Raw genomic sequence first — 104,413 nt, 5'->3', positions numbered from 1 at the left:
TATAATTTAGCTTTAAGGCATTTTTATTGAAGGCTTTAATGCAATGCAATGTTATATTGTAGATTTTCCATTTTCCATTATTCTCGTCGACGGGCTACAGGCTAGTAGCTTGTTGGTGCTCACCTGGTTGTCACGCTACTGAACCCGAAGAGGGATCTTGCGCGTGTCGTTCTACATGAAAATTTCCTTTTACATTTCCATCCTCATATCAACTGACACATATATAATTTGTTGTATATCATACGTAATTAGACCCCAAATATCTTTCGCTTGAATCAAATCATATAATACATTTGATAATTTTGCCACATATAAATATAATAAATAATATCATAATAATAGACATAATATCCAAAGACATTTTACGACGGACAATAGGTTAAATCAACTTTTTTTTTATCGAAAATACTTGTAATTTCGGTCTGTATTACCCATAGGGTATATTATACAGGATGACTATATGTGTAAAAGCTTAAAAGCGGTGAATATATATATATATATATATATATATATATATATATATATATATATATGTATTTCTAATCAACCTTTATACTATGATCACTCTGAAATATGTAACATTTTTTTTTCCTATTGGAATTCCACATGCCAATGACTTTGGCAGTAAAATCTGTAGACACAGATAGTAAATAATAATTCACTTCAATATATAGCAACGCTAATTTTGAAAACGGCTTTTATTACTATATTATTAATTGTATATTATTACAGAAATTATTAATTTTTTGACTGGATGTACCATACGACAGCAAATCATATGTACATTCATCTCATAAGGTTTTACACGTATTTACAATCAACCTGTATACTTATCAACATAAACTTATAGTTTTAGCAATATAGCTTTTAATGAAATATGGAATATAGTACATATAATAATAGTAGGTATCCTTCGATGTTAATATGTAATTTATTACAGTAGAAATATTATAATAAATGTCATATATAAAACAAAAAAAAAAGATTTGAATCGTGCATAATGTATTTGCGAAGGATACGATTTGAAATAATAACTTTAAATGGCAACACTTTTGATTTGATCTAGTCTTTTAACCTCTGATTCACTTATTTTTGTAACATCATATCAAATACAACTTTAATAACACTGCCTAAGATTTTAACACAACCCAAGGCAGAATAATTGTCACATATGGCAAAATGGTGTACAACACAATTGTTTCAACTTTCTAAAATTTATTTTGCTAGTGTTACTTTTCATTTTTAAAACCGTTGTTTTGAAAATTTTAATTGGATATACTGTGATCAAAACGTCAAGTGAGATTATCATTTAAAACTCCCGCGCATTAGGTTGGCAGGATAATTTTTTTTCCTAGGTTGGTAGAGTCATATCAACCTATAACATTTACCGAGTGTCTGTCAAAAGAAGGAATATCATTTGGCTCAGCACAAACCATTTTTAAAAATGTTTTGCAGCTGTCTCGCTTGGTCAATGTCATACTGCATTGATTCTTCGCGAATTTTATGCCAAAACCACGACTGCAGTTCTGCAACCACCGTATTCGACTGATTTGGCCACGTGAGACTTCTGGCTTGTTTAGCAAACTCAAAAGACCAATGTGAAGACGCCGTTTTGACAAGATTGAGGTAAAAACTGAATCAAAAGTCGGTAAAAACTATTTCGACTTGAAAGAGTTGTCATAAGTGTGTTTCATCCAACGGGGATTACTTTAAAGGTTATGAATTAAAAAAAAATCAAATTCACCTTACTTTTTGATGACAGTATTAATCGTTTCTTAACAGTTTAAACGATTTATCCAATAAGAATCTATGAAAATCTGTCGAGTAATAAAATATAGAAAAAAAAAATTTCTCACCAATAGTAAAACGGGGGACTATTTAATAAAGAAATATAAAACAAAAAAATAAAACAAAAAATATTACATAAATATTTATTAACAATTAAAAATACCATCGCCGGCGCATTCGCGCGACGGCATAATAATTTCCATAATAATAATAATAACTGTTGCGATATTTTGAATACAATGGAGATTCTTATGCGTACACAATGGCCATTCGGATTCAGATAAAATTGCAATCATTTCAATTAAAAATAAATTATATTTCAATAATAATTATAATGTATTAAAAATTCCGAAGCAGCACCCCGCGCGTTTAAAATAAAATCAATGCATATAAAAATACTATATTAATAATTATCACCTAAGCTCCCGTGTGAAGCTAACACAAACATACTCTACCACTGGAATGAATCTTAATATTATCGATAATGTGAAGAAATAGCGTTAAAAACTCAGTAAAAAGATAAAAATACAGCGTAACATCCACGGTAAGACATTCCATGCACCTCACGCTGAACATTACACAATTAAAACTTCTTTTTATTATCATTAAGCGAAATAAAATCGTTGTTGTCGGACATGCACAAAACTATCGTAAAAGATACACGAAATTATTGAAATAAATGCAAATTATTTTCATGTTCCTTTTTCAAAATAAATTATGATTTTAACAAAACAGATAATATAATTGTAAATGCACCACGTTTCCGAACATCACATAATTCTACGGAATATTATTCCGATAGATTAATTATAATGTGAAATGGATTTAAAATGATATTTCGTTATCGATTTGTCATTAAATTAAAAATAGAACGCGATGAATAAAATGTAATAATACACACCCGCAGGATGCGCGCGCATGCGATATTTTTAAAATCCAGACATAATTTCGTACATTCAATAACACATTTTTTTTTCATGTTTTATAGTTAGTCTTACAGCATGCTAATAAATACTAAGCTACAAAAGCCCGCCATTTTGCATTTTATACAAACATGCCACAGATAAAAAATGTATCTCTTAATGGATGTGACATAATGACCGGTAATATAAAATACAACATGGCGGACAATGATTTGAGTGTGGAACGCATGAGGGCCCTCTATGAGCGACGCTTCTCCACGTGTTTGAGACACTCGCTTCGAAGCGTCTGAGGGACGTCACCGTTGTAAGCGAGTGATTACTTATGTAAAACCTAAGTAAGGTCTTAATCTAGACTACTGGTGCGGTGTGTTACTCCCCGTGTTGATACCTAGCGCATTGAACAGTTTCGACTTAAGGTTCATGCGTGGCTCGCTCGCCTGGTTGGTGCCCTGAACGAAAACAAAAGAGAAAAAAAACAAAATCAAAATGTGCAAACAAAATTATAAACAGCGTGTGAAAAACATTTTTACTCTGTGCCATCAAAGATTAAATCAAGCAAATAATTTTTGACAATAAACAATAACTAGTGTTCTAATACTGTGAAAAACTACAACTGAATTAAACAAGTTAAATAAATTACAATGTGATAAAAAGAGTATTTTATATTAAAAAAAATGTTTTGTTAGGCATTAAAACAAAAAAAAAATCAAATCTTATTAAAACAACTTAGTACCTAATGTTTTACATTTAGAAATAAAATTCTAGGAAAACTGATTTGAAATTAGAATTATCAATTCGCGATATTCAATTAAATTATTTTTATTTAATTCATTATATAATTATGGATGAATTTAATGCTGGCTGAATCGTTTTGATGCTTGAATTGCTAAATCAAATAATGTTATTTATTTTTAAATTAGCAGTTTACTGCTAAAATGTATACAACATTTTTTTTGTTATTTGGTAGTTCAGATAGTTTTGTAATTCAAAACCGTCAGCAACACATCTACAGTCATCGCCTGGAGACATTGAGATGACATATGGCGGTTACAACACAGTTTGACAAGTACACAGGTGTTCCCATAAATCAACGTCATGCTGAAATCAGGTGACATGATATCTGAATTAAAAAAAAACAAGGGCAATTAAATTTAATTGTACTATACTGTAGTATATTATTTGAATAAGCGTATTTTATAATAAGACCATTGTAACAATTTCCGTTTGTCTTTACAAGTGTTAGACTAATTTAAAAAAAAAAAAACAATAAAAAAAGTAAGGAATTGTAGTTTTATTAATAGAGAGCTTATCACAAGGGTGCATAAAAATTAAACGCTTTTGTTATATTGGACATAGAGGGAGTTAGCCGCCATCTGCCACTCTAATTTCGTCTTGGCGTTGATTTATGGGACTCGTGTACAAAAAGTACATATAAACACAATCTTTAGCAAAATACCTACCAGCGTAACCTTTAATTTATTTTGTACAGACGTGTTGCATACGAGACCGTAAAAAAACCATAAGACAGCGTGACAAAGCATACAAAACACCCAAAATAATTGTGAAACCAATTGAATCCTTTTACACCATTCGTACGTTTGCTTGCAACATTAATGCGTTTGTGGTCGCTTGTGAATTCAAAGTGTATGTGACAGAGTACTTATGTAACCCTTGCATATGGAGCGGATAGAATAATTATGTCATAAATGATACTAACATTAGTAATCAATATATCAAAGAAAGACTCAAAGAAATTTAGACAGAGATAAAGAGAGAAAGAAAGAGAAAAGCATATATCAGATATTTTAACCGCTCTTCTGATTATTAAGATTGAAGTGTAATAGTTTTGCGTCGTTCCCACTGATGGGACACAATCTTATTCGCAAAGTACCCTCTGCAGGCCGTTATCCACCACGAGGGCTCTCGCGGTGGAACCCTAAGGATGCCACTATGAGGGGGCCCAAATTAAACTCTTCTCGCTTTTTTATCATGACGTACACAAGTGGGACATCAACATAGCCGTAGGGCAACCACTGTTGGGACTTCCATTCGGACCGGTGGGACGCGGTTGCATCTAGCGTCTACCTTACGACCTTAACAAGGAATAATGTGATAACCAAAAGCTGTGAGAGCAAGGAACGAGGCGAATAAAATGAGGCGATGAATGAACGGTAGAATGTAAGTAAAAGAAAGATAGATCATGTGAAGCATGACAGAAGAGCATGGAAATAAGAAATAAAACAAAGTGAATAATTAAAAGCTAAAAACGTCCCATTCCCGTAAATAAGATAGGGGAACGAGAGGCGTCCAATAGTGGGGGCTTAATAAAGACAAAAAGACCATAAAAAGGTCATCTGTTCATCTTTTGGGTAGACGTCCTGCGCTCCGCTGGTTGATACATGAAATGATTGATAATAGATGTGAAATCTTTAGAGGTGAATGTATAGCTCGTTTGCCAGCATAAAGCTTTTGTTAGTGCACCATTTAAAATCAATCATTCATTTTATAAAATCATTTATTCTATTGGAATGCGACAGACTAATAACTTCTGGCAGTACAAAGCCTGAAGGAACAGATAATAAACAATAATTAATTTTAATATGTAGCAATGTGAATTTTGAAAAAGCTATTTCCGACTATATTATCATTACATTATTTATTATTTGTGAAACCTTTAATGATGTGATAGGGTGCACCATAAATTAATTGTCAGCAAATAAGCTACATTTTCACCTCCACAAAGCTTTTACTGCTATAACTAAACATCCTGTATAACCTGAAATAATAAATAGGTAAGAAAAGGACCAATAATTAGCCATTTCTGCACGTGCAGGGGTAATCGTGCAATAAAGTGCACCGCCCGCAAGCCCGCTGATAAATGCGTATGCGGCAAACAATGCGAATCACACAACCACCACCGCCAAATTACTCAACGTGTTTCACCCTTCCACGAGGCATCTTCAGGAGTTATGTTACACCGATTAGTGGCAAATACAGAGCCCTCTGTGTACGCATTTATCAGCGGGCTGGCGGGCGGTGCACTTTATTGCACGACTACCACTGCATGTGCGGAAGTGGCTAAATATTAGTCCTTTTCCTACTTAGGATGAACTTCCGCAAGGTAACGCCTGATTCCATTAAATATGAAATAATGAATAATTACAACTACCCGCTCCATCTCTGTACAAACAAACGATCGTGTAGAGTACAGTTGGGACAGACAAGCACTAGACAACACAAAAGCCCTAAGCCGCAGTCCTAACCTCGTCGTGCTCCTGGTGGGGCTCCATCGCCTCGCGGCTACCCTGGCGGCCGCTTCTCACTCGAGACTGTTTCACGCTGTCCATTGCCTAATGTTAAATACAATCAAAATAATCCCCTCAACCTGACTTGACTCCGATCATAATGAAACGGTGATAATAGGACAATTTAAATCAGTGCTTCCCAAACTCTTTTAATTATTCTACCGCTTAATAACACATTTATTTTTTTTGAACACCTGTACATTGATTGCACTTCTAGAAGTGGGTATAGTATTTCAATTCTATAAGGTCTACTTCTGTTATCTTTGCTGATAGTACTAATAAAGTACCTTTGGTGGTTACTCATTTATTTCAGGTTTAGGACTCCGACAGAATAAGACCAGCCTGAAGGCCATTAACTATCTTCTAACAACCTTAACAAGTGAATTTTAACAATGAGTACGGGGGCTTATTATTTTATTTATACATAAGTTATTTGTAACTATTTTTTTTTGTTTTATGGTAACAAATTAATATTATAAATCAATTAAAAATTAAATAAATCACTCTACTGTAAATCAAAATGAAGACTTTTCATCTATGCTATTACTGTTGACGACCTTTTATGTACTTTTATAAATTGACTATTTTTTTTTTACTATCACCTATTATATACGGATTTCAAAGTGGTTATTGCAAGGAATTTCGATAAAAAGGATGTGATTTTTGATTAGAAATCAGCTTATTTACTTGTGTATTATTATTGTTGTATAACTTGTCAGTATTTTCGACATAATTCTTATGTAACCCGTATCGTTAAATTTTATTAAAAGATGTGTTATTGTGGAGTTCATTCTTGCTTCTTCTCCACAACTTTAACATCTTGCGAAGCAGAGTAGAGTAAAAAATATAATGTTCTAATTTTAAATAAACATTGATCATACCACAGGTTCGGAATCGCTGAATTTTTTTAAAAGTTATTTTTAGAGCATACATTAAAATACTACATGTTGAAAATATTAACATACATTAAATACTTAATGTATATACGGTGAATTTTTGCCACAAAGCTACAAATTTCATAATTTATCAGTTTTTAAAATACATTTTTAAATTAAAATGAAATTATTAACTATTATGAGTTTTAAAAGTAATGTATACACAATTTGTCTTTACCATTACAATTATTACACAAATAAATTAAATCAATTACACATAGAAGTAATCTGTAATGAAAAACATAGACCTTGTAATTGTTTTTTATGTGCGGAATATTCTAGAAACATTGTCTATGCTTTATGACAGATGACGTCAAGCGAAACGGCAGTTAAAGCTAATTCTACGTCTAGTGATATTCCAAACGCGTGATTATTTCTATACGAGTAAGGTTCAATATTGCTTAACTCGTCCACTACCTGGAGACAACATCGCAGCGAGATTTTTTCGCGGCTACATGACCTCAATTGTGAGTGTATATTACGTAGGTGTGTTAATTTAGTGAAACCTAAAATAGTAAAATATTCGTTATATTTTGGTTGGATTACAAGTGAATACTAAACATTGTTTGGTATACACTTGTAATCCAACAAAAATGTAATGCTATCGTATTTTTTAGGATATGAGACGCATGTCAAATTTTGAGATTAAACTTAAAAATAAATTATTAAAGTGCGTCTTAAGTTCCGAAAAATACGACATATTTAACCTTACGGGCTCTTAAAACTCGTTGCGGAAACGGTCCGCTGTTGGATGCTGGAATACTTGTGGAAAAGTCGTGTAATTAGTGAGCCTGTACTAAATAAAAAAAGTAACTGATGAAAAAAATCAACAGACATACAATGCGATTAAAATAAAAATAGGACGGGCTCTCGGCCAACTTCACTCACATAAGTACGGTCAGCATTAAATATATAAAATAAAAAAAATAATAATAATTGTTTTTGTTGATTGTTTAATTTGTTCTACAATGAGCAAAAGAGGTAGTGTTTTACATCGGCGAGCTCGAGAGATTATCAGCAATGTTGATAAGTACTTCGAGGAAGAGAAAAAACGTGCCATTATGTTGTTGGACAAGTTAAAACAAGCAAGAATTGTACCAGGGCCAGATGGCAATATTCATATATCGCGTGATGTATTTGGAAGTTTCATTAAGCATTTGGAAACTGCTTCGAAGATAACCGAGCGAGTGACTTTAGCTACTGGTATTATTTTTTAACATTGCTTTTTTTGCACACTATACCAAGTTCCCGTTGTGACGTCACAACATGGCGCTAGGCCGGTCCTATTCTTATTTTAATCGCATTGTACGTCTATAGAGCCCATAAGTTTAAATGAAATAAATATAATACAAGTCTTATATATTTGGCAATTTTTAGCGAACGCGTTATAAGCTGAATGGGTCTGCGACATCCGTCTTGCAGTGAATTGTTCGTCCTTCCGGGTTTAGGTACAACCGTGGGTGTACAAAGACAGAGTACCGTAGGAAGACATTGGATAAGGCGTGACGTCGAAGCTGGATGGCGTTCACACCTCCGTCATTTTCCTTGGCGCGCCATTGTTGGCGGCGTTCTTTTGCATCACAAAGTGTTTGCTCCAATTGACATTTTTATCGTGTTGCCGACTTACTTGTTGCACGTGCTATGCAGCGTGAAAACGAAGATCCATAAATCAGTGCCGTTATCTATGTCTATAGCTTATCTATGTTAGCTATGTGTAAAAGCTTTAAATTTTAAAAGCGTGAATGTATAGCTCATTTGTTAGCAATAAGCTTTCAAACCTATTTCCAAACATACTGTATAAAGTGATCAATCTAAAACTCTATTAGAATCAGATCAATAACTTACAATGTCTGCCGGGACAGATAATAAACTATAATTAATATTATAACAAAGGCGCCGTGTACTCGCGCCAGTCGCGAAAGTCGAAGCGAACGCAGGACCAACCGTTTAAATTTGGAATAAAATGGCGCCGCCGCGTGCCGCGGAGCTGGCCAGCGGACCGCAGTAGGCGCGCGAACGCGGCACGCGAAACAGTTCGAATATGTCTATACGCACACCACAGTCCGCGTCTCTCGTTATAAATTACACCTAGTATATACGTTATTTATAACAAGTTTTAAAATGCCTTTTCTTATTATATTATTTCGAAAACCATTAATTTTTTATATAGGATGTACTATATATTAATTGACGAAAAGCTATACATTCACACTAAAGTTTTTACATTTATAACTAATCACACTGTATATTTGCATAAAACTATGTGTCGAATTCGATTAAACTTTTTTGATTAAATTTTCATAAGCAAATCAATATTAGCCTTTTAAAACACCATTTATCGTCGTTATCAAACCTAATCAGAGATGTCCTCATTTTGACAATATATTTTTTTCTCTATTTCACAAAATATCTTTTTGTATAAAAAGTTGAATCTGACTTTAATTGCAGTAATTTAACAAATATTTTACAAATCAAATAAATCTTATATTCATGTACAATGAACTCTATTCTGGAGCGGCCTTCACAGGTATGGCAGGATCCTATAAAGTTTATTTAGGTAAAGACATATATGCAAAGGTGCCTCCCTAAATCTGCTATGTGGGTTAACCCGGAAGGGTTGATTTCCCTAGAACGCAATGGGCTTCGCACCCAATGAAGCCATGAAATGCTAAAAGCTGAGATTTGTTTGACAACGACGATACATAAGTGCGAATTAGTGAATTATGATTTTTAACTAGATTGGTACTTTACTAAACCATTCCTTGATTTGTATTCAGTATAGGGGTGTTGGAAATTTAACAGGTTCTATGCCGAGTAAAAAAAAAAGCAGTCTCGTATCCAGGCCGTGTCGGTCAATGATGGTTGACATATAGACTTTCAGTTCAAGCCGCGTCAGCGATGACGGCGTTTTGAAAGGGTTTTCGTTTAGTTCTTACAGGCCGTTGGAAAGTGATGTCAAACTAAATCTCATATTAATTGACCCGCGTGGCCCTCTAGCTTTTCCATATCAATTTGGTTTTTGAAAAATTTAAAAACTCAGAAAGAAAAATAACAACTATCATACAAAGAAATTTATCGAAAAAATCATTCATATATAATGGCTCCAATTCACTTTCGTTATAAACCAGTAAAACGTTTGAGTAAATTTTAAACAATTTTACTGGCGGCCAGCACTGACCGCGTTGACAGAGAACGTGTTAAACTTTACACTACAAGCTTATATATATACTTTTCTTATACATTTTAAAATGGCTGAATACTTTCTGTACAATTCTAAACTAAAGATTATTTTATTATTTTAAAATTGTCATAAAAATTAATTTCAATTAAATTAAAATTATGTTTATATGCAACATTTCTATTTATGACAAGTTAAAAAAATGCTTTTTGAGAAGGTTACAATTTCGCCAAAACAAAGCGCTAAAAGCATGTAACCCTAAATCTGTTTATTACTAAGTTCAAGTTACCCCAAGGGCTTCACAGTTACATTACATTCATTATATGACACAGCTAATAAAATAGTTTTTATCGCTTTCTCAAAACATATGTGGAATGAATATTCAGATTGTAAAATATTTTATAATGACGGTATAATTTAAACTAAGCTTGGAAATACAGAGCTATGGATCCGGGATTAAAATAACAGGAAATGCCTTAATACGGGCGAACCCGAAAACGTAAAACCAACCCTTAAATACAAATAAATTTTAACTGAAACTTTGACTAGACATCGGGGAACCAGAGATTCATTTACCTATTTATTTTTTTGCTATAGAATTACATAGGCGGCTTTAACGAGTTAATATAGTACTACCGCCACCAATGTACCACGCCTTAGGAAAGCGCAGCGAGGTGGGGGCAGAGGAAAAGAAAAAATACTACAGCGAACGCTGATGGTAGACTTACGGAACAGATACACCCTCTTCTTCCATCTCACCGCACGCTTACCTACGACGCGGTAGCACTATACCTTTACTACTAAGCCACCCATGTTATATTTATATCAAAAAATACTTAATATACATCAATAATAAATAAATAAATAAATAAATAAAAGAATTAACAAAGTATATCACAAGTAGGTGGAGTTTTTCTATCGCCAATACGTTTACCAGGATTTTTTCAACACAAAAGTGTTGTCCGTATTTAGCGAACACTTTAGTTTTAGTATTAAATAATCCTTTTGTTTATCTTCTACTTAATTCGTATAATAAACAAGTTTAAACTGCTGAAAAAACTATTGGCTCTATGTAATAGAAGACTCAACGATGTATATTAAAAAAAACTGTACTTAAGGGTTGATTACATCAATAGGGAGTTATAAATTACGCTTAGTTAAACTAGATGTCGTGTCGGTGCTCACCTCCTTCCTGCTGCGAAGGGCGCAGTCCTCGAGTGTCTCGGCCGCCTCGTACTTGCCCTGGCGGCGGTACAGCGCGCCCAAGTTCTTCAGTGTGGTGGTCACCGTCGGCGAGTCCACCTGCAAACCAACATTTATGGGCTGTTCATAAAACACGTCACACGAAATATTACTTCCCTAAACCCATCCCTGTGTCGTAACACCACAATACCACCCCCACCACCTCTGAAAATAATCATACATTTTTTTTCCAGAAGAACCGCTACTGATACAGCTCTAATAAATGACAATGGGCGAGTGACATCGTTCGTGTAAACAGCCAAAGGCATCGAAAGGTTCACCAGTATCTACCACAAGATGGTGGATGCGGCGTGGTAGACCCCCCCCCCCATTAGTCAAGTAAGTCACTGGATGCAGGCAGCGCATGACAGGTCATCAAAGTAATCCTTAGAAGAGCGCTATGCCTTGCAAGGGGGAGGGGGGATGGTCTGTCACCTGACATGATATGTATAATCAGTAATAAACCATATTATGGGTGATCTTCATCTTTTTTACACCCACCGCAAGAGTTACATTGTCGCACTACATATAGTGGTCAGAGGCCCACATCCCTTCTATATTTTTAACCAAATTTTTAAATCCTCCGCTACCTATCGCATTCAGAGGTGATTATGTGTAGCTAGGTGGACTCTAAATCTAAATCCATTCTCTTCTTTCTGGACATGTCATTCCTATCCGTTGTCGTATCTTGGCACCAGATTGTCCCAACACATGGCGAAAATAAATTACCTTGGCAGCCTTATGCCAACCGCCATATTCTCCATACGGCGCGTTCTCCTTCTGTAGATGCTTGTTCTCCTCCCTCTCTTCTGCCACTTGCCAGATCGGTTTGTTATCGCCTAAAAATGGCAAACTCATTAATTACCGACATAAAAAAATAAGTTATACATAAAATAATAATATTAAATAATACTCATAATACTTTACAATGGCATGAATAAGAATAAGTTGATTACATATGTATATATCTATTTTGTGTTATAGGTAACTAAATCAAAAATAAAAAAATAAAATAATAAAAATCAACCATTCAAATTTAAGTTAGTTTAATTTTTTTTTTTTATGTTTCATTGTCTATATAGTGTAAAACCGTAAGTATGTATAAATAAACGATTTAATTAAAACTGTCACACGTGTTTATATTAAATTAATAAAAACGAGAAATCATAAAATGTAAATAAATAGGTAATAAAAAAAAGTTCAAGAAGGTTTAATATTCAAAAATAAATAAAGAATTTTTGTTACAACAATTTCTCGTTTCTTGAAATATTAAAAATGTGACACAAGTCGGGAAGGTGTGACACAAATGGCAGAATAAGAACAAAAAAAAAATTAAAAAAAAAAGTACAAACGCTCAATGCCTTTCCTACCTGTGCCACACGTGAAACAAATCCAAACTTGTGTCACTCACCTATTTTTTTGTCACACCCGCGAAACTGATAAAGGACAAGATTAAATAATAAAATATAATTTACAATGTCAGCATTTAATTATTAATTGTACACAAATTGACGTTGATAATTCAAAAGGCTTTAACAATTTTTTCACGATTATCAGGAACACAACAGCCTCCTTCTGTAATGGTACCTTTATGTATCTCTGCTTTGGTATCATCTAAACCTATGTTTAATCTCCAAAACAATCATACAAACTCACTTTCTATTTAAAAGTGAGTTGAGATTGTCATCACCTGCACGGTGACTCTATGGTACATAGACAACATATAACTTTCAATATATCTTGTATGTATCATATAGTAAATGGTATATTTTTAGATTTTTTTATTCTTTTTTTCTACTCTAATATAGATTAAAAATATAACGCTGCCATAAATAACACTATAGAGCTATTAGTCCTCCCATACCATACTGACAGGTAACAGATAACATAAGATATTAATATATATAAGTGCAGTCACTACGAAACAATAACTCCACATGTAACATGCATTACAATAATTCATATTTATAAACAACTCATTTCAAATAAAATTACCTTTAAAGAAATCGCGATTTTAAAAAATTCTCATAAAACTTAAGACCCATTAAATTCGAACATAGCATTTTTTTAGTTTATCATATATCTTAATATTAAAAATTATCTATCTCTATAGAATCATTGCAATTAAAATTCCTAGATTTATCTATTACAAGAATACACCTATACTCCATTATCCTTTCACTGTGTCGGGTAATAACACCTCTTGACTAACATACATATAAAATTCTCACGTTATATTCTAAAAAATATATTTTTCCATTTCATTGTTTTTATAATAAACTACATACAAATCGTGTAATGTCGTCTAGACAAGTGACTTCAAATATATTTAGTACAAGGCACAAATACACAAAAAAATTCATGATATTTAATAGCACTTGAAATGGTTAAATTTATAGAATCTAAAACTACAATTGCACCATTATATAAACAGTTTTAAAAACTTTCGAGACAACCTTATATATCTAATATAAAATTATGGGCATATAAGGCACCTATCCGGCAAATAATGTTAAAAAAATCTTTTTACAATTAATTTTCTAAAAGTGAAGTACTTTAAAACCTTATTGTAATGTTTACTCATGTAATATAATTGTAGAAAAAAATCATGGCAAGAATAACAAAACAACCAAAAACGATGAAAGAAAATTCGAGTATTAAAATGCAAAAAGAGATCTATAACTAAAGATAACAAAAATAAAGACATTCACATGACTAAGTATGTACAAAAATGGAAAGTTAAATATATTTACCCAAAATCCTAGAAGCAATATTATCAAATATATACTATTTTTATTCTTACATAAAACATATTTAAACGATTATAACTAACATGCTAGTAGGATTTTGTGCTTTGGTCCTATATTCACTGTTAAAATTATCCTTCACCAATTTGGGAGACATAAATGATATGATTCAAACTAATTTTTTTTATAATAATAAATATTTAATCATCACATGATCATAACAATTATCACTGGTTCCTATTCACCTTGTAAATAATAAACACAATTTAAATTATTATGTGATAAATTTTATTTAAAAAAAATATTTCATTATATATGACCAATCATGATAATTAAATAACAAAGAATCAAAATGACATTAAATATATTAAAACATATAATCTTCATAACTAGAAATTGTATATTCGCATACATATTTATCTAAAGTTGAAATGCTGCCTTTATATGGAGGGCATGCATGTGCATGTGTTTTATATTAAAAAACCTAAGAGTTGTAATTGGATAAGTGACGGATTTCTACAGGGTGATTGGTTATGGGTGTAAAAGATTTAAAGGGTTAAATGGATAGCTTATTTGTCAACAAAAAGCTTTTGATCATTTACACATATTTTTAGACATCTGTATAAAATGATCACTGCAAAGGAATTTATAACAATTTATTTTTCTATAGGAATGCTACATGCCAATAACACCCGGCAAGTTAGCAAGTAAAGATAATAAACAATAATTATAATATGGAATATTCAGAATTTTAAGAAGGCTTTTCTTAGTATATTTATTTATTGTTATATCAGAAAGATTAGATTTTTTGGTTGGTTGTACCATACATTAACTGTCAGCAAATGAACTATATACATTCATCAATTAATATATTTTATACTGATACGTAATCATCCAATTACTTGTACGCAAGAAGAGACTAAAATATTAAAATTTATGTGTGTAGCCAAAATTTGTCTAATGTACTTGGGATTAGTATAGTATACTATTTACATTTTATTAAATTCAAAATGTCACTTAAAACAGAATAAAGTCGCTTCAAAAAGTAAAGTCGAGAAAAAGAAGATCATTTATGTCTCCCCATATTTCATACATTGCTATCTAAAATAATACAACCTATTGGCAGGAATGTATACAAGTAAGTTACATATATTGTACACTGTCTTGCGTGTTAGTCAGAAGTTAAATGTATATCGAACAGCTCATTGTTATTTTTTAGGTTTTTTTAATGACGCTATGTACTCTGAAATGATAAACAGAAAATAAACTTAAAATACAAATAAACATACACAAATTAAACAACAAAACATAAAATAATGTCAAAATAGAGATAATAGACTTGATGGTAACTATTACTACACAATACATAATGACACAACATTACATCCAACCAAATATATATGGTAGTCAATAAAAAATAAAAAATATTTTTTTTTGAATCGATAAATTAAAAATTTAAAACTTTCATGAAAAATCGATTTTTTTAGCAAGCTATAAATATTTTTCTTTTATATTACCAAGTGTCATAGCGGTAATTATTTTGAATATTATCAAAAGAATGAGTTATTTATAAGAAAACTGTTTATATAGTCTGAAGGTACCTTTTACTAAATAGCCGTGTGTTATATTTTAAAATAAATAAACTTTTTGCACAGTTCTTCAATGTATAATTTTGATTTATTGGTTTCACTATTTTTTATATTTAATTTGCTGTAAATTTGTATATTCTGAATTTGATACTTTTGAAAGGACGTCAAATTGTTTACTTGGGTGGTGCAATACTTAGAATCATCTGTACTAGTGGCTTTAAGAAAAAACATGTATACCTTGTTCCACTTTTTTAACATGATTAAATTTAAGTTCTTCTTTAAAAATTCATATCAGAATGTCTTGTTTGTCTACATTGTTTTCAAAAATAAAAACCTATGCTTCATTATATCAAATAGTCCATTTTTATTATGTGACACTTGTAATAATGTTCAAGGTAGGTGTAAAGAATTTGTGAACAAAATTTTCTTAGACAGTTTTTGGTGAGTTTGTCTCAACAAACATCAACAGATTTAGATTGATACCTTGCTAATGTTAACTCAGGTTTACCTTGATAACACTAACCAAGAAATATTGTGCATTTTCGAGTACTAATTCTGTCTGATATATACAGAATTAATATTTATGTTCGGAAAAAAAGTGAAATCAATACAAAATTCTGCATAACGTCATATTTCTATTAACACTTTCCACTCCAATGTCGAGTGTCACTCGACACTGATTTTGTTCTACAAGCTCCACTGTAGAGTGATACTCGTTATGGTGTAATACTTCTTTTTGTGGAAAATTTTAAAACAGGAAAGATTTTTGTTACTGTGATGTGAATGAAACATATTCTAGAATCGCAAGATACTATAATTCAATTAAATTTTATCGATGCTACATAACAGCCTTGGAGTGGAAAGGGTTAATTATTTTTTCAACATGGTTTTGACTAAAATCGTTCAAAAAATCGACTCTATTTACATCAAAAATTTTTGGTAATTTTCTTCTAAGAAAAATAACGGAAAATAATATTATCCGTGAAAGTATTATGAAGGCGTATAAGTAAACCATAGAGTTTAGTTAGGTATATAAAATTTGTTGCTTCAAATTTTTACAGAAATTACAACAAAATTTTAACTGGCAATATTAAGTGTGTTAATCGATATATAGTAATTAGAGTTATACTAATAACTAAGTAAAGGTTAAATTCCTCTGTATATTAAACCCATCATTTATAGAGTACACAATAACATTAATTCGACTTACCATCGATAGTTCCGAATTCTCTCTCGTGGGCCCTGGTGAGCACTTGTTTGTATAGAGTCTCAGCCTCCTTGTACTTGCCCTGAAATTTTATAATTAAGTGAAGAAGGCTTTGACGCGTTTGTAAATGTCAAAGATTGACTATGAAAAACTTATGCTTGTAAAACTTGTCAAAACAGCTTTAGTACATGAGATCACACCAAAACTTATATTCGTCAGCTTAAAATTAAGTATACGTTTATTAGCGCTTTACCTACTGAAATGTTAACAATTCTTAGTCATAAAGTACAGCAAGTTCATTTTTATCCTCTATCTATATACTATATCTATAGACTCTGTGTTTGGCACTAATCGGTGTAACATTACTCCTGAGGATGCCCCGTGGAGGGGTGAAACACGTGTTGAGTGAATTAACGGTGGCAGTTGTGTAATTCGCATTGTTTGCCGCATGCGCATTTATCAGCGGGCTGGCAGGCGGTGCACTTTATTGCACGACTACCACTGCAAGTGCAGAAGTGGCTAAATATTGGTCCTTTTCTTCCTTCTTCATTTTTATTCCTTAGTGTATTTATGTTGATCACTTCTTTTCTTAATTGTACTAAGATTTTTATATACATTTATTAGGTACACAGATATACATTAAAATATAAAAATAGAATAATAACAGAGGCAATAAAAGTGGCCAACACTACTTGGTAATGACGTGTACTTCTCCAGTTTATATCTGAAATCTGAGGCGTACGGATACGTAGCATATATTGTGAGGTAGACTCAACGCCATTAAAAGATCAATACTAAGTTAAATCAAAAAATTTTTTCAACCGATTTTGATTTTTTAAATCTATATTGACACTTAGAATATATGATCTAGATTATAAGAAATGAAGGTAAAAGGATAAAGTGACAATGAGTTAACCAACTTGTTTGAGATAGCAAGAGGCGAGGTTGTTCTTGGTCTTGGCCACGTTGGGGTCGTCGGGGCCCAGCTTGCTCTCGTAGATCTCCAGGGCGCGCTGGTAGTATTGCTCCACTTCTTCGTACTTGTTCTGTTTAATACACAATTATTTAATAAGATTTATTTACTAGGTCATTATTACAGCAACCCTGCAAAATATATTTTTTTGCATTGGTAACCTTAAATATTGACAAAATTATTATTATTTTGGTATAATGACAGAAAATACTATTCTAGAAAGAGAAAGAGAAGAAAACACTAGTATTCCACCACTTCTGAATGAATGCTTCATTTCCCATAGATTTCCAATAGGACCAGTTGGAAGCAGCCTGCATGATACGTGTAAAGAGACCGCTTAACATATATGCATATTTATAACTTTAAAATTAAGATCCACATAAAACAATCATAAGGGCTAGACTTAATTTGATATAGTACATAGGAAATTAAGAAAAAAAATGTGAAAGAGGTAGTACAACATCTCTGCTGTTTTAGGGAACAGGTGTATGGTAAATGAAATGTAAATCAAAAAAATCTAGGTAACGCCAGTATGTTATATGTTATCGCTTACTCCAAAACTATACACCTGGAATATATTTAAACAAATTACCTGCCAATACAATGTTCTTTTTTTTAACTGGCCCCCATTACTGACGAACTCTCCTACTTCCTATCTTGTTACAGGGTTTTTTCACCTTTTCTTTTTATTTCTGTACTCTTTTATCATTATTCATACGATCTATCTTTCCTTTTCATTAATTCTACAACTTTATATCATTCTTTTTCATACTTATTTCCGTTTATTCATCATCTCACTTCCTTCACTTCATTACTCAAATATCATAAATCCGGGTTATATCACATTTATTTACCTCAATATATATATTTTGTGATATTTTACATTTTTATCTAATATGCTAATTTATTACGAATTATCACAATTAGTATAGAATGTTATATAAAGGTGCAAGTTATACGAGGGTGGGAGCAATGAAGGTGATGGGCAGTTCTCACCTGGTTCTGGCAGAGCAGGGCGAGGTTGTTGAGCTGTTTGGCAACGTCGGGGTGGTCGCGTCCGAGCACGGCTTCGCGGATGCACAGCGCCCGCTTGCACAGTGGCTCCGCCTCGCGGTACTTGCCTGCAACGAGCGTAAATAAAAATTTATAAAACTCGACAGTTTACCGTACTAAACTAGTTTCATCATAGTCATTGATATCTTTTGCGGCTATTTTAGTCTTTAAAACCCACTTTAATAATTCACTTTATACATAACAGATTTTTAATTTTAATCTAATATATAAAATTCTCGTGTCACGGTGTTCGAACTTGAACTCCTCTGAAACGGCTTGACCGATTTTTACCAAATTTTATATGCGTATTTAGTAGGTCTGAGAATCGGCTACTATCTATTTTTCAAACCCCTAAGTGATAAGTTCACCCTTAAATTTTTTTTTTTTGTATGAAATTTTTTGTTTTTGTTTTTTTATGATACAGCATACAAGAATACATACAACCATAAATTTTCACCGCTCTACGATCAACCCTTATTTTTTATTTGTAAATTAAAATATCAATTTTTTTTTGCAAAACAACGTTTGCGGGATCAGCTAGTTTTAACCCTTCTTTGCATGATTTTTACTATTTTTTTAAAATAAATCAGGGTGATGTAATTAATGCTCTAGATTAAAGGAAAAATATTTAAAAAAATCCTAGTGTGAATAAAAATATGTATTATGTAAAAAACAATATGATGGAAATTTACATCATCATGCAGTTTCACATATTTAGCCCGGTACTAAATAAATAAAAAAAGTTGTTTACTTAGTCTTCTTTATTCTTAGTGATAATTCAAAAAACAATAATTATTTTATTTAAGCACCAATTGACGCCACATTTATTACACGAAATTGTAAGAATAGCCTTTACATTTGGGAAATTTGCACTGGGGTGACCCACCTACTTTTGGTCAATGTTCAGCACCATCTTTTCTTATGTCTTTTGGAGATGGTGGAGCTGGAGAATCTTTTCTTTTTTTGATTGTAATTCTTCTTCTAGTGCACTGGTACCAGGACGCCCTCTTTTAGCTGCTTTGGTGGTTCCTTTGTTGCATAGCACAAAGGACAATTCATTTCTGAATTGGCCCATTGTAAGCAGACTCTTTTTAGGTTCATCACTTTCTTGAGCATTTTTTTCATAAACAATCCAAGAGTTTATAATAACAAGATCAAATAGATGAAAAAAATACGCAAATACCACTTTTTAGACCCCATTTTTATATGATTTCTGCCCAAAAAGCTATCCATGAGATCTACTCCTCCCATATGTTTATTGTATTCTTGGACAATAAACGGACAAGTAATATCAGTATGTATACCAGTATGATCTTGTGCTAGGAAATTTGATTACTGGCATGTATAATAATATACCGAAGAACTTATACAAATCATATTCTGTAAATGATATAGATGAACTGGTATTACTCTGTTTTTTATATAAATTTGTCTCCTTTAGTAATGTTTTGATAAAATCTTCAGTGATAAAATGGTTAAAACATTGATATGGAGTTTCTAAGTGTGATAGACCACCTGAAGCAGCAGAACTCCCCAAGAAAGTAATTTTATCTGTGTCACACACCAGATTCCTTTTTTCCAAATCAAGTTTCTTTTGTCAAATGGAAAACTGGATGAAGACTGCAAATTAGATGAATTTGATGTGTGAGAGGGTTCTGTGTTCTGATCGTCTGGTTTTACAAGAGGAGGTTCAACGTCAGCAGTTTCATCCACATCGTCATCATCATTCTCCTCCTGCAACACTTATAATTTCATCAGCATCGTGGTTTTCATCATCGGAATCTTGGTCATTAAGGCCATCTTCTGAGAGCCAACCGCCTTATAACTTACAAAGATAATTTGCAATATCTCTTTCATTCAAGTTTCCCCAAAAAACAACATAAAATAAACATTTACAAAAAAAATACACAATACATTACAAGTGAAGTTACTGCATAGTGATGTAAATTTCTATCACAACGTTTTGAGAAATTCATTTATAGTGTTTTGATATAAATTGTACATAAAATAACAAAAACATGAAAACAAACCTTTTTTCCACTCATTTTCATTTTTTATTGTATTTTATATCTCCGTTTATTTCCATAAAACAATTTAAAATCTCGCTCCTTTCTTCCAGTCTCAACAAACAGCAGAATAACAAGTTCTAGGTCTGATAATTCACAGTGACCTTTGCTATTTTTCGACAACCGCGTTTTGTTGTACGCAATAGTCGCTTAAAAAGTTGCGAGCAACAACAAATTTACGTTACAAGGGTTTTGAGTATCTTTTTTTGTTGTATAAATGTTATGATGGAAATTTCCATCACCATGCAAAGAAGGGTTAATATAATATTTTTAAGCACACAGCCTTGAAGATTGCGCGTCAGTGGAAATATTTTTAAATTAAGAGCTCTTTTGGTGTCTAAAGTCGAGAGCCAGATGTTTTCACTTACGTGCAATCACTTTTTTCTTCAATCTTTTTTCAATCAGTTTATTTTGATTTGATATATTCCGATTTGTCTGCAATATTTAATCTTGTGTCCTCTATTAAGGAACAGATAATAGAACCATCACTAATGCCGCTAGTGTACTTAAATAAATAAATCATAATATCAGCCGATAACGAACTGCAATGCATAAGCTCTCCCAAAAATCGTCACGATACCAGCCTTGGCTATGTCGTCTGTCTAACTAGTATAGGGCCTATCTACTTATATTTATAATGTGCACTTCGGACATTTCAACTAATTTAATTTAATTTGATAAAAGAATAGATATATCACCAAGTGTCATAAAATGAACTAACTGTGAGTCAGTTAAACAACATTTTCTTTAATATCTCAAAAATATATAAATGTATATATAGAAAATGAATCAAACCTATTTATAGAAACTCATTTTTATAAAAACAATTTGGGGTTCCTGTAATGACATCCATCAATCTCAAAACGTTCCAAACACACCATAATCACCTGAGAAGACCAAAAATTTATATTTTTATAACGTCTGTAATTTTATTTCAAGTTCAAAATTAAATTATAAACCAAAATATTCAATATACATTAAATAAAGTTCCACATATTATATATATATAATTATATTATATTATATATATATATATATATATATATATATATATATATATATATAATTACATATTCTTTTATAGTTTTTAACAATTCCTCTATATAACATACAAAAAAATTTATATGGGTTTTTTTTATTGGGCCTATGATTTACCTCTTTAATTTTTAAATTTTTGCATGTAAGATTAAATATCCATTGCGGGCAATATTTAATATCATTACAAATTTGAACCTGTCATATGTCAAGTATGAGTTAAATCAATATTAATATATAGTAGTTCTGAACTATTAGAGTAATATATTTCAGTTTATACTTTATTATACAAATAGTACATACCCCGTTTCCCGTACAGCACGGCAAGGTTGTTCAGCGTGGCCGCCACGGCTGGGTGGTTTTCACCTAATGTCTTCTCGCGGATTGAGAGCGCGTCGTTCAGCAGGTTCGCAGCCTCCTTGTACTTGTTCTGATCTCTATAACAAGCAACGATCGAAAACTTAATTACACCAATACCTCGCTTTGCGTAGTTTCGTTTTGGGTTTTTTTCGATGTTGCGTCGCTGCTTAATTAGTACTAATTTTCACTGTGCGTTGTTAGATTTTCGAGGTTGCGTTGTTTTGGTTTCGAGTTTTTAATTTTTTTGCAATTTTCTTTTTTTCCAAAATATGGCAAGACTTGTTTCTAATAGCGCCATGCCATCAAAACTCGGGGATGCCTTTTCTAACTAAAAATCAACGCAATTTGAATACAGTTTTATTTTCATTTTGTTTTGCTAATTTTAGAGTTCGGTTTTAATTAAGCAGTGTGTTGTAATGTAGTGTGTTGTGCTTTTTTAAAAGAGAATAATAAATTTATATAAATTTTTGCGTATTGTTTCTGGTTACAAAAAAGGTAAATATTTTTCCAATTTATTTAATGGCAGAGTTATATAATTTTTGTTTTTAAATGTTTACTTTGTTCAATTTTCTTCTTAAAAGTTTTTCCGTGACCCTGGAACCTGTATTCGATCTTTATATGGTTTGCTATAAAAATCTTAATTCACTTTGCGGCGTTCAATTTGCGTCGTGTTTTTTTGGAACGTAACCACGACACTATTGGTGTACTTAAAATATTATAAAAAGAATGTTTCAATTATTTTTCGATAGATGGCGGTGTCGTATCTTTTATGTATTTGTCAACTGAAAATTGTATTTTTAAATATTGCACCGTGTAAACTAATCGTTTTGTGTTGTGCTTCCATTTTGTGATCAATTCTGGATGTTACGTTGTCAATCCATTCTACATTGCGACAAAAGTTTTTTCACAATTTTAGTCATAGCATTACAAATTAACAGATATAAGTTATAGATTCTTCATCACTTTTATCTTTGTGAGATTCTTCAGTTCTTTTATTTATATAGCGCGGAGTATATAGCAGTTTAATTTTTGAAGTATGTGTATATAAACTTTGAGCATCTTGTTTTTCATTGAATCATTCATGGCAACCGAGAGACGCCTTCTGTAAGGCATAGGATGGGCTTCCCCCAAAAGGTCTCCACATTGACCGGCTTCGATAGTTTCTTTCCGCGACATGGCCTATGTCATCGGTCCACCTAGTGTTCAGCCTGCCCACGCAACATCTACCTGCTTGAGGTTGTAACTGGAGAACCTTTCAGCTAACTACCATCGGCTTCACGAGTGATGTGCCACATATACTGCCACTTCAGAAGAGCAATTCTTCGAGCTACGTCGGGAATTTTCGTTCTTCTATGAATTTCCTCGTTGAGATTAATATCTTAATGACACATATAGTTTTCAAATTGTTGATCAATGCCTACCTGTAGACAAGGGCAAGGATATTCAACATAGTGGCAACGTCCGGATGATCGTGACCAGACGTCTTCTCCAGGTCTTCGAGCGCCTGCTTGCAAAGCGGTACGGCCACCTCGTAGCGTCCCTGCGACGCGTACTGGATCACCAAGTTGTGCAGAGTACGCAGCCGTGCTGGGATCTCGTAGCCTGCGTTCACCTGCTGAGCGAACTGAGACGGCGGCGTGGGCGACATGGCTGCGGACAAATATATTTAAAATAAAAATGATTCACCATTAGTATATCACTGCTCCGATAAAACATTGTTCCATATTCAATTTGGTCATTAGGCATATTATATTGTCTCGGTCATTTTCACTACAGCTTTAATGCATTACCTTCGCGACGGAAAGTGCCGGTGTTACGCCGGTGCGTGATATTTTTGATTTTTTTTAAATGGTTCTTGATTAATAATATTTGAGTCCTTTTTAAACTAATAAACAACAAGAAAGTTGGTTTCTGACTGGCTCCCATGTTCAAGACACTCAGTGAAGCTGACACTAGCACACAATAGATATTTGTGAAAAGGTGGATTGATATCAACCTCTACTGTCCCGCGGCCCACACAAAGGAACATTATAGTAACCTTATTAATTACATACACAGCGAAAAAAATATTAACAAATTATGTTTATTATATGATGAAATAACACTGCAAATATTTCAGCAAGTACAATACCTGTACCTGTCTGACCAGGGTAACATAAGCAGGGTAGGCATGGACACTTACACTTGTTGTTCCTGTTGTCCTCGTGTTCGTCGTCGGGGAAAAGGTCGACCATGGGATCGTCGCGCTTATTGTCCGCCGCCCCGCTGCGGTTTGTCTCCGACTCCTCGGTCATGTCGCTGTCGTACTTCCTGCAAAATCAATAAACAAGTTTCATGCCTCCTTTCAACTATTATCAACATATACTATTTAATAAAATTAATAACTCTTCTTGGCAACTGATATTACAATACACTCCCACGTTATCTTCAACTCTTTTCTACTTCCTACTACTAGAGTGTCAGCGGGCTGACGGGCGGTGCACTTTATTTCACGACTACCACTGCATGTGCGGAAGTGGCTAAATATTGGTCCTTTTCTTACTTAGGGTGGACTTTCCGTAACGCCTGATTCCATTAAATATTTAAAATGAACTTGATACAAGTTTAACCCCTTTCGCTTTAATACAAAAATTATGTATGTTATATACTTATATAACATACATAAGATAGAATAATATACAATACATACGGGTACGTAAGAATTTTAGAAAGGCTTTCGTAGCACAATACACAAAAAATCTTTGAAAACACTGTTAGAAATGAATATTTCTCGATAACAATTTTTTATTTCACGTATGTGACGTACCGATGTAAAAACAAAACACATATCGAAGAAGTCACAAAGAATCTAAGTTTTTTATTTTTCCTTTACTCGTAGTATATATACTCGTAGTTAAAACTTTTTCTTATTTATAATAATCATTTAAATATTATCCAAAGCGTTATTAAATTTCATGTATTTTAATAACATATTGGGTCTTTGTGAACAGATGTTTAATGTAAAGTTTTTAAATATTTATTTATTCACATAGGATTATTTGCAATGACCATTTGTGAATTTTTAAGAATGACAAAAAAACCTCAATTTAATGGTAACTAGAATAAATACCCTTAGAGACCTTCAACTTAAAGTTACGAGAGCTCCAAATGTACCCTGATGAGAAGAAACCCACAACAAACTCCGATGAGTTTATCGCGATCTCTTAAGTTTCTTAATAGAGTTTATAAATAATGCAATGTAATGCATTGTCAAGCTTTATTATTATCACATAAATAAATTCTTCACACTGTGATAGGATTTTTTCCAAGTTTTTATTAAAGAACTTACTGTAACGGTTTTTTATTGGTGTTTATTACAAAAAATACAGTTTTTATATTTGTTTAATTACGTTTAATTTTTCAAATTTTGTAAGGGACGACTTAATGGCATTTTCTACCAGTCAACCCGTCGTGACCCAAGGTGGTGTGGCAGAGACAATTAGTAGCCAGGTGACCAAATGTGATAAAAAGTCAGTATATCCAAATTAAAAAGCAAAATTACCGTATAGAGGCCATGAAGTCCAGGTGTTTATTCTCCTCTTCCAGCTGTGCGACGCGCTGTTCGGAGGCCTGCAGGCGCTGCTGGGCTGCTGCCAGCTCGTCGCGGAGCCAGGCGTTCTCCTGGCACAGGCGGCGCACCTGCGTGCGGAGCTTCTGTTTCTCCGCTTCCACCGATTGCAGGTGGGATGCAAGGGCCATCATCACCTGGAAGATTTCATAGCTCGTTACAGAATGAAGAATTGCTCGTATAAAGTGGCAAGGGGCACATCGCTGATATAACCAACGATCGTTACGGCCGTAAGGCCGTATTCGGGAGGGGGGGGGAGCGAGCGGCGGGAGGTGTGATTAGCCCCACTGTAAGGTTGTTTTTTCATTTATAGTCGCCACACACCTTTACCCTAAATCGGCAGACCTTTCACTACCTCCTTCACGGTTTTTTTTTTAATTTTCTATTTGCTGTATCAAATTACGTAGCCCTAACTCTTATGATTGTTTTATGTGCATGTGCAAAATTATTAATCCCATTAAATAATAAGTGCAAACACAGAGAAGGTAATAGATTACCTTCTCTGTGTTTGCACTTATGCACTAAGATAACTGCTACATGTATATAACATATGCAATTAGTAATAAGCCTTTAGCCAAATTCTACGTAACAAAGAGTTAAAAAATAAACAATTCATAGAATACCACTCGGCAAACGCACGCGCCAAACGTCACGTACAGAAACAAACCCCATAGCGACGCCCTCCCTGCCACCCCAAAGCAGTCCCCCGGCGCATAAACCTCCGGGCCTCTTTGTCCCACGCCTCAATGGAGCGCAAACCAGTCTTGATTAAGGGCTGCAATCCTATTTCCTACCTAGCGTAGATAAGCAACTAGTGATGCGCCCTGTTGTCTTAACATTAGCGCGAGCTATAAGCTGAAAGCTAAGTTATGAAGCTTATTGTTTTACAGTTATAAAAGACCGTGCACTACCTCTTTCAGTTTTCTTTCTTTTTTAATTCCCTTTCTACTATATCAAATTATTTAACTTTAGCTCTTATGGTTGTATTATGTTGACCATAATTTTAATAAATAAACATAAGTGCAAACATAGGTGATCTATTAATCATATAATAAATCGCAATTAGCATGATGGTATAGCTTGTTTTTTTTTTTGGTTTAACTTGTCTTTATATAAGTCTTGAGATGTATATCGATTCATCACTTGTTGAGTAGTAATTCTCTATATATCTACATCATAAGTGTCAAAACAGTGATTTTTGAAGCTATTTGTAAAAATTATGACACGTTCACATTATGACATTACTTTTGCGCCACCTGTTAATAGTCGTTTGTTTTGTGCGCAATGTGGTTTGCCATTGCCATTTCATCTAGACATTCTCTTTCATTTATGTACGGATTTCACTCTTGGTTCGATGTCCTAGACAAATCCTAAGTATAACCCTCCCTTATTAGTATGTAAAGGAATGCTAGAGAAGTATAGAATGAAAGAGGAATGTTAGTTCATATGACGAATAAATAGTAGTAATATAAAAATCATTATAAAAAAAAGTAAATGTCCTGTCCCAAAATCAAATAGAGTACGAGAGGTCCCCAATAAACGGAGTCGAAAAAAAAAACCCTTCCATATTTAACGTATTATGAAACGTAAACCAAGATGTATCCGAATATACCAAAAATTTATTCCTTATTCACGATAGGTATCTTTAAAAGTGTATATATCCCATCACTAGACCTACCCAGAGGGCTGTTAACAAACAAGGAGGTAGAACGCACCCGTGTTTACCTTTATTTCCTAACGACTGCACGCGTACACAACGAGACCCGCGAAAGCCTTCAACTATATAATCATACATAATTTTTTAATTAATACCGTAGCCACGACAATACAAGTCTTGAATGCTATAGATTCACGTCGCAAACTTTCATAAAAACATAAAAATAGTCAAAGTACAAAACATTTGTGAACAAAATAATTTAAAGCTTTTTATATAACCAAACATCCTGTATATACTAATCACTTTCAAACTATTGGAATGCAACAGGCCTATAGCTTCTGGCAGTACAAAGTGTACAGAGACAGACAGTAACCTATATACCACATACGTTAATTTTAAAACTATTTTTAATCACCCCTTTAGTTAAGTTTACTACCTTTGTATGTACACTAATACCTCACTTTGCGTCGTCTCGTTTTGCGTTTTTTTCGAAGTTGCGTCGCTGCTTAATTAGTACTAATTTTCACTGTGCGTCGTTAGATTTTCGAGGTTGCGTTGTTTTGGGTTCGAGTCTTTAATTTTTTTTTATTTTCTTTTTTTCCAAAATATGGCAAGACTTGTTTTTAATTGCGCCTTGCCATCAAAACTCGGGGATTTCCTTTCTAACTAAAAACAACGCAATTTGAATACAGTTTTATATTCACTTTGTTTTTTCAATTTTAGAGTTCAGTTTCAATTACGTAGTGTATTGTAACTTATTGTGTTGAGCTTTTTTTTAAAGAAAATAATAAATTTATTTAAATTCTTACGTGTTGTTTCGGGTTACAAAAAAGGTAAATATTTTTGTTTTTTAAGTGTTTACTTTTTTCAAATTTCTTTTTAAAAAGTAGTATTTTCGTAACCCTGGAACCGATCATCGATATTTACATGGTTTGCTATAGAAAATCTTAATTCACTTTGCGGCGTTTCAATTTGCGTTGTGTTTTTTTGGAACGTAACCACGACGCAAAGTGAGGTATAGGTGTATCTAGATGTGCATAAATATATAAATAAGCCTTCATAAAATTTGTAACGCTTTTGTTCGCAATACACATAATATACTCTTAAGTGATGTCTCCAAATTATGTAATTAATTTGCTAAATAAATAAAGCAGTTTTATCACATTTTCTCCAAATCCTACTAGATGGCGCTAGTCAATGAGCCTCATAGACATGGTACTGTTTTACCGACGTTTTGGTCTCTTTGAAACCAAACGTGTCCTAAAAATAAATAATCATACATCACAATAATTATGTTTCTGCCTTCCTGAACCTTGAACAGCAGCCTACCATCGTCTGGAAAATTTAAACAAAAACTTAGTGTGAAATATTTTAGATTCATAATGAGGCTCGGGAATAAATTCCCTATTACTGCAGTATATAATTAATGTAACCACAAAAAAGTCAGTAAGTCCAATTATGACGCGACGAAGGAAAATAAATATTTATTTTTAAATATGTAGATTATGTATGAAATTCATGAAATCATTTATTCCTTTCAAAGTAATGATTTTTTTTTTGAAAATGTTTTCCAAAATAAACTTTAAAGGCCATTTCACTGACTGTGAAGTTACAATCTGGCATTTGCGTGATAAGGAAAATGACATTAATGTAGCAGGAACAAGAGAACAAGATTATTATTTCCGCAGAGCGTTAATGAAAGTAATTAATGCAATCTTGAAAAGGTAATACATTTTAAGATCAAGATAATGAAAAAAGTTATTTAAATTCTCCGGCTATATACGGCATTGATAAAAAATGCATTAAAGTAAAAAAGCAAATACATACTGTGTGCGTGTGTGTCTGTGTACGTGCGTATGTGTGTGCGTTTGTGCGTGTATGTTTGTGCGTGTGTGTATGTGCGTGTTTGTGTGTGTGTATATGTGCGTGATTGTGTGCGTGATTGTGTGCGTATATTTTCGGGTGTTGAGTATGGGCTCGAGCGTATGTTTATGTGCGCGCGTCTGAGTGCCTATCTGCATGTATCTATGAGTTTTAATGTGTGAGTGCATGTGTGTAAGTCGCTTAAGCATAAATATTTTTTAAACAATACGATTATGAAATGCGGTCACGCTGATATACATTCAGCATTTTAGAATCCGCAGAGAATAGAATCCAACACCAAAATGGTACAACCGCACGAAATTCCAAATTGACAGAAGTGGCGTGTATCAGAGGGATTATATTTCTGAGGTTTTCTACACCACTGCGCAGCGGTCAGATACGTTACGTTTCTCCTTTAGCCACCGGACCCCTCAACAATTTATTGTCGAATTTACACAATACCAATGCAACAAAAAATATGAAATACTCTCTTGAATTTCGTATACGCCATTCGTATCGTTTTAGTTAAAAAGAAAGAAAAGAAAAGTAATCTGGTAGACACACAACACTTACAAAACAGGAAACGCTTAGAATTGGAAACATCCATAGACCATATGACACAGTTTTCTGTAAGAAACGCGGCCAGTTTAAGCACCTCCCGGGTCCTTAAGGCATTAAAAAGATCTAGGGCGCTCCTCGAGGCGGAGACTTGAAGATAGAGCAACCATGAATGTTGGTTTCAAATTCGGGACATCCCTATTTACCTATATATAGCATACAGTACTATATAATGAAATGTTTTTTCCATCCAACATACATATACTTCCTACTATCTTTGCACGCTCTTATTTTTACTAGTAGAGAGTGAAGTGTGTAGTTTGTAAAGCCGTCTACCATTACATATGTTATTAAAAGACATAATAATAACATACAAGAAATAAATTAATCGATACCTGCTCGAAGATATCAAACGTTTACGACAATCAACTAAAAGATAGGATGTAATCAAACAAAAAATATGATATACCATAAATCATAATAATGAAAGTATAATCAAATATAGTGGTCTACAAAATGGCAAATTTGTTTTTGTAAATATTTCTATTAAGACAAAAACATAAAATTTATCATTTTGCAATACGTCTTATTCATTAGTATTTCTATTTCAGTGCGACTTGTTATTAATGGAATAATAATATTAGGTAAGTAGTCCGTAAAAAAATATATGCCGGACCAGGTAGGAAATTAAAAAATGGAACCGTAGTAATAGATAACATTAATATCTTTTTTGATCACCATCGTCATTGTTTTTATAAATAATTCTCATTGTGGTACAATAAACGATTTATTACATGCGTTCGCCTAGTGTACTTTTGTAAGTTTTTTTTTCAGTTGAATTCACATTATCTCTCCCACAAATTATGTTTATAAACTAATTAAAAACATGTTATATTAATTTTATACCGACATTAAATCTACTGTTCATGAATTTTAGTGAAAAATAAATTGGGACAGTACCAAAAAATCATTGAAGTGTGGTTAACCAACGTAAAGAAAATTAAAGTGCTTTCGATATACATTGCGCTCGCAATGAAGACTGCCTTGATTGCGTCCTCCACTTGACTCTGATTTGGTAATCATTGTACAACGTCTAACCATATTTATACATATATCTTTAATAATAATATAATAGATATATGAAATATCTTTTAATGTTTTTATTTATTTATTAACACTTTATTGTACACCAAAACTATATATACAAAATTATACAGGAAATGAAATAATATAAATAAAAACTATAAAAAGAAACTTAATATGATAGACATAGATAATATCTTTATAAAGTACAATGGGCGGTCTTATCGCTTGAGGCGATCCCAAACAACCTTTATACTTATAGCTTAAACCGTTTAATGAATCTACCGTCACAATGACAAAGACACTAGATTGAATTAAACGCTTTAAAGGGGTGAATGTATACCACATTTGTCGGCAAGTTGTAAAACATTTATAACCACCCTGTATAAAGTAACAATTAGTCAGTAATACGAATATTAAAAACACTGTATTTTGGTGGTTGAAATATTGGAATCAAACGAACTTGAAAAATGCAAGTTTTTATATTGCGTTTCGACTCAAAAAGTAAATGTAAGAGATATAATAAATATGACAAAAGTAAAAGTGTTGCCAATGTGACAGTGTTGCAACTGTTATATTTTTATCAATACATATAATACTTAAATATGGATGCGTTCTCAATTATCTAACACTTGTTATTTTATAAATTCGTAATTATTTCTGATTTCTCCATTCATTTTTTTCTTTAAATATAATAGATATAAATCTAAATTAATTATTGTATGAACCAGTATTTTTCTATCTTTTATGTGCCATGCAACACCTTGGCTTTTCTAAAACTCTTCGTCTACCTATCCATATATATAATAAATATTTTTTTTTATATTAAAGCAACTATAAAACAATTAAATTATTAACAATTAAATTGCTCTCATGGGATCTGGACCCCACGTTGGGAAATCATGCAATAAACAATTTATATATGCACAAATAAACAAAAAAATGTGCGAAGTAATATCTCTGCGGCTATATTAAGGTGAAAGGCAAACAATATCTTTGTTCTTATATGAAAGCGCCGCCGAGGCGGGGTGAGAAATAAGTTGTCTGCATAGCAATTAGTGAATAGTATGAATATCGACGTTTTAGTAAACCTTGCGAAATTTCTGTGGGATTTTGGTGTTTGGGAAGAACAAACCAATCTACTTATACCACTGGGTTATCATTACATTGTCATGCGAATATTCTCTGAATCCAGAAATATCATCATCTTCATTTCAGCTGTAACACATCAATGTCTATGCCTGCATCCAGCGGACTATTGACTATGATCACCAACTATTGATCACATATCGAATATACGGAGTATATTTACAGTTGGCTTATAATAGAAAGCGCTTTCATGTAAAAAAAGATAATTTATATTAATAAATTTATCGACATACTGTCGGATTACAAAGTTGTCTTAGCAGACCACAGAACAGGTGACTGCTGGGGAGTTAAATATCTGGAATTGAGACCACGGACCAGTAAAGGTTGGATCTAATTAACTTGGCAGATTCTTTTTAATATTACATTAATATTCATACCACTGGACTTTTAAGACCCAATGATGCCAACAGAAAAAACTGAACAAGCGTTCGAAAATTAAGAAATTACCTAAACATCACATACAAATGATTACTTTGCGGTCAAAATTGATGCCACTATTTTTTTTAATTCTGATGTATCTCTACAGATACATTATCAAGAAAAGGGTTAAGATCGTTGGAAATGCTAAATGCAGAGCAGCCCTGGCAGCGCAAAGCCGGTGATCATGGCGATGATGTTAGAGAGAGAGAGAGAGAGAGAGAGTGTTAGTCTTATAGTGGGCGTCTATTGGCTGACAAGATGATCATCAGTAATAAGGGATACAACTGACCTGTGCCTCGCCGAGGCCTAGCTCGATGGCGTCGATGCTCTTCCTCACGAGCGCGGCTTTCTCGTGCTCATGGTCGGTGTTGGCTGCAAGGCCCGCTAGCAGCTGAGAGTGCTCCGCCCTCAGCGCTTCCAGCCCCGCTGCGACCGTTCTGGCGCCGGCCACCATCTCCTCCTGCGTCATCGCCGTCATCCTGCCCAGTGATTCGATCTTCTTTCTGTCGACAACACACAGAATAGGTAAATTCCACATCAAAATCACTATTATTATAAGCCTAATTCATTTCATCGATATACAATAATTGTGGGCAACGTTAAATTATAACGAATTAGAACAGTCTGCGATACTGTACTGTGATAATAATAAGTTATTAAAAAAAATAACATACTGTGTACAAAAATACATCAGAAAAGCAACGAGATAAAAGGCAATGATGGAAGAAAAATCAACCTAGGTCAAGAAAGACAAATAACGTAAAGAAAGGAAGATGATTAAACATAATGTTTTGAGTAAAAGAGGAGAACTAAAATGAAAAAAACGTGAAAAATTTAATAATGTAAAATAAACAGTGTCCACCCAGAATAGAAGTACGAGGGCTCAAAAACTGGGCCATAAAGAAATTATCACGTAATATATTTAAGTCATTAAATAAAAGCCTCTTAAATAAATCTATAACAACGTAAAGAATTTTATTTATGTCGTAGATAAATACGTTTGTCAAGCAAAAAAGAAATTAGAATTTCTTTTTCGCTTGTAAAAAATCAGATTGCAAAAGTTTAGGAACCTACGGTTACAAAATACTAGTTTTTGGAAGCCGTTTGTGCATACAGAATGATTGTAAATGAGGGCAATTAAAATTTACATTTACAATCATCCTGTATAAATTGATCACTCTGAAATATGGTACATAAATACATTTATTCTATTGAAATGTTATAGACTAATAAATAACTTCTGACAGTCCAAATATACAGGACAGTAAAAAATAATATATTATAATTCATAGTGATCCTAATTACGTAATTTATTTTTTCACTATATTATCATTACGTCATTATTTTGTAGTAAGTGTACCATAAATAAATTGATAAGAAATGAGTTTAATAATCACCTCCTTTAAAGCTTTTACCAACCAATTTTATTTATTCAACCTCCCTGTATAATGTGTTTTCATTTAAAGGATAGGTACACTAGCTTGTAAATCATTAGCTGATATAACACACATCATGTTTTCAAGTTATTGGATAACAGTAATGCTATATTTATAACTTCTTAAATAAAGAAATAATTTTAACTCCTCTTGTCTATTCTCTTTCGCAATTAATTCAAAGTAAACTCCGTAATTCTGACAGAGTAATTAAAACATGGAAGCAGCCAGCTCCAGTTTGTCGAACAGTTAATTAAAGCCGCAACTGCTTACGTATATGGTAACTAGGTGGAAGTCGGCGACCCGAGCAGTACGGGATCAAGGGAATCTAGTTAGAGCATGCAACTCGATAGCTCCGCCGTAAGCTGTCGATTATTGGCCATTGCGATAGATCGACCGGGCCGCCTTATTGTGTTAAGTTACGTCTATTTACCACCGCTATATAACATAAACGCAACAATGAATTATTTCGTTTTTAAATAAAACAATTCACTAAATAGTTCACATTCTTATATGAACGTATCGCTGGCCACTACAGCTAGAATACTTTTCGTAAAATTTTCCAAATTCAAATTCGAATATCGATTTAAATCTATCGCTGTCAATGATATGACCGCTGTCGTATATACTAGTGGTCTATCCTAAGTAGGTATAAATACGTTGTCAGGTAGTAATTCACCTCCCACAGAAAAAACAGGTAGATTTTTCTTTTTTTTTATTATGTACAATAGAACTGGATGTCTATTGACCCAGTTTATTAAGTAAATGGTTAACCATAATAAAATTTTTTCGTAATCTATAACTTATTATGTATTTGTCAATTTTGATTCAATTATATTTTATTGTAATACTAGCTGATCCCGCAAACGTTTTGCAAAAAAATTAAAGTTTTTAATTAACAAATGTAAGATAAGGGTTGATCGTAGAGGGGTGAAAATTTAGGTTTGTATGTATTTTTGTATGCTGTATCATAATAAAATAAAAACAATTGTCTAAAAAATTAAAAATAAAATTTAGGGATGGACCACCCTTATCAGACATACTGAATACGCATGTAAAATTTGGCAAAAATCGGTCAAGCCGTTTCGGAGGAGTTCAAGTTCGAACACCGTGACACGAGAATTTTATATATTAGATAAAATAGAAATAGTCTTTTAAAGTATTTTTATTGGTTATTTGCTATGCATTTGACCTCTATCTCGCCTGATGTTAATAAGGTCTACTATGGAACATGCTTGCCTAGAAATACATACTTTTTCTTTCAACTAGTCATTTAGTTTGCATATCTCTATTTATAACCTCTGCAATAAACGAAATCGCTGTTTTTTTATTATTTAACCTGTACGTTAATTTTCCTGAGAGAACTCAAATATAAATACTTTTTAAATCTCCCGAAGAATAATAATAAAAAAAAAAACATTTCATTTTTATGTAAATTAGAAAATAACTCAATAGAAATACCCAATAACACGATATATAAACAAATATTCAAGCGATAATGATCTTCTAAGTAGGTCACGATACGTTTAAGTATAAAGCGCTAATATCCCAGTTAACGTGTGAGAAATGGGTTAACGGTGTTTAAAATACAAGACGCCTGTGTACGTATAGTATAGCTGTCTACAATCCGATTTAACTGTTACACTGCTTTATAACGCAAAAGCTCAGCGTTGTGTCTAAAATCGCGACGCGCTGCGAGTTTCAGATGATAAAAACAGACAAGTTAAAATGATAACATTATTATTAATCATCCAAGAAAAACAGTGTTTTAATTTTCAAACAAAAAATAAACAGTAAGAAAAGGACCAATATTTAGCCACTTCCGCACATGCAGTAGTAGTCGTGCAACAAAGTGCACCGCCCGCCAGCCCGCTGATAAATGCGTATGCGGCAAACAATGCGAATTACACAACTACCACCGTTAAATCACTCAACACATGTTTCATCCCTCCACGGGGCATCTTCAGGAGTAATGTTACACCGATTAGTGCCATTGACTCGGTGTTTGGTAATTCGCATTGTTTGCCGCATGCGCATTTATCAGCGGGCTGGCCGGCAGTGCACTTTATTGCACGACTACTGCTACATAGCGGAAGTAGCTATATATTTGTCCTTTTCTTACTTAGTTATGGCTATAGCGATGGATTCTAAGGTCAATCACATCACATATATAAAAGCCTCATGATGTCGGACAAGTTATTTGAGATCTATTTATAATGAGAAGAACTGCTTCTCTATCCTAGGTCGCAAAGGTACAATACAACGTAATAAGAGAAAGAGATCCTGTTCCTTTAACAAGAGGCATCTAACGATGACTTCCATTCTAGACGGCAGGAATCCCACAGTCACGGCTCTTGGAGTAAAAAGAGAGTCTATGCAGTGTTACGTCACGTGATAAAAGGTAAATTCCTATCTCCACGTTAGAACTTAATTACAGTTTATTTAAATAATTCAATTAAACTCGCACTACCTTTTCCTCAAGATGACAGTGCAAACGTTCTGTTGTGTCGAATTTATATCATAAAATCTTAGTATAGTACCATTCAACTTTCGAATTCTACACTTTCGTGGTTAAGTTCCCACACTATAGATCCAAGATATAAACTAATATAATTAACTTTAATCTTAATATGACTTTTTTTTGGGTAATTGCAACGTACACATCAACGTATATATCAACAGGTTTTTCCAGAATATTCCATTATTTTCCGAAATTAAATTACTTGTATAAGGGGGACCGGAAAGTAACATCGTTTCTGTCGACATATTTTACCGAAAAACCGATTGATTTTTACCGCTCCTGTGAATATATTGTTGAATAGAAATAAAAACTTGTTAAAAATGTAGTCGTATGAATTTAACTTAAGATAGCGACATTACTTTCCGGTCTCTCTAATAATTTAGTAACTAATTTAAAACAAATATATCGATTGCCTTTATGACTTCGAGTTTCCGTAATTTTATTTCTAGATTCTAAAACCCTGAAGAACCAGACGGTAGACCTTGGAGGCCCATGGAAGCCTTAACAGGGATCTACATTCGTTAGCAAGTCCACGAAAGTTTATCTACTTTCAATAATAAAGAACTAAAATGTTGGCTTGACTTTACATATCAATGTAAATAATAATATTTTAAGAAGCTCAGCAGTGTATTTGTAAAAATTATCCCAAGTTGAATAGCTGCAAAGCGGTCCATCTGAACCTGCTAAATGTGAAAGTGATCTACGAGAAAAAATCTATGAACCCCTGGTTAACATAAGTAGATATAATACACCTATCCCCCGATTTACACGGTACTTTTTTACACGTTTTCGCTTTTACACGGTTTTCCAAATAAGTTTTTTTTTGTTTTAATAACCGATTTTATTACCGTCTCTCATAATGTAAATATTTCTGCTTCAAATATCGAATCGGCACAAATAGCTTCGAGTGATGAAAGTGAATTCGAACCTTCGATTCCGAAAAAAAATGTGAGTAATTTATGATAGTGATAAAGGATAATAAAACACCTTTGGTTTTATTTTTTGTTCTTCTGTTTAATGTATTGTAATAAAAAAAAAACAGTGTTTCCGTAATATATTAAATATTTTAACTTGTCAATGCATTTTATTTTTATTTCTGTGTACACCTAAAAATATTAAAAAAAATTACGACTGTTAAACAGCAAAATTATGCATTTTCTGCAAGTTTTTCGATTTATACGGTTTTGACTTGAAAATTTGTAATTTTCGATTTACACGTTTTTCTCAGGAACGTATCTATCGTGTAAATCGGGGATAGGTGTATTCCTCTAACCCTTTCCTTACCGCAGTCCGTTCGACCAAAATGACGCTACTGAACCGGGCATGTGCACCGCCAAGTGTGCACATTGCATGTCGGTAAGCTGGTGTTCGAATTTTCTCATTTGCGTTACATGTTTAGAGATTTTACTGGTATATTAATTAAAAATAGAAGTTAGGATAATTTATTTAGCTGTGATAAATCTTAAAACAGGGATCTACACATAAGCCCACATTACAAGGTGGATGCCGGCTTACTCCGGCGCTGGTAACGAAAGGGTTAAATAACTCTGCCATATCCGATTACTAACCATTAGGAGTGCTTAAAAAGCGATTAGAAACGATACCACACAACTACACTCGTCAATTTGTTCGATAAACATTTCACTATCAGAAGCAAACAAAAGACTGAATATTTGAAGTAATCTTGTATTTTATCTTTGACTCTTTTTAAGTGCATTACCCTGTGTGTGGACTAGATTCGTACTTATAATGCTGACTAATAAAGGTCTTTGTATTTTTATATGGCTTAGAAGTTAATACACAACTGGCCGGCACTGAGGACGTGAAATAGTGTGACTAGCTTTCCAAAAAGAGTGAAAGGGAGGAGATGAGAAAAGACAAATCACATTGCTCTTTCTAAATAAGAATTTTAAAATTCAAAATTACATTAATATTAACTATCATCTTTGTCCAATATTTTGATATCTAAATGGTACAATGTCTATAATTCTATTGTAATTAAAAACACATTTATTTTACATAAATAAAATGCCATGCCTCACCCTAGGCCTTTATAAAACCTCCCCCTATGTAACATACATAACTTTTATATTAAACCTAAAAGTTTAAAGTAGTGTCGAGTTCATTTTAGAATTGCCCCATGTTGGGATACACCGATCTGATCAAAAGATGTTCAGATGAAAAAAAACAATACTAGAGACTTCATAAGCATCCAATAGAATATTAAATAGTTGCCATTTAATTAAACATTCGTTCGCCGATATGCATATTAATGGGTTTAATCTTTTTACACACGTTGTGAAATGGCGGACTTGTATCACATATAATTTCTATTAATATAATGAAAGGACATGTGATTAAACACATTTGTATACTATTTATTTCTTGTCGTGAACATGGTACATCATCAAAGTTAACTTGGATGATGAATGGAGAGTTCCAAAACTCTATTTTATGTTGCTATATCATATACATCAAAGCTATGACCCTGTGTTTAAATAATCTATTCAGATATCTTATCTATACCATTGATTTTTGTTTATCAGATTCTTGTGTAAATCTTCCAGTGTATTGTTTATTGTTACCTTTTATTGAAACCTAATTGTTTATCGATATCTCTGTTGAAATTAATTTCATTACCAATTTCAAATTATATGTACATGTCGCAAGTTTGTACTTTTGGTCGACGTTGACAGATGGCGCTAACAGTATCTCGTATAAACGTACGACGTACCTTGCGGTAGAATCGACATTAACAAAGAAGACTTGACATCGACCTGACATATATGTCTGATGTGTGATATCAATTAGGATTGCCGTTCGTAGAAAATGCGCATTTCTTTAAAAAGATTTCCATCGTCATTTGTAAATAGTGACAATGTAAACTATATGTTTTACATAAAGATGTCGCCGGAATGGAATCTTTTAACTTCGGTTGTAAATAACAATTCTCAACAACTAGACTTACATCTTCTTTTTCAGCAAATAGACGCCCACCACAAGCCATGGGCCTCCCTCAAAGATCGCCACGATGACTAGTTTAATATTATTAGTTTTAAATGTTTTCTTAAACCCTGAGACGCTGAACAAATCTGTACAGTACCCTGCGATAAATATTGCACAGTAGAGCACTATCTCTGTCCCACACTACCTATGTGAGGTTTTGTCAGCCGTTGTATTTCGTGCGACAGAGATAACGCTCTACAAAGCCGAAATCAGCCGATTGTCTCTTTCCAAAGGTCGATGTGCAATATTTATCGCCGGGTACTGTAGCAAGGTGAAATTATTCTACAAAATGTGATTTAAATGCAATTTTTTTTATATATAAACATAACGTATAGAGTCCTTTACCAAAACCATTGAAATGACATGGTCATGTAATTGCTACGTAGAGAAAATTTGTAACTAAGTCGCTATTACTTCAAAGCACATGTCATATTTGGATAGAAACATCGACTATGGCTAACTCTCCCACTCTCTCTCACTGAAAAAAGAACTTTTCAAAACGCAAGGTATGTCCATAAAGTACTATCAGTTTGAGAGAGACACAAGGCGGGTGTCTATATATCCGCCTTGCGTCTGAAACGACCGGTCATAAAAAGGGGACGGTAAAACAAATTGTACAATTCCGGTAATTCCCCGCAATGACATGGACAAACTACTGCCAGTGTATTTGTACGAAGACAAACTAAATTTGTACTAAATTTTACTTAGCTCACAGACTGGCAATGTCATTGTCTAATACTGCACATACTGCAACATTGTTTGTAGCCAGTAGTGTGTACAAATAAAGTAACTGTACGCTACATAAAATTAGACGCAAGCATCGTTTTTATTAAACGGTTTTATTTAGTTCGACCCGTACGGAATTTATTTGTTTGGGTCAAAATTACAAATTGAAATTTAAGCACCTTCCCGTTGTCAGATTGATATGAAATTTGGTACACACATTTAATTTAGATGACAATAAAATATAATAAAATCGATAAGATTATAAATCTAAGATGGCCGCTGATACAAAATGGCGGATTACATATTTTTCCTTAACCCCCTCAATATGGGTATCAAATGAAAGGGCTACACTAGTAAAACACGATGATTATGTCAAAATTTAAATTTCAAGATGGACGCCGTTCCACTAGGTACATATTTTTCCACAACCACCACAATATGGGTATCAAAAAACCGTTTAACTTAAAAGTTTTTTAAATGTATTTATTTCTTCTTTCATTCAAGGAAACAAAGTTTCTTTGTGGCTATTGTTTGTCTCAGTTCCGATATTGCTAAAAATCAAGATTTGATCAAGTATCTTTTTAATTGTTTGTCAGTGTAAACAAACCACATTAAGTCAGAGTTGTCAAACTAAAAGCTAATTTGAACCTAAAACAATATTCGTAAGAAGAATTATATTCTCATTTTGACTTATGCATTGTAAGGAGCATAAATAAAGCTTAATTATTTATAAATTTTCTATTCGTATATATCGACTGGGCCACGAAATAGAACAACTCGAGCCGCATTCGATCCACGGGTTTGACACCCCTGTTCTAAGTAGCACAAATGTCATCAATAACGGAATTAATCGGATTAATCCGGCCTGCTTTTTTTTGCGATACCTAAATACTCTTTATACTTCGGAAGCTACCATTCCACCACTTTAATGTTTTAATAATTTCAAATACAAATATTGTATTACATCAAGCCAAACCTTTAGCACAATTGTGCAATTTATATTATTTCCTAGTATGGTCATTATTTATTCCCCCTATATATAGGATCTCTAGTGCGTCCCTGCCATGTGCAAGCAGAGACATTATTTACAATGAAATTTCCACACATTTTTTCCGTTATTTCCAGTGTCCTCTTTTGTCCTTCTTTAGATTTTTCATTAATTCCTCTACTATCTTTCTCATTCTCTTCTTTTCCAGTTCTGAATGTGTAATGCTATCGAAGAATATTATTAATAATTACAGCATCTTTGAACATGCATTTATAATTATTGTATCGGCCGGTATAAGTCAGAATTTAATATGTATAACGTGATTGTTGCAAAGAAGCTTTGTAGAACAGTTATAATACATTCCACAAGCGTATGCAGTCATTGGGTATGCGATATTCGTCGCCGGAACTATTAATATGATATCAAACCGCTGCAGCGGTTTCGTTGCGACGTGACGGCGCGTAGGAAGTGGCCGATGCGAATTGCTTCAATTTTCACAAATGGGTCAATGGCACTCGCTTCCTTTGTTCAACATTCGACCCATAAGCGGGAGCAGCGCTCCAACCGTTGGTACTATCGCCCTGGGAAAGCGCTGCAGGCGATTATTTCTGGCGCTTTCTAATGGTTAAATAATATTATTTCTCAAAACAATTATATTATTCACATATATGAAGAAACTTATACAAAGAGTGTTGTCTTATAAGTAATAATATTATATATACTAAGTCGCAGCAGCAGTCGAATCTAAATAAAAAGTAGGGTAATCTGAAATTTTTTGAACACACGGTCTGTTTATGCGCTGCCGTATCCATCGAGTTAGTAGACACTGGAAGTGGCAATTTAAGTAAATATTGAACAGTTCTTAAAATGTGAGTTTTAAGCGCTTTCTTGGAACATAGTAATGTTTTGCAGATTTATGTCTCTGGGAAGTTTATTGTAGATCTTTCTCCTAGTGGTAAACTTTTACATTATCCGAAAACAAAACTTACTAATTCATAATGAACTTTGATTCAACAAAGAATTAAAAAAATTATCGTATCAAAATCAAAATATTCTTTATTCGAATAGGCTGTTATAAACGCTTTCGAATCGTCAATCAACATTAAATGTCAGCATTGTCGTCCTTACAGGAAGCTATTATTTGTGTCTATTTCTGCAATAAATTTTCGTAAAAATATGCTTGGATTATTCATAGCAAAATGTCTGAAACCTGCAAAGTAATTTCAAGACTAGACTTGAGGCAATTCCGCGCCGGGCTCCCCGCAGTAATTCATACCCACACTTTTCCAACTTCAGTATTCCGTCCGTGTAGTTCTCCTGAGTTATAACGTTACGTAACTACAAGCTTGCACTCAAAGCTTATCGTTCCCAGTTATTTATAACTAGATAGAGCTCTGCATCTACTTTGTACACAGGGTGATTTGTTATAGATAGTAACAACTTTAAACGTGTGAATATATGGCTCTTTTTATATCTTCAATCGCCCTATAAAATGATCTTTTTTAAAAATATGTCACATACATTTATTTTCTAATAAAATGCAGCAGGACAATAACTTCTGGTAGTACAACCTGCAGGGGCAGACAGTATTTAATATTTTGAAAAGGCATTTTTCTTACTACAATATCAATAAGCCAATTATTATTGTCTACCTGAAATGCGGTACAGTGGTTGCGGTATTATACCAACTTCATCCTAACCCTTTTCTCTTTCTAAAATCACCTGAAGGCCAGTAGTAATAAAGTGTATAATTCCGAATCTTGAGTAATTTCCGAAACCATTATTTTTGTACCATAAATTAATTGCGACCAAATGAGCTATACATTCACTTATTCATAGCTTTTATGCGTATAGGCAATCACACAGTATATTTCACATTTATACTTCATTGCCTTATATTATTTATTTTACCAGATCATAGGGTAACCATGCTATGACATAAATTGTGCTTTATTATACCGTTTTAATTTAATTATCAGTTAAATGGAATTTAACTGTATGAAAGACTCAGCTAACCAACCTGCTTCGACGTAATAGATACACTACTTAGATGTACTTTATCAATGGATATCAGTTAATATTCAGATCTGTAAATTAAAATAATTTTTGCTAATTAGGATGTCAATAGGCGATTTGAGGCAAAGAAGACATTGTAACATGTGAACGCATTTGGACAGTAATATGTTTGAAGTGATTCTGCTAGCCATTTTGGCTGTGTGCAAACTGCACATGCATCGAAATAAAGTCTGCGGAAACAGGAAATCTGCGAGATAAATTTTTTACTCAGGAAATTGGCATTCCAGTTACAACTCACGTTTGCTCGAAGAGGAACTATACTCATCTAGGTATATCCTGAACTTATCCTGAAAGCTTTTTTGTAACCAACTGTGTTATACTATTTTATAATAAACCACATGAATGAGTGAAGATATTTCCATTGAAAAACATTTACAGAAATATTAATAATGTTTATTGGTGTTTCCTAAATTTTTCTTTCTTTGATTTGTACACCTCTATGGATGTAAAGCCTCTTCCAGCGTATTCCATGCTTTTCTTACATTTCAAGCCTAAAAAACTTTCATATCAATAATGTAATTACAATAGAAGCCACTCATACATAATCGTAATGTTACAACCCTCATCAAAAATGGAGCACGGCATATTGCCAACTTGAACTAAACGTATTTTACATTATTCGTACAAAATATATATTTTTTATTCTAGATTAAAATATAAACAAAATATCCTAACAAACCAAATAGAATGAGAAAAAATCGATCAATTTTAATTAATAATTAAGAAATATTGTATACTTGTTTATAATTTATTACGGATGAAATATAATACTTGCGTATTCTATAGGTGTAAGAAATTGCCTCGTGTTATAAAATCGCCTATTGAACTTTTTTCTTTACTATTACGGCAACTATGTATATATTAGGATGACCGGAAAGTTATGTCGCTTTCTTAAGTTAAATTCACATGACTACATTTTCAACAAGTTTTTATTTTTAATCACCGATATATTCTCCTTCGTTATCAACAACCTTTTGCCATCCAGTATAAAATTTTTCAATGCCGGAGCGGTAACAGATCGATTTTTTCTGTAAAATATGTCCACAGAAACGACATTATATAATAAAGAGTGTTAAAACTGTATATATTTTTATTCGTGTATAGTATATTATGTATATATGTCCATATCTAGTAGAGTAGTTAAAACCAAAGCACACCAGAAATTCATTTTCTATATTTCATTCGTTCGTTTATTAAATAATATTAAAAAGATTAATACACACGTTGAAAGAAATTTCCGACGTGCCAAGTCAAATTCAATATTTCACTTCCGACAACTCTATGTGATATTTGATAAATGAATAGATTCAGAAACTGAGTGAGAGCATTTCTCATGCCTACGTCAACTTGAATTCAAATTCGCAGAGCAAACTTAATCAGGCGGTCGCACGGAGGGTTGCGAACGTGAGAGGTCATCCTGTGATTAATGCCGACGTGACGTCATCGAGTGCTGCAATGCGGCCGTATGTGTGAGATCTCAGTACAAAACACGCTAACAAGCCTACAAAGCCTTCTGAAACTGCCTATAGTGAGAATTCTCTATATATTTACACCAATTAGGCAATATCTGATTTTTTTGATGGTAAAATCTTAATTATTTTACGTGTGAATTGGCTAAATATATCTCTCTCACTTCATATTTTGACATTCAACTAATTAGAAAGTCAAGTTCTCAGTGACCAGTTCAACGCATACTTTTAAACGAAACGACTGATATAAACAGAATAAATATTATACTAAAAATCTTTGTTTACATGGTAACGAATAACACCTACGAATATTTTATATATATATATATATAAAAATCGACAAGTACACGGGTGGTGACGTAAAATTTTAAAATATCTCTTTTACCACGAGCAAGTTTTTATTATACAACTCTAAGGGGGTTGTAAAATTTTTATAGCAGACTAAATCCCCTTTTCCACCCTTGGAGATGACGCAACTTTGTACTTTTGTACTATAGGGGGGGCGTCGTGTGGAGAGCTACGTGTGCACTACGGATTACAAGCCGGTTTTATGTCTTGATTCAGCTTGCAAGCGAATAGGCAAACCGGTAGTTTCAAAAAGTATTAAGTGTACTATTTAGTAATGTTTATATGTATGTATTAGCTTTGTATTAAATGCTACATTATCTCTACATTACTCACAGTGCTAATTTCTACAACGAATTAAATTTTAACAATTTTATTCGTTATATACTTTTGAATATCGTTTAGCTTCAACTGTCAACAAATGCTTTGAACACCTTTTTCCACTATTTTAACTCTATTTCGTTTTTAATAGAGACTTTACAATTCGAAAACATTTAAATAGTTGTGCCCGCGACTGTAGTTTGTTTATTTTTATTTTTATTTTTTTATCTATTACAAGAATGTTTTTTTTTTAAAAATAGCCAAGTTAACTCTCTGTTATATCAACTACCTGCCAGTATAAGTCCCATTAAAATCGGTTCAGCTAGAAAGAAAAAGCTAGAAAGCTTAAAGATTAGCTAGAACAGACAGAAAAAATAAAAAAAAAATTATGATTTTGGTACATACATGAATGGATTGCATCTATTAAAAAAACAGTTATATAATATTACAAGCAGACACTACAATTTTACTTATTTATAAAGATGACATAAATTATCTTTATATAAAACTAAAGCATTGTCAATTATAATTATACAACTACATTGCTAGTATTATTAGACAAGATACCGTTTGTTCACTTAAAATTAACAAGTTAATTTAAAAAATGGCTCTAAGACATGGATGCACAAACAGCGGCCCGCCGGTCGAATACTGGTGGCCCGCCGACAGCAAAAATAATACTCTCGTACATTCCAAAAATATTGAATTCTATTTCAGAATAAAACCAAAAAAATTTAATTACCTATACTTCTGGCGGCCGGCCCGCCATCAGTTCATGATTTGTTCGAGTGGCCCCTACTCTTAATAAGTCTGTGCAAACGTGTTCTAAGAGATGCTAGGCGCCTCATGTCCTCAGGATTTTTAGTACTGGGATCGCAGTTCTACCATGCGACGGATTCTTTTATCGCTTACGACCGGGCGATATCTCAAATATCAAAAATCAAATAGAATTTGTAATATTCAGAGAAACAAAACGAAGAATCACCGAAAACCAGTTCTTTAATTCATTCGTTGTTTTTTTTTAAATTATCTACATAAGATTTTTTAATATAAAACTAGATGAATCCAGTTCAAGCGTTGCTGTCTTATACGTCTAATAAAAATTTGAACAAAAAGGCAATTTAGATCAAAACAAATTGACATAAAAATGATTTCATAAACTTCCTCTGGGCTATAAATAGTAATTTACAAAATTTTCACGGCTAATGGATATATGGTTTTAGAATCTTTTGAGTACAGACATGCATTCATTACATATAGTAGTAAATTTATATATATGTAGTTCAACTCTAAAATATAGGATAAATAAAGAACACCGGATAGAGATTGTTTTGTTCAGTTCATAATTTCATTTAGAGAAGTGTTTCCTAGCGTGGGGTCCCCACAGGAGGGCAATTCGATTGTTAGGGTGGTAAATTCCAAAATGACACGAGATTAACTCTTTCGCTTTAACATAAAACATGTGTATGTTACATAAGGGAACCTAAGTTATAGAAAGGCTAGGAAACACTGATTTAGAATATACACGTCGCACTCCTTCGAGTAAACAGAAATTAAAAAAAAAAATTCCTAAAAATACTGAACTGCGAATTAGAGAATATATGAAATTTTGAACCCACGTTACGGTATATAGAAAATTTGCTTTGGTGAATGTTAGCCCACATTCGTTCGGCAAAATAACTACCCAATAAAAATTTCTATTACCTAACAGGCTACAAGCTTGGGGGATACCTAAAGTCTAACTTGTTCATGTAAATAACTTCACATGACCTCCGCGTCTCTGTGTAAATAATGGTATGCTATTACTTCCGTGTCCGGACACCGGAACGATTGACTGGCGCCGTAGCTGTTATTATTGCCGAGCCAATGAAACGTGTGCTGACTCAAAGCGAAGAGCGCTACATTAAACACGGTTCATCGCGTTTTTAAAACAACATATCATTTCAAACACCGTGTATTCTCAGGTTCCCGTGGTATAAATTCTTATATACCAATACCTCACTTTGCGTCGTGGTTACGTTCCAAAAAACACGACGCAAATTGAAAGGCCGCAAAGTGAATTAAGATTTTCTATAGCAAACCATTTAAAGATCGAAAATAGGTTCCAGGGTCATGATAAAATACTACTTTTTAAAAAGAAAATTGAACAAAGTAGACATTTTAAAAAACAAAAATAATATAACTCTTCCAATAATCAAATTGGAATAATATTTACCTTTTTTGTAACCAAAAACATCATGTAAAAATTTATATAAATTTATTATTCTCTTTTAAAAAAAATAGCACAACACACTACGTAATTCAAACTGAACTTCAAAATTAGCTAAATAAAATAAAAATAAAACTGTATTCAAATTGCGTTGTTTTAGTTAGAAAGAGAATCCCCGAGTTTTGATGGCATGTCGCAATTAAAAACAAAAGTGTTGCCATCTTTTAGAAAATTTCAAAAAAAAAATTAGACTCGAACCCAAAACAACGCAACCTCGAAAATCTAACGGCGCACAGTGAAAATTAGTACTTATTAAGCAGCGACGCAAACGAACGAAAGAGAAAAATGAACAAAGCGAGGTATCGGTGTATATTCAGCTTTCGAAAATACAATAAAATAAAAACCTTTCTTATGCTGAACTTGGAACATAGTTGGTAAAGTTATGAATACAAAAATTAGTAGACACCAATCAGAAATTCAGTTTTTTTTTTTTTTAATTTTATCATCATGTCAACCGGTAGACGCGCACTGATGTACATCGTTATGGTGATTGATCATTTCGATGTCGGGTATGTCGCTGAGTTCGTTTCTTGTTAATTATGTTGCCGACTGGCCTAGTCTTTGTTTTCTTTCAGTTTTTCTTGTTTTGAACGAGCAGGTAGAAGTTTACTTGATGTCATCATAGAGTGTTTTCTATTCGTCTCTGATCTACACTAGCGACATGTCCTGCCATCCGCCACGACAATATTTCATTTTATTTTCTATAATTTAATCCGAACTCTATTAATCACGTAAAAATACATATTAATTATGTTTTCAGTACTATTATATCTTCTGCGCCCTCTTTCTTTTTCTACCGATGGAAGCTCACTGCAAATACTGGCCGCATCAAGCGACTGAACGATGTCGTTTGTCCACCTAGTGGGAACCCTGCCCACGCCGCGTCTATCAGCAACTCGAGAACCTTTCGGCCCCAACCGCCATCGGCACTGCCACTTCAGACAACATATTCCAAGAGCTACGTTAGTAACCTTGCTTCTACTGCAGATCCCTTTATTTCTGATTCATGATCTCTTTATTGTTATATCTACTCGTGAAGTTTTTTTATCATTTCTATGCGGTAGAACAGCAAAAACGGAAATGTAAATATAAAAGTATAAATGTAATCGATGGAAAACATCACAAGTTCTCAGACAAAGTCGCATATGTCACAAGAAACTTTATTATTAATATCAAAAGAGATTGTAGGCGTGTCATATTTCTGGCAACATATTTCAAAGTAGGGGGCGAGCGGGTGCCACTACGCATAACGCCCCCTCCTTTTTCATTCGGAGGCAAATCGAAAATCAATACGAGCACCGTCACAAAATAAACTTTTAAAACGCTCCTGGTTCACAATCGAAATATAATCATAATGTCGATGTATACATGAACCGCTTAGAAGCCAATGCGGTTCTTTAAATTCGCATTCGTTAAACCTTTTGCTATTTCTTTTTACGTATGTAATAAAATTTTATGTTGTTTTTGTATTTTAAATGTTTACTTTTATCAATTTTCTTTTTAAAAAATAACACTTTCGTAACCCTGGAACCTATCTATACTCTTTACATGTTTTGCTATAAAAAATTAATTTACTTTGCGTCGTTTTTTTTTTTGTAAATGTCCACGACGCAAAGTTATATATTAGTGTATACAGATTTAATAGTTGCGATGTACTTTTCCCGCTACGTGTTTTGTTAGCCGATCAAAAAATTAGCAAAAATCAACGTGACGTCAGCATTTCCCCAGCCATCTCTGTAGCAGGGCCATTTGAATGCATATAACTCGTGTCGTTGCTCTATCAAGTGGGGTGGTCGGAGGGCAAACCGTAAACCGGCAGGAGATTGCCACTCGGAAGACCCCAACAATTATCGGTACATGCGTTCACAATACATACACCCACTCTACTATCAATACAAACTACAAAATGGTGTACACTCTCTTAATGCTATATGCACCTCAATGTATGATTTTGTACATAATTTTTTTAATGAAATAAAGGACATTTTTGAAGCACTTTTTTAACCCTTAAATGCATGACTTATTTATATAAAAAAAATATATATCTTGCAGATAAGTACACTACAATGCAGGGAAAAATACAATAAATATATATATATATATATATATATATATATATATAATATTTTTTATACTTATTTATTAAAAAACCTTATGTTGCACTATTATATTCATATACTATTATATTCATTATATTCATATATACATTATATTCAAAGTGGTTTGTTGCAGTTTTTCATCATTATGCAATTAAGAGTTAACAAAAACGCATTTTAATTATTGTCCTTTAAAAAAAAATAATAATAATATAAAACGCTGTCGTGCCTCGCAGCTGGAAGAAGAAAGATCCGTATCAAATAGCGGCAACCCTCTCCCAACTGTCTGCGTTTAGTTAAAGCGAAAGATAAATACTGTAAAAAAAAAAAAACACCTGCGAAAAAAAAAATTATTGTCCTTTTGACATTTGACTACATATTCATTTTGAATCTTAGTATAAAAATTAAAAGCTTTCATTAAAATTATTTTTTAAATAAAAAATGTGAAGGACAGAATGACAAATACACAACAGACAGTGCAATTGCAAGCCATATTTTGTAACACAAAATCTTTCGCAACAATTGCGCTTATTATCTTGAGATAACAACGGAGTCTTTTAATTAGACCAAAATAATTTAAACACACGCGAACAGACTTATTCCTACAACACAAATACACACAAGTGACTACTATAAAGAAATAAGAAACTACTCAATAACATTCGAAACTTGAAGTGCAATTCATTCCCATGAAAAAATCTTGATACCACTATTCAACTAAAGCAAATGTAAATGATTACTATCTTTATTTCTTTGATTGAACTATAAACATATTACAGGATTAAGCTAGGTCACCAAGACGATGCTTGGGGGAGTGCTATACCTTGCAGTGATGGCGTCTATCGACTGATAAATATCAAAGGCACGGTACAGCGGTTTCGGTAGCATTATAATGAAAACAGTTTTCTTTATATTTATTCAACACATAATATGTGGAACGTATATTGAACCTTTTTAAAACTCATACGAAATCAAAACATTGTTTACACATATTAACTCTTTCCGCTCCGTGGCAATTTTTGAAGATTTTCCATTCAGGTAGCATAAAGCGTATACGACCTACTTTAAAAAGTCGTTTAAGAAGTATGCTTTAAACAATTTTTAATACTGCAAAGCTATAATTAGCGGGAAAAAGTTATAAATTTTAATATGCATTACGTACGCGCACATGTGATATAGTTATCTATATTCGACCCTACAATTCATTTAAGAATCCTTTGTTTTTCAATGAGATCTGCAAATGGCCTGAACGGAAAGTGCAGCGGGGGTCGTATACGCCCCACATGGCATAGAATATGTTAATCTAGAAGTGATTACGTCATAGCAGATATAAATTCAAAACGCGTTATCGCTTGCGAAAAAAACATTCGACAATAGAGAGAATCCCATCAAAATTCGTGCCGCGAGCGACCTTGCCGGTGGACTGGCGCTTACGAAACGTGCAGGTAGATAAACAAAACCTAATTTAACCTAACCGTTGATACGCGATAACCTTGGTTAAACTGGCCCGTTACGTGTTGTGTAAGTGATGTATCATGTCCAAGTAATTAGATCCGACACGACGACACACGTGTATAGTAAAAACCTTCTTTACTTAAAAGTATTTATGAAAAAGATATAAAATACGGCTTATACGTAAAATATACATATTCAAAAAAATGTATCATCAAATTGGACTTTTAGTTATGTCTTTTAAATAATTGATTTTCCAAATAAATCATAAGTTTCCCCCATATATTTAAATACAGTTTTCGCAAAACCTTTTTGAGTAATTAAGATGTAATTTTCCACTACTCCTATGAAACCTTTACCTATGTTAGCATATATATCCAAAATATCATTTTTTACCGACCCCGTTTTCGAAGCCCCTCGTTTAACCCTTGTCATGGGTGGACAGAGTCTATATTTACATACTTATTTTTCTATTTTTTTTCACCTTTCGTTTCACCTTCGATTCTTTTATGTAATTTCCTTCCATACATGGCCTCACTTCCTTCGCCTTCCTTCCGGAGTCCTACAATTAAAAATGTAATATTTTTATCATTTGTTTAACAATTTATTTATTTTTAATTCTTATTTATTTTCTTACTATCAACATCGCACGCTATTAACATTTCTATTATCAGCTTTTTTATCACTCTTGTTTATTATTTTCGTTAATCTGGTTCATTGTTTTTATTTATTTATTGCTTTTTATTGTTTCTATATTACCTTTTTGCAAAACTCAAATGTCTGGCGACACTCTTCTGCCTCTGTTCTCTTCTGTTTTTACTGCGCCAAATACGGAACAGCCGAAGTGACTTATATCTGTACCGAGTTATAATAATTAGTTTTCCGTACCAATTTTAAATCCTAACAATTCATCATTATCATTAACGGCATTAACGGCAAACAATGCAAACTACACAAATGCCACCGTTAAACCACTCACTCTACACGTGTTCCACCTCTCCACGGGGCATCTTCAGGAGTTATGTTACACCGATTAGTGCCAAACACAAAGTGACACTCTCACTGTTTTTCGCATTGTTTTCCGTATACGCATTTATCAGCGGGCTGGCGGGCGGTGCACTTTGTTGCACGACTACCACTGCATGTGCGAAAGTAGCTAAATATTGTTCCTTTTCTTACATAAGGTGGAAGAACTAACCTTGTTCTTATTGCAATCATCTCTCACTTTATTATATAGGAGTTTCCGAAATTCTTTATTTAAATTGCAAAGCCTTATGCATATAAACACAGACACGTTTGACTATCCGTAAATCGTTTCATTATGACCCTTCAGGATCAATAAATACAGACCTCTACATAAGCCTGCCGGGAAACAAGGCGAGCGTCCGGTCATTGACCTAACGCGACCTATAGTCACGTTATTATTTGAACCACATAATTAACGAAGATATATTTACAAGCAACACCGCTTTGTTCATTACAATATGTTTCATTACTTTGACATGTTAACGGTACAGTCACCAATTTTTAAAATACCAATCGATTTAAATTTACGATTAATCTCGTGTTAATCGCTGATTAACAACATTTAGTAGCTATAGCGGTTAATCACAACAGTGATTTTATTTTGCAATATCACCGATTAACTGACGATTAGCAGAAATTAGTTTTTTTTATCTCATTTGTTACTTATTATTGTTCATTAATTTGAATCATTATCCACATAGAATCATTTACTGTGACCATTTGTGTACGCTATGAGAAGGATGTCGTCATCTTTTGAGTCCTTAGACGCCTACTGCAGGGTATAAAAGCCTATACCAAAGATATCTATGTAGGATCTTGTTCATATATATATATATATATTGGTATAATATGTCAATAAATTGAATGCATGATAGACGACACGTTCTTCCTTGAGTTTTAAACTTATACAGAGTAATTGATTAGAGGTATTGACTTTAAAGGGGGTGATTGTAAAGCTCTAACTTACGTATGATTTACCCTATCCAAAAATCAATGGTTTTAGAAATAATTATATAAGTGTTTTCAAAATTCGGATTACTACTTATTAAAATTAATTATTGGTTACTATCTATCCCTGCAGAAACTAAAAAATACATTAAAATAACATATTTCGTATTGATCACTTTTTATTGGGTGATTGTAAATTTGTATAAAAGCAACACAAGTCTTCGCTAACAAATGTGTTATTAATATCCGACCAACAGACGTATGCAACATGGTTTAAATAAAATTCAAACTCCCCACTGCATTATTACGGATATTAAACGGATATACGAGCTGACTGTAGTCAGACCCGTGGGACGAGAGACGGGGGACGGATATATCTACACTGTGACCCTAACAAATCCTTTGGGCGGGGAAGCATATCTTAATTAGCGTAGATTAGGGTGGGCGCCATTAGCATATTTCATGCTTAATGATCTTTTTGTATCATTATATGCATAATACACGAGCTATGGTAGCCCAACGGTAGCTAACTTGCGATCGTAGGTCGCGGGTTCGATTCATACAATCTTATGTACACCAATAACTCACTTGACGCAAAGTGAGGTTACGTTCCAAAAAAACACGACGCAAAGTCAATTAAGATTTTCTATAGGAAACCATGTAAAGATCGAAAATAGGTTCCAGGGTCACGAAAACACTACTTTTTAAAAAGAAAATTGAACAAAGTAAACATTAAAAAAAATAATATAAGTCAATAAAAAAATATTTACCTTTTTTGTAACCAGAAATAATACGTAAAAATTTATATAAATTTATTATTTTCTTTAAAAAAAAAAGCACAATACATTACATTACAATACACTACGTTATTGAAACTAACTCTAAAATTAGCAAACCAAAGTGAAAATAAAATTGTATTCAAATTGCGTTGATTTTTAGCTAGAAAGGGAATCTCAGAGTTTTGACGATTTGAAAAACAAAAGAAACAAAAGTGTTGACAAAAAAAAGAAAATTTCGAAAAAAGAATTAAAGACTCGATCCCAAAACAAAGCAACCACGAAAATCTAACGACGCACAGTAAAAATCTGTATTAATTAAGCAGCAACGCAACAATAAAAAAAAACTTAATACGAAACGACGCAAAGCGAGGTATTGGTGTAATTAACACTTTGTACATTAATTATAGAGGATTGTCGCTGCTCACATACAAGTTTCGTCATGGGCAGAAATTCCTTGCGTACCATAATACCACACTGTGATAGGCAATCCGGCCGCCAAGTGTGACGATTATGGTATATCCTCCATAGATATCTTTGATGCCTTACAATGGGCATCTATGTACTGAAACGACGATATACACAGCGCCCGGCATTTAATTTGACACACCGGTACCGAAGTTCACATCTAATATATAAAATTCTCGTGTCACGGTGTTCGAACTTGAACTCCTCTGAAACGGCTTGACCGATTTTTACCATATTTTATATGCGTATTCAGTAGGTATGAGAATCGGCTACTATCTATTTTCCATACTCCTAAGTGATAAGGGTGGTCCACCCCTAATTTTTTTTTTAAACAAATTTTTTGGTTTTTATTTTATTATGATACAGCATACCACAATACTTACAACCCTAAATTTTCACCCCTTTACGATTAACCCTTATTTTTTATTTGTTAATTAAAAACTTTATTTTTTGCAAAACAACGTTTGCGGGATCAGCTAGTCTTCCTATAAAATCAAATCAAAATGTATTGAATACTTGTGTAATATCTTTACTTCAAATTTATTTTAGTTAATGGCGTAACAACGCACACAGGGTACAACTAATGATTTATAACAGTTACAGGTGCTCAATATTTAAAGGGTCAATGTATCGCTCGTTTGCAATTAAAAAGTTTTTAAAGCTTTTACGACAAATTTTCGATCAACCTGTATAAAATGTCCGCTATTAAATATGCAACATGATTTTTTTTTCTAATATAATGACACAGTCCAATATCTTCTAGCCGCACAAGTCTATAAGGACAGATAGTAAACAATACTTAATTTACATAATTTTGAAAACATTTTTCTTACTATATCACCATTTTTATTATTTTTAATACATTCACTTACTTAATCATTTAATGGAATCAGGCGTTACCTTGTGAAAGTCCATCCTAAGTAAGAAAAGGACCAATATTTAGCTACTTCCGCACATGCAGTGGTAGTAGTGCAACAAAGTGCACCGCCCGCCAGCCCGCTGATAAATGCGTATGCGGCAAACAATGCGAATCACATAACCGCCACCGCCAAATCACTCAACACGTGTTTCACACCTCCACGGGGCATCTTCAGGAGTTATGTTACACCGATTAATGCCAAACACAGATTTCTGTCTATGCACTAATCAGTCTTTTTCTTACATATTTAATCGTTTTATCAACGTGTATGAAACAGTTACGTATTAAAAACTGCACCGGTATAAACTCTAACGAAAGGGTTAAATATAAGACGTGTCAAGGATAAGCCGCAGTATGAGAGCTCATCGTGAATCCTTGTCTTACGAGTGCCAAGGACTTGCCAAGGACTCCGGCCATTGCTTAACGAACGTCTCAAACAGCGACAGACGAAGATTTGCATGCATTCAAAAACCACTTTTAAATAAAGGACTATGTTTTATAGTGAAACATTTACTCAAAATATCTCAACGAACGTTATTCAAGTAGCAAAAGTAATTTAAATAATTAGAATAAGTGCAATATGACCATAGAAGTCTTTCGCATAATGGTCATTCTTTTATTTAATACAGGCAAATCATTTGACCACTTTCTCGCCTAATGTTAAGCGATGACGAAGTATACAAGGCTACATGTTTGTCTCGAAGATACCAATTCATTATTAACTTAAAGACTACCAATTTATTTAAATTATGACCTCGCTTTTGAGGCCTCTCGTTCAACCACTATCATGGGTGGACAGGATCTTTATTTACATTATAATATTTCATAGTTTTATTTGATATCCATACTAATCTTTCGCCTTTCTTGCTCTTTCATTCTTCCTTTACAATAACATTCATTCCTTTGTACTCTTCTTCCATACATCGCCTCTAGAGTTGTACAATTTTATTGATTTGGAATACAAATGTTATCCTAATATTTGACAAACAGGCGCTTGGCAAATGGCTTATAGACAGTCTTACCAACCATGAAAAAAAATTACCTGCTTTCCTAACGCGCGAACGATTTAAATGACAATTTAACCTTACTTTTTGATGTAGTATATACTATAACTATTTATATAATGTTGCTATGTATTGGATCCTATATACATAGATTCCTGCCTATATATAAGACAATAATACATAGGTATTTTCTACATAAACATGTCTAATGCGTTATGTAGAAAAAAAGAGTACAAAAAAATAAAACATATATTAAATGTGAAACTTCAATCACTTCTTAAAGCAACAACCGTGTATCCAGGCGGCAACACAAAAGAATTGCCTCCAGAGATATCATCAAAATAATATCCACTCCCGCTCGAATACCTCCTTGTGGGTGGCCAAACGCCTCCCCTTAGTTAACCTTCGAAATTCGCAGCACCTTACACGAGTCTGGGGCCGGGGGGTGTTCGGACGTGGGGAGAATGAAATAAACCGTTGCCGAGCAACCAAGGGCGACAACCCTCCCTGCCCGGGCGACGCGTTGGCGAGAAACCTTGTCGGTAACCGAATGTTTTGTATTTTTAAAACATTTTAGTTGATAGCCTTATTTATGTTTATAGCTTTTTAGATCAAGGCGAATTATAAATATTCTTAATTAATCATCTTTATTCATCATACGATGGCTTAAATCATCCGTTGACATCAAATTGAGTTTACAAGTTCGTATGAAATGACTTAAAGATAATTAAATATATAATTAAATTGCTCGTAAAATCAACGCATCAATACTGATGGAACTCGAAAGAACATTCACCTTTCCATTGTATACACCAAGTAGATTTTTATTGTTTTTGTTGTTGTCACAACGGAAGAGCAGAGAAATTTGAAAAAAAAAATTATAACCGGTAAAATGTATGGTCAGCGACTAGGTCGCAGCCCCGTCCTGTGCGCTGGTTTAATCAGGTCTACACCACGCTCGATACCACATTAGCCGAAGCAACACACCCCCGAAGACTGGCACAGATAGAGTTAACATAAAGCGCGTCAAAAGGGTAACAAGATTAAGTAAGAAAAGGACCAATATTTAGCCACTCCCGCACATGCAGTGGTAGTCGTGCAACAAAGTGCACCGCCCGCCATCCCGCAGATAAATGCGTATGCGGAAAACAATGCGAATTACACAACTACCATCTTAAATACCTCAACACGTGTTCACCCCTTCACGCGGCATCTTCAGGAGTTATGTTACACCGATTAGTGCCAAACACAGCTTAACAAGATTAAGTCATTATGTACCACTGATCGCTCACACTCATCCCAAGCACAGGTCCTGTTTGAGGGCCTTTGAACCTGGTCTCCCTACGGATCTTCCACCGAATCTAAGAGCTTGGCGGCCCTCCAATTCGATGAATTAGTAAGAAGCAGCGACCCGAGACAAGGATCTCCTATAGCCTCCTCGAAAGAAGTCAGTCTTAGGCGAAACGCCCACGTTTGCGAATTCCATTTGAGGCACCAGTGTTAGTCCGGTCAAAAAATAGTTCATAACACAATAACCAATAATAATAATTGCTTTAAATTTAATATATATAACTTACAATACTAAGTCCGACAAGATAGTTAATAAAATGTCAAAATCATTCTTCTTCGTTCATTAATACTGCGTCGATCTTCATTTCCCTCGATCTCCATGCGGCACGACGTTGCGCAGAATTTGTATTCAGATCATGTTCTCTTAGATCCCTTGGACTGTCCGAAAAAGACGACAGTCCAAAGGGATCTAAGAGAACTTGAAATAAATTGTGACGTCTTCTACAGCGTCTTCGTGATGCTGTCAGCAGGTTCAAGGCTTCTCCAGTTGTATAGTTTTATACATAAAATAACATCGTAAATCTTAAATAATGTTTCTTACCTGCTATCATAAATCTAAATGTAAAATACAGTTATATAATATTATAATATACTGTATATTGTGATACGGTTAGATAAACACCTGTTAACTAATCTTATCATTTTATTTAACCTATGATCCCTAGCGGAAGTGATGATGTAATCGATATATTGACAAACATAAATCCTTGAAAATATTAATCGATGTATATATATATATATAAAGCACCAAAACAATTCGAATTCAACAGGCTCACGTGTAGGTATGATCCGTACAGTCATTTTTCTATATAGCCCCTGTTTTTGAGGTCCTCTCTTTCCCCCTGCTTTGTTGAGAGCTGGTACTTTACAGTTTCACGTGAAAATATTTTTTTAAATTGTGTATATATATACATATATTAATGTTTGTAGTTTCTTTCTTCACAATTTCTTTTTCTCTATTCATACGTTCTTCACATTTTGTTTCATTCGTTTCTTTCTAATCTTCTTTTACACATCTCCTTTTTTCTCCCATCTACAGTCTCCGTACAGTCATGGGAAGTTTCACTTATATGCCAGACAGTAATATCACATATATATATAACATTATTATTATGACAGTAACAACATAAGGCAACAACAAAAGTCTCCGTATACCAAAAGTACGAATTATAAAATACAGTATCATTAAGTACTTTACATTCATGAGTATGTGCGACGGGGTAGAATGGTTAATATATATGCAAGTAATGCCTAATTATTGCAAAGCAATTCATCAAAATCACTGGATTTGTGAAAGAACAAAAATTTTCTTGATACCTCCGTGACACTTGAAAACACATATTTGTGGCAAACATTTTATTATTTCCTGGAGTAAGGCTGTAAAGCTAAAGATGACATCGAAAAACAAAATATAAATTATACCTTGTCGATAATTTGTAATGATTTATTTATCTTTGTTCATGTTGGGTAAAATGTATAATATTATAAAAATTTATAAATTCTTGGTACTTTCTGAACAGTCTGGTATTCAGAAAATAGCTTCGTTGTGACCTTTACGCTGTGACCCTTTTAATCAATATGTGTATCTAGATTTAGACCCGTCGTACGGACTAAAGGTCGACGGAGGACTTCGATCGATATCGCAAAGGAGAACTACACGCCAACAAACATTTTCCAAGCTCTGTGATCAAAAACTAAAGTGAAATTGGCATGTAATACTCCCGGGTAAGGAAGGCGAGTATTTTTTTAGGTTGGTAGTACTGTCTATTAAATTTGCCAAGCTTCGATTTGACAAAAGGTTTAATTATCTACGATTTTGTCAAAGGCGTCAAATCTAGATTGATGCCAAAATCACTGAATTTTAAAAACACTTCTGATATTGTTTCGCAAGCACCGTATTCCACTAGGTTTGTCTTCGTACGATCTATTCAGCAAGCTCAAAGGGTCAAGCGAAGACGTCGTTTTGATACGATTGAGGAAATAAAAACCTAAATTGAAGGGTATACCGGTAAAAGGCTATTCCAATTGTTTCGAAAATTGGAAAAAGCGTTGGAAAAAGTGAGTTTTATGGGACGAAGATTAATTTGAGGGCATAAAATGGATTTTGGAATAAATAAATAATGTATACCTTATAAACAAATTCACCTTACTTTTTTATCACAATATTACACCATTAACAGTTGACACATGTAAAAATATAATGGCTAATTTTATGTGGAACGTGTTGTGAACACAAACAAAAATGTCGTGTTCGATTGTCATATTTTCAATTCTGAAAAAAAAATGTTCTATTTTTGAATAATACATTGGGAGGCGGAATGAAAAATATTTATTATTAGTGGACTATCGTCATTTCATTCTTTTTTCAAAAAAAAAAGTTTCATAATTATAAATAAAAATCACACTTTCTTCGCATAAGAAGTAATACCATTAATAAATCCTAATAATAAGGAATATCTGTCTTATTTGTATTAACCCAATTATCTACGGAACCCCCGTCATATTTGAAACCGAATGCCGGATAGCAAAAAGGGTAGAGGAGGCAAATGTCGCCTCTATTTTGGCTGAAAAAGAAGAAAGAGAGTCTTTTGTTAAATTCTACAGGATTGTGGCAAAAAATGCAATAAATAGAAATAGGGTGTAAACAGGCAAACAAATAATGTATTTTAAAATGAAAAGAAATAAAAATTATATTAGGAATAAATTTAAATGTAATGAAATTAACTCTGTTATAAATATACCAATAAGAAAAAACATAAACAAAAACCTGTGATAAACTGTTATAAAAAAGACCAAACTGCAATAATGAGGATGGATGAATGGGATAGTATAGAAGAGAAAGACAGATAAAATTTTAGAGTGAGAGAACAGAGAGATAGATAATGTGATGCATGGAACAACAGTATGGTAAAATGAAATGTAAAAAAATTAATAAAAGAAAAATTTAAATCCCTGTTTCTACACGAATAGGGGTGGAAGAGGTCTCTAATAGCGAGGACCACATTAAAAAACCCCCATCATATAATTCTATTTTGCTAATCCTGTTTGATGTCTAGACAATTTCATTTCTTTTCAATTATGGAAGTCAGCAGTCATAACATGGATATGCCATTTTTGGACAATCAAAATACAAAAACAAAGAACGTTTGTTTTTTACTAATATATTTACGCAAGTAGCGGACATCTTAACTTTGGTTTCCTTAACGAGTTTCCGGAGTTCTATTTTGAAATCTCCGGAGGCAGGTCCATGTTACCACATACTGACATTTATTTATCCGCAACCCACTTAGCCTATTCAGTAGTTTAGCTATACGTATATATAGTTAATTATTATATATAGAGTCAATATTAGTCTTGTCTATTGTAGGCTTATACAGTCTTGGTCATAATTATATGCATATTTTTTTACTTAAGTTCAAAAATATTTTTTTTAGTTCAATTTTATTGCAAAACATTAATTGACATTTAGGTAATTTCAATTACACACATTTAGAGTAAGTTGGTGCATGTAGCCCGGAGGTAACTGACAATAGAGATCGTAGGTCGTGAATTCTATTCCCGGGATATAATCTTATATAATTCATACTTCGTACATTAATTATATAGGATTCCAATGCTCACAAAACAACTTTCCAAAGGATAGATAGCAGCGTCATTTGCGTACCATAATCCCACATTACGATCGCCAAACCACCTGCCAAGCGTGGTGATTATGGTATATTGCCCATAAATATCTTTCTAAGAAGCTTATGCTTGCAGTGGGTATCTATGAGCTGAAACGATGTCAGGAGAAGAGAGAGTGATGAAAACAGGCTGTGAAGCACTGATATACAAAAAAGCGAACATGTTCAAACATGTGAAATTGTAAGTGTATGCATTAATGTTATTTTCTAATTGAAGACGCAACTTCAAAGAGTGCATTAAAACAATTACGGTGAAAGTGAGCTTACAATTAACGCATTGAGAGCGGCGTATAGACCAAACAATGGAACTATAAACCCAAACGCAATCACGTCTGCAGCCGGCGGTGCGCGGGCACAAACTGCGCTAATCGATGCGTCTAGACACGGGGGGCTGCAATGAGAGCTAAACATTAAAAAGTTCCTTTTCGAATTTCGAACGGAATCAGTGTCGTTATTTTAGCACGGCTCGCTGGCTGGAAACCCGATTAAAAAGGTTTTACAGCTTGCCTTGCCGCCGGTCGGATTTATTCGTTTTTTTTAAAGTTACTACTCTGCTACGGCTTAGAGGAGGGAACGCAATAAGTTTTATGTTAATGCACAGATTATAAATCTGTTTTTTGAAATTTGTTGTTACTTAGTTTGTACATAAAATATATACTCGATAGCTTTGATTGCAGGTATAAATGCTTCAAAGGGGTATAGTTCATATGCAGTTAAAAGACCTTTATTTACACCGACTTCCAAACATCAATAAATAATTCAAATTTTAAAAACTAATTCTCTTACTATATTAACAGTACGTTATATATTTCTAATACCTTTGATTTTTGGGCATGGTGTACCATAGAAGAGTGAATTTATTGTTCACTTATTATCAAGTGTGAGCTATAAATTCACTCTTTTAGATCAGGCACCACAAGATACCCGGCGCAATCCGACATTTTTTTAACTTCACTAGTAATATTGGCGAAAAGCCTCCAATACACAAGTACAATACCCGGCGATAAATATTGCACATCGACCTTTGGAAAGAGACAATCGGCTAATTTCGGCTTAGTAGAGCATTATCTCTATCCCACACTACCTATGAGACGTTTTGTCAAACATGCGATAGAGATAACGCTCTACGAAGCCGATTGTCTTTTTCCAAAAGTCGATGTGCAATATTTATGGCCGGGTACTGTATTCTGTTACATTACATTCTTACATTACATTATATATGTTACATTACATAACATTCTGTTACAAAGTCTAGTGTTATAACTGTAATAAAGTAATACAGTACAGACGGCCGTAAAAAAACAATTATGGTTTAACACCGTTTATCGTTACATGTACATTATGTGTGTACATAAAGGTTTACCATACAATGATAAAAAAATGAAAGTAACAATAAACATTACATTTTAGCAATTTGCAACACTATACCTGTCTATAATCAAATGCTCGCTTTTCTTTCGACGCGCACTAGTGATGGGTAGCTTGCGATCTAAAGACAAGAAAGATATTTATCTTTGCAAAAAATCGCTTATGCGCATGCATAGCATTTTCTCCGTAGAAATAAGTGCTGTTAGCCCTAAGGCTTTTATAGCCTCATCTGAACTGAGTTCACTGAGAGAAGGGTCCGTCTTAAACTTATGCGCAAGAGTGTACGAAAATGATTCTCGGGTCGGGAATTTATTTATTACGCTTTTAACATTTCGATTCAAAGTGGCACGAAAGGTCTGAAACAACGCGATTGTTTGATACTTTCGAATCATCATAAGGCATCATACGTCAGAACGGAACTTGTAGTTATGTTTGACTAGCATTCCTTAAGGCAATCACCTTTTTTATCCTTTATAGGCGAAGCATTTGACCTCTGCTTCACTTAAGCACAACATCTTAAGCAATGATGAGGTCTGCCCTGCTACACGCTTGCCTAGAATAAACCTATTCACTCTTATCTTAAAAACTACAAGTTATAATTGTCTGGAAACAATGACGCCATCAGGTTATTCCACTCCTTGTCTGTTCGCACTATAAAAGTATTAGCAAAACGCTTAGTGCGGGTAGAAGGAATTTCAACTGTGTACGGATGTCGTGAATCCGTGCGACTTTATATCCGATGGAAGAAAAAAGATGTGTGAATTATTTGGTGTAATTCCTCTGCACACTCTCCAAAATCCAGTCTGTAGAATACCGAAAAGCTGGCAACTTTTCGCGCTCACTAAAACATCGTCACCAAATAGTTTCTTGGCTCATCAATCTAGTTCACGGACCCTTTCGCGTGAACTCAGTACCGATGAAGCTGTAAAAGCCTTCATCATCAGATAAAAACAAAAGTATTGGCTCATCTCTGTATGGAGTCTAAAGAGATGAATACAGTAAATATTACGCATTACTGCTATGCGGCAAAACATCAACCTATCTAAACTGCCGCTTGCTAAACATGAAACAAAATCTCGGATAAAAGACGGAGGCAATTACTTTGAAGGCGTATCCTTTTGATCCCTCTATCCCAGACAAAAATACGTTACTTCGAGGTCAAGGACAAATCGAAGGACGATCGTTGTCTAAACGTTGAAAATTTACGAAGATATTCTAGAATTTTCTCTTGTTGTTTTTTACCTTAACCTTTATCGAACGAGCGCATTTTTCTAGAACAATGACCAGTTTGTCGAAGGACTTTTAAGAAACTAATTGCTTTATTTCCAGAGAGAGCAAAGGTGCATAAACCCTGAGCGAACGAATGCCGCCATACTCTACAATCGTTCAGTAATGGTTAATATAATTAAATCCTTCCTTTTAAAAATGAAAGTAAAGTGTACAAATACATTGCTAAAATACATTTCAAATAAATTGCATTCATAAAAAATAGTGATACGTGCTTCCATAAGCTATGAACATATACAGAGTATTTGATTAGAGGTGTAAGTTTTAAGGAAGTGAATGAATAGCACATTTGTTGTCAATTTATGTATGGTACAACTTATCAAAAACTCAATGTTTTTTGAAAAAATAAATGACGTAATTATAATACAGAAATAACAGGGTTTACAAAATTTGAAACCCTACATATTAGAAATGCAATAAATACATTATTGTTTCATTTTTTTTTATGGCTTCCGCTATTGGAGGCCTCTCGTACCCCTAATTAGTTGGGATCAGGGTCTTTGTTTACAAATAAGTTTTTCAGATCTTTCATCTTTATTCTTCACTCACTGTATACTTCTCAATTTCTTTTATTCTTACCTTATTTCCATCACAATATCTTTCATTTTGTTCTTTCATTCCTCCTTGCTTTCATTGCCTTATTGTTTCATATTTCAGATTGATCACTTCACTTGGAAGTGTGTGTAAAAGCTATATATAATATTTGCTGACAAATAAACTAGTGCCGAGGATTCCCACTTTATAACTATATCCAATTATACTGTACACCAAATAAATTAAAGTTGACATGAAGTTTTAAATAAAAAAACAGGCGAAAATTTTACTATTACCATTAATAATAATAAATAAACACAGTACTTACATTCTGTAGGCGTTCAAAGTCTTCGACATTATAAAGCGCTAGTCAACTAGCAGCTACAACCCATTTCACTACACACCACGTTTATAGTAACACACTCACGTTCTTAAAAACAATAACAATAATTCCATACAAACTCAGAATCTAGTACGGATGCGATCCACTATCACTGAAATCACAACACGATTAAAATTCGCAACTAAAACGAAATACAATAAATATCTAGCAAGACCAACCTATAAACTTGCCAAACGGACAATTCCATTAAACAGCTAAAATAAACTTACATACCTAATATAACTAAACTATTTCATATGACATTATTAATCACGGACTTTAGTTTGCTAAAATGATCGACATATCGCTGAAATATGTAACTATAATATTTTTATTTACACCTTTTTTGTACATCATAGATAATAAGTAAAAAAAAACAATTAATTTAGAGTTACAAGAAATCTTATCGCTCGAGGCGATCTCTACCAGACAACCTATATTATAAGGAGGGCAAAAAAATGTCGTTTCTGTCGACATATTTTACAGAAAAACCGATTGATTTTTACAGCTCCGGCATTGATTTTGTACACTAGATGGCAAAAGGTTGTTGATAACGAAGGTATATATATTGTTGATTAGAAACAAAAGTTATTAAAAACGTAGCCATGTGAAGAAAGTAACATTACTTTCCGGTCCCATAAATAAATTCACCAGACAAGACTATTACAATAAAATATACAAATTATCATTGATAGGTCAAAACGAGCTAAGGATTCGTTTACATTAGTGACGAAATTTCAAAAAATACGAACTCTTGTTTCACCTCACACAGTTTTTATCTGAATAGAAAGTTTATTTTTACCTGACTACGCTAACCAAGATTCATTTGCATATAGCTTACAGCCTAAAATTTGTTCTACGGTAGGAAGGTTGCACCGAGAGGCTGCGAGATCAGATACTTAGGCGGACGCTCTATGTAACAACTTGAAGGCTTAAGTGCCAGCGCTTGTCGACAAACTAGTTTAGACGAAAACCTATTTAATTACTTTAGTTCAATAATTATTTTTAGTAAATAAAATATTAAAATTAGTCAATAATAATGACATTAAGATCTTTAAGGAACTACTGTACTATCAATCAAATAATTTAGACTCATTTAAAGAGGTACATTGCAATAGATGCCATCAGATCAAATTACACTATTATTAAATAACGATGTAGATAGAGAATTATATTTAAATTAACCATAACAATAACGAAGACAAACTATAAAGATGAATTAAAAAAATGTCATTGTAAACGCATCCTTACAATATTTGAAACATATTGCAATTATTTGTCTCACTCGCTTAAAAGAGTGCTGTCGACAATAAGTTGTCTGACGTGCGATGTGAAATAAATAATATATTACATACAAATAAATATTACGTAGAAAATTCCAAAAAATGTCGAAATGAAAGTGAAATGTGACGTAAGGTGATGTATCAATTCCGGACATCCACGTGTGTCATTTTTAGCAAAGACGAAATAAATCAGATGCCAATTATTGCACAATCGACAGAGAGCGCCACCGTCCGCACGTGCGCCGGAAAGAGATGCACTAATTGGGCACAGACTAAAATAGATCCACTCCTACGCAACACGGCTACTGTGTCGTTGCTCCCTACGCATCATTGTTTGGCAGTGCTCTATAAACTGTTTGTTTTGTTTAAAGAGCTTCTTCGCTTTGTATCGTTCAGAAGTCTATAAGCATAACAAATAAATATAGTTTAGTACTGTACTTTCGTGTACAACAAAGGCAAAATGCGTCTGTTCTCGTGTTTTTCATTTTACAAAAGAAAAATTAAGATTGATTTTTCAGAAATGTTTTCTGGAAATCTTAGGCAACTAACAGTTTTAAACGCGTCAATATAAGCCTCTTAACAACTTTGCTACCAACTAATCGGCGTACGTGGAGGGGCCGATCTCGCGCCGACGCGAGAAGTCTACCGAACAGTTTTATGAGCCAGTACGGCGCCGGCGCCGCTCGAAGTAACATGCTAAATAAGTATCTTCACTGCGTATTTTTTTAATTAACTTATATATGCAAATGGTACTTAACTAATAATTTTTTTAACAAATAAGCAGCAAAAAAGAAAGCTTCCGACTGTTTCCAATGTTCAAGACACTGGCAGTGAAGCTAATAAAGAACCGAGTCCGCAAATCGTACTAAAATAACGTGTATACCCTGAAATAAAACATTCAAAGCGACTCGACAAAAATAACTGCGAGTTTATTGCATCGGAAGTGGAGCAGAAACAGCGAGAAAACGTAATCGCTTGTGCAGCAGGCAAACACAGTCACTGTGCAACTATGTGGCGCTTTCATAACGAATCGACTTAATTATTATCGACATTGATAAAGATTTGATATCAATAATGATACTGAGTTTGAAAGTGTATTCATTATTACTGTTGATCGCAATAGATTGAATTGTATTTGATACTTATCGTGAAGTCATAATGTCGATAAGCCGTTCTTTCGATACGTACAAATGGCTACATTTTTATATCATTTTTTGAATGATTTATTTGAGTTTTTTGCTAACTATTTTTAGTTGATGTTAGTGCTGTAAGAAGCGAAGGGTTCGTGAAGCAGAATATTTATTTAACGATTCTCCTCGATTGACTCTTTATCATCCCCATTATGAAATGAATCGACACGACATACAAAAATAATTGCCAACTATCTCTCTAATGAACATCGATCTTCTGGAATTTCGGAATGAACTTGACATTAACATTTACGTTTGAAATCATTTCCATATTAATCGAATTTCACAATTAAATTTAACCTTTTAGCTGCGGAGCGAATAAAAATGAATTACTCTCAGCCATTTATTCATAATAGGGTCAAAATTGATGTTTTTGTTTTGTATTTGATTATGTGACAAAATATCTGCATAGGAAGCGTTTGCAACTGTCGCGTTGTTAACAAACAAATATGACCATGATCATGCAATTATTGACACGATAATGTAAAACAAATGTACAGCGCCAGAATGTGATATTCGCTGTAAGAAAGTGTCTATAGTCGAGCGCCAAAAGGCGCTGTTCGTAGTGAAAGGGTTAAAAACCAAATCAAACATTTCTTTTTTTATAAATCAAAGTTTCCATAGACCTCCTTCAAAGATCGCTATGATCACGAGTCTTATACTGCCCGCATTCAATGACTTCCAGCGACTCTTTGATTATGTTTTTGGACCACACAGTGGCATCATACCCACGCCACATCTATCATCAAACAATATGAGGTGAAGAATATAGCTATACACCTAAAGATATAAAATTTCACGAGTAAATTTTATGTACATCTCTTATTATTAATTCATATGAAAATAAGGTTTTTGTTTACTTTTTTGTTGTCGACATTAACGTGTAGTGTATTCAAAGACAAAACATAATTAATAACAAAACAAAAAAAATGTTTATACTACATTGGTAAAAGTGAAACTCTACTTAGAGTATAAAATGGCCTTGATACACCGACTCTAAAATATTCGTACAAAAGAATTGAACGAAAGATTCGAAGTATTAAAATGTAAGTATGCTAACTAAAAAGGAATCTTTGTTAGACCTTGGAACCGGGTCGAGAGCACCCCGGGGAAATCTGAGGCACACCTCTCAAAGGATGCTGGAAAAGATCCGCATAGAAACGAATTCAGCGCAGAGCGAAATCGCTTTTAGTTTTCATCTCAAAGATATGCAAAATATGTAATTGAACTTTGACGGTGCGAGCGTAAATTGACGTGACCGAGGAAGTTACACAGGGTATAAATGGCCAATGTAATATATAGGTACATATATAGATATAAATTACCTTTATAATCGATTTAATATCAAGTAATCTCTATGGACTGTTACCAGTTGTTAAAGCAATATCTTACTTTGAATTTCTGATATGTGCTCACTGGTCCTTCCAGAAGATATCTATAAGGGGATATACCATAATCGCCACTGTTGGCAGGTGGGTTGGCAATCGCGGTGGGATATTATGATACTCCGAGAACACTGCTGCCGATCCTCTAAAATTTTTTGTGAGCAATGGTAATAGTATATAATTAATGCACAAAGTGTGAATTATGTATGATCGTATCCTATCTTCTATTACTTGGCTACCACTGCTCATGATATCATAATGTCCGATATAATTTTCTGCTAATTTCTTTATATATCCAGACCGATTAATATATATATACTAGCTGATCCCGCAAACGTTTTGCAAAAAAGATATTTTTAATTTTCAATTTAAAAATAAGGGTTGATCGTAGAGGGGTGAAAATTTAGGGTTGTATGTATTTTTGTATGTTGTATCATAAAAAAATAAAAACCAAAAAAATTTCGTCAAAAAAATTAAAATTAAAATTTAGGGGTGGACCACCCTTATCACTTAGGGGTATGGAAAATAGATAGTAGCCGATTCTCAGACATACTGAATACGCATGTAAAATTTGGTAAAAATCGGTCAAGCCGTTTCAGAGGAGTTCAAGTTCGAACGCCGTGACACGAGAATTTTACATATATTAGATATATATATATAATTTTCTTTGTTCTAATTTAAACTCGAAGCAGCAACCTTTCGGAGAACAATTCCAATTAAAATGCCGCATTAAGAAGCAGCCAACTTATCTACCAGACCAAGTTATGTAGGTCGACCGTGCCGAGTGGAATGCTGACCAATTCAACATGTAACCAATGTTCTGTATCATCGATTTAAGTTAACGCCGCTTTTCGAATAGCTTCATAGACATCACTTTCATTTTTGACGTATTTCAATAGTGTTATTTTCTATATGACCGACTAACATATATTTAGCTTGCGGATTATGGATCCGAGAGCCATGACTTCAACGAGTGAATACATTATCTATAAACATAAAAAGGGTAAAGTGACTGAAAGCAGGTCACATAGCGCGCAACATATGCACGTGGAACAGACCATGCTCAGCTCAGGAAGTCAATCCACAATGTGAACAAAGGATCTGGACGCTCCGTATGAATAATCCTCACATATTGCTTAAGTTTTTATCACAATTTCAGCCATAGAACGTCACATACATAGGCCTGTATCTAATAAGACAAGTAGGTAGTGACCTGCACTATGGTTCTAAAGATATCCTCATTTACAACAAATTCAATAAAATGACAACCTAAAATATTGAAAAGCCTAACTTAGAATTACAAAAGAATTGATGTCTTTTATACGTATCGAAATTTTTTATAGAAAGCAGTAACTACAATAACACTGCCCTTTCCTACACATATATTATATATGTATACATATATATACATATATATATATACATATATATACATATATATATATATATATATATTCATTTTCCAAAATATTACTTCTACGTAATTCACTGTACGAGATAGACGGCGACAGGCCCAGGCGAGCTAACCTCGTGGGTTTTAGTCACCTAATGGAGCGTTCACCGAAGCGATCTCATAGCTTAGCGGCGTTTTGATCCAGTAAAATAGTAGTATTTAGCGGCCTGAGCCGAGATTCCCCAGAAAACCCTAGACATTCGCTACTTTATAAGAGGTCTTAGGCGAGACAAACTGCGTTCTGCCAATTCATACCGGTCAGATTTTGCAAATTCCATTCGGACGGCAATGAGGGTCCAGTCATAAAAAGAGTATAGATGGTGCCTAGTAAAATTAGTAAGATTTATTTTCAATTTTGGTAAATTCAATTTTATTCAAGCAGGCATTTGGAGACACTGAAATCGTTGGATATTTTAACATTACATGTAGTAAGCTACCATCCGCTCGGAACGCTGATCTGTTGAGAAGAGCCAGTCAGAAACTGAGTTGGTATATTTAAACTAAACAATGATATATACATTATAATATCAACTCTCCATGAGTCAACAAAGTGCCACACATATCAACTAAAAACTCTTGTATGCTATAACATATTACATAAACATTTAGATCGATCAATGTACAGTTATACTCATATATATATTAATAGTTTTTACAACGCAAGGTCATTAGACGCTTATTGGACGGCGTGCGGCTGACTTTTTTTTTATTGCAATCCATCCGACAAAGGCATCGGCCGGGGAAGCTCGCGCCCGTCGAATCGGATCGGTGAGTCATGCAACAGAACTGCCGTGAAACGAAAGTGCGAACACTGGCTAGTACTAAACCATTATTAATATGAAAAAAAAACATTAATTTTTTAAATAATAAGCAACTTTTGGGAGAAATGGTCAATTTGACCATTGACTAGTTTAATAAAAATAGGTATCTCGTAGTCGTTTCAGACCATAAACACTCACTGCAAGGAATAGGTCTTTCCTAAACGTATCTATAGTGGATGTACCATAATCGCCACGCTAGGCAGACAAGCTGGCGATTGCAGTGTGGTATTATGGTACGCAGAGGACGCTGCCGTCCATCTTCTAGAAACTTACGAGCAGTGGCAATTCTATAAATTTAATTTCAATTGCACTATTTATTTTAATAGTATTCTTAAAAAAATTAAAAATTTGCGTTAGTTAATAGATTTAAGAAATGTGCATGTGTATTACAAATATATTTTGTTGAAACGCCATTTTTTTGTTTTATTTCATAATACAGTTGGGTAACCGTGAAACAAAAAAAAAAAATTTCTTTGTACATCACAACTTTGTCAGACATTACAAGATTGTTTCTATACAAATATTTTCCAGTCCAGCTTTTTGCACACAGCTGAAATAGGTTAGACTATTATTGCGAAACAGTTATTTAACCCTATTTTCCATTTTACCCTAGTTTCAATTTTGATACCAATCTTTTAAACCGAATGTTCACATTACTATTAGTTTTTTTATTGGTTGGCTGTACGTAGTTTACTGTTGTATAATATTCTTTCCTACGAAATTAAAAAAAAATCTATTTTTCCTTTCAACTAGACCCTCAAGCAAGCACAGTAATATTAAAGAAAAATCACTTTCGTAAATCAGGCTTTAAAGGGTTAAGGGTTAATTATTTCATTTGATATTTAGTTTAACGTATTCAGTTCCTTCTAAATTCAAAATATTTTTATGCCTGTTGTAGCAATACGTTCTTACGTAACGCTTTAAAATAAATTCTAAATTAATATTTGATGGTGTTACGTAATTTAGACATGGTAACATTCTTAAAACATCGCACAGAATATATTTAAAGTCTAAAACAGAACAAATCCAATCAAACTGGTAACACCGTCCGCTTTAACTAGTAATTGCTTATACGGCAATGGTCGTGCCGTGTAAAAACTGTAGCTATTAGAAAAAATAGCACCATTTGAGGCATATAAGACCTTAAAGTCATTATAATTGAGTGCAAATTTTATCGGCGATATGTTCGATGCATTTTGCACAAAGCGGGTATGGTAGTCACTTATACGAACGCGAAGGTGTACAAGTTAAGCCGTAATCAATAAAAGATCTAAAAAGTTAAATATTCACAGCAAAGATATTTATGTGTATATACCTAAGCTGTAAATTTTATGTACAAATAATTATAATCCAAACACCAATCTATCTACAATCCCACAAGTACATCTATAAACATACCAACAATCTAAACGATATAGAAATAAGAAATACACTAAAACGACTTCTACACATCTCATTAATAATAACACACTAACCGACAAATGAGAACGAACACTGACTATGCACAATACAAAAGATTAATTCAACTAACATACAAATGCCTTCAACCAACACTGCAGTGAAACAGCCAGTCTTAATCAATAAATACAGAAAAACCCTCGTTTACAACACGCAATAACATTCCTAATAATAATACAATATAACCCACCGGATTATCCGAAACTAATTATTGAAAAATCAAAGACAAACATATCCTAGTTATATAGCACACGCGATATACGGGACGGTAAAACTGGACGCGTAAAATACAAAGGAGTTTAGAATTCAACCCGGCGCACAAAGAGGTCACGAGACGTCCACCCTCGTCGGCCGCGGAGTGCGTACTGAATAGAATCGAAAAGGACCAGTGCGGCCCACGCAAGCGCCACTCGATAATCTATATCGAGTCGATAGATTACTTAACAGGTGTATGTTGACATTGGTACGTTTTATCTTTTATATCAAATTAACACTTACTAGTATATATATATGGTAGACTGATAAATCTGATAATTTAATCCAAATATTAAAAACTGTCGAGTTCAAAGTATCAAATATGGTCGATAAAAAAAATAGACGATATATTTTTAGGTTTCATTATATTCGTAACACATATCAAACGCTATATATATGGTAGACTGATAATTCTGATAATTTAATATCTAAATATTAAAAACGGACGACCAGTTCAAAGTATCAAATATGGTCGATAAAAAAATAAGACGATATTTTTTTAGGTTTCATTATATTCGTAACACATATCAAACGCTTCCTAATTTTTATCGTGATAAATATGAATTAGGAATAATATAGGATATATAGACATATTTTATTTAACTTTATTGGAGATGAACAGTAACAAAAGGCAGTAAGTAGATAGAAATAGAAAATTAGTTACAATTGTTACCTTAAATCTCAGTAGGAATATTTAATGAATCAAAGTCAAACAATAATAAAATAAAACAAAAACATTACTAAACAGAAATCAATAATCCAGCGCGTTCTGCAGAACGTGATAATTACGAGTCACAGCAAGCATTCACGTTCCAATGAGGTTTATATTGTATTGTGTATACACAATAATTTCGAATGAAATTATCTTTTTAAAGATACAAGAGAGCATAATAATATATTAATTGTGGAGGTCACACATCCTATATAAGGCACGCTTACCGATATTTGTCTTGACATATGGGATATAATGAAGAGGTTCGACATTTACAAAGTTCCTCAAAAAAATGTTGGAAGAATATTATGCAAAAAACTACCTGCTTCGATCAGGGCGCATTTGGAACTCTGGTAGCTTGAACATCCTTCAAGGATGTCATTAAAGTGGAACTCAATCTGATTGTAATTTCTATCTAATTGGGCTCCCCTGGCATTCTTCTCATATCTAAATCTGATTCTGGTTACTATTAAATTGATATCTTCAATTTTTCTTCTCGTGTACACAGGTGTTCACTGTAAATAATGCTTAGTGGATAATTAAAAACTATTTCTTTTAGGGAAACATACAGTGATAAAAATAAGTTGAAAGTGAAAATAACAGTACACTAATAACAATTATCCCGTCCATAGAATATAATAATTTTCATAAAAGCATTCATATGTTTTTGTCACTTAATCAAAAATTTTCGTATCTTAGTAAACACAAAGTTGACGACTAATGTAAGAAGATTTCTGAAATAAATGTAAAGAATGAAAAGAGTGACAGATACTGCGAAGAAACGATAGAAAAACAAATGAAGGTAGAAAATATAATTAAAAAGGAAACATTATAAATTATTAAACCCTTGTAAAACAAGTCCCTGTATCCCAAACGTAGAGGTAAACGAGTGGTCGCCAAAAACGAAGAAATAAAATAAATAAATACTAAAAATTAAAACTATCGTAGCTAGAAGGCACATCACTAGTAACTCCATTAGGGGCGGATGAACACCCCTACCGCATACCTACACTCATGCACACACACGCGCGGCGGTGCATTTGTCACGCACACAGAGCCCGCGAGGCAAGGGGTTCATGAATCACGACGGCTAACTGATAGCGCAAACTAAAATAGGATGCCTGCAAACTCTTTGGACTATCGATCCATACTTTATTTTTGTCTAGGCATCATGAGTCTTTATTACTCAATGTAAAAATTTGGTACATTAAAACGAACACAAAAAATCATCATGTGCATGTAAAATCTATTTTATCATCATTTTACATTAAAACAATTATTATATTTTATATTAAAACTAAAATCATCATGTACATTTAAAATCTAAGTTATCACTAGATATTGGTCACTAGACCAATTAGCTCATTTTTTGTATTTTCACTATGACGCGGGGTTTGAAAACATCGCTATTTCCAATAAAAAATTTCAGAGTAAATTAAAAATATTACAATTAAAATATGATCAGTGTTCCCGTATATGATATGGGACACTATTTTTTACGTGTGATCACCGTTTTTTATAAATGCAGTTATTACTTAGAAATATGTATTTTTATAAGCCCGCGACACGCCATTAACTTTTGATGACTATCTAGTTTCATAATAAACGCTTTAACACATTTCATGCCATGTGGGGCGCATACGACCCCCGTTGCAATTTGAGTTCTCAATAAAATCAAAGGATTCTTAAAAAATGAATTGTAGGGCCGAATACATATAACTTCACATCACGTGTGCACGTACGTAATGCATATTTAAATTTATAATTTTTCCCGCTAATTATAGCTTTGCAGTATTGAAAAATTTTAAAGCATACGTCTTAAACGAAGTTTTTTTTTAATTTTTAAAGTGTGGGTCGTATACGTGCGGCCTGAATGGAAAATCATCAAAAAATTGTAGTGGCATGAAACGTGTTAATTTCCTTTTACTCCAGAGACAAATGAGAATTTCTCCAGTTGACGGAAGTGATTAAATTGCATTGGATTTCATTTTTGTATCGTCACTTGGGTTGCCACAAACAAGTTGTATAGGAGTCATTGTTTCATCTAGCACGGTATCCGAGCGCTGTAGCGTTAAGCCCTGTGTTTTCCAACGTGCTTTCCATGCCCCATAGGAGGACAATTAGAAAATGGACAGTTGTTTTTTTTTTTTTTTTTTAATGGCCCCCGCTATTAGGAGCCTCTCGTACCCCTGTTTTGTTTGGGACAGGGACTACTTACAAATAATTTTTTCATGGTTTTATCTGTATTCTACACTCACTTTCATTCTTCTCAATTTCTTTTATTCTTTCCTTTTATCCTTCACAAATGGACAGTTGTTAGAAAGGCTTAGGTGGAACATGTCACAAAAAAGGTTGTGAACTTGTGTTCACAACCTTTTTTGTGACATGTCTAGCCTTACTCTATTTTTAGTAACTCGGCCAGAGAGTTCCCCAGGAGCCTCAAATTGAACTCTTAAATTATTATTTAGATTAACATATTGAGAGATTGTCTACCTTCTTAACCGCTTAAACGTATACCCGTGGTGTGACCATACTCAAAGATTCTTGAGTTGCCACTTATAATAATATTTACACATACAATTTCATCTTATTGCTTCCGATAATTCATTCCATAACCTGACAGCGACAACCGCGAAAGATTTCTCCATAAATATAGTAAAATGAGCAAGCAAAGTCAATTTAAATTGTATTAAGAAACACTAAATATAGAAAATTGAAGGTAATAAAAATAAAAATAGCCAATTGGAAATGTAAATAATTAAAATTTCAAATGTGACGAAGGAAGGGAAGCGATGCGTGAACGTAACGCAAATCAATGCTATGAGAATGATGGAAAATTTGAAGGATAAAAGAAATAAAAAGAGAGAATGTCTCTCTTTTTCCTGAAGCATGAGAAAGAGAGGGTGAAAATATGAAAGTTTGTGAAAAAGTCATTGTTAAATATATCCCTGTCCCAAAAATAAGATAAAAAAATGGCGGTAATAAAAAACTAATAGTACGTAGCGTCCTGGAACGTGGCTACTAACGAAGTCCTCAAAGACGCCCTCTAAAACTCGTTTTAAGTTAACACGGTAACTGATTCACTATTTGCTTCACAGTTTCAGCTAGTGTGGTCATATTAACATCAAGAGAACTTTTTTCATTGCAACTCGAGTTCATATTTGCACTGTTTAAATTAACTGTCAATCAATCAAACTGTCAATCAAACATAAATAAATGGAATAAATACATTACACCGATTATTTACCACACTCTGTGTCTGGCACTAATCGGTGTAACATAACTCCTGAAGATGCCCCGTGGAGGGGTGAAACACAGAGGTATTGAGTAATTTGGTGGTAGCGATTGTGTGATTCGCATTGTTTGCCGCATACGCATTTATCAGCGGGCGGGCGGTGCATTTCATTGCACGACTACCACTGCATGTGAGTTCTTACTTAGGATGGACTTCCGCGAGGTAACGCCTGATTCCATTAAATATAAATAGATGGAATAGTCGTCTCTTTCTATTCAAAGTAATCATTTAGATATTGCAGCCGCTGTGAGTGAGAGAACGCTAGTTTTCTCTACGCACACGATGCAATGTATGCGTAGGTCAATATGACCGCTTGCAGCAGTAAACGTGTTAAGCGTCCTTTGAGACATGCCATCAAACTCGCGTTACAATAAACCTTTCATATATTAAACTTTCGTACAAAACTTTTGGCACAAAGCTCAAAATCAACTTTTGTGTATATTCACAAACAGGAATTATATAAAATTGTCGGACTTGGACGAAATACAGTAAAGCGAAACGAAGTACACTGACTGCAAGGTCGAGTTGATCAATACAGAGGCGTCGCGGTGTCGAAGTGTTGCACACCCGCCTGTGCATGTAATACATTGCTGCTGCATTTACACATAAGAATTACCAACGGGGTACAAAACTCTCAATGTAGTCTTCCGCCAAATTTCAGTGTATACCCTCTACTTATTTCCAGAACTATCTACATATTATATTTTACTAGCTGATCCCGCAAACGTTGTTTTGCAAAAAAATTATTTTTAATTTTCAATTTAAAAATAAGGGTTGATGGTAGAGGGGTGAAAAATTTGGGTTGTATGTATTTTTGTATGTTTTATCATAAAAAAAATAAAAACAAAAAATTTCGTCAAAAAAATAAAAAAAAAATTTAAGGGTGAACAACCCTTATCACTTAGGGGTATGAAAAATAGATAGTAGCCGATTCTCAGACCTACTAAATACGCATATAAAATTTGGTAAAAATCGGTCAAGCCGTTTCAGAGGAGTTCAAGTTCGATCACCGTGACACGAGAATTTTATATATTAGATTATCATGATTACTTTAAAAAAATTAAAGATTTTAATTTTACGGTAAGTTATCTATGAATTTCACATACCATAGATATTTTTAAATACGCAGTTAAAACATTCTGAAAGGAAATTATTTATGTAAGATAGTATCTTTATATCATCAGTAAAATTGATATTTATAAGACAATGGGATACAATTTGACATTTCAAAGCCTACACCATAATTACTTCGGTAAGGATCAGTATCCTTCGTTACATTGCCGAGTTGTCCACGCTGCCTTCTAATCCTTACACCACACGCACTACACCAACATCAACACTGCTAGTCAGTCTTAGCTGCCTCAAATTCCATCCGAGTGTCAAATATAGGTTCTGAAACGCAAATGATTTAGTTTGTAGTGCAGTTCACGGACCATCCCGCTCCGTGAACTCACATCCGACGAAGCTGAATACTTCGGCATTAAGAGAGACAGAGAGAGATAGATCTTAAGAGAACTGAAATAAATATGCCCTACTTCAAATTTTTAGCATTAAATGAACGTCACTATCCATAATTATACTCTAAACATGAATAAAAAGATGGCGTGGAGAATAAAAGCAATATTATGAAATATAATGAAAGCACGAGCTAAAGGGAAGGATGTTAAGATTTATTGGGTAAAAGTGGGGATGGAGGGAACAATACGGCAGATCAATTGGCCAACCGACGCGGCTCTAAACAGTAAAAGATTACAGGAGTATAACAGTTGCTCTAATACCTTCTACAAGCGACAGCTTAAACCGGTTACGGTTGGCGATATCATATCGAATATCTCGGGGATGTATGTCCTTCAGTATAGGACATCCCGTGGCCGGAATGATGATAATATACTTTAAAAAGGTGAACGTTGTAAAAAAACGTCATTCATTATCCTGTATGTTTTTCTTTCCCCCCCCCCCCTCCAGACCCCCACTGCAACTCATAGGCCTCCTTCGAAGATTGCAACGACGACTGGTCTTCCGATCCAGCCACTTCACGATACCTTAGCTATGTTGTCGATCCACATAGTAGGGGGGGGACGTATCTAATCCGCGTCTAACGACTTGTGGTCGCCACACGAAATCCTTTCTGCCCCAACTCGCCTCACCTATTACATCATCCTGTACGTAACTTATTAATCTTACATTCCGAACTCAGGGTACATTAACTAGATACTACATTTTTTTAAAATATGGGTTTCGATTGCCAAGATACTTTTACTAAAACCACGTCGCATTCCATAACTCTATGAATTGTTGATCGTATCGACAGCATAGAAATCGCCGGCGCGATATAAAACAATCGCTAATTACAGTTTTTCTACATTGAAACTAGCCCGGACACGCTCGACTTTCTCCGTTAAGACCAATATCCAATTATCTAGCCACTGATGACTCGGTAATTATTTTGAAAACCGAAGTGAAATGCCTATTTTAAATATAAACATACATATATACAGTGTTTTCTGAAAATTTTACTGAAATAAAATATTAAACATAAAGTAAGGCTTATTTTTTAATTATCTATAATTTCGACATATTAACAGCATTATTAACATGTATAATAATGTATAATTTGTATTTAAGTAATACGTTTTCATGTAAAATTTTAAATATAATTTAAGTAATAGTTTGTCTAGTCTTTATATATATATTTTTCTTTATATATATATTAGAAGCATACCACCTAAATCAGTGCTCTGTAACCTTTTCTCATGTACGGCACACTAAGATCTTACATAAAATTTCGCGGCACACCGAAAACTAAATTCGAGAGTGGAGTGAAGTGCTACCGTCTCAAATACAAAACGTATTATGAATAATTGTAAAATTGATTTTTACCGCGTCATACTAGTAGCCGACCTCCTGGTCCCCACACCAGTGTGCCACGGCATACCCGTTGCGGAGCACTGCCATGAACTACAGTTTTCGTTCGAGTCTCATCTCCATCCAAAGGCATATGCGGCAAAATACACAAGGTACTCAGTGTTTGGCACTAAACGATGTAACATTACTCCTGAGGATGCCCCGTGGGTGAAACACGTGTTGAGTGATTTAACGGTGGTAGTTGTGTAATTTGCATTGTTTGCCGCACGCGCATTTATTAGCTGGATGGCGGGCGGTGCACTTTATTGCACGACTATTGCTACATAGCGAAAGTAGCTATATATTAGTCCCTTTCTTACATAGTAACCGCTTGTTACAACAGGAAAACATATATAATATAAGATATCCCTTACATTGAAATATACAGTATTAACTGTTAGGGTTTGTGAAAACCTTTAAGGGTAACTTCTTTTTCTTTTAAGCTATAGGCGGCTACTTAAAAGAATAGACTTCCCCCAAAGATCACCATGAAGACCAGTTTAACGCTGCCCGCATCCAGGGATTCTACGCGACCTTGACCAAGTCGTAGATCCAACCAGAGTATTTACTAACTCGTGGTCGCCACTCGAGAATTTTTTAAATTGTTTTAATTGTAAGAAAAATTGGATATTATCGCTGCTTTTTTCTTAACTAAAAGTATTATTTAAAAAGATATCAATACATTCAAGTGTTTTTGGTTGATCGAAATATGTGGACTCATTTACATGATTGATATTAAAATTTAAACATGAAAAAAATTGTTAAATTTCATTCAAGAGAGCAACTGTTGAGTTTCTGGTCGGCTCTTCTCAACATAGCAGCGTTCCGAACCTTACAAAGTTAATATTAAAATTTAAACATGAAAAAAAATGTTAAATTTCATTCAAGAGAGCAACTATTGAGTTTCTGGTCGGCTCTTCTCAACATATCTACGTTCCGTAGATGTGGTAGTGGTAGATTACTATTTATAATGTTAAAATAATTGACGACATAAAAACGCTAGTAAATACATACTTAATAAAGATATTTTGAATCTTCACACTAAATTAAATAAAAGAGTTATTTATTACCCGACTTAAAAGGAATAAATAAAAGTCGAGAGAAAATTCAAAGCGAATACGGAGATCAAACTTTTGGCAGAAGTTCGAAGGCTATACTGCAAATGCCATGTATGCGGATAAAATTAATATAAATGACTGATAGTTAAAAATAAAACATAATTATGCAGTGCTTTCCTGGTAAAGCGATAAAGACAGACTCTTATAAACTGAATGATAGATGAATTCACAGAGGAGTGAGGTACACGCTAAGCAAGCGGCTCTCAGACGCCACTGGACCTAATATCTCTTGAAGCGTAACGCCGTGAACTCATTACAGTGCTAATGCATCTGTCGTTGTTACATTATAAAACCGTTAAATTATATTTGGAAACATGGCTCAGTCATTAACATCCTCAACCTGTTACCTTCCTCTGTTTATCCGATATCCTGGTATTTCGATGTAAATCACTCCAGCCAAACTGATCTAAATTGAATACTAATGAAAAAATCGAATAGTCTTGGGTGAAAGCCTTCGAAAAGTCAAACCAATATTCCCAAAATTTCTCCATAATACTCGTTCCTAAATATTGATTCAATCGAGAAAAACCTGGGTGAATATTGTGAGAATCCAATCATAACTTACATCTTTAATAGCAACAATAGACAAAGTTGATATAAAGTTAGATTAAATGGCATTGAAAAGCAATATTGGAAATACAAACTAAAACTCACAAATGATTACTTTGAAGTCATCAATTTTTTTAAGACATCACATCAGAACGGAACTTGTTATGTTTGACTAGCATTTTTTAAGGCAATCACCTTTTTTATCCTTTATAGGCGAAGCATCCGACCTATTCGGTTTACGAGGCTAAATGCTTGCCTAGAAGAAACCTATTCACTCTTGTCTTGAAGACTCCTAAGTCATATTTACATAATTGTCCGGAAACAATAAGTCCGGTAGATTACTCCACACCTTTTCTGTTCGCACTATAAAAGTATTAGCAAAACGCTTAGTGCGGGTAGAAGGAATTTCTGTGTTTGGCACTATTCGGTGTAACATGGCTCCTGAAAATGCCCCGTGGAGGGGTGAAACAAGTGTTGAGTGATTTGACGGTGGCAGTTGTGTAGTTCGCATTGTTTGCGGCATGCGAATTTGTCAGCGGGCTGGCGGGCGGTGCACTTTGTTGCACGACTACCACTGCATGTGCGGAAGTGACTAAATATTGGTCCTTACTTAGAAGGAATTTCAACCGTGTACGGACGTCGCAATCCTTCTAGCTTTACCATGCGTAATAGCGATAAATCTATCCGCAGAGTAGGTGCAGAGCGCCTATGTTAATTACACGAGAAACCATATGACGTCCCTGCATTTTTATTAACACGCGCTTCCTATAAGATAACAATCTTATAATAAGATCATTTGATAATATTAGCAGACTTTCCTTTTCTTTTGCCTCCTTTAAATTCTGTAAAATCGCCTATTTCTGCCTCCAAGTTAGATTTATTTTACACATTCAATATAGGCCATTTATATTTGGAATAATTCAAGCGACAAACAAAAAAGTAAAAGACGATAGGTGGTCATAAGTAACTACAAATCGTATACCTTTTTACAAAAGATGTAAAAGTATACCGGCCAATATAAGAAGGGGGGGGAGACATCATGACTGTTGCGTGAAATTCATTGAAAATGTCTCTTTTTATTAATTCTAGTTTAAGTGTTTTTGTATAATATTATTTTTTCGCTATTTAATACGAATCTTTCTTCTCCCAGCTGCGAGTCACGACAGCATTCTATAATTATTTTCAATTTTTCTTATGGGTAAATACAGCTAAAATATGTGCATATTAACAATATAATTCGGAATTTTATTCAACTATACATTAATTGGTACATTATCATATTTCAAGCCGCTGTCCAAGTGCTACAGACTGTTAATTGTCTTGAGGTTTAGGACAATGTGCCGGGCCGACTCATCAAAAGATTCTGCTGTAGATTTTTTCTTGACATTAACAAGGTCAGTCGCAGGGGACTCTGGAATGAGACGGAGGAGGACTTATGTCGCCACCCTTACAAAGGATTAAAGTAAATTTAAAGAATTAAACTTACACAACACGTGAATATATTGAATAAACATATTTACGTTCCATTCAAAGTGAATTGGTTACGTGCAAACTCATTCCAATTTTGTTTCGCTGTATATCACAAGTAGTTAATTGCAAACATCTCTACAACTTTCTAATTTATTAAATTATTACGTTTACGTGTTGGACTAGTACGTCTGTATAATTGTTATATTTCATAGAGAAAAAAACTAGTTTATTTTATTATACTTCCATATTTAGTTACTATATTTATTTTGTTGTAAAAATAGTTACATTTATTTTAAAAAGGCTGAATGTGAAGCTCAATTGCTGTCAATTATTGCATGGTACACTTTATTATTAGATTGAGCAGAGATACCCCAGCAGTAGGGGACTGAAATTGTTATATTCCCGGGATAGTCTTATATATAATTACACTTTGTGCATTAATTACATAAGGTTGTCATTGCTTAAAAACACCTTAACGTGTAGTAATACTAAAGTGTACGAGTTTGGAAGACTCCGCTCTGATGCCGAGATTGAAAAGATGATAGAAAAACGTAGCTTCTCCTCCGTTATGGGCGACAACCTGCGCCCATCATTCCCACAGTTCAAAAAAAGTGGTGCTGTCTAGAATAAACAGTAACAAGTCTCGGAATTACTATAAAGTAAATAAAAGAAAATAGTCTGTTAAGATTCCGAGGAAATAAAAAGTAAGTTAAGAAGCCTCTAGACGAGTTTCCCAATATGTGGACCAAGCCCCACAGTGGGAAAATTTGATTGATAAGGGGTCAATTCGAAAATAGACTTGATACAAGTTTAACCTTTCGCTTTAACATAAAAATTACGTATGTTAGATAGTGGTGCGTAAAAATCTTAGGAAAAGTTATAATGGGGCAAGGCACATAGCAAAAGTAACTGAATATGGTGCTGCTATTAAAATATAACATAAAATTGTGAATGTAAATATTGAAATATAATAATGAAAAATTCTTAATACTTTTCTGTAAAAACTGTGATCTGGGAATGTAGACGAGGGAAGGAAGTCGGAGCATGGAAGAAGATATATCAGTGAGGTGTTGGCGACTGTCTGGGTCATCTATAACCTCACATATTTATTTGTTTTTTATATTTTTTATATTGCCGGCTTGAGCCTTTACGCAGTTTGTTCATGTTCGTTTGTTCTGTCAGTCTATTGTTAAATATTATTTTACTGTTACCTAGTTTTGTTAAATTATAATTTAATCAGTCCACACGCCTACCAACAATAGGAAAAGTAGATGGTATCCACTTTAAAAGGATGGTACAAAATAAAATGTGGAGGAAGGAAGAGAAATGTGGAACAAAAATCATAAATATGAAACATTTAACCTAATCTGTAGCGTCTCTATCTCAAATATGACATATACCCTCCGTATATGAGGTCCCCAAAAAGAGTGATTATTAAAAAAAACCATCCTGCGATCACCCCCCACCAATCCTGATAAATACAGTATCTCCCATACATATTTTTAGGGAAGTCCTATGACTTGCAGAGGGTCGATGGTGATGTCGATCGACATATTATTTATGTTATAACACAAAAAATTATTATAAAATCAGTTACGTCTCCTTAAAACAGACCGTTATACGCTTTTCTTTTGTTATACAGTTAGTATTAAACAAAGAAATTCTTATTAAATATACACCAACTGAAACACCGTTGACCTCAACACCGACAAGGCAACTATTACGCGCTAGCTCAAGGACACGTATGCGAACAAAAATAACTTCCGTAGCGACATTGTGTACAAAAACGTGTTCGCGAATGTCATTACTGCCTCGTACGGCGGTCAAGACGCCGCGCGAATTGCAGAGGCCAAACCACCTGCTGCGTGTTAAGAGAAATGAACTTTGTGCAACTTGATTCCAATCAAGCATGCAATTCAAGATCGCAGACTATGAGTTCTAAAGTTTTATACATGTATGCAATTTTTTAAAATTGTATTGTGTACTTCAATTAAAATGTGTTACTTTTACCTTAATTCAATTAAAGAGATTCAGAGATGGTGCATACAATAACTAAATCGGAACTGAATAATTAAAATAATGAACTGAATCGGAAAAAAAGGTCAGATTCTGTTGGATAGAGAGTGACACCATCGCCTTCCTAGTAAGAGACAAATAATTCCGGCATGTATTTTTTTAATTTTGTTACAAAATTATAAACAAAAATTAAAACGTAAAGTCGAATGAAGTAAAGTGCAATGCTTGTAATTAAATTAGAAATAGGAAACAATAATTGTAAATTGTCAATAGTGATTTCAAAGATCGCGAAGCAAGGGAGGCAATGTGTGAAAGGATTTTGAATGAACGAAAAGAGAAAGATAATGTGAAGGTCGAAGATGACAGAAGAGTTTCAATAAAATATCATCGTAGTTTCACCCGATGCCCGCTACAAGGTGCAGGCTTCCCCCAAAGATATCTATAGAGGATAAATTATCACCACGCTTGGCCATCGCAGTGTGGAGTTATGATTCGCAGAAGACGCTACCGCCCATCATCTTGATACTTCTTTGTGAGCAATCATTTATAATTAATGCACAAAATGTGAATTATATGTAACATATGATTTACGATCGCAAGTCTCTGTACTACTACTACCACTGCTATAAAATATGTGTTAGAAAAATTATTACGCAATAATAGTAATAAGATAGGGATGAACTTGAAGTCCACAAAAACGGAGGCAAAATAAAAAAAAACAATAGATTTCATATCACTGCAAGGCATAGGTTTCCTCCAAAAATCGCCGCGATGACTCCTGAAACTTGTTTAAAGTGGCAGTTGTCTGGGCGCATCGTTAGTGCAATGAACAGCCATTGTGGCAGGAAGTTTCTCAAGTGGCAGCCAAAGGCCGATAGACCCGGCATAGGTTACGGTTACATATTCAAGGTCGGGTGAAGTCATTGGAGGATCAAGGCAAATGATACCACTGCCATTAAACACTACTAAACCGTCCCAAAAATGCATCTAAACGTAACATTAAGTTTCGTAACCCTAATTTATCATCATGGTAGTATAAAAACACTTAAAACTATTCAACCGCGCGCGACACGTGACCATTATCGTTTCTAAAATAGTGAGCTAGAATCGAAATATAAAGTTATTTTCGCCTAATCTTTTACGACCACTGTTCGACGAGTTCATTGACCTCGGTGTTATTCATAAACAAGAAACATACGAAACAAAAATCGGTGTCAAACTTTGACTTTCTGATAAAATAACGTAAAATATATAAACGACCTAATTTCTGAATTCTTTGTTCAATACCTAGTGACGATAGCATTAAAATGCTGTTAATATTTTCATATTTCCTCTTTTGAAGCAGTAGTCAGACTATAAATAACAAAAACGTGTATTTTGAACCCACAACCTTCGGCGTTTTCAGTGCTACCGAAACAGCTGTACCGCGCCTTAACCGTTTGACTGCTATTGCGACGTAATTACTACTGCATTTGATTGTACTACCAGCCAGTAGGGCTGTTGGCATTCTAACAAAAAAAAAATAACTTAATGTAACATATTTCAGAGTGATCACTTTATACCGGGTGATTGGAAGTTAGTGTAAAAGTTTTAACGTTGAAAAATGACCATAACATTCACTCCTTAAAATCTTTTACATTTATAACCAATCAACCTGTATATAAATACCAGTGACTTATAGACAAAGAATAAAAAACGGTAACCAGCCATGCTGTCCGACCGCGTGCCTGTTGTAATTAACAATACTTATACGAGTGCATTACTTGCTCCCTTGTTGAGAATATAAATTACGTATTCCCTTGCTCGCCTTGTCGATATAAGATCAGGACTTTACTTATTACATTCTTTGCATTTTGCAGTCGTAAAACGAGTTAATGTTAATCATTCCATGTTTAACTCAGGGCTAAATGAGATGCAACTCTCGCTTATTCGATATGGACATTCCGGTTTTTGTGTTAGCTTAATATGGAAAACGACTTTATGACACCTTTTTATAACAAATGAAACTGATATTTATAGTTGTATTTGCGCAGGTAGATCTTAAAAACAGTTTCCTTTGTTAATTAATTAGTCATTCAATGAAGCCGCATCCATAATTCCTTAGCATCATATATCTAAGCAATTACGCATCCAATTATCTAATATGAGTGTACATTTATTCATATCAGCCAATATACGCCCACTGTAAGGCATATGCCTTCCCTTAAGATCGCTACCATTACGTCCTGGGGGGGGGAGCTAGTCATACTGCATCAGCCCCAACTACCATCAGTTGCACGAGCAATGTGCCCCGCCTACTGTCATCAAACAAGTAATTCTTCGAGACACTTCGGTTACATTGTCCTAGATACTTGGTGTTTTATTTTGAAATTAGAACGCGTTCGACACTATCTTCGATAGAATCGGCAAGATACATTGAGGAGGCATGTCGGACAGCCGTTGCAGCCCCTGTGGTACCTACCATAGCCAAGATTGGTGGCGGAAGTCTAAAATATACTTTTTGGTGTTTTATTCTTTTTTTAAAATTGTAATGTCTGTCATATTTATTGTCATATCAATTTACTTTAAGTGAATTACATAACATTATTCCTTCTGCTTTGAGGCCTTCTTATAAGATCCAACTTACGTAACCACGTCTCAACAAGTCATGTTGATGAGATATATCATCTAGCTGTTCCGACCGACTTACCACACTAGTTGTTGATCTATGGCATTGTTATAGAAAAAATAAAATTAAGTTACATATTTCAGACAGAACCTTTATAAAAAATTATTAAAAAAAAGTGTAAATCAAAACCTATATGTCAAATGCCAATGCAGATTTTAAGAATAAAAAAAAAAACATTCTTAATTCAAATATAATAAACCTTGTTAGTGTAAACTTATAGACATATGTATTTATAGACACGATGATTCATTCCCTGATCAGTCATTGGACCAACGAGCACGGCCGTGACCTTCGGAGGCGCGTAGACTCTTAAAGACCTGTCTAGCCAGCCCTTTGCTTATCGGAGTCATATAACATTCATTACAAACTGACACATAACTCGTATTTACGAACTATGAACATATGTATTTCTCGTATTACGGATGTTAATTTATATAAATCGTTTTAAACACAACTTGTTGTGTGTAAATAAAACTCTACTTCCTAAAAATTGATAAATAAATAATTATCTATATATACAAAAATGTCCTGTCAGTGTTATGTTTCCATATTCCTCTAAACCGGCTGGACCGATTTTAATCAAATTTCATATGTATATATTCAGAAGATCAGTGTATCAGTCGTAAACTATTGCTAAACTAAGTGGTTTGAACACTTGTTTTGATAATAGTGGCCCAAAAAAATTATGTTCTTTTTTTTCGACAAAATTTTTCATGTTTATTTTTATTGAATTTGACATTAAAAATAAAATACTCTAAATTTTCACAATTCTACTATCAACACTAATATTAGTTCTTCAATAATTATCTACTCTCGGCAGTTGATAATTGAACGCTTACTACATACACAGTACAGCGTTAAGGCATTAATATTGATTTAATAAAAGAAATGTTTAATGCTTTTTTATTTTTATATCCATCTTATTTCTATTTATGTTATCTTGAACCTATATTTTCTAGTTTTAAATAAAAAAAATAAAAGATATATTATTATACAAATCTTATCACAACCTTTTAGAATTTTTAATTGATTGAAATGTGTATATAACTTGGTTTGTTGTCAAACCAAGTTATATACACATTTCAATCAAACGTTGTTAAATTTCATTTGAAAAGAGCATCTGTTGAGTTTATACTGGCTCTTAGTAGATCAGCATACTAAGCCCGTGTTAGGTTGCTAACAGACCAACTCTGCTGATATTTTTATAATATCAAAAATAATTATTAATACGTACTAGAAGAAACATATTTAAAATTAGTTTTTTAATAATTTACAAGCCGAGTCTGCATTTTCGCTCCAATGGCATTTACTCTTTTACTAATCCTATTTATTATTAATTGCATTTTTTTGTACCTACAATTAATTATGTTTACTAACTTCATTTAAATTTTAACCACCTCCTATATTTATTTTTACACACACTCAACTCCAACAGTGTAAATATAAACCCAATTAGCTTTCTTGTGTTATCTACTTTCTACTATATTGTATTATATTTATTAAATTTATTATACCGTAATAAGTATCACACCTTATTTATTAAAGTATATATGCTATATCTATGTATGTTTGTGTATATGTACATTTTCACACATTTATACTGCCCATTTTACTTTTCTGTTTATTATTAAGAAACTATTTATATATATAACTATCAGATAAAAAAGTGTATATACATTATACCAAACTAGTTATGCTGTATATAGTAAACAGTTTAAGCAAAAACTTTAAATGAATAACCGTTACAATGAAAAACCAGGTAATTGATAAGATATCAGTAAGCATTATATAACTATACCTAATATTCAAGAGTGTATCAAAATTCAATTTAAAAGAAAAAAAAACTAGGTGGTACAGCTAATACAATTCAGTAATGACTCATGAGCCAGACAGATTATTAACAAAGGTTATTGTGTAATGCATGTAAAAAAACATGGCAGCCTTCCAACTTTTTCTATTAAAAAAAAGTATCAAAACTACTGAGTTTTGTCGTAAAAACCTAAAATTTACTCTATCCTACAATTTATTCTCTATAGTTCACACAAGGATATTGTTAAAAAAATATTTTAAACTATATAAACTTTAAAGAGTAATCTTGAAAACCTTCAAAATCATAACATATATGTAGTAGGTAAAAAATATATTCAAATGTAACAAATACATCATAAATTTAGAATCAATGTTTAAATAAATATGTTTCAAACATTATTTTCTGGTAGGCAAATTAAAAAGTAATAATTGTTTTAAAACTTTTGTTTGTGTAATATATCTAAACAAAGTATATTTCATTTTGATTTATTTATTACAGTAAAAATACCTGCCGAAGAGCTGGGTTATCTTGTGGATAAAGTCTAACTTACAATTTCAAGCCAAAGTTCAAGTCGAGACATTTTTTTTAAATCATGTCACATTATATTTGCTCACAAAAGATAAGATAGAACATATAAAAAGGAACTAGTCTATCTATGAATTAAATGAACTGAAGGAGAAGTAACAACTCCCAATCCACTCCAAGCGTGATGGTGGGTTTTTATCAGGATTCCGACTCTAAACTTGACTTTTACAAAAGTTGTAAATAATTAAGTAAAGGAATTCTAAGATATGCTTATCTTCACAACTCTCTTCATGCTTGAGAAATTACTTTAGTGTGAGCATCATCTCAAATTTTGACTGCACTAAATATTTTCAAATTATTGTATATGCCAACCTTGTTTTAAGTTTGATTCTATAAATTAAGAAAATGTGCAGGGTTTTGAACAAAATAAATGTTAAAGCAGTACTTGTTTTAACATTTTAGTTACAGATTATTTAATATAACATAGTATGATACTACCACATTATAATAAAAATGTTGACTTAGATAATGAAGGTAAAATTGATAGTTATAAAAAACTAATTAGCACAGAATATATTTCAAAAGCTATAAATAATTGATTGTTTTGTTAATGTGAAAATGTCAAAGCTAAAATATTAACATATCTAAATGTCAATAAATTTGAAATGGGCACATGAATATCCAAAGGCTTTGTTTTATCATATTATAATTATCATCCTCCATTTTATACACTTGTTTTAAATTAATACAGTTAGTTTTATGTGATATGTAATGTAGATATGGAGATATTTCTTGACATGGTATATTTTATTTTATGGCTAAGAAATTATAGAGACAGCAACAATGTTACTAAAACATAAATTTACAAAAGGAACTGCTTTTATAACCTCCTTGTGTAGTTTATCATTCTACTTAAACATTATCCATCTAAGTGGCCAAAACACAACCCGGAATTTTTCCCATTATAAGCTTTTTTGCATAATATCCAAGAATATATTTTTTATTTATTGTTATAAGCATAACATGACAAGTTTTTTGTAAATTCATATCTTAATATCTGTAATTTTTGTTACTCGATTATTGCTGCGTTCTGACTATCTAAAATATAAATAGGATAATAATAGGAAACAATGTAAAAAATTTTAAAATGCAATTTTTAGGAATACAAAGACGCATTAAAATATTATAACGCAGATATTTTATCTCTAATATACTAAAGTTGTTGTTAATTTATAAAAAAATACTTTAATCGATATCAATAAGACGATATAATAAAATACTTGGAAGTGCCATTCCATTTCGTTTGCAATTATTGGACCTTGCAAAGTGCACTATTGCCGATTAGTCATCAAACGTCATTCAAATGTACAATCAGACATTGATTAGAACAACATTAATAAAAACCAAAATTTAGACTTTACGGAATAATTTATTCATGGTGTATCACTTAATGCGCCTAAAAGACGAATAATAAATAGAACAAAAAATATTCCAAATGACTGGCAGATGCGGAAAATGGCGTTACAAGTTTAGTTTGACAAACACATTTACATTCATATAGGAATAACCGTTTACCAAAATATTTACTTAAGAGATTTGATAGATGGCTGCCAATTGTTCTAAACAATAATTAATTGGAATTTATTAAAAATAAACTTACCTTTCTAAATAATATTGACAGGAACACACAGCACTAGAAAAATCACTGTTATATCAATTGCAACAACATAGCAGTTTGAACTAGTGGTACAGGTAAAAAATATTTTGCTCGGCAAGGTTGGCGCTTCTACAAGATAACCACTTTCTTATTTTTGTCGATGGATTTATAACTCGATACTTAATCAGATTCGTACATATTTGATGATGTTAAGTGCTGTTTACCTTTACGTTTTTTACAGTTTTATCTTTATCGCTAAGCTGAAATAAAAATTATTTTTTTTTTCGAATCGTGCCAGTAAAGAGCAAGGAAGGATGGGCGGAGTTTAACCAGCATATATCTATTACTGTTTAATTATCCATTTTGATGGCAGTGGTGGCTCCTGACTTGGTTGACAATTTGAGACTCCGACTTACCCTCGACTACTTATACTTAAAACAATTGCCAAAAGACCATTTTATCAATTTTGCTATGACTGTTTAATAAAACGTTTGTTTATAGTAAAAAGTTTCGAATCAAGTAAAATAATACTTTGGGTTTTGACATTATCCGTTTTATTAATTGTATGAAAGGCATGCAATAACAGTTATTATTTTTAATTATTATAAAACGTCATTTTGGCTATGAAAAACCAAAAAAATATTTACTTTGGGTACTGGATCGTTTTTCTTGCAGCATGTAACTCTAATTTGAATTTAAAATGAGAATTTAATACTAGTTTAAATGAGGGGTCGATTAAATTCATTAGTTGCATTAATGAAAGGAAAAGATAAAGTTATGAATAAAATGTCATATACGTATTAGAATACAATACAATACAGCAATACGAAGCGTTCTTAAATGAACGTTACAGTCCTATTTCGGTGATATGTCTTTCGGCCAAACTCCGATGGTATAATGTCAAGGTACCCTATAATCTATGGTATTCTTCAAATAAAACTTGTAAGTTCAATTGTTTCAACTGTCAAGTTCCGCTACAGTACTGTAATTGTAGATTGTGTAGATAGGATTTTAGACATTTACTCATTAACACAAGTTGTAAGCGCTTACGTGAGATTTTCATCTGATTTCAGCCACCGCACAACTGATGTGCTGTAATTTGTGATAAAGTAAATACAAACATTGTAATGCATGAACAAATCTAACCATTTTTCTAAATACTATTGTGTTTGTTTAGAGCTTAAAATGACTAAGTCTCGCAATGTCTAATTTTGGTGTGGGGGTATATTTCTTGTCAGTTATTTGGTTCATCAGTCTAATGTTGTGTTGGGTATCTGTAAAAACGGGACATTTTATAGGAAAGGTGTCTGTTATAATTTCGTCCGCTCTGACAATAGTTTTAATTTTGTTGCCAAAAGAGGAACCCGGGAGTTCGCCGACTGCTGAATTTTATGACAAAACAATTGTTCCTCGTTACGTGATTCTTTCTTTGTTACTAATAAGCGTTGTTATTGGTGCTGTATTTTTGTTTATCGATACCTGCCTGACTCCTGTGGAAACTTATAAAGTCAAAAGTTTCGCTCTTAGGAATTAGTTTTTTATTTGGTAAGTTCAATTTGTATATTGTTGCGCGTTCCTGTAGCAAACTATTAGACCAGATAGATGTGGTCCTTTATAAGCTATGAAGTTTCTAACCTTAATAAATTAAAAAAAAATCTAAAACATAGTCACTGTATGTTTTTTGATACTGATATTTGATAATTTCTCAATATTTCTTATACATACATACATACATATATATATGTATATATATATATATATATATATATATATATATATATATATATATATATATATATATATTAATTCCTTATTCCGAAAAAAACTGATGAAGTTGTTCTCAAGTTGAATACAGTGCAAAAGTTTCCCAAAGGAAGCATTGATTAGTTTTAACATATATGGATATAAGATTCAATTTCAACTTATAGATAAAAGACCATGATAAATGTTTTTTTATTGATATTGATATCGAGTAAAACTTGCACTATAAATCTTCATTTCCTGGGACTGTTTAGTTACTAAAATAAAGTGGCCAGTATTAACTACATGTTAAGGACAATAATTAAGGAATTTGGTTTTGTTTTTTATATACAACATATCACACTGAATGCCATAGACAAATTATTGGAAAAACTTTTAAACTTTACATTTTTTATTTACTTTCATAGAATTTAAGTAAATCTTTTGTTTACTGTTCTAAATCCCTTATGCCTGAAACCTTCTAGATATATGTCTAAATGGTGCTCAAATGTTGCACCAAAGGACAATATGTAGTTATACTTGTAACAAGTTTGCTAGTACCATAGGTACACAGCACTGGTCTTAAGAAACTATACAGCAAGGGTGGCCAAGCACTTTGATAGTGCGAGACATTTTTTGAAATTTGAAATCTTTTGCGAGATGCAATTGAATATGCATTTAAAATGCATAAAAGAACATTATTTTCAAAATTCATATTTATGGAATATAGTGAGGAGGTTTTTTCTTTGAAAAATACAGTTTTCTCATTGTCATTATAGTTTTATTGGGTTTCAGATGGAATTGCACCCTATGTACTGGTTGCAAACTATACACTAAGTATCCTTATACTTTGTAAGGGCTTTGGTCACCATCAATACAAGCCTAATTTTCTCGGTATCCTTGAGTGGTTATTATGTTATATATTTCACTTTATTAGAAGACCTCCTAAAGTTGAGTTCCTAGAGGTCTACTCTCCACAGAGTGACTGCATGTATGGCTTTCAGAGACAAAACATTAATTTTTTTTAACATTAATCTAACTGGAAACACTGACTCATTTCAAATTTTAAGTCCATATCTAAAAACATCTTAATGAATTTGGCTGCTAAACTTTAACACACTAAACTGCTTATTCAGTGGTTCTTTTATAAATATCATTATTTTCATCATATCATTTATATTGATCACTTGTGAGTCATGAGAAGCATGCAAGAAGAATCAAATTAGATTCAACCTGGAATCAGATTACACTCCCCTTAATAGCATTTTTCAACTTATAATTATACAGTTCAAAAAATGCTCCGGTCTGTGAAGAGCCAATAACAAACTTAGTTGGGATTATGTTGTAACTTACAAATATCCTTAATATAGTAATTTAGATATCGCCAAAAATTAATTCTTTCTTTTATTCTTCTTGTTTATGATTGTACCAAGCATGAAGATGAGAAGTTAATAAGTCATATGTTAATATTCTATAATTATCTTCTCTGTCATGTGATGAAATAAAAGCTTGATAAAATCTATGCAGATACTTGATACTATAACTACATGTAATAAATTGACAGTGTTTAATGAGCATTTAAATAGTTATCTTTATCAAGGCTTCCCGAGATTTGTTATTGTGGTAGATTATATTATTTTATTTTCAGAAGCCTTTTACTGTTATGCTTTATAAAATTATATACATTTGCATGCTTTAATTTTAGTATTAGTCAAGTTTTTCTTAAAGTTGAAAGAATTTCACATTATGAATATGGGGCAAACACTTTTAAACTATATATGAATGCAAAAAGGCTATTACTTATGTTAGTACACAGTCAGACAGGGAAAAATTGGAAACAATAATTCATTTTAGTATGTAGTGATTCATATTTTGAAAACACTTTTTCTTATTTTTATTACATTATTTATTATTTCTGAAACCACTAAGTTTGGATGGGGTTTACCATAAATAAATTGCCTGAAAATGAGCTATACATTCACACCTTTAAAGCTTTTACACATATTTCCAATTGCCCTGTATAACATGAAACACACAGACAGTCAACATTATAATTCAATTTTATCTGTTATGTATGTACATATTCATGTTATTATTACATGAATTTCATAGGTTTCCATATTTTTATAAACTATTGTTTCATTTTCAAAAATGTGCCATAGCAATAATGTTGACTTTCCATAGAGCAAAATTTTATGTATTTTCATGAAGACAGAGTTACCTAACATCTCTACTTTTAAACCCGCTGTTATCCTTATAACAAAAACCTCACTAGGAGGTGATACTTCCTCATAGGATAGCTATGTTATTTGAATATGGTGTATTTCATAATATACTTGATATATTTTAAATGGTGTATATTTTTCCAGGGACAATGAATAATGCCATAAGCAAGGGGCTGCGCACCCCGATAAGGTGTCTAGCAAATTTGAGGAGAGCCAAGGAGATATCAACCTCCTTAGTTCACAATGAGACAATATTTGTTAAGAATAATGAAGAATTTGTAAATAAGGTATTTGTACAATCTTAATGCGTTGTTGTTAATTGCCTTCATAATAATGGGTTGGGGAGAAAGATATCTATTATTTTTCTGTAAAATTCAAGATTTAATTTAACATGTTTTGGATTGTCCGATTTGGGTTAAATATGCAATATGTTCTATTATTTGATACCATTTTAAAAATAGCTTCATAATGGCTCTTTCATTGAGGTCTTGATCCTTATTGGCGAACAACTGGTAAACTATTTTCGAAATCTACTTTTGATCCCAATTTTTAACTCAAGAAGTTTTTTATTAGTGGGACTAGAAAGTAATGTCGTTTCTACACATGTTCAGGATTGATTGTCATTTGATAGCTCATTACTTACTTGGAAGACGTGTACTAGATGGCAAAAGGTTGCTGATAACGTAAGTAAATATATTAGAAATAGAAATAAAAATTTGTTAAAAATATTGTCGCGTGAATTTAACTTACGAAAGCGACATTACTTTCCGGACCCCTCAATACATTGCATTTTCGCCATTACTTAAGGAAATCTGTAAAGTTTACCGAATGTTTTTTTAGTTGACATATATTATTTATACTCCTAACTCGTAACTAAACGGACCCAAACATAAAGCAGCATTTTCTTTTTGTTTAATGGAATCAGGCGTTACCTTGCGGAAGTCCATCCTAAGTAAGAAAAGGACCAATATTTAGCCACTTCCACACACACACACACACACACACACACACACTAGAACGTATTATCCACAGCAGGATCGAAGCAGCAGTTGAACCCCACCTAGCTAACTCACAGTATGGGTTCAGAAAAGGCCGGTCTACGCTAGACGCTATAGAGCAAGTAGTCAATATAGCAAAACTAGCAGTGTCTGGGAAAAGATGGAAGAGAGGCTCGATAAAATACTGCCTGGTTGCCACCTTGGACATTAAAAACGCCTTTAACTCAGCAAAATGGGAGGTTATCATGGGGGCACTTAGCTCACTGAATGTACCTCTATACCTACGTAAAATAGTCGCTAGTTACTTCTCTGATAGGGTCCTCATATACACTACGGAAATCGGGACGGAGGAGTACAAAGTCACTGGAGGCGTCCCACAGGGGTCAGTACTAGGGCCACTTTTGTGGAACGCTATGTACGATGGACTCCTAAAGAAACATCTACCCAGCGAAACTAAACTCGTCGCATTCGCTGATGATCTAGCAGTCGTTATAGTAGCGAAACACGTGGAGGAAGTGAAGTGGGCATTTGAAAGATCCTTCCAAATAATCACCCTGTGGATGAGGTCAGTCGGACTAGAACTGGCTGAGCAGAAGACGGAAGCAGTGCTCATTACTGGCAGGAGAGTTGCGGAGACCATTACACTCAATGTCGGCAGCTGTGAAATCGCAACTCAACCAGCTATACGGTACCTTGGAGTAATGATCGACCATAGGCTAAACTTTAAAGATCAGGCTGAGAGAGCAGCAGCGAAAGCGTCTCTGGTGACAGCTAAACTCTGCCGACTCATGCCTAATGTCGGAGGTCCCAAGCAAAACAGAAGGAAGTTATTAGCGTCGGTGACTACGTCAGTGCTTATGTACGGAGTACCCATATGGTCCGACGCACTGAGCAAACAGGAGTCCCGACGGAAAATCGCCTCTGTTTATAGAGTCAGCACTCTACGGGTAGCTAGCGCCTTTCGTACAGTATCGGAGGATGCGGCATGCGTGATAGCAGGTATGGTTCCTGTTGCGCTTCTTGCAGACGAAAGAACTGATCTGTACCGTAGCAAAAAAAGCAAATCAGACCCAACTTCAGCTGAACTTAGAATTCGGGGAAGACTGAAAAGCTTGCAACAGTGGCAATCGTTCTGGGATAAGTCGACGAAAGGAAAATGGACGCGTAAGCTAATACCAAACCTAGAGCCATGGGTGAACCGGGATCATGGAGAGTTGAACTACTACCTGACTCAGATGCTATCCGGCCACGGCTGTTACCGAGCGTATCTCCATAGGTTCAAATACGAAGATTCCCCTGACTGTCCTAATTGTGTCGGAATGATTGAAGATGCAGAGCATGTCTTTTACGTCTGCCCCCGATTTAACGAAGCCAGGAGGTCTTGGGAAGAAGGCTCTGATAGCTACAATGCTATCCTCGCCTTCGGCCTGGGAACTTACGAGCGCGTACTGTACGACGGTGCTGAAGGAGTTGCGAAAAATAGAGCAGGAGCGGAGGAAGTTGGCCTGAACAGCCACTCTATCAGAGAAAGCTGCGGCTAAATCCCCCCCGCGAAGTAATGCCTAACGGCCATGCCGTGGGGACCAGGGATACCGAAGAGAGGATTGTTTTTAGTCGGTATTAATCTAGATCGAGTCCGACATACGGGGCACCAACATCAGGCCCTATGATACGTAAAAGTATTTTTAAACCTCTATAAAAAAAAACACACACACACACACACACACACAGAGAACAAACACAGAGTCTCTGTGTTTGGCACTAATCGGCGTAACATAACTCCTGAAGATGCCCCATGGAGGGGTGAAACACATGTTGAGTGATTTGACGGTGGCAGTTTTGTAGTTCGCATTGTTTGCTGCATGCGCATTTGTCAGCGGGCTGACGGGCGGTGCACTTTGTTGCACGACTATCACTGCATGTGCGGAAGTTGCTAAATATTGGTCCTTTTCTTACTTTTCTTTTTGTGTAATGTCATCTTAAAAACTAGCATAAATTTGTAATTGTTTGAAAGGTACTTTACGAGATATTGGTCACTAGCCATCTACCAAAAAAAATATGGTTTTCTTTTTATCCACCCTAATATATATGCCAGAGGTAGCCAAGCCGTGGCTCGCGAGGCACATACGGCTCTTTGAACGATTAATTTGGGCTCCGATTGATTGTCGTATAATTTCAATATATAAATTTATATAACTTATGTCTGCTACTGGAAAACTGGAAAATCGAAACAAATTACTTAAACACTTTACCATAAAAATTAATATTTGTTTTCTATCTGTTCCTGCAGACATTTTACTAAGTTATTGGCCCAATGCAATAGAAAAAAATTTGTAACATATTTCAAAATGACCACCTTTATAACACCTGAATGGAAATAGATGTAAAAGGTTATTGCTGACAAATAAGGCATACATTCATACCCTATTTCAAAGGGTATTACTTTATATAAAATAAAAATAGGTGTTGAAACTTTTACATCTATAATAAATCACCCTGAATACATATTTTTTTTACATGGTTATTTTATTTTATTCTGAAACAGGTGATGAACAATGATAAGCCAGTGATAGTAAATTTCCATGCGGACTGGTGCGAGCCGTGCAAGATCCTCACGCCCAAGCTTAAGGAGCTGATTGAGCCACTGGACAACTTGCATCTAGCCATTGTAGATGTTGAGGACAATGCTGACCTGGTGCACACATTCGAGGTAACATGCTATAATAAATTTATTGTGCAGTGGTCACCTAATAGACTGTGCCTTAAGGAAGTGGTACTCATATAATACATGTATTTATTTATTGATATAATTAAACAGTAACAAAGGCCATCCTGAAGTCGTAAAACTTACAAAATATGTACCAATTTGCATTGCTTACAAGTGAAAAACGGCTCATGCCATCTCTGTTCTAATAGCGAGGAAATTATAGGGTTTATTCGGTAATAAAATCATTTTTTACACTTCCAATACTGCAGTCATACATTATTATAGCCTAAAAACTTAGCGTTTGATTTGAAAATTATTGAATATTACTAAAGAGAATTAGTTATTATGAAAAAAGGGGTGTTAATATCTCTTTTTCTTGCAAAAGTTTATAGAATACTGGATGGTACATATTATATATGTACCATCCAGTATTCTATAAACTTGTTGTCTACATGGATCAGTTTGTTGATGCCATAACTCTACAATGCATATAGTGTTGAGAATGTGTCATTATGTACAATATTGTTGTACAAAATACTTACCATTGATTAGTTATATCATGCCAAAAAAATTCTTTTGATGTCTTGATGTGGTGAAAATATTAGTTCATACCGATTCTTCTCTCTTTCAATTGTTGGTCATAATATTATCTTCAATTTTCCTCTTGATTGATTTTCTCTTATCAACAACACAATGATTTGATATATCAGCATAATGAGCCATTTCGTTGGGATAATATTGATTCTGGGTTTGGGGTATTAGAAGTAATATGTGTGTATTCCTCTCATTTGGTTTGAATTCTACATCCAGGCCCACCATGCATTATTAGTTGGGAATGTGTAACAGTTCCTGCCTTGCAATTGTCACGTCCTTGGGTTGGGGATAGGGAAAAGCCAACTAGCCAAAAATACGTCTTTTAATGTTCTAGAGTTCGGACAACGAAACTGGCAGCAATTCTGCCCACAGCAGCTCTTTACTGCTCTCACTATTATGAGTCTTCAAGCTTTTCACTTCTCTTCAGAATGTAGACTGATTTAAAATGCTACAGTGTCAGCTTTTATAGTCATTATCCATATTGAATCGAGTCTTCTAGCATGTAAAAATTTTAATATTTAAAAGTTTGAAATTAATGACATTGTCAATTTTTTTGCAAGCTAACTGTAGTATAAAACCTCTGCAGATGTTACAAAATTATAATTTAGATATCTCATCCTTATGATAAATATATACATATATATATATATATATATATATATATATATATATATTAACTTCTATTGTATATATATATACATAAAATAGAAGTTAGTATATTGACGTTTTTTGCCTTTGTGACAGTATTTTTCATCTGAAGTCTCCAATATATGTTGTTCATCTCTATCTGGTAAAAGACCAAATTTTTATAAATTCTTTCTTCTTTTAAGGTGAAAGCAGTACCCGCTGTGATAGCAGTGAAGAATGGCCTCATTGTAGATAAATTTATTGGCCTAGTAGATGCTGATATGATAACCAATCTTATAGAAAAGATGGCCGGTAAGAAGAAAACTTAGACTCGGTTAGCATAATTTTTAAAAATCAATGTGGCTACCAGTATATCAAGCATGTTTTAGTTATCACAATGAAATTATTTGTTTTATATTTAAAGTACTATATTGTTATGTTGAAACTTTGAAGCTTTTAGGTATTTTATGATGTTGAAAATGAAGAGAGGTATTAGGCTAGAAAAGTCCATGTTTGGGTAGACGGTAACAGGTTATATCCTTAAAGACTGAGTGGAAGTCATAACAATTGTCCAAAATTATAGCTTTTTTCTGTTAATAAATTTCATATATAATTACTTATGATATTAAATATTTAAAGTTCCTTTCAATGCTTGCTATATAACATGTTTATATTTAAACATAAATTACTTTAAGATTCTTAACAGAAGCGCTTGCCAAATATTACATTGTTTTCAAATTGAAATGTAATTATCTATTAAGCGATAAGAATGTTTTACCATCATTACAAAATTGCTTTTTAAATTAACTTTGTTTTAAACAAGCTTATTGTGGGACACAACGACAGACAACCATGTTAAAGTCTTCAGAAGGTACTTGATACAAGCCACTTCCAACTAATCCTGTTGAAAATCTATTGGACGGGCTTATATCTAGTTGTGAAACTTCTATGGTTGAAATGATGGTTAACTGAATTTCTATATACACGACATGTAAATATCTTTTAAGTGATTTTCGTATGTTACTGATCTTCGAATATTGACTCAGACCGGCAGCATTAGTGTTTATATTGTAGTGTTGTTACAATTAAAACTACTTGTGTTTACATAATTGCATAAATAGAATGCAGATTGTAGATCATTAAAATTCAAATTTCATATGGCTCTCAATATAAATATTGGTTAAGAAACATTTAATACTTTTTATTTTGTGTAAAATTAGAACAAAGTGCCCATGGTAAAACCTGGTCCTATGGTCTATGTGTATAACAATAATTTAATTTACCCAGTTAAATAAATAAAAAAATATTTTAGTTAAATCATATATAATAGAGGGTCGACCACAACCCTCTTGCCATATTTAAGAGGCGAAAATATTAGTGCTATGTAGTTAATTAAAATAGACAGAGATAGTCCTTGAGAAGAATTCATATACTATATGATATACCGGCATTTGATTTGGCTCATCGGATTTATAAATCTTAAAAATAGATTTATATACTAAACTTAATAACTATGATGATAACATACATAGCAAGGTATTAGCACTATTACCGACGCTCTACCTAGCCAGCATATGCCATTAGTCTCACTCTTTGGCCCCATGTGCCTAATCAAATGCCGCGTAAAATACCTCGCCACTTTGCTTATATTTTTTTTATAAATTATGTGTGTTCAGTTTTTGAAACAATGTTTCACTTTCATTGCAGTTACTGTAACTTTTTTTTTCTACCAACCTACCAAATTTTACCTAAGAAATTCATTAAAATGTTATGTTTTTAGTGTTTCTTATAATTTTATACCAAAATGCGAGTAATATATTAGAAATAGTTTTTACCGGATAATCATATAATATTGAGGCTTTCTCTATTATTACTGGTAACTGCTAGATGACGATCTTAAAGTTGAAAATGCATGAAGGGACAATTGGGTTTTTCCTTTTATTAACTACCAATTTAGTTTATAAAACAAGTTCGATTTTGAAGGTTGTGTCTCTTATATTACAAGCTGGTGCAAACATGAATTAATTATGAAATGAAATATGTAATATGAAAATAATTTACATTTTACTGTTGTGTGAAATGATTTATCATATGCCAAGGGAAAGAGATATTTATGGTTTCAAAATGGCTTGTTATATATTAATTTTGAATAAACATAAAGTTGTATATATGTATTTTTTAATTTAAAATGTTTTCTGTATTGGTTTTTATAATTTAAAATGTTTCTTTTTCAAATTAATAGGCAATATTTTTTACATTGAATTATTTTCTGTGGACTATCTAATTATATATATTTTTTATGATTTGTTTTTTATTTTACTTACCGCACATCCTAACTTCTTGTAGTGTACAGTTTTTTGGAGGGAAACATGACAACTCACATACGCTTTTCTGGTCATATCAAAACTATTTTTTTCGGTTTGATTTAGACTTAATTTTAGTAGTTAGATTTAGTTAAGTTTTTTTTAAAAGCTGAGAGATATAAGTGTTAAATGTAAATATTATGTCATGAACTCGGACATATTTTATATTAGATTTTTGATTATTAGTAAATTTCTACAATTTATATGAGCATATAATTGTTTTTTATAAAATTTTATGGTCATATCACTAACTGATGCTTCATATTAATGCAATTTGTAAAAATTTCCAAAACTTACTATTATATGGCAACATAGTTCAATATGTATCAAAATTAGGTCGTATTTGTTATTCTAGTGCTATATAAGGTTATAATTTCTTTATATTTAAAATAATAATTAAAAAAGAAATTTATAAAATTTGTAGCGAATTTAGGTAAAATTTATATTCCCCTGCCATGTAATCGAGCTTTTTAGGTGCTTTTATCCCCGACATAGAACAATGTCAGAACTTAATTAAACTTAAATATTAATCTTTGAATCCATGCGTAGGGTATAGCAACAATTGTATATGATCAGAGCTTGAGTAGGTTAATATGTTTACGAGTAAATCATTCATATAATTATCATCGAAGATGAATATGGCATATTCGGATAAATATTTTCAAACTGTAATTTGCTTCGTATTCTACTAGGAATCGTTTTGTCTCACTCGCACAGGCATCTGTGTTTGTCTCTCATGGTATTAAAAATAATATACATATAATTAATTTCTGAATGATGCTATGAATAGGATGATTGCTTATAGGTTAAAACCTTTGAAGGTGGGAGTACATAGTTAATTTGTTAATAAAAAGCTTTAAGGTTATTACATCTATTTCCAATAATCCTGTAAAAAAATGATCGGTTTGTTCTGAAATAAGTTAAATTAGTTTATTTTTTTATTGCAACGCCACTGGCCAGTGAACTTCTGCAGGGACAGAGTAAATAAGGATTAATATGCTTTATTTATCAATTTCTAAAATTATTGAAATTTGGATGGGTTTACTATACATTAATAGACCGCAAATAAGCTATATATTAGGAGGACAAGAAAGTAATGTCATTTCTGTCGACATATTCTACAGAAAAATATTTATTTTCATCGCACTGGCATTGAAAATTTCTGTACTGGATGTCAAAAAGTTGTTGATAACGAAGGTGAATATATTGTTGATTAGAAATAAAAACTTATCAATAATGTAGTCGTGTGAATTTAACTTAAGAAAGCGACATTACTTTCCGTTTACCCAATATATTCCCCCTTTTTTAAACTTTTACACCTATAGTCAATCTCACCGTATAGTTCTATTTGTTCTACTTTAGTGCGGATTTTTCTAAGAATTTGTAAGATAAGATTTTTAATAAT

The 104,413-nt window shown here is 33.3% G+C and overlaps 2 protein-coding genes across 4 annotated transcripts; one reads left to right on the top strand and one right to left on the bottom strand.

Moving 5' to 3' along the window:
• Positions 1-1,917: 1,917 nt before the first annotated feature.
• On the bottom strand, positions 1,918-91,838 carry Klc (kinesin light chain). Of its 3 annotated transcripts, none has more exons than XM_068771430.1 (13): positions 91,758-91,838; positions 33,028-33,241; positions 25,943-26,145; positions 24,584-24,711; positions 23,823-24,051; positions 22,345-22,478; positions 18,884-19,008; positions 17,835-17,960; positions 16,918-16,996; positions 12,101-12,210; positions 11,315-11,431; positions 5,975-6,061; positions 1,918-3,160 (listed from the first exon to the last, which is right to left on the bottom strand). In XM_068771430.1, the coding sequence occupies exons 2-13, from the start codon at positions 33,214-33,216 to the stop codon at positions 3,065-3,067; spliced, it is 1,623 nt and encodes a 540-aa protein (XP_068627531.1). In that variant the 5' UTR covers positions 33,217-33,241; positions 91,758-91,838; the 3' UTR covers positions 1,918-3,064. The 3 variants fall into 3 exon arrangements, with proteins under 3 accessions (XP_068627531.1, XP_068627527.1, XP_068627540.1); XM_068771426.1 differs by lacking the exon at positions 91,758-91,838 and adding an exon at positions 65,132-65,317; XM_068771439.1 differs by lacking the exons at positions 5,975-6,061; positions 91,758-91,838 and adding an exon at positions 65,132-65,317.
• A 1,042-nt stretch (positions 91,839-92,880) lies between these two features.
• LOC137929464 (thioredoxin, mitochondrial) lies at positions 92,881-101,968 on the top strand. Its single transcript, XM_068772432.1, has 4 exons — positions 92,881-93,299; positions 95,864-96,006; positions 99,263-99,427; positions 100,849-101,968. Exons 2-4 carry the CDS (start codon positions 95,869-95,871, stop codon positions 100,972-100,974), a joined length of 429 nt encoding a protein of 142 aa, XP_068628533.1. The 5' UTR covers positions 92,881-93,299; positions 95,864-95,868; the 3' UTR covers positions 100,975-101,968.
• Positions 101,969-104,413: the final 2,445 nt, after the last annotated feature.

This window comes from Battus philenor, unplaced genomic scaffold, assembly GCF_028537555.1.
Source record: "Battus philenor isolate CCGP_79_NKW_IND1 unplaced genomic scaffold, ilBatPhil1.0.hap1 SCAF_11, whole genome shotgun sequence".
NCBI lineage: Eukaryota > Metazoa > Arthropoda > Insecta > Lepidoptera > Papilionidae > Battus > Battus philenor.
Note: the sequence above shows the minus strand (reverse complement) of the source record. Positions and strands in the feature narration are given on the sequence as shown.

Bases quoted from the DNA above. Each gene is read 5' to 3' on its own strand.
- Klc (XM_068771426.1), bottom strand. From the start codon at position 65,160: ATGTCGAAGACTTTGAACGCCTACAGAAT. The intron at 33,242-65,131 runs GTAAGTACTGTG...TGTTGTCGACAG, and splicing joins ACTTTGAACGCCTACAGAAT to AAAGAAGATCGAATCACTGG. The intron at 17,961-18,883 runs GTGAGAACTGCC...TGTATTAAACAG, and splicing joins CCCTGCTCTGCCAGAACCAG to AACAAGTACGAAGAAGTGGA.
- LOC137929464 (XM_068772432.1), top strand. From the start codon at position 95,869: ATGAATAATGCCATAAGCAAGGGGCTGCGCACCCCGATAAGGTGTCTA. The intron at 96,007-99,262 runs GTATTTGTACAA...ATTCTGAAACAG, and splicing joins ATGAAGAATTTGTAAATAAG to GTGATGAACAATGATAAGCC. The intron at 99,428-100,848 runs GTAACATGCTAT...TCTTCTTTTAAG, and splicing joins ACCTGGTGCACACATTCGAG to GTGAAAGCAGTACCCGCTGT.